General features: G+C 40.1%; 3 protein-coding genes and 1 long non-coding RNA gene across 5 annotated transcripts; 2 read left to right on the forward strand and 2 right to left on the reverse strand.

Annotated features, from left to right (window-relative positions):
• Positions 1-5,642: 5,642 nt before the first annotated feature.
• Positions 5,643-12,237, forward strand: LOC105022255 (cleavage and polyadenylation specificity factor subunit 7). Of its 2 annotated transcripts, none has more exons than XM_013137699.4 (9): positions 5,643-6,207; positions 6,538-6,747; positions 6,887-6,990; positions 7,366-7,511; positions 7,606-7,957; positions 8,072-8,190; positions 8,326-8,473; positions 8,577-8,826; positions 11,824-12,237. In XM_013137699.4, the coding sequence occupies exons 1-8, from the start codon at positions 6,124-6,126 to the stop codon at positions 8,824-8,826; spliced, it is 1,413 nt and encodes a 470-aa protein (XP_012993153.1). In that variant the 5' UTR covers positions 5,643-6,123; the 3' UTR covers positions 11,824-12,237. The 2 variants fall into 2 exon arrangements, with proteins under 2 accessions (XP_012993153.1, XP_010888801.1); XM_010890499.5 differs by having other exon boundaries at positions 5,644-6,207; positions 8,069-8,190.
• Positions 12,238-12,479: 242 nt separating this feature from the next.
• Positions 12,480-13,422, reverse strand: polr2l (polymerase (RNA) II (DNA directed) polypeptide L). The gene is made up of 3 exons (XM_010890500.4): positions 13,289-13,422; positions 12,803-12,917; positions 12,480-12,664 (listed from the first exon to the last, which is right to left on the reverse strand). The coding sequence occupies exons 2-3, from the start codon at positions 12,895-12,897 to the stop codon at positions 12,556-12,558; spliced, it is 204 nt and encodes a 67-aa protein (XP_010888802.1). The 5' UTR covers positions 12,898-12,917; positions 13,289-13,422; the 3' UTR covers positions 12,480-12,555.
• A 5,100-nt stretch (positions 13,423-18,522) lies between these two features.
• Positions 18,523-21,657, reverse strand: LOC109616533. The gene is made up of 2 exons (XR_002197703.2): positions 21,503-21,657; positions 18,523-20,728 (listed from the first exon to the last, which is right to left on the reverse strand). It is a non-coding gene; the product is annotated as an uncharacterized LOC109616533 (long non-coding RNA).
• Positions 21,658-25,441: 3,784 nt separating this feature from the next.
• On the forward strand, positions 25,442-109,585 carry dagla (diacylglycerol lipase, alpha). The gene is made up of 20 exons (XM_010890501.5): positions 25,442-26,251; positions 52,239-52,340; positions 53,139-53,350; positions 53,485-53,586; positions 53,727-53,865; positions 54,753-54,840; positions 55,005-55,139; positions 55,538-55,615; positions 55,723-55,847; positions 56,247-56,397; positions 66,632-66,715; positions 78,866-78,943; positions 79,307-79,387; positions 83,166-83,308; positions 91,125-91,193; positions 91,273-91,345; positions 92,299-92,507; positions 92,757-92,883; positions 103,149-103,321; positions 104,348-109,585. The coding sequence occupies exons 2-20, from the start codon at positions 52,246-52,248 to the stop codon at positions 105,438-105,440; spliced, it is 3,255 nt and encodes a 1,084-aa protein (XP_010888803.2). The 5' UTR covers positions 25,442-26,251; positions 52,239-52,245; the 3' UTR covers positions 105,441-109,585.
• The last annotated feature ends 7,806 nt before the right edge of the window (positions 109,586-117,391 follow it).

Below are 117,391 nucleotides of genomic sequence, written 5' to 3' on the forward strand. Positions count from 1 at the left end.
ACCCTGCTCTGGAGCAGGGCAAGCTAGCCCTAGGCTAAGGATGGTGCTAGCCCATTTCAAAATGTGTGAGTGTGGACTAAAATTAATAGTAGTTGTTTGCTTATTACTGTTTATATTGTATTTATTTTTGTTCATGCTGCACTGTTGCTCATACAGTATGATCAACTAGCACTTTTGGAAGTTTCTTCCTCACTGAACACTGTTTGTTCATTACTGTTTGTTCATCACTGAATACTGTTTTGTTCATCACTGAATACTTTTTCACTACTTACCAGAGCACTTGCTGTGATTCCTTTGCCTTGCCACCAATTTATCAATACGCTATTGGAGGAGAAAGAACAGAGGTACACGTGGCGGTATCTGGCGTCTGTTGAGACCTGGCTAGACCCTATGGTGCCTGACTCGGCCATTATCCCAGCTGGTTTTACCATCTACCGGCAGGACAGATCTTTCGAGTCAGGTAAACGTAAAGGCGGAGGGGTCTGCATTATGGTTAACTCTTGCTGGGGTTCAAATGTTGCAGTACTTTCAACACACTGTTCACCAGACCTGTAGCGTCTAGCTGTACATGTATGGCCCTTCTACCTTCCGTGACAATTCATCTCCACTACAATCACAGCAGTCTACGTACCCGCTCAGGAGGATAAAACGCATGCACTCGAAGACCTATACAGAGTAATTAACGGACTAGAGGAGGCTCAGCCTGAGGCAGCATTTTCTGTTATTGGTGACTTCAATAGGCCAAATATGAAGAAAGTTTTGCTGAAATACCACCAGCACATTAACTTTCCTACCCGTGCGGATCAGACTCTTGGCCGTTGTTATTCACAAATACGGAACAGTTACAAACCTCTCTCCCACCCGGAATTTGGCAAGGTGGATCACACCTCCATTCTTCTCCTCCTAACCTACAGACAACGTCTAAAACAGGATAAACCGTTTTGTCCGGCAGTTCAATGCTGTAATGAGGAATCCATTACCACTCTCCAGGACTGCTTTGAAACAACAGATTTTCTGCATTGCAGCTGATGGGGTTATTGATGAATACACAGACTCTGTCTCAGCATACTGTATATCTCCAAGTGCATCGAGTATGTCATCCCGGGGGTAAATAATAGAACTTTCCCCAACCAAAAGCCTGAGGTTAATGATCCTGTCCGTGCTATGCTCAGAGCACGGTCCTCTGCCTATGGTTCTGGGGATCTGGAGGCTTTGAGGAAGTCCTGGTATGACCTATGGAAGGCCATCAGAGATGCAAAAAGAGATACAGGGATAAGTTGGAGTGTAACTACCACAGCTCTGACCCAAGACACAAAGACTCATGTGGTGTGGACTGTTACAGGAAAAAATAGCAATGATGCCCAGCCTCTCTCCCCAATGAGCTCAAGACCTTCTGTACTCGGTTTGAGGCGACACCATTCCTTTGGAAAGGCTTGCTGAGAACCAGGACGACTGCACTCTGTCCCTAGCCACAGCCGACATGAGGAGAGCTTTTCAAAGAGAAAACCCACGGATGTCACCAGGGCAAGATGGCATTCCAGGCCATTTCCTCAGGACCTCTCCCTGTCTCTGTCTGCAGTCCCCACCTGCTTCAAACAGACCACCTTTGTCCCTGTACAAAAGAAACCTTCCATCACCTGCCTGAATGACAACTGCCCTGTGGCACTGACCTCTATCATCATGAAGTGCTTCAAGCGGCTGCTCAGAACCCACATCTGCTCCACCTTTCTTGATTCATTGGACTCCTTTCAATTTACATACCATCCCAATAGATCTAGAGACGATGCCATCACCCTGACGACACACACCACCCTCTCCCACCTGGAAAATGGCAACACATACGTAAGGATGCTGTTCATGGACTACAGCTCAGCATTAAACACAAGTGTGCCTGCTAAGCTTGTTCCAAAGCTCAGGACGCTGGGACTTAATTTGTCCCTTTGCAGTTGGATCCTGGACTTCCTGACAAGCAGACCCAAAGCATCAGAGACCCCAGGGTGGTGAAGTCAGCAGAGTACATCATCAATTGCCATCTCCACTCCATGCATTTTCAGCTCCAAAAAAGGTGAATCATATGCACTTCACGCAAGGCAAGTGTTTTTCTTGCGGGTGCTGTAGGTATTTTTGTAGATTACTTAAATACCTGGACTCATTTGGTTTAAATACTTGATGGTTTTTGAATGTTTGAGTTAACACTGCAACTCCAAGCAAAGACATCTGCTTTAAGTTAGTGAGTGGCACCAAGAAATTGTCCCACATACACAACAACATTGTTATTAAAAATGGCTTCAATGTTGGTGCCTAAAAACAAAGTAAATGTGGGAGAGAATATACCTCAAGGGTTGAGAAGTTTTGCCTAACCATCTATGGCAACAACACAAACATAGCAAACGCTGCAAACGCCATTGCATTAAATGTAAAAAAGAAAACTGAACTTTAACTTGCTTTTTATTCAGGATAAAAGCACATTATATAGGCTATGATCTCTATTTTTGCCGGACCGCATAAGCAGAGCCGGCCTAGAAGAGCGAATGTCTCATACTGACTGAGTGAGTGCCTGACAGACTGACTACCCCTTGTTAAATAGCGTAGTGTTTAGAGATTGCGGACTATGGATCAATAGGTCCCACGTTCCACTCCTGTCACATTCAAAACACATCATACCTTAGGATTTGTTCACGATGGACAAAAACTTTGCTGGCTACAACCTTCAGTAGCTATGTTTTAGGAAGCCTAAAAAACTGTTCTGGTGGATTTTAAAATTATGCATTAGGATTTGTTCATGATAGACAAAAACTTTGCTGGCTACACAATTCTCTTTCTCTTTTCACTTGACGAAAAAGTCAGTTATCTATACTATATTGATAGTCATTGTATCAATGTCATTCACAAATGGTAAATTAGCTGTTACAATGGCCAGTGACAAAAGCCATACAGTTCATAGATGCCATTTGTGGTGGAGGTAAACTTAATAATAAACGTTAGTCATTTTAACACAATGCTTAATGGTATCTAGCCAAATATAACTGGCTAATACGCTTTTAAAACGGCCAGTGGCAAAAGTGATACAGTTCATAGATGCTATTTGTGGTGGAGGTAAACTTAAGAAACATTAGTCAGTTCAACACAATGCTTAATGGTGTCTAGCAAAATATTGAAACTTTACATTATGTTAATAGGTGACAGAATGATCTAATGTTGATCATTAGATAAGTGTACAGTTTTGTGGTGTAATAGCTAAAGACATTGCCTCTCATGTGGGCAACCCTGGTTCAAATCCTGTGCAGACAACATTCATCACTTTCAATGCAGACTGGCTGAAGTAGGCTTGCCTGGTTCCTTTTCTGGTTAAGTGAGATTATCTACACTGCTTACATCCATGTTTGAAAATCGCAAATCATAACCGTAATCGCAATATTTTATACAAATCATGCAGTCCTTATCATCCAGACCTGGCTTCCATACTGGCACCAATATTGCCTGCTTCCATCTATCAGGCACAGTTCCGTATTGCCAAACTTTGTTGTGCAGACCCAACAGAGTCCCCAAGGCACAGTCAATAAAATACACTAACATAATGTAACATATTTCACCCTCCCCAGGAGACATCATTCCTGCTTTGGCTAACGCTCACTTAATTTCCCCCAATGAAAACAGGGCATTCAACGTATCTTCCTCCAAATTGCCCAAGCTGTGCATCCTAACAAACATCTGGGCCAACATCTCAGCCTTCTCCATGTCAGTTACTGCAATTCCCATCTCATTCTCCAGCACAGGGTGAAGTATAGTCCTTCCTATACTTCCACAAAATATACACCAAAAAACCCCACTTAGCCTTGCAAATACACTATTTCACAATTGCCTGGGCTCTTTTAAACACAATTAGACGTTGATGATTATGAGTCCACTTTGTACCCTTGAAAGTCCTAATCCTATCTGTTCCATCCATCTCTGCTCCAGTCTGTCTAGGGATGTAGACACCTTCGCAGTCTGCTCAGTGTTAATCCCAATTTTATCTTCCTTGTTATTTTTGGGATCATAAGAAAATACATTTGTAAACTGGTATGACTGTAAAAAAGGTCAGATGTAAAACAAAAAACGTAAGCGTGAAATTAGATCTGTGAACGTACAAACACCCTGTTACGAAGACACTGCCTTTGCTTGTTATTTTAGCACAGGTCCCGAAAAGTTTTGGTTACGTTTTTTGGGAGGATGAGATGAAACTGCCAAAACTCCATATCGTGATGCTGTATTTTAGAATTATAAAACTAGATTCGTACAAGCAAAAAATATTAGTCCGTCTTCGTAATATTTTTTGCTTGTACGAATCTAGTTTTATAATTCTAAAATACAGCATCACGATATGGAGTTTTGGCAGTTTCAGAGAAAATAAAACGCCACATAGCTGATGTGCTTGCTTTTGGTTTCAAGTCCAGTTTGAGTATATAATTGACTGAAACGCTGTTTGATGGATACATATTACATATATCTGAATACGTATTATTTGTGAAATTTTTGGAATGGACCCATCTAGAAAAAAAAATGTCCTCACTAAATATGAATAAGATATTTCCCTGTTACAAAAAGTACTTTGCCTAACAGTCTAGTTATAAAAGATCAGTTGCCAGTTCAAAACACATGTAAAAGCCCACACAAATATTATCTCTTAAATTTTTCGCTCACTGATTAAACGTGCACTTTTACATTCAGTCGGTCCTATTTACCTATTACTTATGCAAATAAAAACAAGCGTTTAGGAAAAATATGAATACACAAATCAACAGGCTTTTGTAAAATAAATAGTTATAGGCTATTAACTATATTGACTTCGCATTGCGAGTGATGCGACTGACGTGAGTCGTTGGAGTGGATGGCTGAAGCTTCCGTTGAGCCAATGCAACGTCTTAGCGGTAATCATTATTTGACCTGCTATTAATGATTTCAAGTAGGTACCCTCAGCGAGCGCTGTCTAGACGAGGCATCGAGAAATGAACCTTTTTTGCGAAGCAATGTGCTGGAAAGCCTCATCGATTCAACCAGGCCTCGTTTGGCCATCACTAGTTTAAACCTGTAACTATAGCGCTCCAACTCTTGCTAGAGTCTCTCCGGCCACCTCTCCCACAAATTGAATCTGCCGCTTCCTCTACGATGTTCTCGACTGACCCCAACGGCGTTTTTTTTTCTTTTTTACTGCCTTACCCCAACAGAGGGGCGTGGCGACTGTAAATACGTCAGCCATTTATATGTCCTTCCATAGACAACATATACCTACGTGGCCTTCCTTCTTTTCCTGAGGAAATAACAAACTAATGCTTTAGATGTATACATTTGGTGGACCATCTAGGTCCTTGTTCCATCGGTGGCCTCAATCTATTTGTCCAATTAATTATTTTTGTTTTCTCCGAAGACCTATCTCTCAGTTAAAGCGTTTAACCATCTCTATGGCAACATAGGAAGCCATATTATTAGTTAGGGAAATGATGTATTATTCCAAAATATGGTTATATGTCCATGTTAGGCAGTAATATTTGCATCAACATCTAACACGTTTAAATGAGATATTCGATACAACTACCGTTGTATTATTTCGATGGTAACTAAATAATAATTGTGGAACCTTGTAACATAATGCTTGTTTCACACCGGAGTTATTTGAAAGCTCTACTGTTTGGTTCCGTTCCTGATTTGATATAGCAACAAGCTAGCTTAGACTGTATCGTGATTTTATCGTGTTTTGCATGCAGACTTGCATTTTTCATTGATCACATTATGAAAATATAAAATTTGTCAACTTTTTTCTTCCAGTTTGTGGATTTCTTTGTTTGCCTTTCAGTTTTCGTCCACGCCAGCTTCCCTGCAAGGGGAGGGGAGTAGATGCGAGGTGATGCTAACTAGCTATTTGGCTATTGTTAGCTAGTTATTTGAAAATATCTTGGTATTTATTGGGTAGCCAGCTGGACTAGATACATCAATAAAATATAGACGCAAGGTAACATGGATCTTTAACGAGTTATTCGCTTGCGTTGATTGCCAAGTGTATTCGTATTACTGAGAGAAAGTGTTGCTAACGTCGTTAGCTAACCCAACGTAGCTACAGGCTGCAGTGCCAACCCAGGACTCGGGATGGCAGCTAAAGCGGCTGATTGTGGTAGTGCACCTGACCTCATAGATATCTACGATGAGAACTTCAATCAAAATAACGGGGAGGTGAGGCAGGCAAATGTATTTTTTGGGGAAAGCTAGCTGTAGGCCGATTAATAGTTAGAAGTTGAAACTAATGCAGTCGTTCTTGAAGTAGTAATGAAAAGGACGAGATTTTACATGTTATTTTGATAAGCTCGTCAACGTCACAAGTTAACTGGCAGATTTAGATCATATGAATTTGACAAGATATTCAGTGTCTTATCCTTGGTATCAACAATACAGTGGGGGCTGTAGTGTTCTATTATTCTTAACCGGCGTGTCTATCATTAAGGGGTAAGAAATAAGATAGACATTGAGGGATGATTACCTTTTCGCCTTCTTTTCTGTTTGTAGGATGGGGATTTTGCAACAACAGCAGAGGCAAGTGATCTTTATGATGCTGTGCTCACAGGCTCTGTGAGCCATGAACGAAAATTCTCAGAGGATGCCATCCCCCTCAGCAAGGACCAGCCAATGAAAGAGGAGAGCAAATCAGCAGTACTGTATACTTACAGTGGGGTGCGGAACAAAAGACTGTCTGTATATGTTGGCAACTTTTCCTGGGTGAGTCTACCCCCATCAACTTCAATCAAGTGTTGCTCATCTTTTATCCCATGTTTTGTATTGGGATACATAGACCTAATATCCTTTTCACTTTCCCCTCATTTTTTCTTCCACCATCCCTTCCTTACCCACTCTTCAGTGGACCTCTGACATAGACCTTATTAACGTGGCACGCACCTTGGGAGTGAAGGACATTCTGGAGATAAAATTTGCTGAGAACCGAGCTAATGGCCAGTCCAGGGGGTGAGAGTTAAGCCTATCCAGTGGGCATCATTTTAATCTAATCTGATATATTTCTTAATTAAATAGGTGTTTTGGCATTTCTTTACTCTGGTTATTGTGTTTGATGGAGACCCAGAGACACACTGCAGTCAAATTAGTCTTGAATGTAGCTCAGAACAATACAATTCTAACAGTTCAATGTCAATTTTTCATAAATATCAGTATCTGTCTAGAGTATTGTCTCCAAAACCTGAAGAACTGAAAAGAACTGCGCTTGTCTTCTACTGATTTCTAGTTGATTATTATGTGATACAATATCTTTTTTTTTTTTTTTTACTTAATTCAGCTAGTAACATAATGTACACTTAAGGCTGAGATTTATCTTTTACTCTACAGATATGCTGAATTAGTGGTGGCTACAGAAGAGTCATTGCAAAGGTTGCTGGAAACATTGCCAAATTGTCATGTTAATGGAGAAAGGGTGGACTGCCGCTTTGCCACACGCCAGAATCTCGCCATTTTTGAAGCCCAGGCTAATAAACGTAATTACACATTTGCATACAGAAAATAAATGTATACTCAAATCTACCTTAGATGTGATACCAAAACATTCAAACTTTCTTTCCTCCTCCACAGGTGTCCCACAGCGATCTAACTCAAAAGAGTCATCAGATACTGTGGAGAAACACACCTCGGTCTCCCCTCCTGTGCTCAACCTTAACCACTCCACTGTCCCTCACACTATCCACCCCCTACTAATTCACAACAAACCTCCCCTTCTGTCAACCCCATTCTTCAGTCGACCGCCTCCTCTTTTCCCCCACCTTCCACCTCACATCCCCCCTCCCCCCATGCCCCACCTTTTCCCTCCACCTCTACATCTCCCCAGCCAGCCTCCTCCCTCCCTGCATTTAAACCCTGCCTTCTTTCCTCCAGCTCAACACGATAACTATAGTCAACAACAAAACACATCTTACAACCAGCACAAGTGAGCTCACCCACTGTATTTACTATGAAGTCATTTTTGTTTCTAATGTCTATCACAAGTTGTATGGGAATGTACAGTATATTTATGATGTTGATCTATATTTTTCTGTAGCAGCAGGGAGAGTGAAGCTCCTATACCCCCAGTCCTAGAGGGAGAGTTTGATGAGCTGATGAACAGAAACAGAGCCATTGCAAGCAGCGCCATTACCAAGGCTGTGTCTGGAGCCACTGCCGGTTAGACACGATAAAATAAAATGTTGATGAAGCCTACATAATACAAGAAAATACAAATGAATAGTGAAACCTCTAAAGAAATGGTCAATTTGAACTCTACTGATGTAATGACCTGTGATGTCATCTCACTTACAGGTGACCTGCCTCTGGCCATTGAGACCCTTTTGACTGCAATTGCTGTCATCAAACAGTCAAGAGTGTATGGGGATGAGCGCTGTCGAGCCCTAGTTATCTCTCTTAAAGACTGCCTTTTCTCCATCGAGAGCAAGTCTTACGGTTCCAGGTCAGTGTAGGATTTTTGGGGCAACTTACTGTTGCTGTTCTTTTATTTATTTTTTTAGAATTCAAAAATTGTTGTCCTCATTCCTAACATGTTTTCTGTGTAGGAAAAGACACCGTTCCCGTGACAGAGAACATCGTTCCCGAGATAGGGAGAGGGACAGGGAAAGGGATAGAGAACGAGACAGAGGCAGGGGAAGGGAAGAGCGAGAAGAATCTTACAGCCAGGAATGGGAGGCAGCAGGAATGTCCCGCCGGCACCGAGAGCGCTCCCTAAGTGGGGAGAGAGATGGGAGAGACCGGGATCGTGTTCGGGAAAGAGATAGACATAGGGAGCATCGCGAGCGGCACCGCTAGGTAAGCTTGGACCTTCTCCTCTCCTGTCTTGCCTTAAATATTTTAACCCACGCCAGGTCTCCAGACTGTGACCACAATTTGCAACCATTTTTGTTTTTTCAAGTGACATTTTTAATTGGTTGAATCAGTGCAACCTTCCAAAAAAAACCTCATTAATTGGGTAAATGGTTGGCTCAGTCCTGATATCAACCTCTTTACCTCTGTCTGTTTTACAAATGGTATGTGGCTGCATGTGAGCTACTCTCACTCACATCTCCTGACCAGAGAATTACGGACAACAGCATTTTGTTCACATGTGAAATATGTACTAGGTAGGCAACTACTGCCTTGCACAATTTGCATCTTCAAAATTGTGGAAAAACTGAGTAAGCGAGGAAACAGAGATCATTGCGAATTTTCTACACTATCTATGCAGCCATGGTTGAGATGCCATTTACAAAGTTTGATTCAGACTCCCTCAATCCATTTTATGTTAAAGACAAAATATACACTTTGTGTGCCTGGTAGTTATACATTTACTTAATTCAACCTACACATTTACAAGTCTAAAACATCAGGAATTACCTCCTGTTCTGAGATTTATTCATAAACAGCATTAAATATGTATGAATTGGAGTGGAAGCAGTGTGCACAGTGGTGGGAGAGAAATGTGGCTAGACCCTCCTTGCCACAATAAACCTGTTGATTCTTTTGCTGTTCTCTGGCCTATTACACAAATTATTTAGCAACGGATGATCAATAGCTTATTTTTATTTTGTAATGTTGTCCCCCACTAAAATCCGAATGGGGAAAGTGTAATGGATTCAGTTTGTTAATTCATTTGTGTCACAGGCAATTTCTCAGGCCCTACTATGCATTTTCACATTAATCTGATTAATATTAAATTATTACTAGTCTACAATGGATAATTATTGTTTATGATCAAATGTGATGTTTTTTGTTATACAATGCAATTAACTTTGACTGTAATGTAGCACACTGTGACCAAACTTGGGTGAATGTCTTGTTTGTATATGGAAAATTTGCTGCATTGGTTATGGTCAGTGCAGATCTGTATATCTACATTTTGCAGCACATATACTGTTATATTTCTAATGTCCCAACACCAAAAGTGGGGTACAACATTTTTGCTGATGCCGTGTTGATTTTATATATACAGTCCCTGACAAAAGTCTTGTCGCTTATCTATTTTGTGGAAACACCTGCTATTAACCTGACTTTTAATTAATCAATTGGTGTTAGAAATAGCTCATATGAAAAGCTAAAACCCTCCCAAATGATGTTTAATGCACTGAAAAAAATTTGTTTCACTGAAAAAAGATTTATCATTTAATCAAGACAGAAAGGTAAAATTTTGGCAAGACAAAAGTTTTGTCGCCTATACAGAAATTGAACAAATTTACTGCAAATACAAAAATATGTCAGCAAATTAAGTAGTGGTGCTGTGAGATCCAAATGTAATATCTTGTATGACTTCCATGAGCTTGAAGGACTGCATCCATGCGATTTGTCAAGGATTCATACAATTTATTGATGAAGTCATCAGGAATAGCAAAGAAAGCAGTCTTGCATGCCTCCCAGATTTCATCAATATTATTTGGTTTCGTCTTCCATGCTTCCTCTTTCATCCTACCCCACATATGCTCAATGATGTTCATGTCTGGTGACTGGGCTGGCCAATCCTGGAGCATCTAGATCTTCTTTGCCTTGAGGAACTTTGATGTGGAGATGGAAGTATGGGATGGGGCACCATCCTGCTGCAGAATTTGGCCTCTTTTATGGTTGGGAATATAAGAAGTAGCTAAGATTTCTTGGTATTTTAGACTATTGATGTTGCCTTCAACCCTGCAGATCTCTCGCACACCCCCATACTGGATGTAACCCCAGACCATGATTTTTCCGCCACCGAACTTCACTGTTTTCTGGGTGAATCTCGGATCCATGCGGGCTCCAGTAGGTCTCCTGCAATATTTGCGGCGACTGTGGTGTAATTCAACAGAAGATTCATCTGAAAAATCCACCTTCTTCCACTTTTCCAGCATCCATCCTTTTAGCAGGCTGTGGGCCTTGGCAAATGCCACACGGTTTTTCAATTGTCTTTTGTTTAGTGCTGGCTTCTGGGCACTGATTCGACCATGGAGGCCATTTCGAGACAGAATCCGACAAACTGTTCTGGTTGACACAGGGACTTCAGGTGACCAGGTCTCGTGGAGCTCTGCTGCAGTGGAAAAGGGGCTGGCCTTGGATTTTCGAGCCAACAAACGGTCCTCTCGAGCAGTTGTCTTGCGGGGTCTGCCTGACCTGGGCTTGTCAAAAACGTCTCCAGTTTCTTCAAATGTTTTTTTTTTATCCTCTGTACTTGACGCTGCGACACATTGAAGGTGTCTGCCACATCAGCAGTGGATCTGATCTTCAGCCTCTTGATAATCAGAACTTTGGTCTCAGGGTGAATCTTAGGCATGTTTGCAGAGGTCTAGTTGCAGTTGATGTGAAGGTCTAGTGTACTGGGGTTGTTTTTATACACACCTGAGACCTAATTGATCCATTATTGGTCACAAGTGAAGCTCATATGACAAGGCGACAACACTTATGTCTTTGCAAAAATTGACTCAATGGGCTTTACCAAGCTGTGAATATTAGAATACTTTTTGACAGTTTCGTTTTGCACTGAAACATTATTACAAAAGCTGTTGGGATTAAAATGAGCCATTTCTTGTAAAGACATACTGATTAGAAAGATATTTCAGCTGCACTTCAGGTCAATTTGTACACAAGCGACATGACTTTTGTCAGGGACTGTATATGTTTTATTGAATATGTGGCATCAGTGCCACGTGTGAAAAACGTTTGTCTGAAGCCTTACCTTAATCTCCAAATTAGGACCAGTTATAATCAAAAACAAACTTGCTACCACACACCTGTTTCATTTTATTCAACCCTTTGTACGTGTGCATGTCTGATATTGTTTTTTTCTGCATTCTTTTCCGGACATTGTAGGTTGTCTATATGTTCCTTTATGGCTGAGTAGGAGGGGAGGCAGGACTTTATTTCTGCACCAAGCTGCTTAGAAATCTGGGATAATTTGTTGGTGAGACAGAAAGTGAATGTTAATAGCCCCAACAACCTTCTGCCCCGAAGTTCACGTTTCTCTGGTAATCAGCAGCCACCAAGCATTTTACCTTTGTTGTCTTCTGATCTCAGACATCATCTCTTTCTCACAGTGATACGGTCTTTGTAATTTCATTTTTTGATTCTGAAAGGACAGTTTCAAGGATGTGGCTGACACTTTTTGCCACACCTGCATGCACACAGCAGAGGTAAACATTTTATATGTTGAACTGTGTATGTTTTCTTTCTCTTCGCCCTTCTTTTGTATCAAAACTTGAACTGATTAAAAGGCTGTTAAAATTAGACTTGACAAAAGTTTGTTGATTGCAGTGTGTCTGTAACCTTGTAATAGCAGAAGACTAGTTTTGTTTTGGCACCAGACTCGTGCTGCTTAAAGGGGTAAATTTAATATTTTTAAGCAATTGTGGCAAATAACATGTTTTGTTCTCTCAGTAAGCAGTTGACAAACATTCTTAAAGAAAAAAGTAGCACTTCTAGAATTTAGAAGAGTTTGCTATATAAAAAAAAAGTACAATGCAAAATAGTAGTCTCAATGATTTAATTCCACCAGGGTGTAAACGGCTTCAGAACATGTCCATAAAATTTGTTAGATTGATGTATTCATTTCTCCAGGGGTGCATAGTTCAGCAACTTTTCAATCAGGTCTACATGGGCCAGTAGCATCCTCCGACAGCAATACCTCTTCAGACCAAGGGCATCAAGGGCATCACTGCCAACCATACAAAAGGGAGAGAAGGGAAAATTACTGAGTATGTTTAGGAGTAGCCCATGTACTGTACCAAGGTTGTAGAAGTTCTCAGAATAAATACAATGTACAGTAAACAACCCACATAGAAAACAGCCTCACCCTTCAGTATATTCAGCTTGAAGGAGGCCAAGGTACGCCTCCCATTTATTTCCAACGATTTTCCCACAGGTGAAGCATCGGACCGGAATAATCATTTCAACGCGGCACAATGTACCTGAGAACGAATTAGAGTTAGCTAGCTGGCTACCTAGCGGATACTCACACCCTAGCTTAGTTAGACAGCTAGGTCGAATGTCTTGGCAGGGGATGACCATTCATTGAACTTCAGTACTTGAAGAAGAATGGAAACAGTCCATCATAAATAGCTATTACATTAAGGAAAGTACAAGCCGTACCAATGTGTACAGTACCTCAATTGTGTATGTTAATAAGCGTGCTGACTAGCCAGCGCACACGTTTTCTAACACACACGTTTTCTAACACACATATAGCAATAGCGAAACAATACATAAGCAAAACAACAAAATGTGTGCAGTATATCACGGAGAAACGTAGGCCAAAGCAAAAGTTAATTGTTATACTCACTGTAAAGTAGTAATGGGACGATAGAAATGGTACATCCGATGCGCCGTTCAGTTTTCTTCTTTTATTTTTACATGGCGGTTGGCAACCAACGTTTCCGGTGCGTTACTGCCACCAACTGGATTGAGAGGCATTGAGCTGCAGCCCGGCAAACTCGGCTGGATAAAACTCATACTTCCGTTTCGTCATTTCCTAACCCCCTCCTCGCAATTTCAAACTGTTGCCACTTGAGTAACCTTAGTAACGTTTGGACAATTCCACCGCTATTAACTTCCGTTTCATAATTTCCCTTACGTCTACCTATTGCTAAAACTACCTTGTTAAAACATTATACTATATACATACAGCGGCACGATTAAGCGAATTATATTCGAAATTGCGATACTGACGTGCACAATTTAAGCGATTTTTAGTTTAAAAAATGTGAATGAGTTGCGCTTTTTTCTTGCAGGTCCTGTAGGTTTTTTGGAGATATTTACCTGGACACATTTTTTTTAGATGCTTGATGAATTTTCAATGTTAGTTTGAGTTGCACTGTTAACGAAGACGTATGCTTCAAGCTACGTGACACCAATATTGTCCCATACACAATAGCGTGGTTTTTATATAGGCTATGATCTCTAATTTTAAGCGAGACAACTGTATCCACTCTGTTACACCCATGTTTTACAATATGAATTCAACCGGAATTGCGATATTTGTTAAGAGAAAACGCTATTCAATATTCCATCCAAATCGTGCAGCCCTACTTATACGTAATACAATTAAAAACAGTATTTATATATATGCCAAATCAAAAAAACGATTTCCCAAGCATTCAAGCTCAACACCAAATCAACTCTTAAAACTCTTCATGTTTTTATGTGCATTTACAAGATATTTAGACAGTCCATTCTCCTGCCCTAAAATTGACTCTCTGGGCATCGTCCAGGAAACCAGGGGTCCATAACATATCCCCAGAGTATCCCACACACTCTTTAAAAAAAGAACTCTTTAAAAAAAGACACCAATTTCTTCCCTTAGGCCAGGGCATTTTGTTGAGGTTCACCACACCTAAATCAAGAACCGAGGATTAGAATGAACATGCTTATATTTACAATACTACCCAACACAGCATAACACACAAAACACGGGAAACGCAGACAGATTGTGTTATATATCAAACAACTGTGATCTAACATATTATATTGCGGTACCTATGCGGCCCTGAACACAAGTTGTTTAGTGAATATACTTTTTATTTCTAACTCACATTCAAAATGTCAAAAACGTGTAATAATACTTAACAGTATAGTATGTTAAGTGTTGATTGGTTCCTGAAAGTTGATTTACTTTTTTAACTATTTATAAAATACTCTCCAGCCAGCCAAAGTTGGCCAGCTTTCTTAACTGTGCTCACCACATCCCTTAAGGATTTGCAAGTTACCAGGTGGTGAACTGAACATAATGTGAATTAAATTTAATAAAAATAAGTTTGTGTAGAATAAACTGGTTAATATCTGTAGTAACTCATTTCGAGTCTATAGACTATGAGCACAGCGGAGTTGTCCACGGAGACTCTTTAAATATGTTTATATATTCTAAAAACACCTGACATGTTGACAGTTTAATTCACAAACATCCTGTTTTTTTTGCAGAACAACTGTAAGGCCTAAATTAAATAAATATGTCATTAATAGTTCCCTAGTGAATATACCATGATTAAGAGTTCCCTCCCGTATTTCTGGCACTGAAATAGAGCATCTTCTACGGTTTCTGATTTCTCTATGCAGTGATTGAAATTTCGTGTGTCATGTTTACTTATTCGTTTCAATGTATTATTAAGCATTGTATGTCCCATTCTCATCCTTGTAATTATATTTTATTTCCTTGTTTGCCAGCTTGAACAAGTGTCTTCCCGTATCATCCCTGTTCCACATCTCTTGCCACTTTTTCAAAGCAATTTTTGTAATGGACCCCTTGGCTTCTGCCTTCCCCATTGGAACATCCATGTCTGACCATGTTTTACCGCCAGTTTGGCCAAGCCATCCACCTCCTCATTTCCCACATGAAATGTTACCCATAGGAACCTCACCATTACCCATATCTGTCGTATCCTATAATGGTACTGAAAAACCTCAACTAAAATATCTTGCCTACTTTGAGACACAAATTATTTTAGACTAAGCAGTGCTAAGCAAATAACTAAGCAAATAACCATTCTGTCTGGCCTCACATCTTCCACCCACTCCAGAGCCAACATAATAGCCAGGAACTCCACTGCATACACTGACAAATGATCTGAAGTTCTCTTTGTCACTGCCACCTTAAATTCTGGCACACAAAATGCTGCCCCTGTCCTTCCTGAATCAGGGTTCTTAGATCCATCTGTGAAAATCTTCAAGTAAGCATAGTATTCTGAATTTAAGTGCTCACTAACTACACTAGTAGGGCCCACTCTTTCATTCACAGACCTGACCCTCTCAAGCAAACCCAAATAAATAATTAGTGAATGTAACAACCAGGGTGGAATAACTGGGATTGTTGGGCTATATTCTTTTCCAATCATTCCCATCTCTCTTGCCACTTTTACACTTCTCCATCCAAAACTTTTACGGGTATAATATTTATGTTCCCAGCGTGTTAGATGTACACGTCTTGTAGGATGTTTGCCGTTCAGTTTTCAATGAACTAGTGATTGTTCTGTGAATTTCAAAGTGCATTACCGCCACCTACCTTGCTGGAGTGTAAGCCAGAGATCATTACAAATTCAAATCCCTGCATGAAACCTTTTTTTAATTCACCATACCAGGAGTTTTCAAAGTATGTGGCATGCCTTCCCAGGGAGGCGCCAAGAGCTTTATTCATAAATGTTTTGTATGAGACCAAGTCCAGTTGTTCTCAAGTCATTAGCCTGTTATATTTGAGTGTAATAAGCCATTCATTTGCAAACCAGACCTTCTGTTGTGGAGATTAGCTCATTTTATTGAAGCAAAGTCATTCCAATATCCTATCAATGGTAAATAAATGTTATATAAATTGTGTCATGAGTAAGTTTCGATACAGCCAGCACAGTGGAAAAATTAGTTGCAAATGACTCTATGTAACGTTACTTTAAAGTAGTGGTTTGAAGTTGTACTTTTTTTACTGACTCAAATCTTCTTCAGTGGTTCAGTAAAAAGAACAAATATTTCAAGTCATTTTGTTGGTTTGTGTAAATAACGCCCAGAGTCTTTTTAACTAAAGCAGACGCTCGCTTGTGCAGTGGGGAGAACAAGTATTTGATACCCTGCCGATTTTGCAGGTTTTCCTACTTACCAAAGCATGTAGAGGTCTGTCATTTTTATCAAATACTTGTTCTCCCCACTGTAGGTACTATAAAGCTGTGGCTACCATTCTCCAGATGCCTCCGCTGCTCTGAAAGCAATGCTTGAGGCCATGTTGGCCCAGAATGTCACTTCTACGTTCAAGTTTCCACTAGACATTGTGTAGATTGTATAGCGTGTTCATTTGGCAGCATGTTCGGCTGAGTTTTTGGCCTTGAATATAACTTGCTCATCTGAAGCGAGCTCCCTTCTGTAAATAGCAGATTAGTTATGTTCCAGGGGTGTGAATGTTAACGACAAGGCACTGGATTTACAAACCATCCTTGCTGCTTTTGCCTGGGAAATGGGAAATGCTTTGGTGAAATACAACAAGCGCATTTGTTAAGTCATCAAAACATAACATGGTGCAAGTTTTTCAGTTAAGATATGGTAACAATCAGTAAATTCAAACAATGTAAGACAGGTGTTTCAAAATTACTCCTTGAAATGTTGTAGTTTTAATCTGTTGTAGTTTATTTAACTGTTTTCACATTTCACAAACCGTAACTGTACATTACCCATCACAATTGACAAAAATAATTTCCATAATTTCTATCCCATAATCAAATGTATGATCAATGAATCAATCTTCTACAATCATTGATGCAAAAAAAAAAATACTTTTATTGCAACATGTTTTTTTTTGTCTAATCAATATCAAAAATAAATAAAAGAAATGTCAATTTGCGTCAATTCTGTCTTTGGCGAAAGTTATGCATGCACTTTGTATGAAGATAATGTATTTCAATGTGAAACATAATCATAATAATTAATTACATTTATAGAGTGCTTGTGTGTGTAATAAATAAAACAAATAAGTGTCATCATCATCATCATCATCTTCCGCTTATCCGGGGCCTGGTCGCCGGGGCAGCAGTCTAAGCAGAGATGCCCAGACTTCCCTCTCCCTAGACACTTCCTCCAGCTCTTCTGGGGGGACACCGAGGCATTCCCAGGCCAGCCAGGAGATATAGTCCCTCCAGCGTGTCCTAGGTCTTACCCGGGGTCTCCTCCCTCCCTTCCCAGGAAGGCGTTCCGGAGGCATCCAAAACAGATGTCCAAGCCACCTCAGCTGATCCCTCTCGATGCGGAGGAGCAGCGGCTCTATTCTGAGCTCCTCCCGGGTGACCGAGCTTCTCACCCTATCTCTAATGGATCGCCCAGCCACCCTGCGGCGAAAGCTAATTTCAGCCGCCTGTATCCGGGATCTTGTCCTTTCGGTCATGACCCAAAGCTCATGACCATAGGTGAGAGTAGGAACGTAGATTGACCGGTAAATCGAGAGCTTTTCCTTGCGGCTCAGCTCTTTCTCCACCACGACAGACCGATACATTGACCGCATTACTGCAGAAGCTGCACCAATTTCCTCACCTCTATTTTTGCAAACTTCGGGTACCATTGGCCTTATTGTCCCCATTTTGTGCTGGGAGACACAAATGCACCATTTGCCCATAGATGAACCAAATGTGACATGGGTGGATTTTCTTGTCCAGTAGTGTTGTCATGTCACTATTACAAATACAGCTCCAGAAGAAATTGAGAGACCACTGCACATTTTTCTTTCCTTTCCAAAAAAGTAGAAATGGAAGGTTTTGAGTGAGGAACAGAAGAAAAATGTCTCTTAATTTTTCTGGAGCTGTATGTTCTTTGTGAGGACACAGACATATGTAAAACATTTTAGACTGTGAAATGGGTGAATAGTGTACAGCAAAATTGTCTGGTTCCCCATTGTGGTCAGTCAGAAAATGCTTGTATGAAGTATGTCCTGTCATGTTTGTGAACATGGGTACCAAGTTGTATTACAATACAATCAACAAAACCACACCCACTTGAAATTTCACAAAATGTCACAAAATTATTAAAACAGCAATCAAGAAAATGTTTAGTCTTAAGCAAGCTGGTTCATTGCCTTTAATAAAGATCAGGTGAAGTCACAAGATAACAATTTGGATTTACACAAAGAGCTTTGGGGTCTGGGGAGGATGTGTGCAAGAGGGAAAATACGTACTAGGGAGCTGGAATATAAATAAAACAACAGCTTTAATCCCAATTGCAATCATCTATCGTCAACATCATTTCTTCTGGTTCTCATTCTACATTTAAAATAGCATCAGCATTTCACCACCAGTACCATTATTTTTATATAATACAGAACATGTGTTAAAATGTAGAGTTCTACAGGAATTATTGCATTTATACGCTCTTTGAAAAAGAAAACTAAGTGATAGATTTCAGTTAGTACTCTGTTGTAGTGACATGACTGTTATCGTATTGGAGACATCTAGGCTACTTGAAAATGTGTCATGGCTATTTGAACATGTGTCTAGAGACTAGGTGTCTGTTCTGGTGAGCTACATGCTAATGTTCAAGCTAGATGTTTGTGTTAAAAATCTTGTAGGCCTATAGAAAATAGGGTAGGGGAGCTGCTCTATTTTCAAAAGGGAATCAAAATAGGTTGAAGTATAATTTAATCTACTAAATAAAACCTGATTTGCCTTTACTCCAGTCAATAATACATGCTTTTTACATTAATTATAGGTTTACCATACTGAGAAAAAAATATAAGTATATAACAACATTAATAATTATAAATAGTCATACTTTCAAGACTGGCCTGGAGGTTGATGGTGGATGCAATATATTTGTCTATATATTAAGCCTAACTGGACAAGCTCCTACATCCATTGGTATTTTATACATTCATTCTGAGTTTGTGCACAATTACTATAGCTGCAGTTTCACTTACACTGTTACTGTATTATGTAGGTATTACTAACACATATAGGCTCTACCATTATTCCAGTCAGAGAAACAACAGTATGCAAGCATGGGAGAGGTACAGTTTAGCAATGGACACACCAGGGGATCACAGTGTTAACACACAGTGAAATATATTTTTGGTAATAGGTCTGGCCATTTAGTGTATTCTTTTGTTTTATAATCCATTTGAATTACCACTGCCATAAACACTGGCAGGCTGCCAGGTATGACTTGACTATAATCGCACTGTACACATTGATTGAGGAGACTAAAGAGAATAAATGTTATTAACTCAGCCTCAATCGAGACTGAAATGCAAGTATATCACATACTTGTCTAGATTACTTCCTTTGCCAATCTGACTTAATCTACTCAGACTTGCCATAAAAATGCAATATCCCCTGAATTTATATAACAATATTTTCTGGTCTGAAACAGTTGTTTCAAAATGCATCGGATCTGCAGGGAAAATGTATTTTCTAATATGAAACACAGCAGAAGTGATAAGAGCATAAAAATATCCCATAACACACTATCAGGCACTGTCTTGTTTACAAGAGTATGCCTGCTTTCTACTTTATATTACATTTTTCAAATCAATACTTTTAATTTGAACTGCATTAGTAGACCCAGAAATACCCAAATGTTAATAATAGGGTAGTTAGGAACTGTATATTTATGTGTCCAAAGAAACTGTTTGAGTTAATTTGCACGTAGATCTAAACAGGTGGAATTGGACGGGTGGAGCAATTGATAACATAAGTATTCTAGCAAGAGCCCAAATGTGTTATTAAAATGTTTAACTGATGTTTATTTTCTCTATAAGTGAAGTCAGACTGAAATTAAAATTAAGAAACACAGTGGCTGCCCACTCCCCATATCTACGAGCTGCATGATAGTCTATGACCCATTTAACAAGTGACCAGTCAACCCATCAACTGACAGCGTTCAATGAGTTATGGTGATTAATTTCTCCGTGCCAACAACAGTGCCCCCAACAGGATGGCACCAGCAGCAATAATGGCACCACCGATGAGGAAAGGCTTCAGGCTTTCCAGGGAGTCTGTGCTGGGCTCTGTTGCCACTCCACTCTCTGATGCCCCCTCTGGTTCAGCTGCTACATCCTCCACTGGAAGCTCTTCTACAGGTACTGCAGGGGTTAGAGGCTCTACTGGAGTGGGGTCAACCTTTTTAGGTTGAGATGCCTCCTTATTCTCTGTCTTCCCTACTTTAGTGGATGGCTTGGGGACCTGTGCCCCGCTCTTGGCTTTAGCTTCCATATGATCCAGAAACACAGGTGTGGTTGGTGAGGAGTGTCTTTTGGGTATGTGCTGCTTCACTGATGGAAAATGGCAGAGGCGGACATAATGACAAAAACAGAGATTATAATCTGTCATCTTCTCTGCTGTTCTTTGTATTATACATACAAGGAGCAACAAGATATACAGGAATTATTATAAACCTTCAAGTATTAAAACATTAAAATGCCTCAGGTCAGTAGGGCCATGATGTGACCTTGACAAACAAAATGCATAGATTTAAAAAATATTGTCACAGATATGTTTCTGATCTGGTTTGTTAATTGCATCTGTGGAACATACATGTAGTTGAAGCGAGACCAGTAGCTTGTCAAGAGCAATCTAATAAAAATGAAACTGCATGTTTTGTAACATAGTAAAAACGTCACTGCAACTGATTAAAAAGGTCACTGTTGAAATAGACAGAGATGCATGCATGTCTTCTGCACAACCTACAAATATTAATGCAGTCTCAGGAAGCAAGAAATACTGTCCCTGTATATTTCTCTCTCCCATCTCTGTCTTTTAAAACTGCATGAGTCATTCAGTACAGCATGTAATGTTAATGGAGGACAAGGTGGAAGAACTAGAAAAGGAATAAAGACAGGAGAGAGTAAAAACACACAGTGGGGATAAAGAATAAATCAAAACATTTGAAATGAATTAACAGAATGAAATTAAGGGAAAATAATAGAGAATGAATGTATCTGAGGATGCTGCACTAGAGTGGAACGATAGCAGCTGTACAGGCCATAATAATTCACCATATTCCAAAATTTCCTGATGGGGAAGATTTAGAAATTTGGGATACATACCCTCAAACAATTCTGTTCTCTTCTCCAACAGCTCTGTAAAATGGACGGGTAGGTGGAGAGATGGAGTTGTTGTGCAAAGGTTATCACTCAACAATGTCCTCAAGACAGAGAGTTAAGCAAAGAGATGGAGGGCACAGTGAAAACAGAGGAAAGAGGGAGGGTGAGGAGAAAGACCAGGATGTACCATGTGGGCTGCAAACAGCGGGGGAGGCCAAATCTTTAGAATTTACTGTGCCTATCTCTGCATAGCTTTTAAGATTTTTTCTTGTGACATTTCTGTAGTAGCCGAATATAATAATAATTACTATATTATTCATAGTTTATCACTTAAACATACACAATATTTTTCTAAGCTTTGCATGCCCTATTTATGTCTGCATCTAATGATATAGAATTCCTCTCTGATTATTGAGGTGTCTAATACCACTGGATATTTTCTTGGCATTGCTGCTTCTGTCTTGTTTTTGGACAAATACAACTTCAGCCTATTTCACACCCTTTTATATTTTTTAAATGTGCAATCTGCTGACATGATCATACACTTAAAATGTATTTCAAGCTGAAACGTCCCATTTGGAAAATTATTTTTGGTTTAGAACACAATAAGAGTGACAACCAATTTTAGAGTATTAAAACAGAGAGAGCAGTGCATCGCCTCCCCAAAGGACTGGCAGCACTACAGAACTACATTTTAATTGGGGTTGTGATTGGTGGTGATATGTCGGAGACAGGGTGAGGTCACTTCTATACAAGGTGAAACAGCTTTTTGAAAACTGTGTTTGCGGAATTGCTTAGCAATTTCAATGAGGTGATCATGTGTCCGGTGTTATCCTCTAACAATATATTCAGGTGAAAACTTGTAGGCAGGGGAATTTTAAGTAAATATTAAATCTGGGTGTGGGTAAATGTAAAACTACATGCAATCAAGATATTTCATATGATTTCAGATTAAATAGCCCTTTCTTTAGGAGGTCCCAAAGTTGGTTAGTACAATTCATAACACAAACTACATCATATGGATGAATGAAGAAAAAATCCAGAATAAGAACATGTCCAAGGCTAGCGTGCCACACAAGCCCTGAAAAGTGAAGCCAAAACGTCTCGATCGCCCCCTGGTGAGTGGTCCTAGTATAGGTCATAAACCCCGCCTCCCCATCTTATTCAATGGGACGCGAGACCAACTAAACAATTAAATTACCCTTCAAATATCTTTTTTCTGGTTTCTGTCATTTACTGTAGTTTGTATCACGCTAATGTAAATTCAAGAGTTTGTTTTTAAAATAAGTTGGTTTTTAGTTAGTTATTTAATGGTCTAAAAACGGTGGTGTGGCGTCGTGATTGACAGCTATCTGAGCCGAGGAGCCACTGAAGCGCCAACAGGCTTTTTTCACGATCTTCGGAGGACTAAGGAGATTGGAGCTTTAAATGTAATCTCTAAATTTCTATAATTGATATAATTTCACACGGACATAATGGGTTGTTCTGCAGTAGATTGTGCTAACCGATCTGGCATTTCCAATCGATCTTTGAATTTTTTTCGGTAAGTTAAATTTATAAGCTATTTAAATAGTAAATAAATGTAATAGGCTAGCTAACGTTAGCTAAAAGACAACAAGCCTCGTTAATAGCCATGTTAATAGCTAGCAGGTGATCGTTAGCTAGAAGTTACCAATTATTTTTGTATTAGGCCTATTCTAAATTAAGATTAAACATGACGTAATTTAGGCTATAACATATCGTCTAGGTTTAACAAGCAAAGGTTGTACTGTACTTTGACTTGCGATTGATTACGGTTTGCGCATTCTGCGAGGGAGAGTGAGGGCGGGGCACAGGGGTGGGGCCGTTGATTTCGCGGCTTTACGGCTTTACTTCCTGCTCACTACTGCGCATAACTACTGCGCAGAACTGGTCCCAAGATCGCTATCTGCGCAGACGCAAGTCCAAGATGTCAGCGCCATATCTGGACACTGGCGGCTTCAGTTTTCACCAATGGAAAAGAGCGAAGGGGCGTCGTCCATTTTTTTTTACAGTCTATGGTCCAAGGCATTGAATATCCCTGTAGCAGAATAATATCCATTATTAAGAAATGGAGAGAAAATGGCACAACTATGAATCTCTGTAAAACAGGCCATTCTCAAAAACCAGGTATCTCAGTGAGGACATTAGTCAGGAGGACACTAAGAAGCCTGTGGCAACTTGAAAGGACTTACATTCTTCCATGGCTGGACTGAGAGACCCTGTGCTTATTTCAACACTAGCCCGGGTACATCACCAAAGTGGCTTTTATGAGAGTGTGGCAAAAAGGGAACAACTCATGTCAAAGCTAGACATGTGGATGACACCAAGACACCACACATCATTCTGAGAACACCAGCCCTACCGCAAAGCATGGTGGATGCAGCATTATGCTATGGGGATGCTTCTCTGCAAAAATGTCTGGAAATCTTGTGATGGTAAAAAGGGAAAATGGATGCAGCACAATACAGAGATATCCTAGAAGATAACATGTTGAAGTATGCAACAGAACTAGGAGAAGACCCATCTTTCTGTAGGACAATGACTCCAAACATACAGCCAAAGCCACAGTAGGAGCTACACCCCACAGAGCTATGCAGACGTCCACCACGGTCACATGGACGTCCTTACTAGGGGGAGCCCTCGAGTGGATGTTTAGCAGGACGGACGAGCGACGAGGGACATTGAGCGGGATGTTGACCAGGATGGACGAGCGATGAGGGACATTGAGCGGGATGTTGACCAGGATGGACGGGCGATGAGGGATGTTGAGCGGGATGTTGAGCAGGACGGACGGGCGATGAGGGATGTTGACCAGGATGGACGGGCGATGAGGGATGTTGAGCGGGATGTTGAGCAGGACGGACGGGCGATGAGGGATGTTGAGCGGGATGTTGAGCAGGACGGACGGGTGATGAGGGATGTTGAGCAGGACGGACGGGCGATGAGGGATGTTGAGCGGGATGTTGAGCAGGACGGACGGGCGATGAGGATGGAGGGCATGGTCCGGATGGACAGGAAAGTGGCCTGAACGTCAGCATCCAGCTCTAACTGGATGTACATTGAAGCGAACTGGATGTTTTGTGTATGAGCATATTTTTTACGTAATAAAATGGAGAATTAAGCAATCATCAATCAATGCATTTGATAAATTGAATGGAAGTTAAACCTTAAACGTTCTTACAATACTGAAAGAACCTGTCAAGTCCCCTTTTATTTAATTCTTTCCCACTTTTGTCATGTCAAAATAAAGAATAATAATAGTAATTTCTACATATCGAGTTTTAAATGAGACAAAAATATTTGTTTTGGATTTATTTAGATGTTTAAAATAGAAATACAAATTCCCAACAAAACAACAACGGTAGTGTAAGTCCCACAAATAGAATATAATTATTAACAAAGAAATATAAATACAATTGCAGATGGGCTTATTTTAAAATATAAATACTAAACTCCACCAAAACAATGACAGCATTTTAGTTTTGTGTTTTACTAGTGTAATTGTCACTACTGGTAGCATGAGGCGGTACCTGCAGCCCATTCAGGTTGCACAGGCAGTCCAGCTCCTCCAGGATTCTCATGGGAGAAAAACGGAAATAGCTGGATGACTTCAGGATAAACCGGGATAAACATCCTGACAGCTGCACATAGCAGCAACTATTCATTCCTAACATAACAAAAACCAGTACGACTCTGTCTACTTAAATGCCAATGCAATTCCAAACAGCAGGTGAAGTTGTAACAACTGTTTTGATTTGTTAATATACAATATATCTTGAGAAGAAAGTGCAGTTCCTTAAAATTCTATCACACACTATTTCTAACTCATCAACCAGCACAGTTACCAATCTCAAGTCTGTGCAGGAAATGACGCGGTTCCACGCCCAAATTCTCTAGTCGGAGATTCCTGGATATTCACAAACCGCCCATCGTACTTCACAGCAGTTTACCAGCGGTTTCTGAATCGTTTGCATTATCCATGGCTTGCGAGAACTACGCAAATTCATCTGACTCTATCGTTGGGCGTTGGATTACGTAAACGTTCTACGTAAATGGCGCAGTGGTGATTCGATGTTTGATCCGTAGCTGCGGAGTAGGGAATGGGAATAGAAACGACGTATCTTCTCATGGATGCATTTTGGTCTGTAGGGGGTGGGTTTACAACAATCAATTTCTCGGGATCTGCCACTTCACCACTAGCTTGGGAGTTTTCCAGTAGGTTGTTGTCATAGATCTACTAGAAATATGTAATATTTGCGATGTATTTGCGCCACTTGGCTGTCTGTCAGTGAAAACGATTGTATGGACGAACTCCCCGGCACATACATGGCGTGAAAAGACAGTGACAGCGAATAGCCTACATATCGGCGACATGTTGCAATTTATTGAAAAACCAAGACTTTGAAAACCGAGAATAGAACGCGTGTTTTCACGTTTTTGTGTGGTATGATCGATAGGCAAACCTTATGCAATTGCTGGCCCGGATTCGTGTGGAAGCCGTTCTTTCAAGTACAGTGGATGTAAGATCCAGCTTCATAAGGGTGGGGGTGTAACGTGTGTGGTCTGCCAGATACCGCTCAGCGCAAATTGTTTGCCAGCGTATTTTGCGGTCAGTCCAGCAGACACCTTGTCCAGGTTCGTGTGGAAGTGAGCTCGGGGTGGACAAGTGGAGGATGGGAAAGCGAATAGAACGGATGCAGTTGGTCTTGACAAGTCATCGTCACAATACAGGTGAGAAAGCATCCTACTAACCGATCAAGGGGAATGCATAGGGTTGGGAGGTGAGGGGTGTCATGCATGACAACATGAATGTAATATACATTTTGGGCAATTTCCATGATTCTGATCTAGGGTAAAAAGTTATCACTGGACTTTTAACTTGGCATCGCATACCCTACATTGGTGATAGGGCACGGAGATTAGAGGAGAAATCAGGGCATCAGAATTGTATAGTAGAACACATGACTGGTCCATACTTTCTTTTTACATTCAAGATTAGCCCATGTATTTAAAGTTTTTCACTACAGTGTCTTTGCACTTTCATTACTGCATCATTGTGTGATCATTCTGGGGAAAATCTAGTGTTTTTCTCATCCTCACTATAACTAAGCCCTTTGGGGTCAGGGCAGGATATGGTGCTCATATGCAAGCATGCAGCAGGTGAAGGGAGGCTGAAGAAGACATGTAGCTCAATGTGTGAAGAATAAGCCGGCAGAAAGCAACCATAATGATAAGGCCTTTTTAGCCCTACAGAACATTTGCATTTAATACTAATGCAATGACCAATTAGTACTTTTTCCCAGCAGTGTCAATACAGCTTCCCTGGGTGTTCATTGTCAAAAGACATGCATGTCTCTAACATGGACAATTGCATCCTCTATGTTAGGATCATGTGCGTCTGGGTTAATATTTGATTGGAGTACAACATTGTGTAAAAGCTATATAAATTATGGTCCCAAAAATCTATGACTTCCTCAGTTGAAGTGTTATACATTATTTGTATGTGTGTATATATAATATAATATTGCAATTGCTGTAGTTTTGAAAGTGAAATTCCTGCTTGATATCGGATTTCAGCTGCTTAACAGTTCAGGGTCTCCTTAGTTGTATTTTTCGTTACATAATGCGACAAATGTCTTCAATGGGTGACAGGTCTGGACTGAAGGCAGCCCAGTTTAGCCAGTTTTTACTACGGAGCTATGCTGTTGTAATACGCGCAGAATGTGGTTTGGCATTGTCTTGCTGAAATAAGCAAGGCCTTCCCTGAAAAAGACATTGTCTGGATGGCAGCATATGTTGCTCCAAAACCTGTATATATTGTTCAGCATTAATGGTGCCTTCACAGATGTGCAAGTCACCCATGCCGTGTGCACTAATGCACCCCCATACCATCACGGAAGCTGGCTTTTGACCTGTGTGCTGGTAACAACCCGGATGGTCCCTCTTTAGCCCAGAGGATGCGTTCCATGGTTCCCGAAAATAATTCTGTATTTAGATTTGTGAGACTACAGTATAGTTTTCCACTTTGCCTCAGTCCATCTTAAATGAGCTTGGGCCCAGAAAAGGCGGCGGCAGTTCTGGATCTTGTTTTTATATGGTTTCTTCTTTACATGGTAGAGTTTTAACTTGCATTTGTGGATGCAGCGACATACTGTGTTCACAGACAGTGGTTTTCGGAAGTGTTCCTGAGCCCATGCAATGATGTCCACTAGAGAATTGTGTCGGTTTTGAAGTGCCGTCTGAGGGCCCAAAGATCACGGTCTTCCAATATTGATTTTCAGCCTTGACCCTTGCGTACAGAGATTTCTCTGGATTCTCTGAATCTTTGAATTATGTTATGCTCCTTAGATGATGAGATCCTCAAATGTTTTGCAATTTTACATTGTGACATTATTCACAAATTCTTTGCCTCAGCAGTTTTTCACAGAGTGGTGAACCCCTCCCCATCTTTACTTCAGAATGACTCATCCTCTCTGGGATGCTCACTTTATACCCAATCATGTTTACTGACCTGTTGCCAATTGACCTAATTCGTTTTGAGATGTTCCTCCATGTTGAATTTTTTAGCAATACATAACTTTTACAGTCTTTTGTTTTCCCTGTCCCAGCTTTTTTGAAACGTGCTGCTCACATGAGATTCAAAGTGGCCATATATATTTCAAGGAACAATAAAAAAAATGCAGTTTCAGCATTTGATAGGTTGTCTTTGTATTATTTTCTATTTAATATAGAGTTTAAATGATTTGCACACTTTTTGCATTCTGTTTTATTTCCATTTTACACACTGTCCCATAGTTTTTGGAAATGGTGTTGTGTGTATACACACACACACACACACACACACACACACACACACACATACACACTACCTTTAGAATGTTTGGGGTCACTTAGACATTTCCTTGTTCCATGAAAACATACATGAAATTAGTTTGAATAGGAAATATAGCATTATTTAAAGGAAATATAGTGATTGACAAGTTTACAAATAATTATTTTTAATTGATATAATTATTGTGCCCTTCAGGCTTTGCTTTTTATCAAAGAATCCTCCATTTGCCGCAAATATAGCCTTGCAGACCTTTGGCATTCTAATTGTCAATTTGTTGAGATAATCTGAAGAGATTTTACCCCATGCTTCCTGATGCACCTCCCACAAGTTGGATTGGCTTGATAGGCAGTTCTAACGTATTATAAAATCAAACTGCTCCAACAAGAGCTCCATAGGATTGAGTTCCAGTGACTGTGTTGGTCACTGCATTATAGATAGAATACCAGCTGACTGCTTCTTCTCTAAATAATACTTGCATAGTTTGGTGTTTTGCTTTGGTTCATTGTCCAGATGTAAGAGGAAATTGGCTCCAATCAAGCGCCGTCCAAGGGTGTATGGCATAACGTTGCAAAATGGAGTGATAGCCTTCCTTCTTCAAGATCACTTTTACCCTGTACAAATCTCCCACTTTGCCACTACCAAAGCACACCCATTCCATCACATTGCCTCCACCATGCTTGACAGATGGCGTCAAGCAGTCCTCCAGTATCTTTTCATTTGGTCTACATCTCATGAATGTGCTTTGTGATCCGAACACCTGAAACCTAGATTTGTGTGTCAATAACACTTTTCCCAATATTCTTCTGTCCAGTGCCTGTGTTCTTTTGTCCATCTTAATGTTTTTTTATTGGCCAGTCTGATATGGCTTTTTCATTGCAACTTGCCTAGAAAGCAGCATCTTGGAGTCACCTCTTCCCTATTGACTTTGAGACTGGTGTTACTTGGAGTACTGTTTAATGACGCTGCCTCTTGAGGACCTGTGAGGCGCCTGTTTCTCAAACTAGACACTAATATACACTTAGGTCCGGAAATATTTTGACACATACACAATTTTCGTAATTTTGGCTTTGTACGCCACCACAATGGATTTGAAATGAAACAACCAAAATGCAATTGAAATGCAAACTTTTAGCTTTAATTCTAGGGCTTGAACAAAAATATCCTATGAAATGTTTAGGAATTGCAACCATTTTCATACACACTTATTTCAGGATTTCAAATGTAATTAGAAAAATTAACACAATCATAAATTAAATAGAAATGTGTAATACTTTGTCAAGAATCCTTTGCAGGCAAAGACAGCTTGAAGTCTGGAACACATGGACATCACCAAATGTTGGGTTTCCTCCTTTGTGATGCTTTGCCAGGCGTTTACTGCAGATGTCTTCAGTTGTTGTTTGTTCGTGGGTCTTTCTGCTTTAAGTTTTGTCTTCAGCAAGTGAAATGCATGCTCAACCGGGTTGAGATCAGGCGATTGAATCGGCCATTGCAGAATATTCCACGTCTTTGCCTTAAAAAATGCCTGGGTTGCTTTTGCTTTATGCTTTGGGTCATTGTCCATCCTTAAAGTGAATCACCTTCCAATCAACTTACCTCAATTTGAATTTGTCTGAATCTGAGCAGACAATATATCCCTATACACTTCAGAATTCATCCAGTTGGTTCTGTCTTCTGTCACATCATCAATAAAGACTAGTGACTCAGTGCTATTGGAAGACATGTATGACCAAGCCATCAGACTGCCTCCACCGTCTTTTACAGATGATGTGGTATGCTTTAGATCATGAGCCGACTCCAAGCCTTCTACATACTTTTTTCTTCCCATCATTCTGGTACAAGTTGATCTTAGTTTCATCTGTCCAAAGAATGCTGTTCCTGAACTGGGCTGGCTTTTTTTAGAGGTTTTTTGGCCAAGTCTAATCTGGCCTTTCTATTCTTGAGGCTTATGAATGGTTTGCACCTTGTGGTGAACCCTCTGTATATGCTCTTGTGAAGTCTTCTCTTTATGGTCGACTTGGATAATGATATGCCTACCTCCTGGAGAGTGTTCTTCACTTGGCTGGATGTTGTGAAGGGGTTTTTCTTTACCATGGAAAGGATCCTATGATCATCAACCACTGTTGTCCTTCAAGGACGTCCAGGCCTTTTTGTGTTGCAGAGCTCACCTGTGCATTTTTTTTCTTTCTCAGAATGTACCAAACTGTTGAGTTGGCCACTCCTAATGTTCCTGCTATCTCTCAAATTGATTTATTTTTTTGCAGCCTAAGGATGGCCTGTTTCACTTGCATTGAGAGCTCCTTTGACCACATGTTGTGTGTTCAAATCAACAGCTCCTAAATGTGAATGCCACACCTGGAATCAACACCAGACATTTTACTTGCTTAATTGATGAAGAAATAACGAAGGATCCCTTGAAAAAGAGGGGGATACATATTAACACATTCCATTGCTGCCGAACAGCTGTAAGTTGTAAATCCATTACTTATTCCCTGAAAATCGCCTTTTTTTAACCTCTGGCAGTTTGCCGCTTACCGTTGGTTATTCAAGTTATTCACTGGACTTGAACTGCTTAAATTTCAGTAAAAACTGGAAAAATGGGGGTGTTCTTAAATATTGTTTTACTTGTAGTGTAAGTATTTTTTTGTGCTTCTGTGGTAAGCACTTAGCACAATCTCTAAAATATGCTGACTGATTTACTTGCTTAGCAAACTATTGAAGTTATAGTGACATAGTAAAACTTCCTAATTTCAGACCACGGAGGCACAAAACACCTTAGTATAATGTAATTCTAATCAAATCATGTATGCATTATTTATAGATCCATAGTTTTAAATTTTGACAATCAACCTAATAACCCTAAAGATTGCACCACAATGGGTTAAATCACTTAGGGATGATATTTACCACTAGTAGAGAGTAACATGCTGCCATTTAAGTTGTAAACATTACTCAGTGTATGAGTGAGACTTGATTTTGTCTACATTCAACCCTGCACTAAACCTTGCTTATAGTATTTTGCTGAGACATTAATGCCTCACAAATAAGAATGAGGTGAAAGAAGGTTTTCAAATGCCAATTGCATTTCCATTTCTGCTGATGGTTGGTCTTCATGTGCTACAGACTCCTATGTCATGTTAACTGCACATTACAGAGTGATCAAAATAAAATCAGAGTGGGATGTGTTACAAACCAGAATCTACAAAGAGTCTCACACAAGCAAAACTTTTGGCAGATTTCTGACGAAGGATATAGTGTCAGATCACTAACACAGAGATTACTTACAAGAGTATGGTAGGTGGTTGGATTTTTATATCTCAACACAACAGCAGCAAAAATCGATTGTTAAAACCAGAATCAACTGGCCTTGCCACCCCACAAAATGATGCAAGATGTGACCACTCGATGGAACAGCTGCAGTATGCTTTAACCATTCCTGGAACAAGAACCTGCTGTTTTTGCTACTCTCATCATTATAAAGCTCAGAAAAGCAGTTGTACACTTTGACTGACAATGATTGGATCATGGTAGAGTTTTAACTTGCATTTGTGGATGCAGCGATGTACTGTGTTCACAGACAGTGGTTTTCGGAAGTGTCCCTGAGCGTCGTCTGAGGGCCCAAAGATCACGGCCTTCCAATATTGATTTTCAGCCTTGACCCTTGCGTACAGAGATTTCTCTGGATTCTCTGAATCTTTGAATTATGTTATGCTCCTTAGATGATGAGATCCTCAAATGTTTTGCCATTTTACATTGTGACATTATTCACAAATTCTTTGCCTCAGCAGTTTTTCACAGAGTGGTGAACCCCTCCCCATCTTTACTTCAGAATGACTCATCCTCTCTGGGATGCTCACTTTATACCCAATCATGTTTACTGACCTGTTGCCAAATGACCTAATTCATTTGAGATGTTCCTCCTTGTTGAATTTTTTAGCAATACATAACTTTTACAGTCTTTTGTTTTCCCTGTCCCAGCTTTTTTTGAAACGTGCTGCTCACATGAGATTCAAAGTGGCCATATATATTTCAAGGAACAATAAAAAAAATGCAGTTTCAGCATTTGATAGGTTGTCTTTGTATTATTTTCTATTTAATATAGAGTTTAAATGATTTGCACACTTTTTGCATTCTGTTTTATTTCCATTTTACACACTGTCCCATAGTTTTTGGAAATGGTATTGTGTGTATACACACACACACACATACACACTACCTTTAGAATGTTTGGGGTCACTTAGACATTTCCTTGTTCCATGAAAACATACATGAAATTAGTTTGAATAGGAAATATAGCATTATTTAAAGGAAATATAGTGATTGACAAGTTTACAAATAATTATTTTTAATTGATATAATTATTGTGCCCTTCAGGCTTTGCTTTTATCAAAGAATCCTCCATTTGCTGCAAATATAGCCTTGCAGACCTTTGGCATTCTAATTGTCAATTTGTTGAGATAATCTGAAGAGATTTTACCCCATGCTTCCAAACTGCTCCAACAAGAGCTCCATAGGGTTGAGTTCCAGTGACTGTGCTGGCCACTGCATTATAGATAGAATACCAGCTGACTGCTTCTTCTCTAAATAATACTTGCATAGTTTGGAGTTTTGCTTTGGTTCATTGTCCGGATGTAAGAGGAAATTGGCTCCAATCAAGCGCCGTCCAAAGGCGCAATGGCATAACGTTGCAAAATGGAGTGATAGCCTTCCTTCTTCAAGATCACTTCAAGATCAAGATCCTTATTCAAGATGACATCCTGAAGGAGATGGCCATTAGCATTATGTGCAAAGAAGAGCAGCCAAACATCTCCGTGATAGCCCCCAATTCAAGCAAGGGTGAAAAAACACTTCACATCACCTGATGATACACTGTTATCCACATATATGAAGTGGATCGTCAGTGAAGACAGGTAATCACTGAATCGTCTTGATATATTCCTATATGTTTGGTTTGGCAATTTAAGTCTCTAATCTTTCCTTACTAATTGAGCCTGTTGAATTGCAGGTACACACCTACAGGACCTTCTTTACTCTGCCTTTGCCTTAGATTCATGATTCAAAGATATGCCATTTCTTTGTAAAAATATCAATCAAATCTAGAGGATGTGCATTACAAGGTAAATGGCTATAAAACATACACCCAACACACACAAACTCTATCCCTCACATTCCCCGACTCACATTCGCAATAATTTCAGTGTTACCTTGTATCTCTGAAGTTTTTAGCTAATGGTTTTTAACAATCTGCCGATTTGAAGTTAGGTAATACTACATTTTGCGCATGTTTTATCAGTAGTCTATGTTTCAGTGTTCAGTATTGCTGTTATTGTACACAGTGATCACTAGGCCACAGAAAATCTCCTTCAGGCTTAGTCTGTGTTCCGGAAATCTACCCTTTGTTCTAGAAACAAATATATGGTAGGAGCAGATTAGTAGTTTACTTTACAACATACAACTGTTCTTAGGTGACTATAGTGTATATAGAATCATCAGTCTTTTGTGTTTTTTCTCTTATTTGATTGAATTGTTCTTTTCTTTTAGATGATGATCCTATTGGAAAAAGAATGTGGCACTAGACCAGCAGAAAAGTTTTATCAACAGTAATGAGAAGTGCACTGAGGAAGTAGCAAAGTATAGGGAGTAAGATGCTTAATGGCAATGCACTGCAGTGGTGTGAAGCACAGGTGGACCTACAATTACTCTTGTCTCTTGCAAAGAAATTCCTTTATATGTGGCTTATATTATGTGTATACCAGTCCCCAGACAGTGTCCCATGTGAGTATTCAGCCCTGCATGTTATGTTGTTTCTGCGCAGCGCAGTCAATACAGATGTGATCATGCTGATCAGGGCCCGGTTTCCCAAAGCACTAAGATGATTGAAAGATCCACGTAAGTTACTTGTTATTTTATCGGTGCGTTTCCCGAAAGCATCGTTACTTAAGTGGCACGCAAAATCGCTCGTTAATTAACGAGTGTTCCGGACCACTCCTTTGTCCATCTTAACCGATCTTAACAGAAACTTCACGTTTTTTTGTCAAATAGCGTCTCCCTCAACATTAATATTAATAAGGCAATAGAATGAATACAAATTATCCAAACAGTTTTGATTTAGACACATTAAATCATAAGTGTGTGGGTGGATAGAAATGTTATTTAATGCAAATTGTCAACTGAGGCTAAACGTAAAATTTGAAATAATTAAGAAAAGGTGTTCAACGTTAAAGTTTACAAGTCTAGAAACTCTGCATTGTAGGCTACTGGTACTGTCTTTGATGGATAGACAAATGCGTTCCATTTTAAATTCAAACTATTTGAATCGATTTTTCCCACTATGCTTTATATTCCCAGTTAACCAATCATGTTTTGATTACTGTGTTACAGACATTTAACAATAACAGTAACATAGCAGAAACATTATTATATATCTACCGGACAAACTGATAATTGGGTGTCACGTAATCGATTTCTGGAGATACATCATTTTGATTGGCTGAAGTCCAACCCATCGATTGGATATAACAGGTTTTTTCACCCTAAATTTCACTACATACATTTTCCGATTGATGCCTGTAGTAGAATACTGTAGTAGAATACATCTCCAGCGATATTATATGCTTCTGATGAGTTATCAAGTTCTATCAAAATGCTAAGGCTATATTTCAAAACCGAATTCCACTCCAAGCCCTAAATATGGCATAATTCCATTCCAACCGGCCGTAATGTATGCACTTTATAAAGAGGCATGCACATGGTGGTTTGGGAAACAGGCTTAAGTCCGTCGTAACAAAGTACATCTTAAGGCTATGTGCTTTGTTGAACCGTCGTAATTGTGCCACGTTATCGGGAGACCGGGCCCAGGTATTTTTCTTAAAGAACAATGATTCACAAGGTGAACTTGGGGACTGAACTTCTCATGAACCCCTCTCCCCAGCCCTGGTTGCCACAGAATTGTAACTTTCTACTTATTTTGGTAAAATTGTGAATTATTGAAGGGTGTGAATATGCAATATAAACATTATCTCTGATTAACCCCTTTAATGCTCTGGCTTAAATCACAAATCACTGTTTTTTGATAGTCTTAAGCAAATCTAGTTACTAGATATAGTGTGAATCTAATTACTCGTTACTAGAGGCTTAAAAATTAGGGACAGATGACCAACGTTATGCTCCCATGATTCAATGAACGACTTTCTGATATTATTTGATCAAGAATTTCCACTTTATTGGCATTGCTTTGACTACTTTGTTAAAACCGCAAAGAAAGAGAAAAACGTTGACGTGAAGATATGAACATGAGGTTGAGAATGTGACTAGTTTGACCTTTTGACATGACATTTCCTACATTTACTTGGTACTGAGCTCAAATAAAACCAGTACACTGAAACGATAAGTTTGCTGATTGAATGGATCGAAACAGCTACAGTGTAGCTGTTGGTAATGGTTTGACAGTAAACATCCTGTGCTTTTGTTTCTTGACCCCATTTCACACTGGTTATTTTGTCACCATGTTTTGGGTATAGCCTTGAAAAAATGTTCTGCTCTGGAGCTGGGCCAACATGCCCTAGACCAGTGGTTCCAGGCCTTGGGACCCAAAGTACTGCAGGTTTTGATTCTAGCCCTCTAAATATTGACTAATTTACTTGGAACACTAGGTGAATGCAATGAACTATCAGGCAGAATAGAAAACAAGCAGTAGTCTGGGCCCCAGGCTTGGAGTTGAGAACCCCTGCCTCTAGACTATTTTTGGAGCTAGTCAGGGTGTAGAATAAGGGGAGCGGGGGGATTATGACCCCCCCAATATTACAGACAGGTCAATGTGACCCCCCTGGAAAAGTGAAAATCCTAGGATCAATTGACCCTGAATGTTTTTAAACAAGTGTTTTGCCTAGTTATTATCTCAAAAAGCTTGAGTAGATTATGCATTACGCAATAATATGCCTTTTTCTCTATTGCAGAGGAATATATATTTATAAAATTCTGACATTGACAGCATAATCCATCAAAAGTCTAGGGAATGCTAGGAGTCGCTAGACTGTAAACTAACCTCCCATGCACGTTTGGACAACCGGTTTAGTATTGTTTATGGTATATTAATTTGCTCCTTAACCATGAATTCAAGATGAACATTGTCTCGCTTCAGAACACAACCCATGCCATGAAACAAAACAATGCAATATTATCCATAGATGCATAGATTATGCATAGATTATTTTTCCTGTCCAATGGTAGCTAGATTCATTACCCTGAGCGTGTGAGCCATATCTAGTGAGCGACGTGGATCAAGACATTGTAAGGTGAAACCGAATTTACTGGCAAATGTTAGATCTTAATACTGTCTTGGACATTTATATCAATTGATTTTATCATATGATCAACAGTGACTGATTTAAATGCATATGTGCTAAACCACACCATCTTGAAGGGTTTTTTAAATGACCTACAGTGGGGAGAACAAGTATTTGATACACTGACGATTTTGCAGGTTTTCCTACTTACAAAGTACACTCACCTAAAGGATTATTAGGAACACCATACTAATACCGTGTTTGACCCCCTTTCGCCTTCAGAACTGCCTTAATTCTACGTGGCATTGATTCAACAAGGTACTGAAAGCATTCTTTAGAAATGTTGTCCCATATTGATAGGATAGCATCTTGCAGTTGATGGAGATTTGTGGGATGCACATCCAGGGCACGAAGCTCCCGTTCCACCACATCCCAAAGATGCTCTATTGGGTTGAGATCTGGTGACTGTGGGGGCCATTTCAGTACAGTGAACTCATTGTCATGTTCAAGAAACCAATTTGAAATGATTCAAGCTTTGTGACATGGTGCATTATCCTGCTGGAAGTAGCCATCACAGGATGGGTACATGGTGGTCATAAAGGGATGGACATGGTCAGAAACAATGCTTAGGTAGGCCGTGGCATTTAAACAATGCCCAATTGGCACTAAGGGGCCTAAAGTGTGCCAAGAAAACATAACCCCACGCCATTACACCACCAGCCTGCACAGTGGTAACAAGGCATGATGGATCCATGTTCTCATTCTGTTTACGCCAAATTCTGACTCTACCATCTGAATGTCTCAACAGAAATCGAGTCTCATCAGACCAGGCAACATTCTTCCAGTCTTCAACTGTCCAATTTTGGTGAGCTCATGCAAATTGTAGCCTCTTTTTCCTATTTGTAGATGAGTGGTACCCGGTGGGGTCTTCTGCTGTTGTAGCCCATCCGCCTCTAGGTTGTGCGTGTTGTGGCTTCACAAATGCTTTGCTGCATACCTCGGTTGTAACGAGTGGTTATTTCAGTCAAAGTTGCTCTTCTATCAGCTTGAATCAGTCGGCCCATTCTCCTCTGACCTCTAGCATCAGCAAGGCATTTTCGCCCAGAGGACTGGCGCATACTGGATGTTTTTCCCTTTTCACACCATTCTTTGTAAACCCTAGAAATGGTTGTGCGTGAAAATCCCAGTAACTGAGCAGATTGTGAAATACTCAGACCGGCCTGTCTGGCACCAACAACCATGCCACGCTCAAAATTGCTTAAATCACCTTTCTTTCCCATTCTGACATTCAGTTTGGAGTTCAGGAGATTGTCTTGACCAGGACCACACCCCTAAATGCATTGAAGCAACTGCCATGTGATTGGTTGATTAGATAATTGCATTAATGAGAAATTGAACAGGTGTTCCTAATAATCCTTTAGGTGAGTGTATGTAGAGGGCTGTAATTTTTGTCATAGGTACATTTCAACTGTGAGAGACGGAATCTAAAACAAAAATCCAGAAAATCACATTGTATGATTTTTTTTAATAATTAACTTGCATTTTATTGCATTACATCTGTATTTGATCACCTACCAACCAGTAAGAATTCCGGCTCTCGCAGACCTGTTAGTTTTTCCTGTTTGAACTTGCTACCTGTATAAAAGACACCTGTCCACACACTCAATCAAACAGACTCCAACCTCTCCACAATGGCCAAGACCAGAGAGCTGTGTAAGGACATTAGGGATAAAACTGTAGACCTGCACAAGGCTGGGATGGGCTACAGGACAATAGGCAAGCGGCTTTGTGAGAAGGCAACAACTGTTGGCGCAATTATTAGAAAATGGAAGAAGTTCAAGATGATGGTCAATCTCCCTCGGTCTGGGGCTCCATGCAAGATCTCACCTGGTGGGGCATCAATGATCATGAGTGATCAGCCCAGAAGTACACGGCAGGACCTGGTCAATGACCTGAAGAGAGCTGGGACCACAGTCTCAAAGAAAACCATTAGTAACAGAGGAGGAATGGGAGAAGGTAATGTGGTCTGATGAGACAAAAATTGAGCTTTTTGTCTAAACTCCACTCGCCGTGTTTGGAGGAAGAAGAAGGATGATTACAACCCCAAGAACACCATCCCAACCGTGAAGCATGGAGGTGGAAACATCACTCTTTAGTGATGCTTTGCTGCAATGGGGACAGGACGACTGCACCGTATTGAGGGGAGGATGGATGGGGCCATGTATCGCAAGACCTCTTTCCCTCAGTAAGAGCATTGAAGATGGGTCATGGCTGGGTCTTCTAGCATGACAACGACCCGAAACACACAGCCAGGGCAACTAAGGAGTGGCTCCGTAAGAAACATCTCAAGGTCCTGAAGTTGCCTAGCCAGTCTCCAGACCTGAACCCAATAGAAAATCTTTGGAGGGAGCTGAAAGTCTGTATTGCCCAGCGACAGCCCCGAAACCTGAAGGATCTGGAGAAGGCCTGTATGGAGGAGTTGGCCAAAATCCCTGCTGCAGTGTGTGCAAACCTGGTCAAGAACTACAGGAAACATATAATCTTTTTAATTGCAAACAAAGGTTTTTGTACAAAATATTAAGTTCTGGCTTTCAGATGTATCCAATACTTATGTAATGCAATAAAATGCAAAATTAATCACTTAAAAATCATTCAATGTGATTTTCTGGATTTTTGTTTTAGATTCTGTCACTCACAGTTAAAGAGTATCTATGATAATAATTGCAGACGTCTACATGCTTTGTAAGTAGGAAAACCTGCAAAATCGGCATTGTATCAAATACTTGTTCTCCCCACTGTATTTACAATTTTTATGTTTCAATTGGGGTGAGTCAGGTGAGCATGTGAAATTGCCTGTGTCAATATCGCCCCTGTGTGGTCAATTGGAAAATGTTTGCAACAGTATGTCCTGTCAAGTTTCTGAACATATGTACCATGTTGTATTATAATACAATTAAAGGTGCTCTAATTGGGGAACCTAGGCAAAATTCTCCTTGCTGTATCCATTATATAGAACCCAAAATGTTTCCACTTTGTAAACAATGATTATGGGGTAGAGTAAAATTGACCTAAAAGGGAACAACCTATACAGTGGGTATAGAAATCACCACCCTCTTTCAATATGTTTACCTATTGTTGCCTTGCAGCCAGAAATGAAACCACACAAAGTCATACTTTTTCCAGTTTTACTTACACAGTAATCCACAATATTCAAGTGAAAATTAATAAATAAAAAAAATACATGTATTCACATTAAAACAGTAAAATACCTTATTTGGATTGATGAACACCCCCCTTAAAACTGCAATTTGTTGATGTATAACCAACCACTTTCCAGATAACAAATCAAGCTAATTGTCTGCCATCTGTGATCGATTGTAGTGATTTTGATTAGTTCAGAATATAAGCTGTTGTTCATAGAGGACTCCACTGCTTAGAAGTGCAATTTAAAGAAAGAAATCCACTATGGGTGCAAAGGTGCTTTTAGATCTACGCGATAAAGTTGTAGGAGGTCAGAGGATGAATATGAACATATTTTAAAAGTTTTGTCTGTCCCTTGGGGCACTGTTAAGACCATTATTAAGAAGTGGATGGTGTTTGATACCATCAAGGTGGTGACTTTCTATACTCCCTGCACTTAGAATTAATTTGAGTTCAATGATGATTTCCTTAAAATAATTCTGGACATTTCCCGCTTAACATGTTTGTTTAAGATGTATGCACATTTTCTTAGTATAAAACAAAAGAGAAAAGGCTTACAGTGTGGAGAACAAGTATATGATACACTGCCGATTTTGCAGGTTTTCCTACTTACAAAGCATGTAGAGGTCTGTAATTTTTATCACAGGTACACTTCAACTGTGAGAGACCGAATCTAAAACAAAAATCCAGAAAATCACATTGTATGATTTTTAAATAATTAATTAGCATTTTATGCATGACAAGTATTTGATCACCAACCAACCAGTAAGAATTCCGGCTCTCACAGACCTGTTAGTTTTTCTTTAAGAAGCCCTCCTGTTCTCCACTCATTACCTGCATTAACTGCACCTGTTTGAACTTGTTACCTGTGTCCACACACTCAATCAAACAGACTCCACAATGGCCAAGACCAGAGTGCTGTGTAAGGACATCAGGGATAAAATTGTAGACCTGCACCAGGCTGGGAGGGGCTACAGGACAGTAGGCAAGCAGCTTGGTGAGAAGGCAACAACTGTTGGCGCAACTGTAAGAAAATGGAAGAAGTTCAAGGTGATGGTCAATCTCCCTCGGTCTGGGGCTCCATGCAAGATCTCACCTGGTGGGGCATCAATGCTCATGAGGAAGGTGAGGGATCAGCCCAGAACTACACGGCAGGACCTGGTCAATGACCTGAAAAGAGCTGGGACCACAATCTCAAAACCATTAGTAACACACTACACCGTCATGGATTAAAATCCTTCAGCGCACGCAAGGTCCCCCTGCTCAAGCCAGCGCATGTCCAGGCCCGTCTGAAGTTTGCCAATGACCATCTGGATGACTGAGAGGAGGAATGGGAGAAGGTAATGTGGTCTGATGAGCCAAAAATAGAGCTTTTTGGTCTAAACTCCACTCGCCGTGTTTGGAGGAAGAAAAAGGATGAGTACAACCCCAAGAACACCATCCCAACCGTGAAGCATGGAGGTGGAAACATCATTCTTTAGGAATGCTTTTCTGCAATGGGGACAGGACGACTGCACCGTATTGAGGGGAGGATGGATGGGGCCATGTATCGCGAGATCCTGGTCAACAACCTCCTTCCCTCAGTAAGAGCATTGAAGATGGGTTGTGGCTGGGTCTTCCAGCATGACAACGACCCGAAACACACAGCCAGGGCAACTAAGCAGTGGCTCCGTAAGAAGCATCTCAAGGTCCTGGAGTGGCCTAGCCAGTCTCCAGACCTGAACCCAATAGAACATATTTGGAGGGAGCTGAAAGTCCATGTTGCCCAGCGACAGCCCCAAAACATCACTGCACTAGGGGAGATCTGCATGGAGGAATGGGCCTAAATAGAAGCAACAGTGTGTGAAAACCTTGTGAAGACGTACAGAAAACTTTGACCTCTGTTATTGCCAACAAAGGGTACAGTGGGGCAAATGAGTATTTAGCCAGCCACCAATTGTGCATGTTCTCCCACTTAAAAAGATGAGAGAGGCCTGTAATTTTCATCATAGGTACACTTCAACTATGAGAGACCAAATGAGAAAAAGAAATCCATAAAATCAAATTTTTAATGAATTTATTGGTAAATTATGGTGGAAAATTAGTATTTGTTCAATAACAAAAGTGTATCTCAATACTTTGTTATATACCCTTTGTTGGCAATGACCAAGGTCAAACGTTTTCTGTGAGTCTTCACAAGGTTTTCACACATTGACATGCTGAAAGACCCAGCCACGTTTCATTTTCAATGCCCTTGCTGATGGAAGGTTTTCACTCAAAATCTCACGATACGTGGCCCCATTCATTCTTTCCTTTACACGGATCAGTCATCATGGTCCCTTTGCAGAAAACGCATGGTGTCCTGGGAGATCGCCTCCCAGACCTGGATCAGGGCATCAGGGAGCTCTTGGACTGTCTGTGGTGCTACTTGGCAGAGCCGGATGGACCGATACATAACGTCCCAGAGGTTCTCAATTGGATTCATGTCTGGGACACGTGAGGGCCAGTCAGTGGCATCAATGCCTTGGTCATCCAGGAACTGCCTACACACTCTAGCCACATGAGCCCAAGTATTGTCCTGCACCAGGAAGATCCTAAGGCCCACTGCACCAATGTAAGGTCTGATGATTTCATCCCCGAACCTAACAGCAGTCAGGGTACCGTTGGCCAGCACGTTTGACCCTCCAAGGATAGGCCTTCCCAGACCATCGAGCTGCACTGTGCATGGGTGTGAGTCTCACTAGATGATGTTGGGCCTCTATGCCACCCTAATGGAGCCTGTTTCTGACAGTTAAATCAGAAACATGCACACCAGTGGCCCGCTGGAGGTCATTTTGTAGGGCTCTGGTAGTGCTCCTCCTTTTCCTCCTCGCACATAGGAGCAGATACCGGTCCTGCTGCTGGGTTGATGCCCATCTATGGCCATGTCCAGCTCTCCTCGTGTAATGGTAACATGCCCTTGAAACTGTACTGGGAGATACAGCAAACCTTGCGATGGGTATGGATGTGCCATCCTGGAGGAGCTGGACTGCTTGTGCAACCTGAATGGTCTCCTGGTACCGCCTCATGCTTCCAGTAGTGACAAGGACACAAGCAAAATGCTAAACTAGAGAAGAATCAGTCAGGAAGGATAAGGAGGGAGCAATTGTCTGTGGTCACCACCTGCAAAACTATAACATTTTTGGGGGTTGTCTTGCTGTTGTTTCTCCAGTGCGCACTGGTTGTCACTTTCATTTGCATCAAAACGGGTGACATTGTTTCACAGTTGCTTAAGCAGATTGATATCCCTGAAGTTGAATTGACTTGGTTTTTTTTTAATACGGTGAGCATATATAGTCCAAATATTTATGTGTTTCAAATTAGTACTTTAAACAGATTATGAATTGAGTAAATTTGAAGAGGCAGTTCTTTTATTGTGTGCAAGTAATGTTTTTTTAGTGGAGCGGTTGGGAAATGCGTGGAGTGGTGCACAACAGGCGTTCCTTGAGCGTTTAGCAGGATTTCCATAAGATCAACTGCGCTTACATACTCTGCATACATAATCTGCTTACAAACTCTGCTTCCATACTCTGCTTAGCAGTAAACATAGGGTTGAATCCGCTAGTAGCTCTCTCTCCATTATATATATTTTTTCGAACATGCTACCAATTCTTTACTCTTCTGAGGGTTCGACTCCTTCCCTGTTGAAATATAATGTGTGAATTAGAAACCGTAGCTAATCACCTTTATCTTATTTCACCATATAGTTTGTCTACTTCCTGTTTAATGTTTGGTATTCATGATCAATTGCTGTAAAAACGTGTAGACATATGATGTAAGCGGGACCAATAATTGAATTCTGTTATTACTATATCGCAGACATGTTTTCCGAACAATATCTCACTGGGTAAAACGACATGTAAAAGTAAATGTTGATTGTACAAATGTTGTGGCATAAGCTAGGTGGAAGAAGAGAAAACGTGAACTTAGTGAAATATTGCAATCATACATTATTTGTTTTCATATTTTGTTAATACAAGGTAGGGCTAGAAAATGGGGAAATATAGGCTAGATCACAACCACTTGGGCAGTAAAAGAGGAGGGATTTCCATTAGTCTCTTGTCTTTTCACTTGGTGAAAAAGTAAATTATTATCGCCTATATTTATAGTTATTGTGTCAATGTCATTCATGAATGAAAGAAAAACCAATGTTGTTGTGACATGAAAGGAAATAGCTTTGTCAGTGTAAAGTTCATCTTCAGTCTCACTAGCAATTGCTGAATTCTTTTGCTTAATGGTGTCTAGTGAAATATTTAAACGTGGCGTGATGTTAATGCTTGTCAAAATGTCGAGACGCTGTATCGACACTCAGCATTTTATAGTTTAGTGGTGTAATGGTTAAAGACATAGCCTGTTACATGGGAGACCCAGGTTCGAAACCAGCGAGGGCAACAACATTCATCCCTTCTAATTGCGGGGGGGCCGAACTAGGTTTGCCTGGTTCCTTGTCTTGTTAAACTATGAACAGCGTTTGAGTGAAGAACGTCTGAACAGTGTACTCTGATTAATGTTGCACTAACCCACAGTTGTGGTATAGGCTTTACAGGTATTTAAAACGTTCTGGGTTATCCAGTCACTAGTATATCCGATTGTGATTATCATGGGTGATAAATGGATACGAGTATGGCGAGATCGGCACACCTGCCCATTTGCTTGGAATCGCACCAGAAGTTATGGGCCTTTGGCCTGTACTACCAGACAAATAATAACAATTAAAGCTGCAAGCAGCATTGACCGGGTTTTATCATTCGGCTACAATTGATCTTATTGCACCACTATTGCACTAGGAGACATAATGTTTATTACCTTTTTCTTACATGACGATTGATTACGTTTTGGTTGGTATCCATTAAATCTATGATTGTTAGAACATAGGTATCATACAGTTCAAATTCGCATTGCACAGGACACTAAACTTGCTACCTAGGAGCTGATGCTCTAGTTATAAAAATATTATGTCTAACTTTTGATAAGTTTTTATTTTTTATTATATACCAATCAACGAATTGACCTTTTAAGTACTGTTTATTATATACAGACAAGTCTTCCAGTTTTTCTGTCCAAATTCTTGTTGTTTTTGTTGTCTTGAAAGATAATTTATATATTTTGGTCAACACAAAAATATTGTTATTCTTTGTTGAATTCATGTTTATTAGCATTTTTTCATGGGATATAGTTTATATGAGAAAATGAAGACTTACGGCCCAGATAAATTGCTCATAAAACATTTCTCAGGTAGCCTAAGACTTTTTCACAGTACTGTATTTTTGGTAGTGCGTGATGAGGATACAGGTCTGCAGTGCCTTCAGGGAATGGGGGCAAAATCCCAGTCTTGGGTATTTTAAGTTACAGGCATATGTTGTGAGGAGTAAGGAAAATATTTGTGGTGCGGTGAAGTCTCCTTAGGGTGTATTGTTAAGGTGATGGGGAGGAATAAAAAGGTTTCTGGGACATTATCTAGTACAGTGATTCCCATCTCCGGTCACCATCACCAGTGCCCCCAGCAGTACACATTTTTAATGTAGCCCCAGTCAAGCACAGCTGATTAAAGTTTTCAACTAATTATCAGGCTCTTAATCAGTTGAATTAGTTGTGCTTGTCCAGGGCTACATAAAAAAGGTGTGTTGTTCAGGGTACTCAAGGACTGGAGTTGGGAACCACTGATCTAGTGCCTGCATGGTAACGTTAACCCATCGTGGTAGTGAGATAGGTTTGCAGCAAGGCCTTGGCCATCTCTATTTCTCTCTCGGCTCCTAGCCCCATCTACTCTATCCTGTATGTTCAGCTCCCTTTTTGTCTGCCTGAGTCAATACACATAGCTTCTCTCTTGTGAGATCCAACACCCCTCATACACCCCCCCCACCCCGTTTCCTCTGTCTTTCTCTTTCACCTTTGTCTGTGATGACATTCTATTTCCTGCACCATTTAGTCTTCCCTTTTCTTTGCATGTCTTATTAATCCTGTTGTTTTCTCTTTCTGTCTTTCTTCCTGCCCCCTCCCCTCCCCACTCCATCCACTCACTTATGCACTGTATTTTAGAAGTTTTTATAACTGTTAAAGCAGTGGAATCCGTCTGTGTTTACAGTTCCCCTCCTATATTCTCCCCCTCCCCTTTATCTAGCTAATCCAGATTGTAGTTTTGGCTTTATGTTGCACTCTTCCTTTTTTAGATTGTAAGCCATGTGCCACTCACTCCCACTCTCCCTCTGCCTCTTTCTTAGTCTTTCGCTCCTGCTCCTGCCCACTCTCTCTCCTGCTTATCCTTATACCGCATTCTATTTTGTGAGTTTGTCTGTCTTTTCGGATGTGTTTTTTGATATTTTGATATGTGTAGCCTACATGTTTTTACTCATTATGAGCTCCAAATTTGTAAACCTGACACTAGGCAGCAACAGTGACTAGGGTTTGCTAAAAACTTTGGGTTCACTTACAAAGGACATTGTCCATTGAAAATAATATAAAATTAATCTGAAATCCAGTGTAGACATTGTTAATGTTGTAAATGATATTTTGTAAATGAAATATTGTAGCTGGCAAAGGCTGCTTTTTTTATTGAACATCTACATAGGTGTACAGAGGCCCATTTTCAGCAACCATCGGTCCTGTGTTCCAATGGTATGTTGTGTTTGGTTATCATTTTAAAAGGCTAATTGATCATTAGAAAACCCTTTTACAATTATGTTAGCATAGGTGAAAACTTGTGCTTATTAAAGAAGCAATAAAACTGTCCTTTAGACTGGTTGTGTATCTGGAGCATCAGCAATTATGGGTTTGATTGCAGGCTCAAAATGTTCAGAAACAAATAACTTTCTTCTGAAACTCGTCAATCTATTTTTGTTCAGAGAAATTAAGGCTATTCCATGTGAGAAATTGCCAAGAAACTGAAGATCTCATACACCACTGTGTACTACTTCACAGAACAGAGCAGACTGGCTCTAACTAGAAGAGAAAGAAGAATGGGAGGCCCCGGTGCACAACTGAGCAAGGGGACAAATACATTAGTGTCTAGTTTGAGAAACAGATGCCTCACAGGTCCTCAACTGGCAGCTTCATTAAATAGTAGTCACAAAACACCAGTCTCAATTTGACAATGAAGAAGCGACTTCTACTGAGAAATATGGTTGTGGTGAAGTGGGAGGTTTGGGGAGGAGTGTTTTTTTTTTGTCCTGGCACCATGTAGCCAGGTTCTTTACCGCCTCTCTATAAGCCGTTTCATCATTGTTGGAGATGAGACCCAGAATGGTAGTGTCGTCTGTGAATTTAAGGATCGTGTTGGAGCTGTGCATGGCCATGAAGTCATGCGTGTACGGGGGTTTGGGTGGGACTAAGTACGCAGCCCTGCGGGGCTCCGGTGCTCAGGGTCAGTGTACAAGAGGTGAGATTGCCCATTTTCACCACCAGGGACCTGCCTGTAAAGAAGTCCAGGATCCAATTGCAAAGGGAGGAGTTAAGTCCCGGGTCCTGAGCTTCGGGAGAACCTTAGCGTGCACAGTGGTTTTGAATGCAGAGCTGTAGTCCACAAATTGCATTATCACGTGTTGCCTTTTTCCAGGTGGGAGAGGGCGTTGTGTGTGGTCAGGACGATGACATCCTCTGTAGATCTATTGGGGCGGCATGCAAATTGAAAGGGGTCCAATGTGTCACTAAGGGTGGAGCAGATGTGAGTTCTCTCCAGCTGCTCGAAGCACTTCATGATGGAGGTCAGTGCTACAGGGCGGTAGTCGTTCAGGCTGGTGATGGAAGGTTTCTTCAGTACAGGGATGATGGTGGTCTGTTTGAAGCAGGAAGGGACTGTAGACAGAGACAAGGAGAGGTTAAATATGGAGGTGAAAACCTCGGCTAGCTGGTCAGCACACCACCTGAGGACACGGCCTGGAATGCCATCTGGTCCTGTGGAATTCCGAGAGTTCACTTTTTTACGAGCTGTCCTCACGTCGGCTATGGTTAGGGACAGATTGCAGTCATCCTGGTCCTCAGCAAGCCTCACAGAAGGAATTGTGTTGGTCGCTTCAAACCGTGCGTAGGTGTTGAGCTTGTCCAGGAGCGAGGTGGCGAGACGTCTGTCACTGCTATTCCTCCCTTTGTAGTTTGTGATGTGTCTCAGTCCACACCACATGGGTCTGGAGTCAGAGCAGTGGTAGTTAGACTCCAACTTATGCCTGTAGTCTCCTTTTCCATCTCTGATAGCCTTCCGTAAGTCATATCTGGTTCTCCTCAAAGCCTGCAGGTCCACAGAGCTATAGGCAGAGGACCGTTGCGTTGCGCTGAGCTGAGCACGGACATGAGCATTAACCCAGGGCTTTTGGATGGGGGAAGTCCTGACATTGACCCCTAGGACAACATCATCAGTGTGCTTGAAGATATATGCTGTGACGGAGTCTGTGTATTCATCAATGTTCCCATCAGCTGCATCACAGAACATCTGCCAGTTAGTTGTCTCAAAGCAGTCCTGTAAAGCAGTAATGGATCCTTCATTCCAGCGTTGAACAGTCTGAAAACTCCATATAGGTCTTCCAGCGCACGTGTTTTATCCGCCTGCGGGGGTATGTAGACTGCAGTGATTATAGTGGAGCTGAATTCCCATGGGAGGTAGAAGGCCGTACCTTTACAGTCAGTAGCTCCAGGTCTGGTGAACAGTGTGTAGCAAGAACTACAACATTAGTGCCCCAGCAAGAGTTAACCGTAATGCAGACCGCTTTGCCCTTACGTTTACCTGACTCAGAAGATCTGACCTGCCAGTAGATAGAAAAAACATCAGGGATGATGGCTGGGCTGGATATCGTGGGATCCAGCCAGGTCTTTACAAATGCTAGCACACAACAGTTCGCAATGTCTCGTATAAAGCATAAAGGACAATTATTTCTTCAATTAAAAATGATAAAAGATTATTTTTAATGTTGTCAGTGACTTTATTTCCTATTCATTTTGCTATATTTCCTGCTTAAATTCTTTTTATGTATGTTTTCATGAAAAAAATGACATTTCAAAGTGCCCCCAAACCTTTGAAAGTTAGTATATATCGTACTATTTTGCTAATTCCGATAAAATAAATTGTTTTCTTCAGAGAGACGACTCCTAAAAATGATCCTGGCAGAGATAGCAGGAAAATGTGATTTATGTGTTTGGCTTGATAGTTGACCACAGGTCCCTGTTTCACATGCATATATGCATGTTTTGACAGTAAGTACCCCCCCCCGCCCATTTTCAATAAGTTTGCCTCATGTATAATGAAACCTACACCCCTGATTCAAAGTACACTGCTCAAAAATATTAACACGTTATCACAGTATAACACCAACTCATTTAAACTTCAGGGACATCAATATGTCCAGTTAGGAAGCATAAGCAATTGTGAAACTGTGTCACCTTTTTGGGTTCTACTAAAACAGGTGCACTGGAGAGGCAACAGCAAGACAAACTCCAAAAAGGGAATGGTTTTGCAAGTGGTGGCCACGAACAACTGCTCCCTCCTTATCCTCCCTGACTGATTCTTCTCTAGTTTAGCATTTTGCTTGTGTCCTTGTCACTACTGGTAGCATGAGGTGGTACCTGCAGCCCATTCAGGTTGCACAGGTAGTCCAGCTCCTCCAGGATGGCACACCCATACCTGTTGCAAGAAGGTTTGTTGTGTCTCCCAGTGCAGTCTCAAAAGCATGGAGGAGATACCAGGAGACGGGCCATTACACAAGGAGAGCTGGACAGGGCCATAGATGGGTATCAACCCAGCAACAGGACCGGTATCTGCTCCTTTGTGCGAGGAGGAACAGAAGGAGCACTGCCAGAGCCCTACAAAATGACCACCAGTGGGCTACTGATGTGTATGTTTCTGACCAAATTGACCGAAACAGACTCTATGAGAGTGGCATAAGGGCCCTACGTCCTCATGTGGCCAGAGTGTGTAGGCAGTTCCTGGATGACCAAGGCATTGATGCCATTAACTGGCCCTCATGTTCCCCAGACCTGACTCTATTGAGAACCTCTGGGACGTTATGTATCAGTGCATCTGATGCCACCGAGGAGCACCACAGACTGTCCAGGAGCTCACTGATGCCCTGATCCAGGTCTGGGAGAAGTTCCCCCAGGACACCATCCGCCGTCTCATCAGCAGCATGCCCAGACATTGTCAGGAGAGCATACAGGCACGTGGGGGCCATACACACTACTGAGTCACATTATGAGTTTCCATGATGAAATACACACAAGTTGGAACAGCCTGTGATTTCAATTGTTTATTTAGATTTTCCATGTGAGTTTGAATCCAGTCCTCAAACTGTTGGTGAATTTGGTTTCCATTGACAGGTTACGTCATTTTGTTCTCAACTAATTACACAATGTACAGTAAAGACTTTGATCTTTAATATATATTGTTCATTGAGTCCCGATGTGTGATTTACAGTGCTGCTTGAATGTTTGCCTCATTATTGCCTTATGTATATTCATTGTTAATTAAACAGAAATGGTTTATTTAACAAAAACTCATTAGTGTTATTTTAGCAGCAGGATATTATGCTGGCAGCACCCAGATTTTCTTTATCAAAATAAAAGCCATCATTGAAATGTATAAGGCAATATACAAGTCTTGTATGTGAAAAAGAACAGACTAAGAATTACATTGGAACGGCCATTAAACATAAAATGTACAGACTAGATTAACTACATTACCTTATATATGTCAATGATGGCTTTTATTTTGAAAAAGAAAATCTGAGTTAGCGCTGTTAGCATAATATCCTGCTGCTAGAAGTAGGGTAATGAAGCCTCGAATGGCCTTCACTAGTAAAAAATGTTAACCCCTTCATTCACTAGTTTGTGGAAGCTGCATTAGCAGTGATAACTTGGAGTAAACATCTCCGAACAGTCTCTGATTGTTACCTTTTTTTCTGATTTTCACCCACTCCTCCTTACAGAACTTAGCAATCTGACTGTTGGGACAAGGTTCTTTTGGTAGTAGGGAGTGTTGTGTTTTCAGTTTGTCCAAGTGGTCTCTGGTAGTAAAGATGGGTAGTTTGGTCTTTTTTTATATGCTCTCACCACCTTCTTCCTGATGTCCTCATCAAAGCCACATTCACTTGCCATACATTAATACATTGTGCTTAGCAATTGCTTATAAATTGTACTGCTGACTCAAGAGGTTTAGGCACCCTTCTGTAAATTGAGCAGGTAAATGCAAAATATAAACCCAAACATTGAGTCCTGTTTTAGGGTCAGATATAACAGGGAGCTGTATACTTTCAGTTCAACAGAATCATTTCTCAAACACAAAACATTTAATTGAGTAATATATTTTTTGCAAAACAGTTTTGAAAAGTATTGGCACCCCTAGAGAATATTTGAAATAAACCCAAACAAAGTGGTGTCTGTTTTGAAATTCTGTGCTTTTCATTTGTTCTAAATCTCCTGGAACCGCATTGATGCCTTTCACCTGTGTCTGTTAACCTGGGATATAAATATGATGTTGCATGCTTGTGAAATCTTTTTGTCATCCATTACCATCGGTAAAACCGAAGGGCAGTCAGGTGAAAGGAGATAGTTGTTGACCTACACAGGTAAAGGATCCTTCTTCAGTTGACTTTATTCTCCTCTGTTAGGGTCTTCCCCAAGTCCAGCAAGCCTGATAAGGGATGCCTGAATCCTCTTTTGAGACATTCCAAAGAGCATGTCTGCTTCCCAAATTAACTTCTGTCCAAAGATCATAGGAGTTGATGCTTCCCATGCTGCACCTTAAATGGCGCTCCAGCTTTTGGGAAGTTGTGATAAGGTTCCTATCTCTTGAGGCACTCACTGTCTGGAAGACGTTGAAAAGCTCATTGTTTTTGCAACATCAAGTATTCCACTATAAATGTGTCATATGTATTGATTGTGTAAAAGCTGTATGGCCTAAAATACATTATTTCTTAGTAGAATATTTTGGATTGCTGCAATAAAGGTTTTTCCCGGGTACCTGTATCTGTAAATTACATCCATTTACTCTGGAAATACACTGTTTAACTCTTTCACCTGATGGAAACAGGCAAACCTATCCTTTTAGAAGTTACCAAAACACAAAACAAAATTATAATGTGTTTTTTAGTGTTATGCTTAATACCTCAGTTTTTAGGAAACTGAAGTAAACTTCATGAAGTAAAGCTTTGAAGAAATCCTGTGTTATGAAAGCTAGTCTGTGTTGACAGAGGGCCTGACCGTCAAGCAAATCATTAATGTCGACATTGTGAATATGCGTATTTATGCATGCTCAGTTTTGTCCTCTTGCTGTCTCTGATGAAAGTAATTTGGGTCACTGAGATTGAGGATGTGCTGATGCCGAGGGTGTGTGTTGTACTATTTTAAAACCACTTTTGTTTGAGGTGGTGAAGATATGTGTTTCTGTTCCCCTTCCCTGTTGCAGGCCAGTGATGCCGGGCATGGTGATGTTTCGGCGGCGCTGGTCAGTTGGCAGTGATGACCTAGTGCTGCCTGCACTCTTCCTCTTTCTACTGCATTGTGTGTGGTGAGTACTGCATGTGGATGATATTTGTTATATTTTGTACATAGGTTTTTCACTGATGATAAAGCTATTCTGCATGTTACATGCATACACTGTTCAGGTTCTTTATATCATAAACCAATCCCCTACTTTGGAGGGAAGTAACAAGATTTGTATTGATTTATTCAAACCATACTCTTGGATTCAAATACTTTGTTATCCTTAACAGTTTTAAGTCTAACATTCGAAACTCAAATCATTGGAACATCCACATTTACCACAATATTGTCCGTGAGTGTATATTCCTTTGTCTTTCAATTGGTCTGTCTTAATGTTAGGATTCCCAGATCCAATCAAATAATGTGTATGCAATACTGCGTCCCAGGCATCAGAACAAACCTTTTGGTCGGGCATTTCATTGCTATGGGCGGGCAAGTTTATCATACTTATCAGTGTAGAATAGTAACAGATGCAAACAATTTTAGCATGCTTGGCTTACTGAGGCTATATAATAGCAAAATACCAATCAATCCAAAAGCTTTTTTAACTGTAGTAATTACACATCCTTTGTAGCTTAGTGATCACATCACTTAATAAAGCACATCCTTGATTGCATTTGCAGATGAAGGCAAGAGCGCCACATTCCCAACAGTAATTAGTTTAGTGCACTACTGGGAAGCATCCTACCCAAACAATTTTTGGGGGGCAAAGCATTCGCGTGCCGCCAGGTCTGCTGCTTCCCCTTTGCCGAAATTGTGTCTGTTGTATGTAACATCTGTGTCTAAACTGCCTACTATGTCCACTCTCTCCCTCTCCTGCCAGGCTTGTGGTCCTGTCTGTGGTTCTGTTTGGTCTCCCTTTTGGCTCAGACCAGTCCTGCTCGGTCACCCTGGTGGATCATGGCCGGGGATACTTGGGCATCCTAGTCAGCTGCTTGATCTGTGAGAGTGCCATAATGTGGCTGAGTATGAGAGGCACCATCCTCTACACACAGCCCAGGGAAGCTGTGGAGTATGTCCTCTATATACGACTAGGTAGGATATTATCACAAACATACATAGTCACACATCACTTATACTCGACCTGTTCTCTTGTCTTGTCTTCACTATATTTAAGAATATATTTCTGTTTCTGAATACTCTCTATTTAATTGCTTTCTCTCTTTCAGCCATCCTGTTAGTGGAGTTGGTATATGCTGTGGTGGGCATTGCCTGGCTCCTCCAATACTACCAACCGTGTTCAGATGTCACTGCGAAGAACATTGCTTTGGGTGTGTTAGAGAAGAGGCCTATGGGAGAATCAATATTTGTTTAATTAGTATCGTCTTCAAAAGAGAATTGGTCACACAGAATTGGTTAATTCCAGGACACTATATCTGAACTATCCTTTCTTCACCCTGTTTTCTCCTAGGGATTGTGGTGTGCAACTGGCTGGTGATCTTCAGCATGTGCTTTACACTCATGTGTACCTTTGACCCAACGGGACGCACCTTTGTTAAACTGAAAGCCACCCGCCGTCGCCAACGCAACCTAACAACCTACACACTCCGGTAGGTACCATCTTTTCCTATTCACTACCGTTTATACACCCCCAGGTCAGTGCCATCTTCCCGAAATACTACCATTCATAAAACCTCAGGTTTGTACCCTGTTCCGTACAAACTACCATTTATACACCCAGGGCTCTACTTTGCCTCCGTTTCACTCGCATATGCGCATAAACATATCTGTGTGCAAACTTTTGAAATAAATCAGTACAAATTGTGCACTGTGGAAACAAAGCTGTCATTAGAGCTATATTGAAATGTATCATGATTCTGGAGAGGACACAGGACACAGATTTATCTGGCTGATTGATTCATCTTTCTTTGCTCTGCTCTCTACGCCGCTCGGGGAGGTGTCCCTCTATTAGGGCAGTCCCGCCCCAGCCCCAACGGGTTAATAGCTTGTAGCTGTCTAACAGCTGCATTCAGCAACATGCTTCTCCCAGATGTCACTTCTGCAGGCACACTGTCCGTGGTCCTGAACTTTCTTCAGCCTGCTCTTCTGTGGCGGAGGCACAGGGCTGATTCTTAGGGGGGCACACCTGCACCATAATACCTAGAAATACCAAATGTATGCACTTTCACGAGTCTCAGTCAAAAAGTCACGAAGCAGTGAGCCCCGTATGATTAATAAGATTTGAACCGGCGCATCTTTTAATCTTTTTTAATTTACCAATTGATGCTATGTCCTGTGCGCTCTGGGCATTACTGCCTCAAATTAACAAAATGATCCAAAAGATTAGTTTTTTTTACAGAACATCTCAAAAGGGTCTGTCAGTAAAAAGAGATCCCTTCTGTTCCCTACACACTCCTACCCTCTCTGCCCTCCTCTGTCCACCCGGTCCTCACCCAGTACAGACCACTCAGCTAACAGTCTTGTCTCCCTTCCTCAGACACAGACTAGAGGAGGGGCAAGCCAGCAGCTGGAGCCGGAGACTTAAATTCTTCATGTGCTGTACTCGAGCCCAGGACACCCAGTCTGTGAGTGCAGTATCTCACATTTTACCCTATCACACATATTTCTATAAACCACCATTGCTAATCATTGATTTTTATTAGGCCGTGTTGTCGTGGTTATTGATCAAGTCATTCATAAAACACTATGGGCCCATGGTTGAACTCTCAATCTTTCCTCTCTTTGTTAGGATGCATATTCCGAGGTGGCCAGCTTATTTGCAGAGTTCTTCAGAGATCTGGACATTGTGCCTAGTGACATCATAGCTGGCCTTGTACTGCTTCGTCAGAGACAGAGGTCCAACAGAGGTGCTATCCTGGATCAGGTAACAGAATGGGGTCCAGAGTGGTGAGGGAGAAGAGAGCATCCCCCTAGAGCCAATCATTGTCATTTTGTAAATCCCAGATCTCTGGCCAGATGCACCATTCACCGACATGTAGTCAATATTGGGCTGGTGGTGTGTGCCATATTACCTGGATCACCTAGACTCATACCACTGCATGTCTGTCAAACAGAAAGTTCTCATGGCGGATATCAATCAGGACAGACATTTTTGGTCCCTGATACGCATTTGGTCCTTTTGACGAGAGGGAGCTATGTATATGTATATTAGGTCAAATGGTATATTATAAGGTTACCATCTGTCCAGTCAGAGGCCTTTAGTGCTATATATACCAACTATAAAAAGTGTGTATGTAATGTGTAATTACATTTCTTCCTCAGGCCAACAATGACATTTTAGCCTTCTTATCTGGAATGCCTGTCACTCGTTACACCAAATACCTAGACCTTAAGAACTCGGTGAGTCTGTTTCTGTGAATTTATATTACAACTTTATAATGAAAGGATGTGGTGTAGTATTGTGTCTTTGTTTAAGGATTGTAATAGTATGCTTCTGTGTGTCACAGATGGAGATGGGCATGTACAAAGAGGTGTGTTACTACATGCTGTTTGCCGTGGCAGCGTATGGTTGGCCCATGTACCTGATGAGAAAGCCTGCATGTGGACTGTGCCGCCTTGCCAGCACATGCCAGTAAGTCTGCCTACCCCTCTGACAGCCTTCTTGCCTAAACCATGCAGAGAATTTCACATTCGTCAGCATAAAACAAAGAGGTAACCAATTGGGACAGTAATGCCCTTGCAAGACACAAAACTCTGACAAAGTGGGTAACCAAGGGAAACACTAACACAACGCATGTTCCACACCATTTTTCAGACAATACTTTGACCCTTGGTCAAGTGGGCTAATCATGAAAAAAATACATAAATACAGCGAATCACACATTGGATTCAATCATACATTCAATCTAGGATGTAATTTCCCCCCCCTTTTTCCTGTGTCCCTCTCTGTCTTACTCTCTATGTACTTTATACCCTCTGCAAATCGGCCCTCTAATCCTTCTCCCTCTCACCTCTCCCCTTCATTTCTAAGCTGTACATCAGGGACTGGCTCTAGGCTGTCCCAGTCAGTAATGGTGGAGGAGGATAACTGTTGTGGCTGTAATGTCCTGGCTATCCGTCGCCACTTCCTGGACAGGGAGCTGAAGCAGGTCCATATTGTCTACACATCCTGTCATGACGCTGTGAGTACAGATATCCAATGGAAAGTTGACAGACTAAGCAGTCAGAGATGAGTCTGGACATTTTCTCAGTCCTGACTAAAATAATAAGTGGGTTTGACAAACAGCAGATACTGCAGTGTTATTAGAAGCAGTGTGCACATTAGAGATGAACTGGTGTGGGATTTGTTAAATTATCTAGATATCCATCCATTTGGGTTGCGAGTAAATTTAAATGTGCAGTTAGCATTATTTTCCCCAAAAATATAGATATTGTTTTGGATGCACAAAACTTTTGTCAGGTCAGAAGATGGGTCAGAAGCGGAGAAATCAGTGTGGGGGAGACATTGTGAATGTACGACTGTCTGTGTTGAGCATACATTACCAAAATAATGTTGATAATTCTCTAACTTGAACTTGAAAGTGACGAACACTTGTTTGCTGTTTTTTATTTGTTCTTAATTGATTTAATCTCACTTTTATTGAGTTTCTTAACATAGTTGTTATGTTGAATGTCATTAGTTTTTTTAAACGGCTAGATGGACTTATAATGTGGCTCTAGCTACTTTTGAAATGGGAACACAAAAATGTCTGGCCTGATGTGGCTTGTCCAGCCAAGAGGATACTTTTAATCACTTTCTGCCAAACCATTCCCTTTCACCAGAAGTAATTAAGCTGTGGGGGGTAAATGTTGACACCCCAAATGCAAGAATACTTCATTTTCTGGGAGTGCATAGGATGGATTTTCTGGAATGGAATTGTATCCAGTCCTAAAAACAGTACTCCCTAACGCAGAACAAGTTATCGTGCACATTAGATCGGCTGATGTGATGAGGAGGATTCAGAGAAATTCAAGGAGCTCTTCAAGAAAATATTATGGTCTGGCAGGTTTCTAGTGCAAAGAGAAGATGAGATATTAGGTTGCCTGTGATCTCTGTGTCTGGCTGGAAATCAGAAGGATTTCCTTTTGTCGTTAACTTTGTCAATTTTTGGAACAAAACTGAACTTTTTAAAAGCAACAGACCTCATCCGAATGAAAGATGTGTGCGTCTTCTTTCATTCAATATCGACTCTATGCTGAATGCAGCGATGTTAATTTTCTCTGAAACATTGTTATCTAAGAAAATTCTGGGCACAAAGATTCCACTTGCGATTGGATTTACAATGTGTACAGAGCTGATTGGAAGGGTTAAGGAGACAGAGTAGCCATCTTAGCAAAGTAATTACACCGGTCTATCTCTGTTTAAGTCTGTCTCCATGTCAAAACAATTTGAACTTCTGGATTTAAGTTTTAAATTGGGAAATAACTAAAACATAAACAATTCTGGTCTAAATGACACTCCGTTTGCCAAGAGATGTGTTTTGGGTGAACTCACGGACCTCATGATATTCTGAAGGATACTACAGTATAAGTGATAATCCTGCATGAATTTAACTTGAATTTGGGGTCTGACTGTAGAGTCTGGACTCTGACTGAATTAAGGATTACTTTGTTCATCTTCACTAAAGTCAGCTGATTAAAAAGCCTACTCAGCCTGATATAAAATATACTGCAAAGTCAATTATGATTGATTTAATATTGACTAATAAATCTGATAGAGATGGTGTTTTTCCTATGGATATTAGTGATAATTGTCCTATTATGTGTCAGAGATGTAAGAATTCCTAGAGCTAAGCCTGGCTTCATTATGAAAAGTAACTTCAGAAACTTTAGTGAACAAGCTTTTTTGCATGAAATGTATAAGTTCATACAGAAAATGCCATTTAATTATTTATTTGAGAACAATGCACATACATGTCTTGGCGTTAGGTTATGTTCCTTAGGGGTAATTCATCGCCATCACATCACTATGTATACAATATAACTAATAACAACATTAATACTCTAATATTATTCATAGCAGTACCCATAGTTAGTGAGAAAGGTACACAGTACCAATGTCCTCGCAGAAGGAAACACAGAAACAAAAAACTGATTGAGACGGGTGGAGGGTGGGTTATGCTAAGCCAATGCCCACATGGGTTCCCTGGCTAAACTATCTGTGCTTTATTTACACTGAATATATCTCTACCATACCGGAAACTGAATTAGCTTTAAGATACTACTCTAAGGTTTTTATGATATTGCAGAAAATCACATTGTATGATTTTTAAGTAATTAAGTTGTATTTTATTGCATGACATAAGTATTTGATACATCAGAAAAGCAGAACTTAATATTTGGTACAGAAACCTTTGTTTGCAGTTACAGAGATCATACATTTCCTGTTGTTCTTGACCAGGTTTGCACACACTGCAGCAGGGATTTTGGAGACCTTCTCCAGATCCTTCAGGTTTCGGGGCTGTCGCTGGGCAATACGGACTTTCAGCTCCCACCAAAGAATTTCTATTGGGTTTAGGTCTGGAGACTGGCGAGGCCACTCCAGGACCTTGAGATGCTTCTTACGGAGCCACTCCTTAGTTGCCCTGGCTGTGTGTTTCGGGTCGTTGTCATGCTGAAAGACCCAGCCACGAAAAAGCATCCCCAAAGAATGATGTTTCCACCTCCATGCTTCACGGTTGGGATAGTGTTCTTGGGTTTGTACTCATCCTTTTTCTTCCTCCAAACATGGCGTGTGGAGTTTAGACCAAAAAGCTCTATTTCTGTCTCATCAGACCACATGACCTTCTCCCGTTCCTCCTCTGGATCATCCAGATGGTCATTGGCAAACTTCAGATGGGCCTGGACGTGCGCTGGCTTGAGCAGGGGGACCATTTTAATCCATGACGGCGTAGTGTGTTACTAATGTTTTTTTTTGAGACTGTGGTCCCAGCTTTCTTCAGGTCATTGACCAGGTCCTGCCGTGTAGTTCTGGGTGAGATCCTGCATGGAGCCCCAGACCGAGGGAGATTGACCACCATCTTGAACATCTTCCATTTTCTAATAATTGCGCCAACAGTTGTTGCCTTCTCACAAAGCTGCTTGCCTATTGTCCTGTAGCCCATCCCAGCCTTATGCAGGTCTACAATTTTATCCCTGATGTCCTTACACAGCTCTCTGGTCATGGCCATTGTGGAGAGGTCGGAGTCTGTTTGATTGAGTGTGTGGACAGGTGTCTTTTATACAGGTAACAAGTTCAAACAGGTGCAGTTAATACAGGTAATGAGTGGAGAACAGGAGGGCTTCTTTAAGAAAAACTAACAGGTCTGTGAGAGCTGGAATTCTTACTGGTTGGTAGGTGATCAAATACTTATGTCATGCAATAAAATGCAAATTAATTATTTAAAAATCATACAATGTGATTTTCTGGATTTTTGTTTTAGATTCCATCTCTCACAGTTGAAGTCTACCTATGATCAAAAATTACAGACCTCTACCTGCTTTATTAGTAGGAAACACTGCTGATTTTGCAGGTAATCAAATACTTGTTCTGTACATGTTATTCAATTATTGTATCTAAACTGCATACATGCGTTAAAGAGTGTCTGCTTTGCCAGGCTTTCAAATTCACTGAAAAATAAACAAAGGGATTATAAAAAAATATATTTCCAAAACACAATATAGGTTTCTCCTTTTATCAGTGGATTCATCTTAGTAGTAGAGAAACACATTTTGTCTGACTTTGTGTCAATGTTCTACAAATATCCAGTACGAAATAAGCTTTTCAGGTAAACCAAAATATGTTAGGCTACAGTAATAAACACATCAGACTCTCTTATTTGGGGAGCAGCTGGGTTTGCAGGCAAATTATCCAATACTGAATCACACCTATGTGCAATCATTACCATTGCTGATGTAAATACTTGTCTTCATTAATTAATCCCCAAAAGCAAACAAAACAAATTCATAAGGGTATGCAAGTTGGCTAGAGATTTATATCTACCATCATTAATCAGGATAGATCTGTAATTTATGTACAGTGCCCTCCACTAATATTGGTACGCTTGGTAAATATGAGCAAAACGGGCTCTGTTTACTTTACTGTTTCATTCAGAATATTAACAAAAATGGAACCTTTAGATATATAGTAAAAGAATGGAATGAAAATTTAATCTCATTTGTGTGCGACAATTATTGGCACTACTTCGTTAAATCCCTTTGCCAAGGCAATTAAACGTTTTTTTCAACACAGACTGAGACCAAAGTCTCTTTTACAGCTGGACCCTGTGTATCAATGGGGAACCGTCAGGTTCCTCTACGACCTCAGAAAGGGCCTAAGGATAGATACAAATCTGTATATTGGGTATGACAGTTGAATCAACCAATCACAAATTGTCTTGTAATAGGTGGGACAATTGTATGACGCCTCAAAGCCCTCTAGAATGCCTAAGTATACGTCACGAATTCAGAGCCAAACGCTTGAGCCTGCTAGCTATCTAGTTTTTCGAGTGAGTGTACTGTTCATAAAGATGGCGATGGTCCAGCTGTCAGCCCAGGCTTTGATTTCTATCGAAAAAGACAAGCTACATGAACCTGCCATTATCCATTTCATTACGGACAGAAGAATGGACTTAATTTTTAAATGATAATCATAATGGTGAGTGGACTTTTTGTTTTCATCTACATCTTGCTTTTTGTTGCTATCTCGTTCATACCTTTTTAATACAATGTGTAAAATATATTTCAACTTTAGATCACTGGTTGTGTGGTAAAAACAAAGGTCATGATGTTGCAATTGGAAGTACTGGGTACATGACATTTCTTCTTGTGGTGCATGTTTTTTTGTTCAATGCTTGACATCGAATAATCTTTTTTCTTTCTGACAGCATACTGTCCATGGTCTAGAAACAATGTTATTGACTATTTGAGTGACTGTGCTGGCAAATGTTTCTTTGAAACGAAACAACCATATTTTCTTCTAAAGTGGTTCCTGGTATCGATTTTTGCATCCGTTGTGTACATTTGCTGCACCACAGCCAAGGCTTTTGCTTCTCCTACATAGGTCTGCAAAAGAAAGATCTCAAGTGATTCTCTGTATACATAGGCATGCGAGTCCTCTATGTATGATGTTATATCTTTTTCCACTACTGAGGGCCTAGCTCCAATAGTTATGGTTCGCCACTGCTGTGTATACATGTGTACACATTCAGTTTAGGTTCCATGATTAAAACCAAACAGAACAAAACACAGTGTACAGAAAAACAAGACGCAGGGAACAAGACACTGAAACACAAGACAAAGTACATTGCTTTAAACAGTGGTGTAATTCCCTCAGTGGCCTCAGGTTTTTAGTGGAGGTCTGCACAGTCCCTTAGGTGTACTGAACAAACGCAGTGCACCATATAACACTCCTGAAAGTACAAATTATGTAATACTCTGGAGCTTTACATACAAGTCATGTACAATCAGAGTATGCCTGACGTACCACTCTGGAGGATTATGTATATCCTAACCCAGGAACCTTCAGACCATGCACAAGGCACTTCAGCATATCAAAACATGTACATTTTGTACTTGTCAGGGCGCCGAAAAACAAAAATAAGAATCAGTTAAAATGATCATAGACAGGCAACACGAAAATAAAATTATATTTCAGTAAGACACACACAAAAAAAATTGTTCTGTGGTCCGTGAACCATTTTGTGTTGATTTTTTGGATTAATGTCATGCTGGAAGATCACGGCCCAGTTTAAGCTTCCTGGCAGAGACAATAAGGTTTTGATTTAATCTCTGCTGGAACTTGATGGAGTCCATTATGCTGTGTATCCTAACAAGTGATGTATCCTAATAAGTGGTCCAGAGCCTTTGGAAGAAAAACAGACCCACAACATCAAAGATCCACCAACATACAGTGGATATAAAAATTCTACACACTCCTGTTAAAATGCGAAAAAAAATCTTTTTTTTTATGTAAAAGAATGAGACAAAGATAAATCAGGTCAGAACTTTTTCCACTTTTTATGTGACCTATAATGTGAACAATTCAATTGAAAAACAAACTGAAATATTTGAGGGGGGAAAATAATTCAGTTAAAATGACTAACATTTCTTACTAAGTTTACCTCCCCCACATATGTATGCCGTTTTAACAGCGTATTAGCCAGTAATAAGCTTTACCAGTATCTACTAACTTACTGGAATAGTCATAAGAATTTAGCAGTTGCTAGTGAGTCTGCCAAAGGTATTTCATTTCATGGCATAACAACGTATTTCTTTCTTTCATGGCAAACAACGTACCTTTTTCTTTCATTCGTGAATTACATTTCTTATTAAGTTTACCTCCACCACAAATAGCATCTATGAACTGTATTGCTTTTGCCACTGGCCGTTTTAACAGCTTATTAGCCAGTAATAGGCTTTACCAGTATCTACTAACTTCCTAGGAATAATCATAAGAATTGAGCAAATGCTAGCGAGACTGAAGATGAACTATTCCATGCCAGAAACAGTCGCAATATAACCGTATACAGTTTCATGTTTCTGTTTTAGCCAGAAAAGTAGAGTAGTCAGTCAGTCACTCAGTAAGAGACATTCGCTTTTAGTCGGCTCTGCTTACGCTGTCCGACAAAAAGTACTTGTGATGCGCTATGGACAGCTCCAATACAAGTCATGCTACATGCACACTATCTGCTCGCTCAACTCGCAAATTGCTCAATCTCCGGCGAGCTGTCACTGACGGTGCACATCCACTGTTCCGGTGCCAATTCACCTGCAAATGCGCCGCCTTGCCCCAGGTGGCTGCTTATAGACAGCTCAAACGGCCAACCTGCCTTCCCGAGATGCTTTGCGCAACCGTCAACAACGCCTTGAGGCTGTTCATAGAAAATGAATTCTATCTGTCCGATGCATCGGCCCACCGGACCAGTGGACATCCACAGTGAGCCTTCCCTAGCGTGCACACTGCCCGCTCAAGTGGGGCGTATTTTACTAATTTATGCCAGAATCAACCAGGATAGGGGAAACATCCTTCTCTGCAAATATGAATAAGTATTTGCGTGACTCCACTACTGAACGTATTATGACGATGTCAAGTCAATAATTTTTCAATGTTCAAATAGCAATTAACTTCATTTTATGTTATGCATGGATCACTCACCGTGATCCCAATAATCTCTGAAACCTTCCATGCATCCATTTTTAGAATGATATATCTGTATGAACCCAGGGAAACATCATAAATAATGGGGAAACCGTACACCACAATTATACGTTTCTTGTCAATTTGTGTTTTTGGTAGCGAGTAGAAAAGAGAAGGGACTTCAAGATGTAGAAAGCATCTGTCCTGCCATTGGTAGTTGCCAAACTCCATCACTGGCTGCTCGCTGGAAATTAGCATAAAGTTGAAAATTTCTCAACTGTTGCTGTCGCGATTTTGTCTCAGAGAGCAGCTCCGCCCACTGTCGTCGTGAATCGCTGGCTCTCATTGGAAATGAATGAGCGCATGTCTCTTTGTAGCTGCAGCGAGTGGACAGTGTACACACGCAGGGTCACGCGCCAGTGAAGTTACCGGTGACTCTTGCAAAAATCTAATCCTCAGCTATGTGTGCCATGCTCCAGACTACTCCTACTAAATTCAAGCACTGACTGGATGGTTTAGAGGATCCAAAAAGAATGATGCGTTAACTGCGACAAAAAATGAATGGCATTAAGATTTTTCAATTAATAACGTGCGTTCACTTTGACAGCCTTATTATTTATGGATAAGTAAAAGTATGTGGCAGAGGCGTAGCTAGGATCACAATACATTTGGGGCTTAGTACCCCCCACCGCCCACCCGGGAAGGAAAGTACAGGGCTTTTGAATGTACATGCAGAAAGATGCTAGCGTCTACATTATCATAATAATGCTACGCCACTTTTAACGTGTCTTTGGGCACACAATTTAATTTAGTATGTCTAAACTTTTCACTAGATTTTGTGCTGTGATAAATAGCATGTTTATTCAAGAAATTAAAATTATGCATTCAATAACATTAGCATATCTACAGCACACAAATGTAGCATTTTTACAGGCAACCACCAAACTACCTTGTGACAAACAATGTCTTGATCGACCTTCTACATTTAAGTAAAATTCTCCAACTTTGATACATTTTTATTCCAAATAGTGGCGGTCAGCCAAACACTAAATCACAAATGACATAGTGAACATGACAAAGCACAACAAAACAGGCTATTCCTTGAATACCTATTAAAACATGTTCAAGCATGACGGAACAAAACAGGCTATGCCTATTAAAACATGATATATATACCATCAAAGTGCTTTCAAATTAATATTCACTTGAATAGGCATAGTCATTATCAAGGGAAGTGGTCAGATTTCCTTGATAGGTTCCAGCTCTACTCAATATTTAGGTACGATACATTTTTGGAAACACATTTAAAACTCTTAATGAATGATTATATAAGCTCATGTCAGCTCCAGGTATCGCCAGGAAGTCCTTTCTTTGATTCTTGAATTCCATACATGGGAGATCTTTCCTTGCTGCTGCTTGGCATGTGGGCAGAATGTCTCATGTTACAACTGTCTGTACATCCTGTCTTTTTTCTTCAGTTCTTCTTTTTCTTCTTGTGACACTCATTCTGCCAATGGCCAGAGATTCCACAATAGTGACATGATCCTGGTTTCTTTTTTCAACCATTTGTTGAGCCAACGCCCGAACACATTCCTTCTCCTTCAAAGATCTTTCAAGATCATCTTTGAGGAATTCAGCATTCAATTTTTGAATTTCTGATAACACAATCAACGCCCCACATGTTTTTTGTAATTCATCAGGCATTCTTTGAATTTTTTCCCATGTTTTCTGTATACAAAAAAAACGTAAAAATCTTGAACAATGGTATATTATTTCATTATCTCTTGGTGACAGACATCTATTTTCAAACTGTTTTTGATGTCATCAGCCATTGATTTAGCCATTTTTTTCTGAATTACAATGTCAGGGTTGCAGTCCCTAGTTTGACCACGTTGTTATTTTCTATAAGTACAATTGTACAAATATTATACAATTATACAATATGTCCCTTAATACTCTTCTATCAATGACTTCCAGATAACACGAGGAAGGTTTCATCACTGTAATAGTAGTGTAAGATGTCTTAGCTTCTCCTGTGGTATTTCATGGACTAGCCTAAAACACATCTTTCAGTGTCAACGTAAGTCTTGCATGTCCTTACCACAGGGTTCTACTGCCTAAAAAGTAGGCATACAGCACAAGATAACCAACCACTCCTCTAACAAGAGAATTGTACTAAAATACATGCGTATCATCAGGTAAAGACAGGCTTCCTCATGTGCCAACCTACGGTCCATGGGTTTATTCATAGAGTCTATGACAGTCACATGGAAAACACCTATCAGGAGGTATGGACGGGATGTGTGGAACCCATCAGAAATCATTCATCACATTTCCTACCTAGTGTCCTACAGAGATCGTTAATACTCTCATACATTGTGTCAAGCTTCATTCAATTACTTTTCATGCCCAATATCTATCATTACCCAGAAGTATGTTGCAGTTCTTTACCTGAATGCCGCTAGGGGTTCTGCTAGAAACTCTACGTTCTTTACATCTGTTGTCTGGTGTCAGATGCCGCAAGGTGTCATGTTTACTTGGCCCCTTATGGCTTCATTAGGCTTTCCATAGGCTCTCTTCTATTTGGCGAACACCAGATGCCACTAGGCGTTCTATTAGAAAACAGCGTTTTTTACTTCTGTTTGTCGTCATAAAAAAAAACTTTTAATGTTTCAAATAATGTTTTTCTACTAAATGTACCTGAGTGCGTGAGGTATTCACCATTTAAACATTCTTGCCGGTCGGTCTATCAGTTTGCATTGACTTGTAATCTAGTTATACTTGCTTTAAGACAAGGACGGTTTTGCAGACACAGATTAAGCCTAGACTAGGACAAAAAAACAAACTCAATGGAGTTTTCAATTGAACTAGATTTTTTAGGCCTAAACTAGGCTTAATCCGTGTCTGTGAAACCGTCCCTCAAAGTGTTATCCTTCCACCTTAAATTACTTGAATTGGCAAGTGTGTCCAAAACCTTTGACACTGTGCAAATATTATTTTTAACAGTTCTCTTTGTAGAGAGGAGTAACCAATGCATGAGTAATAGCACGCAATGACTGATTTGTAAATCAAATTTTTTTGTTAACTGGGCCACTTCTGCTTTTCCATTTACTGTGTTCCACCATACATACAGTATGTGCCCTGGAGAGTCTAGGTTCTCAAGTCTACAGGCTTGCATTAAAGGTGGTCACTCCAGGGATTGATTTTAGGTACCTAAAATAAAGTTCTCACAACCTCTATTCTTTCTCTTTCCCTGTTAGGTTTATGAGACACCTTTCTTTGTGGCAGTGGATCATGGAAAAAAGAAAGTTGTCATCAGCATTCGAGGAACCCTGTCCCCCAAAGTAAGACACAGCACCGTTCTACTGTGACACAGTAATAACTGAATGATCTCCCATGGTTGTGTCCCAAATGACAAACAACTGTATTTACTAATTTTCACATGACTCACAAAAAGTCTTACTTGTTAAAATCTTGGCGCTTGCAATGCTAGGGTTGTGGTTTCAGTCACCATAGGGGACAAATATGATAAAGTATGAAAGATGTATGCAGTGTGTCTGCTGACTCAAATATAAAAATTACCGAAGTTCAAGTATTTGCTGTTTTGGACTCACTAACAAGTGAATTAGCTTCTCTTTCAATCATTAAGCATAACAGAATTCTATGCAGTACAATGAGTTTCAATGCTGTTAAATTCTTTTCAGTTCTGTGACATTAAATGCTCATGCAGTCTTTCCCAGGTCCCATCTCTTGCTGACTTAACATTCTCTGGTTGCTCATATAAACAGGAATGGACTCTACAGAGAATTATATACATTTGCAGCACTATTAGATACTATTAGATATCTTCATTTCCGTTAAAATACAGTTTTCTGTATGTATATACAGTGGGTATGGAAAGTCACCACCCCTTTTGAAATGTTTTGTTGCCATCTTTTGTTGCCTTGCAGCCTGAAATGAAAACCTGAAAATCAGACTTTTCCAGCTTTAGTTACACAAAGTAACCCACAATATCCAAGTGAGAAAAATTAATTTAAAACAGTAAAATACACAGTTGCTGAGGTATTACCAACCACTTTCCGGATCATAAATCAAGCTAATTGGCTTCCATTTGTGATCCATTGCGGTGAATTTGATTGGTTCAGATTAAAAGCTGTTGTTTATAGAGGATTCCACTGCTTAGGAGTGTAGTTCAAAGCAAAATATCTGCTATGGGCAGAAAGGTACTTTAAAAAAATCTACAAAATTTAAAAGTTGTGGAAAAGTCGGGATGGATAAAGGAAGATTTCAAAGGCTTTGTGTATCTCTAGGAGCAGAGATAAGACCATTATTAAGAAATAGAAGCTGTATGGCACCAACCAGATCTTGCATAGTTCAAACCGTCCCACCTAACTGGATGACCGGGTAATGAAGAGACTGATCAGAGAGGTTACCAAGAAACCAATTGCAACTTAGAACTAGATTCAGGCTTTTTTAGACTGGTCAATGCGTGCATGTGACCACAAAAATTAAGAGACCACTGCACCTTTTTCTTTCCTTCCCAAAAAAGTTGAAGAGGAAAGTTTTGAGTGAGGAACAGAAGCATTCAATTTGCAGTGGTCTCTTAATTTTAAACCTTCTGTTCCTCACTCAAAACCTTAACTTTCGACTGAGGTGCAGTGTTCTCTTATTTTTTCCAGAGCTGTATCACAAGGGCTCTAGAAATCTGGCTTGTATGGGAGGGTGGCAAGCAAAAATGACTCCTCAAAAAAGATAACATCAAATCTCATTAAGCTTTGCCAAAACTCAAACTGTAGATTCTGAGGTCAAGTTGCAAAAGGTGCGGTCATGATGTAATGAGCTTGAACAATTCAAAGAGACTTGGCTGTAATTCTAGCAAAAGTTTTCACCAAGTATTATCTCTGGGGTATTCACTTATTCAAATATGTTATTTTACTGTTTTAATTTTAATAAAGGTTTTTTTCTCACTTAGATATTGTGGGTTACTTTGTGTGAATAAAGCTGTAAAAAGTCTAAGTTTGTATTTCAGGCAACAACGTTTTTTTTTAAACAAGTTGATGACTTTCTATACCCAGTGTATATATACATTAGTGCCTTTGGAAAGTATTTGGATGCCTTCACTTTCTCAATTTTGTTAAATGTTAAAGCAAAAATACGTTTTTATAAATCTGTTGCCAATTTACTGAAAATGAAAAGCTGAAATATCTCATACAAATCATTATTCAGACACTATGCCATGCATCCTGTTTCCTTTGATTATACAGGTGCTGGTCATAAAATTAGAATATCATCAAAAAGTTGATTTATATCAGTAATTCCACTCAAAAAGTGAAACTATTATATATTATTTATTATATTCATTAATTACACACAGACTGATATATTTCAAATGTTTATTTATTTTCATTGTGATGATTATAACTGACAACTAATGAAAATCCCAAATTCAGTATCTCAGAAAATTTTAATATTACTTAAGACCAATACAAAAAAATTATTTTTAGAAATATTGGCCAACTGAAAAGTATGAACATGAAATGTATGAGCATGTACAGCACTTAATTTTTAGTTGGGGCTCCTTTTGTCTGAATTACTGCAGCAATGCGGCGTGGCATGGAGTCGATCCGTCTGTGGCACTGCTCAGGTGTTATGAGACCCCAGGTTGCTCTGATAATAGCCTTCAGCTCTTCTGCATTGTTGGGTCTGGCATATCGCATCTTCCTCTTCACAATACCCCATAGATTTTTTATAGTATTAAGGTCAGGCGAGTTTGCTGGCCAATTAAGAACAGGAATAACATGGTCCTTAAACCAGGTACTGGTAGCTTTGGCACTGTGTGCAGGTGCCAAGTCATGTTGGAAAATGAAAACTGCATCTCCATAAAGTTGGTCAGCAGCAGGAAGCATGAAGTGCTCTAAAACTTCCTGGTAGACGGCTGCGTTGACCTTGGACCTCAGAAAAAACAGTGGACCAACACCAGCAGATGACATGGCACCCCAAACCATCACTGACTGTGGAAACTTTACACTGGACTTCAAGCAACGTGGATTCTGTACCTCTCCTCTCTTCCTCCAGACTCTGGGACCTTGATTTCTAAAGGAAATGCAAAATGTACTTTCATCAGAGAACTTAACTCAGCAGAAGTCCAGACCTTTTTGTCTTTAGCCCAGGCTAAAAACGCTTCTGACGCTGTGTCTTGTTCAAGAGTGGCTTGACACAAGGAATGTGACAGCTGAAACCCATGTCTTGCATACATCTGTGCGTGGTGGTTCTTGAAGCACTGACTCCAGCTGCAGTCCACTCTTTGTGAATCTCCCCCACATTTTTGAATGGGTTTTGTTTCACTATCCTCTCCAGGGTGCGGTTATCCCTATTGCTTGTACACTATTTTCTACCACATCTTTTCCTTCCCTTGGCCTCTCTATTAATGTGCTTGGACACAGAGCTCTGTGAACAGCCAGCCTCTTTAGCTATGTCTTGCACTCCTTGTGAAAGGTGTCAATGGTCGTCTTTTGGACAGCTGTTAAGTCAGCAGTCTTCCCCATGATTGTGTTGCCTACAGAACTAGACTGGGAGACCATTTAAAGGCCTTTGCAGGTGTTTTGGGTTAATTAGCTGATTAGAGTGTGGCACCAGGTGTCTTCAATATTGAATCTTTTCACAATATTCACATTTTCTGAAATACTGAATTTGGGGTTTTCATTAGTTGTCAGTTATAATCATCAAAATTAAAATAAATAAATACTTGAAATATATCAGCCTGTGTGGAATGAATATATACATTATACAAGTTTCACTTTTTGATTGGAATTACTGAAATAAATCAACTTTTTGGTTATATAAAAATGTTATGACTAGCACCTGTATATGAGTTGTGTCCAGAACTTGATTGGAATCCACCTGTGGCAAATTAAATTGTTTGGAAAATATTTAGAAAGGTTCTCACCTGTCTGTATAAGGTCCCACACTTCACAGTGCATGTCAGAGCAAAAACCAAGCCATTATTTCCAAGGAACTCCCCATGAGTAAAGAAAGTAAAGAAAATGACAGCAGTACAACCATCCCTACCGCACTCCATCGATCAGGACTTTAAGGTAGTGACTAGACAGAAGCCACTTCCGAGTTAAAGTCATTTGACGTGTCGTCTGAAGGACCCTAGGGTCATTTGACGTGTCGTCTGAAGGACCCTAAATATCCTCAAAACATATTCTCAAAGTGTAAATATTAGACGTGAATTCAAAGCCCTACATCCGGCAAAAACAAGGTACCACTCATCACCTTGCTAATACTGTCCCTATGATGAAGCATGGTGCTGGGAGCCTCATGCTATGGGCATGCTTCTCATCGGACTGGGAGGCTGGGGCAAAGAGGTGCCTTTCAGCATGACAATGACCTGAAGCACGTAAAGTACAAGTCAAATGTTTGGACACACCTACTCATTCAAGGGTATTTCTTTCTTTTTACTACTTTCCACATTATTTGAATAATAGTGAAGACATCCAAACTATGAAATAACTCATGGAATCATGTAGTAAGTAAAAAAGTGTTAAACAGATCAAAATAGATTTCGTTTTGTAGAAACATCAATGTAGCCATCCTTCACCTTGATTAGATTCAATTACAATACAATGTATTGTTGGTTGAAATTCCAAAGTGTTGTTGCAGACAGAGGTTCCCAGGTTATGGAGTTTGTTGACCAGCCTAGAGGGAATGACCGTGTTGAAGGCTGAGCTAAAGCATTCTCACATTGGTTTTGTCCAGGTGGGTAAGGGCAGAATGTAAAGCTGTGGAGATGGCGTCCTCTGTAGACCTGTTGAACTGGTAGGCAAACTGGTAGGGATCCAGTGTTGGGGGGAGGCTGGACTTAAGGTGGACCAGGACTAGTCTTTCGAAGCACTTCATGATTGTGGGGGTGAGTGCAACAGGTCAGAAGTCATTCAGGCTAAATGCGGTCGACTGCTTCGGCACTGGCACAATTGTTGCGGTCTTGAAGCACATAGGGACAAACGCCTGGGCCAGTGACATGTTGAAAATATCAGTGAAGACCTCGGCCAGTTGCCCAGCCCATGCTGTGAGCACATGCGCGGGGACGCCATCAGGTCTTGTCAGGTAGTCTGGGGGTATCTCATCTTCATCTCATCTTCATCCGCTTATCCGGTATCGGGTCGCGGGGACAGCAGCTCCAGCAGGGGACCCCAAACGTTCCTTTCCCGAGCCACATTTGCCAGCTCTGACTGGGTGATCCCTAGGCATTCCCAGGCCAGTGTCGAAATATAATCTCTCCACCTAGTCCTGGGCCTACCCCGAGGTCTCCTCCCAACACCTCCCTAGGGAGACGTCCTGGGGGCATCCTTACCAGATGCCTGAACCACATCCACTGGCTCCTTTCGATGCAAAGTCTGGGGGTAATTCAGCTTTAATAGCTGGCACTTTGTTGTCCCTGTCGAAGCATGTGTAGAACCTGTTTAACTCGTCTGTGAAAGAGACGTCGCTGGCTGTGGGAGTAGGTTTCTTTGGACAGTAGTCTGTGATGGCTTGGATGCTCTGCCACGTGTCAGTTGTTGTTGAAGTGCTCATCAATCCACAGTTTGCGGTCATTTTTAGCCATCTTGATGCCCCTTTTCAGGTTGGCCCTGGATGAGTTGTAGGCCTCCGCAAAGCCGGATCTGAAATCAGCGTTGTGTGCATTTAGCTGTTGTCGAACCTCTCTGTTCATTCACGGCTTCTGGTTAGGGAAGGTCTTTATTAGTTAATGATGCAGATGTTGATGTAATCCAGAATGGAGGAAACGTATGTTTCAATGTCCGTATGCGAGTCAAGGGTGGCTTCAGTGGCAAACAAACTCCAGTCTGTGTGTTGAAACTGCTGCTGTAGAAATGAGTCTGACTATTCTGGCCACACTTTGACTGTCCTCACTGATGGTTTCACACGTATAATGAGGGATAAATATGTATTACTTAGGAACAGTGAAAGATGGTCAGACTATCCCAGGTGGGGGAGGGGAATGGCTTTGTAAGCCTCCGGAATGTTTGTGTACACATTGACTGGCGGGGCAGGAGATATTTTGGGGGAATTTAGGAAAAACGGTTTTCAGATTTGAATTGTTGAAATCCCCAATCACAAAATCCCCATCAGTTACTGAGCAGTGACTCCCGGTAAAGTTAGTGTGTGTACACCATGTTTTATTTTTACCTAAATGCACAGCCCACTTCTTCTGGTCTCACCATAGTCCTTGATCTGCTCTGAAGACATCGCACCCTTCCAGCTCAATTATGTTGTTAAGCCACGTTTCCGAGAAAATCATGATGCTGCAATCCATAATCCATTTTTGTGAGATGATTCCATTTTGTTCACCAGTGACCATACATTAGCGAGGAAAACGCTAGGTTGTGAAGCCCGATGGGGGTCTAGCATTAGCCTAGCCCGGATGCCTACATGCTTCCCATGCCTTTGTTTACAATTTCGACACAGCCTCCAGAGCGTCTTTCTGGTCGTCTTCGTAATCTTTGTTGGAAGTTGTCAAAAACTCTTTCTGTGCATTGTGCTCCAATGTCCAGGGGTTCTTTTAAGCTGTATAGAGTGTGTGCTAGGCTGTACTGAGTGAATAAGCTAAGAAGTATTAAGTAAATTACTGCTAATTTGCAAAAACTGGGTAGACGCTGAGCCTCGCAATGTACACACACCGTCTTCTTGGTCTTGATGACAGCTTTGCACCCTCTTGGAATTCTCTCGTCCAGCTTCATGAGGAAGTCACCTGGAATGCATTTCAATTAACAGGTGTACTTTGTTAAAAGTTCATTTGTCAAATGTCTTTCCTTCTTACTGCATTTGAGCCTATACTACAAAGAAAACACTACTGAAGGACACCAATAAGAAAAGACTTGGGCCAAGAAACACATAAACTAGATAATAGACCAGTGAAAATCTGTATTTTGGTATGAAATTTTAAGAGTTTTGGTTCCAACCACCATGTCTGTGAGGGACACGGAGTGGGTGAATAGAGGATGTGCTTCGCTGGTGCTTCGCTGGTGACTCTGTCTGTGATTTATTTAGAATTCAAGCCATCCTCAACCAGCAGGGCTACCATAGCAGTCAGCAGAGATACGCCATCACATCTGATTTGTTTTTTAACAGGACAATGACCAAAAACACAACTCCAGGCTATGTAACAAGCAATGAGTGAAGGAGTGCTGCACCAGATGACCTGGCTTCTCAGTCACCCAACCTCAACCAAGTTAAGATGATTTGGGATGAGTTGGCTGCAGGGTGAAGGAAAAGCTGCCAACAAGTGCTCAGCATGTGTGAACTCCAAGACTGCTGGAAAAGCATTCCAGGTGATTTCCTCATGAAGCTGGTTGAAGCTATAAAAAACTAAATTTTCAGGGAACAAGTAATGGGTTAATAACTTACAGCTGTTCTGCAGCAACGAAAGTAAATTAAGCATTGAAACTTGATGCTAACAATTCCTATAGATTGTCCCAATTTTTTTGATGAATGAAAAACCTTCAGTCTGTAAAAAAGCAGTGTTGTTACAGACTGTTACTTCACCAGCTTAAGCATTATTTGGACAGTATCGTACTACAGGAAGTATTATATTGCTATCATAATGGCAACAAAAAGACAATTAACAAAGGAAGACAGACAAACCTTTTAACCCTTAAAAGTGTAGGTCTTTCCTGTAGAGAAATTGCAAAAATGCCAAGAAAGCGAGTAGAGTCGAGGTTAGGCAAGTAGAGTTGAGCCGGTACCATGCAGTGGAAAAGCGCCAAATGAGTACATTTTCCTACACCATCAAAAGGCACCTGGAAACTGGAGGAGACTCTGCTGGATCCACAGTTGGTGACTTGCACAAAATGAGTTTACAGCGCCATGCAACACCCACTGGTGTACGCCTAGTTGATCAGGGGTTCATAATACAGTAAGATAATTAAAAACATACCTCCAGGCTATGCAAGAATTACCTTAGTGGGAAAGAACAAGACAGTAGGCTTCAAATCATGGAATAGCCAGATGGTCACGGACTCCAGACTTAAACCCCATCGAACTGCTTTGGGATGCACTGGGAAGAAGGGAAAAAGCAAAACAACCTAATAGCGCAACACATTTTTGGGAAGTTCTACAACAGTGTTGGGAAGGACTTTCCGGACAATATTTGATTTGATTTCAGAGTACATTGAGATATTAAACTGTGAATTTCAATAAAAACTGGAAAAATGTAGGTGTTCTAAAACGTTTGACCGGTGTATATGTCTGTGTGTGTATATATACATACATTTCCCATGATTGGTGTGTATATATATACACACACACACACACACACACACACATACACCAGTCAGCCATAACATTATGACCACCTGCCTAATATTGTGTAGGTCCCCCTTTTGCCACCAAAACAGCCCTGACCCGTCGAAGCATGGACCATGTCTTCTCCAGGTAAGCAATGCACACGCACCCAGCCATCAACGTGATGTCAAAGAAAACGTGATTCATCCAACCAGGCCACCTTCTTCCATTGCTCCTTAGTCCAGTTCTGATGCTCACATGTCCATTGTAGGTGCTTTTGGCAGTGGTCAGCATGGGCACCCTGACTGGTCTACAGCAACGCAGCCCCATATGCAACAAGCTGCGATGCATTGTGTGTTCTGACACCTTTCCATCAGTACCAGCATTAAAGTTTTCCGCAATTTGAGCTACAGTAGCTTGTCTGTTGGATCGGACCACACAAGCCAGCCTTTGCTCCCCATGTGCATCAAGTCTTGGCCGACCATGTCACCGGTTCCCATGTCCCTGTCACCGGTTCACCACTTTTCCTTCCTTGGACCACTTTTGATAGGTACTGACCACTGCAGACCGGGAACACTCCACAAGGGCTGCAGTTTTGGAGATGCTCTGACTCAGTAGTCTAGCCATCACAATGTGCCCCTTGTCCAAGTTGCTCAGATCCTTACGCTTGCCAAACGTCAGCCTCGAAACCTTGAAGATCTGCAAAGAGGAGTGGGACCAAATCTCTCCTGAGATGTGTGCAAACCTGGTGGCCAACTACAAGAAACGTCTGAGCTCTTTGATTGCCAACAAGGGTTTTGCCACCTAGTACTAAGTCATGTTTTGCAGAGGGGTCGAATACTTATTTCACTCATTAAAATGCTAATCAATTTCTAACATTGTTTACATGGGTTTTTCTGGATTTTGTTGTTGTTATTTTGTCTCTCACTGTTCAAATAAACCTACCATTAAAATGGTAGACTGATCAATTCTTTGTCATTGGGCAAATGTACAAAATCAGCAAGGGATCAAATATTTTAATACAGTGGAAATAAAAAGTCTACACACCCCTGTTAAAATCCCAGGTTTTTGTGATGTAGAAGAATGAGACAAAGATAAATCATGTCGGAAATTCTTCCACTTTTAATGTGACCTATAATGTGAAAAATTTAATTGAACTGAAATCCTCGAGGGGGAAAAATTAAAAATAAAAACCTTACAATAGCCTGGTTGCATAAGTGTGCACACCCTCTTATTGCTGTGGATGTGGCTGTGTTCAGAATTAACCAATCACATTCAAACTCATGTTAAATAGAAGTACTTACACACCTGCCTTCATTTAAAGTGACTGATTAATCACAAATAAAGTTCAGCTGTTCTAGTAAGATTTTCCTTACATTTTCTTAGTTGCATCTCAGAGCAAAAGCCATGGTCCGCAGAGAGTTTCCAAAGCATCTCATTGTTGAAAAGATATCAGTCAGGAGAAGGGTAAAAAATAATTTACAAAGCATTAGATATACCATGGAACACAGTGAAGACAGTTATCATCAAGTGGAGAAGATATGGAACAACAGAGACATTACCAAGAACTGGATGTCCATCCAAAATTGATGAAAAGACGAGAAGAAAACTGGTCAGGGAGGCTTCCAAGAGGCCTACAGCAACATTAAAGGAACTGCAGGAATTTCTGGCAAGTATTGGCTGTGTGCTACATGTGACAACAATCTCCCGTATTCTTCATATGAATGGGCTATGGGGAAGGATGGCAAGACGGATGCCTTTTCTTATAAAGAAAAATATCCAAGCCCAGCTGAAGTTTGCAAAAACAAACATCAAGTCCCCCAAAGCACGTGGGAAAATGTGTTATGGTCTGGTGAAACCAAGGTTGAACTTTTTGACCATAATTACAAAAGGTATTTTTGGCAAAAAAACAACACTGCACATTACCCAGAAAACACCATACCCACAGTGAAGCATGGTGGTGGCAGCATCATGCTTTGGGGCTGTTTTTCTTCAGGTGGAACTTCAGCGTGGAGGGAATTATGAACAGTTCCAAATACCATGCAGTTTTGGCACAAAACCTTCAGCTGTCCGTTAAAAAGCTGAAGATGAAGAGGAAGTTCACATTTCAGCACGACAACAACCCAAAGCACACATCCAAATCCACAAAAGCATGGCTTCACCAGAAAATGCGCAGAACTGAATCCAATTGAACATCTGTGGGGTGATCTGAGGAGGGCTGTGCACAGGAGATGTCCTCCCAATCTGACAGATTTGGAGCGCTTTGGCAAAGAAGACTGGGCAAATATTGCCATGTCAAGATGTGCCATGCTAATAGACTCCTACCCAAAAAGACTGAGTGCTGTAATAAAATCAAAAGATGCTTCAACAAAGTATTAGTTTAAGGGTGTGCACAACCATGTTATTGTGAGTTTTTTTATAAAAGAAATTCCCCCTCAAAGATTTCAGTTTGTTTTTCAATTGAATTGTTAACATTATAGGTCACATTAAAGGTGGAAAAAGTTCTGACATGATTTATCTTTGTCTCATTCTTTTACATCACAAGAACCTGGCATTTTCACAGGGGTGTGTAGACTTTTTATATCCACTGTATAGATATAGATATGTATGTCCAAACCTACAGAAGGTCTACTGTGTAAAGTCTTACAAAATGTTAATGATCCTTATGGGAGGAATGTGTCACAACACATTGCTGCGTATGGTGGTGCGTAGCTGCTGGAGCAGTGGAAGTAGGTTTCCCGGTCTGCTGAGTCCCATGGATTGCTGTGTATGTGTGCAATGTTTCCCTGGGAAGGTGATGGCCCCAGGATGCACAGTGGGCAGACAACAAGCCAGTGAAGGGAGTGTGATGCTCTGGGCAATGTTCTGCTGGGAAACCCTGGGGCCGGGCATTCATGTCGACGTCAATTTGACTCATGCCACCTACCTAAACATTGTTCCAGATCAAGTACACACTTTCATGGCAGTGGTATTCCCTGATGGCATTGGCCTCAATCAGAAGGATATTGTGCCCTGCCACAATGCACACATTGTTCGGGAATGGTTTAAAGAATTTGATGAAGAGTTCCAGGTGTTGGAGGCCCTGGCCTCCAAATACCCCACATCTCAATCTGATTGAGCATTTTTAGGATGTGCAGGACCAATAAATCCGATCCACTACGGCACCTTGCAACTTACAGGAATTGAAGGATATGCTGCTGATGTCTTTGTGCCGGATACCACAGGACACCTTCAGGGGTATTGTAGTCCATACCTCGATGGGTCAGCACTGTTTTGATGGGTCACAGAGGACCAACAGCATATTAGGCAGGTGGTATATACACTAACGTTTAAATGTTTGGGGTCACAAAGAAATGTCCTTGTGTTTGAAAGAAAAACAGTGTAGACATTGTTAATGTTGTAAATGACAATTGTAGCCGGGAATTGCTGATTTTTAATGGAATATCTACATAGGTGTACAGAGGCCCATTATCAGCAACCAGTCCTGTATTCCAGTGGCACATTGTGTTTGCTAATCGAAGTTAATCGTTTTCAAAGCAAATTGTTCATTAGAAAACCCTTTTGCGATTATGTTAGTACAGCTGAAAACTTGTGCTGACTGAAGAAGCAATAAAACTGGCCTTCTTTATACTATTTCAGTATCTTCAGCATCAGCGTTTGTGGGTTTGATTACAGGCTCAAAATGACGAGAAACAAATAAATTTCTTCTGAAACTCGTCAGTCCATTTGTTTTCTGAGAAATTAAGGGTGGTCCGTGTGAAAAATGTCCAAGAAAATTAAGATTTCTGGTACAACGATGTGTACTTCTCCCTTCACAGAACAACTGTCTCTAACCAGAATAGAAAGAGAAGTGGGAATCCCTAGTGTACAACTGAGCAAGAGGAAAAATACATTAGAATGTCCAGTTCGAGAAACAGACTGGTTCTCAACTGGCAGCCTCATTAAATGGTACCAGTCTCAACGTCAACAGTGAAGACACAACTCCTGGCCAGTATCTTGGAGTCGTCTCTTCCCCGTTGACGTTGAGACTGGTGCTAATCTGCAAGTAGTCAAACCATGAATCGAACACTGGTCTCGCAATGATGCAACTAACTGAAAAACAGTTGTTTCACCATTCAGCTTATTTTCTTCACAGCAGCATCTTTTTCTGCTTTACTTGAGGAAATTAAGCCTGTGTGTGTGTGTGTGTGTGTGTGTGTGTGTGTTAGGATGCCCTGACTGATCTCACAGGGGACTCTGAGCGTCTGCCAGTGGAGGAGCAGCATGGAAACTGGCTAGGCCACAAGGTCAGAGTGCTTTCACATTCACGCAACCAGAGCATTCCTTTGGTGTCAGTTCACCCACCCTTGGTTATTAGTTAAATGTGCTCTCAAAGTTCATTAGCTAACATTAATATCAGGAAATGTTATATTGCACTGTCCTTTGGAAGACTTAATTAACTTTTGGAAGAGCCTTAAGCAACTTGTCTACAATGTTTGAAATACAGAAAAGCATAGGTGGAAAAGACATCATTCATGTTTTTTTGCATGGTATGTAGACCACTGAGTAAATAATCTAAAGTCTGAGTAAATAATCTGAAAAACAATTAATGTAAACCTGTCCATCTATTTTCTCTGCCCTATTGCTCCCTCCTTCTCTTCCTCTCTCAGGGGATGGTTTATTCAGCAGAGTACATTAAGAAAAAGCTGGAGCAGGAAATGATCTTGTCACAAGCCTTTGGAAGAGATTTGGTATGTGAATATGTCTATGTAAGGAGTATGTTGGATCATGTGCACAATCGGATGTGAAAGTAATGATTGCATAAGTTACAGTTTGATGGGAACTGAGCATTATAATCATTACAAGGTTTTGTTTGTGTATGTGTCCTTGTTTTACTACATTTCTAAGGACGAAAAAATCCCCAGAAGGATAATAAAACAAGTGTGAACATTCGACCTTTGCCCTCACATAAATGCGGGTGGTGTGGATAAAAGCGAGATAACTAGAATTACTTGAGTTTCCTGGTGTATTATTAGTTTGTAGATTATAAATGCTGAAACTAGACTATAACTGTGGGAGCATATACTATAGTTCTCTCTCTGTCTCTTTCTTTGTTTTTCTGCCTAAAAACAAAAGAGTAATTATTCTGCAACTTCCTACCTCAGTATAGGGGTCTCATTGTCTTAATGTGTGAATGAGACTTGTAAAAGTATTTTTTAACCCTTTCACACATAGTGGTCACTAGATTGGACAGCTATTCAAAAGCTGTTTATTGTATATGAATGGGTTTTGACGGTATAGTTGCACGTAAGCCACCACAATCCTAGTGCGTCATGTCAAACAAGGCCACCTGCTGGCAAGCCGTTGTAAGTGCAACATAAATTTGTCAAAACCAAGATGGCAGACGAATGGCCAGAAACAGAGCAGCTCAGGAATATCTTGCCATTCCTTCTATAATAGGAGAGCCTTGCAAGTAAATACAATTTGGTAACATCAAGTAACAACTAAGGAGTAATACAATTGTTAAAATATCCAAGTATTGATTTTATGTTGGGAGGAAATTACGATTAATCGTCTGTCCACTAAATTGTATATTGTGCATCACTGGCTATATCTCAACTACAATTCTCTATTACTGTGACTTTGTTATTCTTGAAAATACTGCAGAAAAATCAGCAGAAACGTTTTTAGATGTTATTTATATATAGTTAATTGATTAATGTTATTAGAATGTACAACTTGCAGATTTTGTGCCACCCCACCTCCTTTGAAGTGCAGAGCAGTGTCCAAGGCACCGCCTGAGATCAGGTTTGGCCCTGGAAAGCACCGGCCCCAGCTTACCGTAGCAAAAAATGCAAACAGATGCCATGATGCTGCATGCACATGAAAAACCAATACATCTGCATGCTGTGTCTTGTGGCTTTGTACCCTGGGTGTTTTGCCAATTTTTATAGAAGATTGAGTTGGTAAACTGATGAACAAGTCAGTAAAACTATAGTGCTAAATTACATCTGGAGGAGTGTATTTGTAGAGCCATGGACAATATTTGACTTATTTTTGTAGAACATTTTTATTGGACAAATATACATTTGAACAGGATGAGGTAGGGAGGACCTGAGAAGTCGTGAGGAGCATGAGGGAGGAAGGTGACTGGAGCGAGGAGTAGAAGGAGAGAGGGGAAAGGCTGAGGAGTCAGGAGCGTTTTTGCATTGAACAGCATTAGAATATGTTAAAATATGTGAACACAGTAGTTCAACAGCATTAAAAATATACTTTTTACATAATATTGATTTAATTGGTTTGTTAAATATTTCTTCAGTTGAAAACTCAAACGCATGCTGTCCGCCCGAGTGGACATGTGAAAACAAAAAAGTTTAAATTGAGTTTTTCATGCCTAATGAGCAATAAAAACACTTACAGGAAAAAAACCTGACCGAGGCTGTCATAATTCATGTATTAAACTATGTTTTTTAATTACTATTTAATTGCTATGCATACACATACATATTATTTGCAGTGGCTGTGTATGTTAGGTTATACAAGCTTTGTCTATCTGAACACTCAAACTAACAAACTGAATTCATTCATGCGTCCAGTCAAAAGTTCCAAATAGGTATTTTACTTCTCTAATGCTGTCTTATAGCTTAAACAAATGTTTGTCATACACGTGAAACTAGAGGTAGGAGGACACATGTATCCTGCCAGCAATCCTGCTCTAGAAGTCATTATTGCCCACCTTTCAAACAAATTATTAAAACAGTCACTCGAAAATGTTTTGCATCTCTTGACTCAATGAAAATAGTTATTGTACAACATGACTGATAATTCAACTTTATAGTATACCTTCTCTGCTTTGATAAACTGAGCTACTAAAATATTTTTTTCTGCTCTGCCTGCAACGTAGAAGTCTGTAAATCTATCCCACAAATCTATCATGTCCGTATTTTATAATGTATTTAACGTGAAAAGTTATTGAAACCGTTATAGCAAAATGTATATTATTAAGGAGAAATTAGAACATCTTCTAGTGTATACAAGAAGATTAGCAGAAACAATATATTTATGACTCTAGATTGCCTTAGCAACTAACTAGATAACAATCAGGCAATCTAGCTAACCGTATACGTGTGGCTTAGAATTCCAGTTTGCCTAATCTATCCTGCCTGTGGTATAACTAACCGAGTGATGAAATGCCTTTTGCGTATATGTCCTCCGTTAGTGGTGCAAGGGAAAGCTTCTTAGGTTTAGCCTTAGGAGCTAACTTGATAACATATCGTGGTGGCTCTTGATGCACTGACTCCAGCCTCAGTCCACTCCTTATGAAGCTCCCCCAAGTTCTTGAATCGGCTTTGCTTGGCATTCTAATCAGGGGTTTTCCTGGCTCAAAATTAGGCAAAAGGTGGTACCCCAACCACCGCTCTACTGGACGCCCCTCTGATACTTTATATAATATCTGGATACAAACTTGAAAAAGACAACTATTATAGTGTAAAATCTGCCCTGTTGTCCCTGTCCATTTAAGCAGCTAATGCACGCTACAATGTCCTCCCTACTATGTCCTCCCTACTATGTCCTCCCAAATAGCAATCAAAATATATATGCAATATGTTTAGCCTGTTCTTTACATTTTAACATTTTAAATAAGCTTCTAAACTGATTAGAATGCACCAAATTTCAGACCTCTAGGTCAGTGGTTCCCAACCTTTTTCAGTAATTGTACCACAAACAGAAATTTGCTCTGCTTGGTGTCCCCCGAAGTACCCCCTCACGTTAATTTCATTAGAAAGCCTATGGTGTAATGAGTGTTTTCAAGTACCCCCTGTGGAGAGGCCAAGTACCCCCAGGGGTCCTAGTACCCCTGGTTGGGAACCACTGCTTTAGGTGATACAGGGTGGAAATGCCAGTGGAGCTTTTGGAGCGACTTAGATTGCTTGTTATAGCTCCATCTAGGGTTCAACTGGACCCATAGTATAATAGATTTATTTGGCAGACGGTAAACACCTGTGGGCAAATTGGCTTGTCAGTAGCGCATGTCATCTCACAGGAATATGCGTCCAAAAAAAGGAAAAATAATAATAATCTGAACAAAAATATTTGGGGGTCCTTTGATCCCTTCGGTGAATGGACCCCTAAATATCATCGGGAAGATTTTGAATCTACTTAGCCTGAATATGCTGTAATAAACTATTCGGGTAGTTTTCCAAATAACTTGTTTCCTCAGTACAAATGTCTAATATAATTTTTAAAATTCTGCATTTGTAATTTGGGAATCTTTCAAAAGCCTCATTTAAGAAATCAACCTAAAACCACTTAAAAATTTACTAATCATTCATCACTATTAGGGTAGTGTTTTACGGTTAAGGTTAGGTTTTTGGGGTAAGTTGTTTTGTGTCTGTGCATACAACTTTTGCTCTCTTGTTGAGAATCCAAATCGCCAGTTTAGCCCCTTTGTGGAAAAAGGCCTTTTTTTTTTTGCTTGAGGGGTAGGCTTATGATGGAAAAATAATCTTAATGTTTTGTTTTTCTTAGGGAAAGGGCACCATGCACTATGGGCTGGTGATAGTTGGCCACTCCCTTGGCGCTGGTACTGCCGCCATTTTGTCCTTCCTTCTCCGCCCCCAGTACCCCACACTGCAGTGCTACTCCTACTCTCCACCAGGCGGCCTTCTGAGGTAAGTGCCTAATGAAAGTCAGGTCCAGATGACTTCCCCGCAATATTTTCTACTTTTCCTGCCTTAAATTTAAATCTATATGCCTATCATGAAAAACATTGATATAGTAATCGTCGATAAACATTTTAAGGATTTTGCAGTTGGAATAGTCTAAACATGTGAAACAAAGTTTGTTGGTTGTCTCTAGTTTGAATGGTTGCAGAGTTACTGTTAGGCAGTTAGTAAATACTAATTATCCTAACTAATATAGTCATAGTTAAGTAAGTGTAAACACAGGAAAATCTCTGCATTTCAACGGAATAACTGCCCACCTAAGTGGTGTGAGAAAGCACAACACCAAGGCCATTATAGTACCCCACACACCCCTCTGACTGTTCCCATATCACTACACCGTAGACTGAAATGGTGTCCTGTCATAATCCCCAGTACACAGGTGCATCTCAAAAAATTTGAATATTGTGGGATAGTTCATTTTTTTCCTAAATTCAAATCAAAATGTGACACCTTCATATATTCTAGGTTAATTACACATAAAGTGAAAAATGTCAAGCCTTTTTTGTTTCAGTCTTGATGATTATGGCTTACAGCTCAGGGAAATAAAAATCCTGTATCTCACAATATTAGAATAAAACGTATAGCATCAGTGCAGTGTGGCATGGCGGCAATCAGCCTGTGGCACTGCTGAGGTGTTATGGAAGCCCAGGTTGCTTTGATAGCGGCCTTCAGCTTGTCTGTGTGGACCAACACCAGCAGATGACATGGCACACTCAAATCATCACTGACTGTGGAAACTTCACACTGGACTTCAAGCAACTTGGATTCTGTGCCTCTCCACTCTTCCTCCAGACTCTGGGAACTTGATTTCCAAATGATATGCAACATTTACTTTCATCTGAAGAGGGGACTTTGGACCACTGAGCAATGGTCCAGTTCTTTTTCTCTTCGCCCAGGTAAGACGCTTCTGACATTGTCTCTGGTTCAGGAGTGGCTTGACACTAGGAATGTGACACTTTCCTAGTGTCACATCTGTGCGTGGTGGCTCTTGATGCACTGACTCCAGCCTCAGTCCACTCCTTATGAAGCTCCCCCAAGTTCTTGAATCGGCTTTGCTTGACAATTCTCTCAAGGCTGCTGTTGCTTGTGCACCTGTTGCTTGTGCACCTTTTCCTACCACACTTTTCCCTTCCAGTCAACTTCCCATGAACATGCTTTGATACGGCACTCTGCGAACAGCCAGCCCTTTCAGCAATGACCTTCTCTGGATTATCGTCCTCGTGGAAGGTGTCAGTGAGTGTCTTCTGGACAACTGTCAAGTCAGCAGTCTTCCCCATGATTGTGGTTGTGTGTACTGAAGGCTCAGGGAGGTAATTAGCAGATTAGAGCTCTTCTCAGGTCGACAGTTCTATATTGTAAATTTTTTATTGCAATATTTTGAGATACTGGATTTTTTATTTCTATGAGAGGTAAGCCATAATCATCAAGATTGAAACAAAAAATGCTTTAAATGTTTCACTTTATGTGTAATGAATCGAGAATATATGGAGGTGTAACTTTTTTATTTGAATTAAGGATAACCATGACTGCACAAAATTAACTTGTAGAGGTATCAGTATGATATGGAGGCTCAGCTAAATGAAACCAAACACTTATATTGTACATTCACTTTTCAGTTCTCACTCAGCCTTCAATCCACACAGTGATGTTATACTCTGGGAGTTTTGGTGGGCAAAAAACATCTCTCTCCCCTTTGGCCAATTATTTGTGAAACAAATTTTACTGCCCAAGAAATCTTTCAGATCTGATTCAGACCACCTAAGGTCCCTCCAGGGATAAGTGCCCCTTTAGGATCACCCTGAACTGCATTCCATGAGAATGGGGAAAACTATTCAAAAGCAGTTTTACCCAGTTCTGAATAGGCCCATGGTATCTACAGTACAAGTGTTGAGAGCTTGTTTGGTTACTGCTGTTCTTCCAACAAATTTTGTTTGTTAGATAGTCAGGATATTTATGTATGACAGCCTTATATAAAAACAAACTAATGTCTGGCCCTTTTGAAGGTCAGTGACTCTCAGCCAACGGAGGTATATAGAAGACAGTAATGAGTGTGAAAATGTGCTTACCACTAAGCGGCTTCCCAAATAGCAGTAAATGTTTCTAGCTCAGTATTTCTCTCTAAAACGTATTCACAATGCTGCTCAGATCAACTTTTACTAAGGAATGGGGAGAACTCATAAGCTGAAAGAAAGGGTGGGGTTGACCTCGTTGCTATGGATAATGTCGTGTTCCATGAACAAGCTTACTTACTATGCCCACAGTGATTGTCTGATAGGGGAGGGTATCTGTTAGTGAATTCATCATAGCAATACTGTAGAAAGATGTGTCATGTTGCCAATTGATATAAAGATATTCAAATCAAAATGTAGGCTGTCACTAATTTAACATGAAACCAAGAATGATATACTGATTAGTCAGGTACAAACCCGTTTCCTAAAAAGTTGAGATGCTGTTTAAAATGGAAATAAAACCAGAATGAAATGGTGCATGTATTTTTCCCAAAAGAATAACAGGTAATGTATGCTCCGTGACTAGCTCAACTATGATCATAATACACTTGCGATTAAGGCAATGTTTTTTTAAAAGCTCAGTATCATTAAATGTTTCTAAATGTTGACCTGCATATGAGGCGGATTGCCAGCAGCAGCCATTTTACAATCGTTTGTGATCTGGTCTTAGTGACTTAGGAGTCCTCTTGACTACCCCTAACCTTTCACGGATTTAGAAGCTGGTTTTAGCACTGAAACACTTTATGAAATACTCTTAGGCCAAAAATGTGGGAGTTTGAAGATTACAACTGACACGCCCATTGTTTTTAAGTTTCTCCTGAATCAGCAAGTTGGGAGCTACTTTTGGCCTTAATATGTTTTGTGACTATGGCCCCAGGTGCTCTCTTGCCAGACAGTCAGGTCTAGTTATAGTCTGGGTGGTTCTACACTTTTTCCATTTCACATTGATGGAGAGGTCTTTGGACGGTTCCTCAGTATTAACTCTGACTTGCACTGTGAAGTGTTGGACCTTACAGGTGTGTCCCTTTCTAAGTCATGTCCGATCAATTATATGTGGCAGAGATGGACTCCAATCAAGTTCTAGAGATATTTCAAGGGTGATATAACACACAACAAAGTATGGAGAATGTTAAGGGGTCTGAATACTTTCCTAAAGCACTCTATTTGAGCATCCAGAATGTCATGTTGGTCCAAAGGTTGGTTGCATTTTGTTAAAGTTATTGTTGACACAGCTAAATGCAACAAATGCAGAAATGCATTTTGCATGTTTGGCTGCTTATGCTATTTAAGAAACTGCATGGCTTAGCTGAATTTGAGTTAGGTTGACTCCTTGCTTTAGATGAGAAATATTGAGTGCAAATCTAGAAATCTCACTTTTTAGAAAACATATGGAAGAGTATTTGATCTCAAGTGAGTCTTAATCTTCATGTTTCTTGGCTATTTGCATTTTTTTGTTCACATATATTCTCCTACTGAAACTAGCTCCTGCTCCTACTGAAACTAGTGTTGCTATCACATACTATTTTTAACAGCTCTTTTTAGTGAATGTTGGGAATCAACTTGCATTGGTGAAAGAAGCTGTTCATTTGGCTCCATGACTTCCCTGAAGGGATTGTTAGACATAGATTAATGTTTGGGTGTAGTAACACATTCAGTTGATCTTGAATGTTCATGGAGTAATTTTTCATAATAAGCCAATAATTCAATTCTGCCCCAGCATGGAATTAGCATTATTTGCATTGTCCAAATTCATAAATTGAAACTATACAGTGGGGAGAACAAGTATTTGATACACTGCTGATTTTGCAGGTTTTCCTACTTACAAAGCATGTACAGGTCTGTTATCATAGGTACACTTCAACTGTGAGAGACGGAATCTAACAACAAAAATCCAGAAAATCCCATTGTATGATTTTTAAATAATTAATTTGCATTTTATTGCATGACATAAGTATTTGATCACCTACCAACCAGTAAGAATTCCGTCTCTCACAGACCTGTTAGTTTTTCTTTAAGAAGCCCTCCTGTTCTCCACTCATTACCTGTATTAACTGCACCTATTTAAACTCGTAACCTGTATAAAAGACACCTGTCCACACACTCAATCAAACAGACTCCAACCTCTCCAGAATGGCCAAGACCAGAGAGCTGTATAAGGACATCAGGGATAAAATTGTAGACCTGCACAAGGCTGTGATGGGCTACAGGACAATAGGCAAGCAGCTTGGTGAGAAGGCAACAACTGTTGGCACAATTATTAGAAAAAGTTCAAGATGACGGTCAATCTCCCTTGGTCTGGGGCTCCATGCAAGATCTCACCTCATGGGGGATCAATGATCAAGAGGAAGGAGAGGGATCAGCCCAGAACTACACAGCAGGACCTGGTCATTGATCCAGAGGATGATCCAGAGGAGCAATGGGAGAAGGACATGTGGTCTGATGAGCCAAAAATAGAGCTTTTTGGTCTAAACTCCACTCGCCGTGTTTGGAGGAAGAAGAAGGATGAGTACAACCCCAAGAACACAATCCCAACCGTGAAGCATGGAGGTGGAAACATCATTCTTTGGGGATGCTTTTCTGCAAAGGGGACAGGACGACTGCACCGTATTGAGGGGAGGATGGATGGGGCCATGTATCGCGAAATCTTGGCCAACAACCTCCTTCCCTCAGTAAGAGCATTGAAGATGGGTTGTGGCTGGGTCTTCCAGCATGACAACGACCTGAAACACACAGCCAGGGCAACTAAGGAGTAGCTCCGTAAGAAGCATCTCAAGGTCCTGGAGTGGCCTAGCCAGTCTTCAGACCTGAACCCAATAGAAAATCTCCCCACTGTACGTCTATTGCAACAAAAGCTGCATTGCAAGCGGAAACCTACTCCAAAATACTTCCAACTTAGACAAATTGTGTTGTTTATCTTAAAGAACCTATCAATGTTGTTTTCGTTGAAATAAGGTTTTCAGTATAAAAATCTATAAAAAATGATTTAAAAAAATTGAACAGATATTTCCTATGTTTACTGGTTAATTTTGTTCACAATGGTATCAATCGTTTTTTTTAAATTTCGACCCGGAACAACCACCCATCAATTACCAATGACAACAACATTGCTGAATTACAGGCTGTGTGTGGTGGCTTTTTCGTCAGTATGCAGGCAAAAACATTTAAGCTAGTGCGACAGATTACTGAATTGAATCGTTTTTTAGTTTGTTTCCGCTTGCAATGCAGCTTTTGTTGCTCGTGACACACAGTTAAAATTCATGAATTTGGACAATGCTAACAATGCTATTTCCAGGGTGGGACACAGCTGAATAATGGCTTGTGGTGGAAAATGACTCTATAAGCCTTCAAGAACAACTCAAGTTCTTCACAAATATGAATCTAGCCTTTATTTGTCTCAAACTAATATTTTCAGATACGTTATGGTATGATTTACTACGGAATGTAATATCATTGCCCTTACGATGGAATTTCACTTGATTTGTCTCATCTGTGATATTTTGGTTAAAAGACTCAGGTCACAACAGTTATTGGAAAGGAATTAGTATTTTTTTATAACATGGCATACTCATATATTTTGGGGAAAATATATTTTATATACCTTGCCCGCAAAAATAATGATCTTCCCTCCCTGCTCACAGACTCAGGACAGGTATCGTCTTGACAGGTATTCTTAGTTCTGAGGAAAAATGTGTAGTCATTTTGGGTAGCTAATTTCCAGTTAACATACAGCCTAATTATCGTAGCTGTCTAACAAGCTCATGAAGGGTTCCTCCCCACAAGCAGAACATGTATTTTTAGTAGTAGGGACCCAGTTAGCTCTGAGGAGAGTCTTCTGCCAAAAAAGGCACTGGAGAAAATGTTAGTGTGGTAATCACGTTATAGGAATTAAAAGAAGAAAACTATGAAATTGAAATTGGTACTAATACTCTGACCCAAAACCAGAATGAAACTATTTCAAATTGTACCCACGTCTGTCATCTCACCATAGAAAGGAAATTGGTCACAACGCTGTCTAGTACTAGATACCAAGGTAAAACTGCTTTTGACTCATGGAATGCCTTGCAGAATAAAGTTATTCTGTAAATTATTCCAATAAGCGTTGGTGCCTGTAAGACAGTTCAAATGTTTGATACATTACCTTTTTACTCTTTACTGTGATCGTTTTCCTTTTAGAGTGTGTGCTTAATATCTTTGTGTCAATGTACACCAATCAGCCATAAAATTATGACCACTGACAGGTAAAGTGAATAACATTGATTATCTTGTTATCATCACACCTGTCAGTGGGTGGGATTTATTAGGCAGCAAATGAAGATTCTGTCCTGAAAGTTGATGTGTTAGAAGCAGGAACAATTATGTGTTAGAAGCAGGAAAAAAAGCATCTGAGCGACTTTGACAGGGCCAAATTGTAACGGCTGGACTACTGGGTCAGAGCATCTCCAAAACTGCAGCCCTTGTGGGGTGTTCTTGGTCTGCAGTGGTCAGTACCTAATGAAAAGTGGTCCAAGGAAGCAAAAGAGGTGAACCAGCGACAGGGTCATAGGTGGCCAAGTCTCATTGATGCACGTGGGGAGCGAAGGCTGGCCCTTGTAGTCCGATCCAACTGACAAGCTACTGTAGCTCAAATTGCTCAAAAAGTGAATGCTGGTGCAAATCGAAAGGTGTCAGAATACACAGTGCATCGCAGTTTGTTACATATGGGGCTACGTAGCAGCAGGCCAGTCAGGGTGACCATGCTGACCCCTGTCCACTGCCGAAAACGCCTACAATGGGCATGTGAGCATCAGAACTGGACCACGGAGCAATGGAAGTAGGTGACCTGGTCTGATTAATCACATTTTCTTTTAAATCACGTGGATGGCCTTGTGTGTGGAAGTCGCTTATCTGGAGAATACATGGCACCAGGATGCACTACGTTAAGAAGGCAAGCTGGCAGAGGCAGTGATGCTTTGGGCAATGTTCTGCTGGGATACCTTGGGGCCTGCAATGTATGTGGATGTTACTTTGACACGTACCACCTACCTAAGCATTGTTGCAGACCATATGCACCCTTTCATGGCAAATGTATTCCCTGATTGCATTGGCCCCTTTCAGCAGGATGATGCACTCTGCCACAAAACAAAAATGGTTCAGGCATGGTTTGAGGAACACAACATGTTCAAAGTGTTGACTTGGCCTCCAAATTCCCAAGATCTCAATCCAATTGAGCATCTGTGGATGTGCTGGACAAACAGGTCCGATCCATGGAGGCCCCACCTCACAACTTACAGGACTTAAAGGATTTGCTGCCAACGTCTTGGTGCCAGACACGGGTCAGGGCTGTTTTGGTGGTAAAATGGGGACCTACACAAAATTAGACCGTGGTCATAATGTTATGGCTGATGGGTGTGTTTCCTTTGTATTTGCGTCATTTCTGTAATACCAAGTTTAACTGCAAAAGAGTCTCATCTTGACTTTTCTCTATAAAGTTAAAAATAAAACATGTATTTTGACAGGCAGCTAATTTGCCTTTTATGCCTGTACACGTCAGTGTTAGCTTGAATAATTTAGGGACTTGGAATGAGCTCATACTGTTGTGTTGGTAATGTAAGAAAAGTATGGTTAGAAATTCTGCTGAAGTATTTTTAAATATGATGCAGAGGAGGTAATCAGGGACACCCAGACTCATTCTAGACAACCTCTCTTTTTGTAAGTCACCCTTTGTTTTTCACAATGTTATTTATTTCAGTTTCACATCTCATTTTTTTCTACAGTGAGGATGCTATGGAGTACTCAAAAGAGTTTGTCACCTCTGTGGTTTTGGGAAAGGACCTTGTACCAAGGTATGTCATCTAAACCCAGTCTAAAATGAGATATTTTTATGGCATGCAACTAGACTGATTTTGCTGCTGTTTCTCATAGGATCGGTCTCTCTCAGCTAGAGGTGTTCCGACGCCACCTGCTGGAAGTTTTACAGAAGAGCGACAAGCCAAAGGTACTACATTTGCATGTAAAAAAAAGTATGCGTACGATCAGGCTGTATATATTCTTCAGTATTAAGCATTAACAATAACTGCAACCCAGGCATTTTCAAAGTCTGAGATGTGAAGTGCCCAACGCCCCCTCATGAAAACACCAAATTGGCTGCATTTATACATCTGTAAGACATCTGATGTGGAACAACCTGATGTGACTAGTCTAGAGAAAAATTACTTGAAAAAATATTGGTACTGGGCTGACTGTGTGAAAGTGTATTTGCATACACCAAATATATAATATTTATTTATCCTTATTTAACATTTTCAACTACATTTTCAACTTGGGAATAATTAGGGGTAACTGGGTTGCTCATGGATATTTTTACCTTCCTGGCTAATGGATTTCACCTAGCAACCTTCATGATACCAGTCAGATACTCCACTAGTCTACCATACCTCACCAAATGTGTACTCAAATGTGCATGAAAACACCATGGTAATGATATCACATTCTGTTGTAAAATACACTTTTTATTTACAATGTTAACATGCATCATCATTTTAGACTTTGAAACTCCCACTCATAAATGTATGCTCTAAATTTAGATGGAACAGATTGAAACTAAAATAGACTTCATATTTAATAATAGTCTTAATAGTCAACAAATGTTTTTAAATATATATACTATAATGTATCTTATTAACCCATCATGGTAATGGCATCAAGTGTGGTTGAATCTCCATTCAGCCCTAACCCTTCATACATCTAGTCTATTTTCACGCATTTTGGCCTATAATTAAGAGTCGAAACTATGCTCAAAGAATATCGATGCCTTCTCTTATATCTCCCCATGTACCTTCCTTAAAGCATTCTCCAACCTCCAGCGCCCTGAGAGCTTCACACTTTGAAAACGTCTGCTCTAACCCAAGCTAACAGTATAAATGGTAACCACTGATCCTTCTCTGCCAGTGGAGGATCATTGCAGGGGGCACAAAGTGCATTCCTAAGTCTGAGCTGCCAATAGATGATGGCCCTGAGGCCCCGGCTGCCCCTGCACCCCCCAGTGCCCGTCTCTGGCTGCACCCTAGTGATCTCAGTATCGCCCTGTCTGCCTCTACCCCCCTCTACCTACCGGGCAAGGTCATCCACGTGGTCCACAATCATCCCCCAGAGACCTGGTGAGAGGCCAGACTGGCATTCAATTTGGGAGGGGACAATGATGGCACAAAACATCTACTACATACATTATCGGTTAAATAAACATATGCTGTGATATGCTGATTGGAAAGAAAATGTACTATATAAAGGCAGGTTTTATCCAAATATCACCTTGTGAGTAAAATCGTCATGCATAATTGTTTTCATAATTTTGCTGCATAAATGATTATTTAGCTGACACTTGCCTGACCTTTGCTTCCTGTGTGTAGCTGTGGACAGGAGGAGCCCACCTACACAGCTCTCTGGGGAGATAACAAGTCTTTCAACGAGGTCATCATCTCCCCTGCCATGCTTAACGAGCACATGCCCCACATGGTGATGGAGGGGCTCAATAAGGTCTGTGGAAATAATATACCGTATGTCTGTTTTGATATGATGAGTATCAGATTTTTGATGGATGTTAGTCCTGGTGTAGATGGTGTTTTCTATTGATAAAATTTGATTGTGGGGTCCCTAGTCAGATGCACTTTGGTAAAAGGCGACAGTGTAAGGCGACGGGCACTGCTGAAATGCACTGAGAAGAATATCAAATTAATAAACTGAGACAACAGCTGAAGACACTGTAGGAATATTTTATCCATGGATGTGTGTTTTTGCCAGACCGCGTAAGCGGAGCCGTCTAAGAAGAGCGAATGTCTCTTACTGAGTGAATGAATGACTGACTGACTACCCCTTGTTAAATAGCTTAGTGGTTAGATACGCAGGCTCCGGAAGGTTCATAACAGAAGAAACTTCGCTGGCCACAACTTGATGTAGCTACGTATTAGGAAGCCTATAATAAAACAGTTCTGGTGGATATTAGGATTTGTTCAGGAAAGACAAACACTTAGCTGGCTTCATGATTCTCTCGTCTTTTCAGTTGACAAAAAAGTCAGTTAATGTTAGTGATGGCCATTCGAGGCTTCATTACCATTCTTCTAGCTATCAGGCTATTATGCTAGCAGTGCTAACTCAGATTTTCTTTTTCAAAATAAAAGCCATCATTGAACTATATAAGTTCATATACACTCACCTAAAGGATTATTAGGAACACCTGTTCAAAAATCATACAATGTGATTTTCTGGATTATAGTTTTAGATTCCGTCTTTCACAGTTGAAATGTACCTATGACAAAAATTACAGCCCTCTACATACACTCACCTAAAGGATTATTAGGAACACCTGTTCAATTTCTCATTAATGCAATTATCTAATAAACCAATCACATGGCAGTTGCTTCAATGCATTTAGGGGTGTGGTCCTGGCAATGACAATCTCCTGAACTCCAAACTGAATGTCAGAATGGGAAAGAAAGGTGATTTAAGCAATTTTGAGCGTGGCATGGTTGTTGGTGCCTGACGGGCCAGTCTGAGTTTTCACAATCTGCTCAGTTACTGGGATTTTCACACACAACCATTTCTAGGGTTTACAAAAAACATCCAGTATGCGGCAGTCCTGTGGGCGAAAATGCCTTGTTGATGCTAGAGGTCAGAGGAGAATGGGCCAACTGATTCAAGCTGATATAAGAGCAACTTTGACTGAAATAACCACTCGTTACAACCGAGGTATGCAGCAAAGCATTTGTGAAGCCACAACACACACAACCTTGAGGCGGATGGGCTACAACAGCAGAAGACCCCACCGGGTACCACTCTTCTCCACTACAAATAGGAAAAAGAGGCTACAATTTGCACAAGCTCACCAAAACTGGACAGTTGAAGACTGGAAGAATGTTGCCTGGTCTGATGAGTCTCGATTTCTGTTGAGACATTCAGATGGTAGAGTCAGAATTTGGCGTAAACAGAATGAGAACATTGGGTAGGCCGTTGCATCGTTCAAATGCCACGGCCTACCTGAGCGTTGTTTCTGACCATGTCCATTCCTTTATGACCACCATGTACCCATCCTCTGATGGCTACTTCCAGCAGGATAATGCACCATGTCACAAAGCTCGAATCATTTCAAATTGGTTTCTTGAACATGACAATGAGTTCACTGTACTGAAATGGCCCGCACAGTCACCAGATCTCAACCCAATAGAGCATCTTTGGGATGTGGTGGAACGGGAGCTTCGTGCCCTGGATGTGCATCCCATAAATCTCCATCAACTGCAAGATGCTATCCTATCAATATGGGCCAACATTTCTAAAGAATGCTTTCAGCACCTTGTTGAATCAATGCCACGTAGAATTGAGGCAGTTCTGAAGGCGAAAGGGGGTCAAACACAGTATTAGTATGGTGTTCCTAATAATCCTTTAGGTGAGTGTAGTTAACAATCCTGTCTGTACATTTTATGTTTAATGTCCGTTCCAATGTTTTTCTTGTCTGTTCTTTTTCACAGACTAGATTGTTAACTATATTGCCTTATACATTTCAAAGATGGCTTTTATTGTGATAAAGAAAATCTGAGTGCTGCCAGCATAATATTGAATGGCCATCAGTAGTTATTGTCACCTATATTGATAGATACTGTATCTATGTCATTCACAAATGGCTAATTAGTTGTTAAATCAGCCAGTGGCAAAAGAGGATTTGTTCATTATAGGCAAAAATCTCGCTGGCTACAACGTTGAGTAGATACGTTATGGTAAGCCTAAAATGAAACTGTTTTGAAACTATCTTGCGACTATTTCTGGTGGATTTTCAAATTATGTCTCGTGATTTCTTCAGGATAGAGAAACACTTCGCTGGCTACACGATTCTCTCGTCTTTTCACTTGACGAAAAAGTCTGTTATTGTCACCTATATTGATACAGTAGTTATTGTATCAATGTCATTCACGAATGGCTAAGCTGTTAAAACAGCCAGTGGCAAAAGCCATAAAGTTCATAGATGCCATTTGTGGTGGAGGTAAACTTAATAAGAAACATTACTCAGTATAACACAATATAATGGCGTCTAGCGACATATTATTTGCTAATAAGCTTTTTTCAGTATAACGCTAGTTAATGGTGTCTAATAAAATATTCATACTTGGTGTGATGTTAATGAGTGAAAATAATATAATTTGAAGAGGCTATACTAAAGCCCAGCATGTGTGCAGTTCGGTGGCATAGTGGTTAACAACAATGCAGCCCGGTTTTGATTCTCAAGAGGGCAGCCACGATTAGCACATTTTATTGTGGGCCGGTTGAACTACACTTGCTTGGTTTCTGTTTTTTTCTACCTCGGTGTCATTTTCTTAATTTGAAGTTAAAATTAACCTCATATTTTTATTGTGCTGCTTTTTTGCTTTAGCTGGAGAAGGGTGCTGTTCAATTCATGTGCTGGATGTTTGATCTGTTTTGGTCTATAGGCATTGTTACTCTGGTTACTCTGCTTTAGGATTTAGTTAGGATACCCATTATGGTACTATTAAAAGCAGCAGATACACTCGTCCTGGAGTCCACACATTTTCATTGACATATACAGAACAAACATTGACCCCCACTGGCACCCTTGGTAAAATGAGCAAGAAAAAAGCTCATGTTAATGATTTATTTTATTTTACGCTATAAATGAAAGCAATCTAACATATTTTCTCAAAAAGTGTCAGTGAGACATTTTGTTATCTGGTGGAATACTTTGGATAGGTCCTGCTGGAAGATTCAGCAACAAACTGTAGTAACTTTGGAAGCAACACAATCCCACAATATCCCATATCCACCACCATACATTTTTGTTTTTAAAACATGACCTTACCTGGAGTTGTTGGCCTGACTATAGAACATGGTAACAGTCAAACTTCCAATGACATTTACAAAGTCCAGGTATGGGAATGTGCCTTAATAAAATTAGAAGGTGGTAAGACATCCAAATAACTCTCACTGTAGTTTTGGTGACTTGGTGACCCCAATATTCAACCAACTTCTGCAATCTTTGGATATTTTTTTTCCTTAGAATCATCCTTCTTCTGTGTATTGGGAATAATAAATTGGTAATACTTTACAATAAGGATACAGTAATAATCATTATTAAATGCATTAATTGACATGGATCCATGACTTATTAATGCATCTATAAAGCCTTGATTGTGTGCATGTGTTATTAAACATATTAACTTAGTAATAGTTAACTGTTGGAACACATATCAATAAACATTAACTAATACATTAAAACATAGTGTAAACTAATAGTTAATTAATGCATCTACAAATAATGAACTATGAGCTAAAAACGTAGTTATGACTTTACAGTTTACAAGGCTCACAAAGCTACTTAAACTAATACTTAATTATCAGAACTTAATAGTTTATAACCATTTGCAAGTTCTATTCAGCAATTAATAAACAAATGAATAGTCGTGACTTTACAATAAGGATAACATATTAACTTAACTATTTATTAATTATCAGTATGTAACAGTTCATAATCATCTAAAAGCATTAATAAACTAGAAGATACTGCTTTACAGTCATTAGCATGAATAAATAAGATATAAAAATACTATAAAAAGCATCAGACATTTGGGTAATATTAATTTGGAGTTAATGAAATGCTGTTTTTTGTGAGAACATTCAAGCATGTTTAAAGTATATATATAACAGATTGTTGAATCAGCAGAATTATACATGTGATAATTAAGCAATACATTTGGAGTGTAACACATGAGTTCTTGAACATCATGACATATCAACAAGAAATAAAACACAGGATTGACAACAGCTATTATTGTTGATGATGGACACAAGAAAAAGCAAATAAGTATGCAACAGGTCACCAAGTAACAAGTAAGGTAATGTTCACAAAGGACAAAAGCCTGGCTTCTGTGACTGGACAGTATTCAGCAACAAATGACAGCAGTTGGGGGAAAGGTGTTGTTTGTTAAAGGAATTAGGGTTATTCTATATGTTGCCTTCTAATAAATGACTTAATTTGAACTGATTATGTTCAATAATAAACATTTAATTGTTTTTGCTATGATGAAAGACACCAAATCATGAATCTGTAGTTGCATTATGTCATCATGAAATCATTTAAATTAATGTATGTATTCATGTTTGTTATTGGGCCATTCAACAGTTAGCTAGATATATTAATGTTTATTAACACATGCACACCAATGATAATTTTCATTAATTAAGATTTGGATTGCAATATATTAATGCATTGATTGATGTTTTTAAACATGTCCTTTATTTGTTACCTATTTATTTAGTAACATGTTTATTGACACAACCACACACAGTTCGTTATTTGTAGATGCATTAATTAACTATTAGTTTACACTATGTTTTAATGTATTAGTTAATGTTTCTTTATGTGTTCCAACAGTTAACTAATAATTAGTTAATGTGTTTATTAACACATGCACACATAATCAAGGCTTTATAGATGCATTAATAAGTCATGAAGCCATGTCAGTTAATGCATTTAATAATTATTATTACTGTATCCTTATTGTAAAGTGTTACCAATAAATTTGGGTTCCATGGAGTTTCATCACAGCTCCAAAAGAAAAACAGACATGAGGTTGAAGGAATTGTCTGTAAAGGCACCCTAAAGGACTCTCAGACCATAAGAAATAGGATGTTCTGGTCTGATGAAACCAAGATACCTTTGGCTTGAATGCCAAGCATCATATCTGGGGAAAACCAGGTACCATGCATCACCTGGCCAATACCATCTCTAGGGTGAAGCATGGTGGTTGCAGCATAATGCTGCAGGGATGTTTTTTAGCTGCAGGGACTGGGAGTAAATGGAGATCCTTGATATTTTTTTTTTAAATGCTCCAGAGCACTGATGTCTAAGAAAACTTTTTGCTTTTTCAGTGGGTTAAGGTAAAATTGGGCAATTAGGATTAGGCATTACCAATGGGTAAGGTATTAGGGCTAGGTTAGGTTTAGGCATACATTTTAAAAGTTGTGGAAGTTAAAGTTAGGTTAGGGTTATGGTAAAGTTTAGTAAAAGTATTAGTAAAACTGGGATTATTAAGGACAGTCAACTTTGGGTGTTCCCATTTAAATAGCTAAGAGTGTGTGTGTGTGTGTGCGCGTCAATGTATGTGTGTCTGTACAGCATGTCTGTCTGTGATACTTATGATGTCTCTGCAGGTATTGGAACCATTTGAACTCAGTTTTGAGCAGGCATATGCAGAGCCAGTGGAGATGGAGGATGAAGGCCAACCATCTTGTACTCTGGTCATAAACGCTGAAACAGAGCTGCCCTGTGTCAAACTGTTTTCCGATACCTCATCTAATCCCTACAAATATTTGCTTTCTAACACTCTTTCAAATAACGTTTCTGATACGAGTAAAGACCCACTCTGTTTTTCTCCTATTTCTAATATCTCTTCTGATAACCACAAAGACCCACTCCCTGCGGCTGTTTCCGATAGACCCTCTACTCCCATAATAGTGCATCCCTCTACCCCTCTGGTTTCAGATTGACCATCTCTGTCTTTTGTTTCAGAGCCTCCCTGTAACTCTTCACTTAAGATCCCTTTCCCTGACTGAACCAATGAAAAACAGCCCCCAAAAAGACCAACTCTCTACAGTGGATTCTGACCAGTGCTGGCTCTTGCCTTTTGGGGAACTTACGCAAACTTAGATTTGAGGCACCCTCTCCCCTAGCGGTTGGGGTCTCACTAGCAGCTCACTAGCGGTCCATCACTTATGTCGCTTATGCCTAGAACCGGCCCTGATTCAGACCCCTTCACATTTTTTACATTACAGCCCTATTCTAAAATGTACTTTTGGTTATTCCTTACTTCTTCCATTTCACAATGATGGAGCCCCTTCAATGCTGCAGAAATGTTTTGGTACTATTCCCCAGATCTGTGCCTCGACACAGTCCCATCTCATAGCTCTATGGACAATTATTTCGACCTCATGGCTTGGTTTTTGCTCTAACCTGCACTGTGAAAGGCTCTGAATACTATCAGAATGCACTGCACTGCATTCTGCACTGCACTGCACTGCATTCTGATAGTGTGGATAAAGGGGCATTCTCCCAATTGTTGAATGCCCCTTTATCCAGGAAACCTGTCATATTTCACACTCATCCTCTTACTCTCAAGCAATACCCCACAAATAGACCTGCCCTTTCCTCCACAATCCTTATAGAAACCTTCTACTCTCCTTACAGGTACAACTGGCAGTACCCTCTCATTAATCCCTTCAGAACATGTATGGTCCAATGCACCTCCATTTCCCACAATATAGTTTTCAAATACCCCACATCACCTGTCCAGGCAGAAATGGACTGCACTCAACTTTCCATTCCAACACATTCAACCTTTGCTTCCCCACCCTGTCTTACAAACCTTTTTTACCTTTCACTATAGCTCCAAATAAGGATATTACGAAATAATTAATCCGACATCCTAATTAACTAAAATTTTTTCTAGATGGAGTAAGGTTTCCTATCTCTCCAACAGTAACCATCCTTGTTATTCCTTGTGGAATCTTACTGTTCCTAATTGGATTTGATCAAGGTGTCCTGAGTGAGCAGGGTGTGCTAGGCTTTGGAGTGGTCTGATTCCCCTACTCTAGCTCACGTACTCACTGCAGTCACTCGGGTCATTCTCAAGAAAATTAAATGTGACTATAATATTATCTGACTGAATGTATTTGAATAATTTACATTTTTAAAATATATATTTCCAGGGGTTGTACTTACTTTTTCATATGATTGGGTGTAAACGAGTATATCATTGTAGTTTATGGATTCTTTTTTTTTGTCGAAATGTTATGAAGTGACCAGAGTATTTAATTGTGATTCATTTTGGTAATAAGAATTTGAGGAGACAAACTTCAAAATGTGCCAAACATTTACTTTTTATTTACAAAAGACACTTTCCTCAAAAAATAGAGATAATATTCATCAGAGTATAAAGTAAATTTACATGGTTTTGTAAGAAAATTTTCTGCAGACTTTTAAAACTGTTTTGTTGATGATAATCTTAAACAAGGGTGTTCTCATCAGTTTGTAACCTCAACATTATCTTCCTCTGTCATCCAGGTTGCTGACTATTAGAGATGCACTATCTGGTTAATTTGTTTTACACACTTTCTGTTTGTGACTTTTGTTTTTATTTAGATCTGGGTCTGTATTGAATATGGTGTTGCTAGTGATGTGCTATATTTGTTGTTGCTGGGCATGCTTTGGTGTTTTAATTGCAGACTTTGTTTATAATGTGGGAAATTGAAAGTGTTTCAATTGATTCTTTCTCAAACTACATTCAAGTAAGCAAGAAAGAAAAAATAGGGGATGGCAATATTACTAGAGGATAGTATACAGCGATGACCTGAGATGCTGCCAACCCAATCCCAAAGATTGGCTGGTAGTAGCCAAACAAACAAGTAAAAATATATATATAATCTATTAGCTATAGAAATCTGTGTGGGTCTTTGCATTTCTAAATTAACATGTTAAATTGCATTATTTGACACATCAAATAAGTTTACTCACCATTCAGAACTTGAATAAGTACGTCGTTTTGTAGTTTTTTTACATTTATGTTCAATTTACATAGTAGTAATACTGTCACTTGTAACACATATGTCACAGGTATGTATGCTATTATCAAGAACTGCTGACCAAGAAAACAAACTGAGAAGCTAACTAGCTGGTGGATGTAAACAGTATTCTCCCGTAAAAAAACCTGCCTAGCTAGGTCCAATGTCTGTTTAGCTGGGAAAGCTAGCCAGAAAAAACAAGCTGATGGTTCTTTTTTTTCTCATCAAAACAACATCTGTTCCAGTTACATAATTAGCAAGGTTTAATCATGTTATAATTTCTATACTCCTAATTTGTAAGACTGTTTTCTTTGTTGTTCATTGTTTGGACACCGTTCAACAACTCTAGTTAGCTTACCAGCCCTGTTGCCCCAAAGCTTTCTTATTTGGTTCGTTATAGTACGTCTGTCTATGAAGTCATTCTTAAGTTCAACTGTTTTAATACAGCAACTTAATTTAGCCACATGAATCAAAATCATTGCTATGAAAATCCAAAGGAACTTGCAAGGCAACTTCCAGTTGCTGATCATTGTTTTCACGATAGCTCTATATCTGTTTTTTTATTCAAATAATGGTTATAATGTAGTAATTAAAAGATGCAGAGATACAAAAAGGCGTTCCATAGTCTTCCAAGTTGAATCAATGAATCCACAATGGTGTGCTTTAATGTTTGTCATTAATGTTTGTCATAACATTTCAAACCTGTGTTATTTTATTCTATTTTATTCTGTTGTCTAATTATTTAATGTTTTGTCTATGTATTCATGCTATTGTGCATTTTGAATCATGCCGTTTCATGTTTAACTCATTAAAGATAACCAGTAATTTGAAGTGTGACGTCATGCGATTACCATTACTTTAATATGAGTTGCCTTCTGTCTGTGTTGCAATTGTTTTGCTCTGTATGTTTTCATATCTAACCTATTTAGGTGTGCATATGGAGCATTCGAGTATTTGGATAGTGACACAAGTTTAGTTTTTCTGACTCTGTACTCCAGCGCATTGGATTTGAAATGAAACAATGACTAATATGTTGAAGGGCTGACTGTTAGCTTTTGAGGATTTTTAAATCCATGAAACATGTAGCAATTTCAGCCCTTTCTATACATTGTTGTGCCCCTCCCACATTTAAGTGATTGGACAAATGAACATAATCTTAAAGTCGTATTTAGTACTTCGCATTGAAAGTACATTTTTTTTTTTGCATATTATTAGTGCTTTAAGTCTTCACTAGTTTTACTCAACCAGGCCTCTACTACAGCCGTCTTCAGTTACGTTTGTTGTTTGTTTAGGGACATTCATCTTGTCTTCAGCAAGTGAAACACAGCCTCAATTGGATTCAGGCCGAGTGATTGACTTCGGCAGTCAAGAACATTCCGATTCTTGGCCCTGACTTACTCTTTGGTTGCTTTAGTAGTATATTTTAGGCATTGTCCTGCTATAAGGTGAAGTGTCCAACACATTTTCAGGCATTTGGTTGTATCTGAGCTGAGAAGGTTTCTGTACACATCAGAATTTACCCTAATGCTGCTGTCAAACATTATATCATCAATGAAGACAAGTCAGGCAATTCCAGTGGCAGCCATACAATGCTGAAGTACAGAGCCAAAACAAATAAATTGTGTAATTCTACAAATACTTGTACTGCACTGTATGTCACATATTTGGCATAAAACGACATTATGGAATACTAGTACAACAACATGCAAGGTGAGTGTCTAGATGAAGCATGTTTGTGTGAGATTGGTATTCAGGGGTATGGTGTGTGACTTTGCTATCTTGTTGGGTTTGGTGTTTGCCTTGCCTTTCAGTGTGCCAGGTCTACGTTCAACCAATGAGGTTGGATGGACTTTGTGTTTCTGATCTTCAGCTTTCCTTTTACTTGTGTCGAATGCCTTGTTTTTTGAAACTCTTAACATTACCACTAATATTACTCCTGTACAACCTTCCTCTTCTGTTGATGGCAATTTTATAATTGTTCATTTCTGGTCATTCTTGTTTCCTGACGAACTACATTCTCCTTACTGATTAACTCTTTGTGTTTACTGTTACTTTGTGTTCACTGGTTTTTCATCTCTTTTCTTAAAGACTATTGTTGTTGTTCTTTATGCAGGTAATGCAGGTAAATTTAGACTGTAAATTAACTTTTTTTGACTGCTCTCACTCTCGTTGTTTTTTGACAGGTGTTGGAGAACTATAACAAAGGGAAGACGGCCCTTCTGTCAGCTGCTAAAATCATGGTGAGCCCAACCGAGGTGGACCTGAACCCAGAGACCATCTTCATGGCAGCTGCTCCCCCTCCTGCCTCCCAGCAGCCCACCCCCACCACCCACCACCGCAGGAACAGCAGCATTCGGTTAGTCCACTGGAAGACTTTGGGGAGATCGGTGCAGCTTTGGGAGGCTCATGGACCGAGACTGGAAATATGTTGTCAGTCTCGTGCATGTGTATGTTATTTGCAAGAGTCTGCAAGAATGCACCTTATCCCTGAATGTGAGTTTTTCTTCAAGGCCAGGTAGCGCACATCCCCTTGGCAGTGTTAAGAAACAACGCGTAACGGCTTTTACTCTGCCATTTACTTTTTCCCATGCACACTCCTTTTTCTCTGACCCACAGTCATTGTTCTGGCTCCAGATTATTGGCAACATACGGTCTCCCCTCCCCAGAAAAAATTCACACACTTAAACTTAAATAATAATTTCCTATTTCACCAATTTTCAGTAAAACAAATTCAGAAACATTTGGTTTCTTCACATTAATATTGACATTTCCAAATTGCATTGTCAACAAAAGCCTTATAAAAAAAAATTATAATATCAGTGACTGTCCTATCCTTTAAAAATAGCAAGGATTACTAATCAGACCTAATATTTGACAAAGGTAACTACTGTTGATATGTTCTTGTTACCATCTGCACTCCTCTACTTGTAACTTGGCCCTACTATCAGCTGCAAACCAGATTTCAGCTCTTGACAAAGAGCTTGACAAAGGCCAGTAGCTAGTTTGTGTCAGGATTTTTTCAAATATGAAATGAGTATAACATTTCAGTTGTTAGATTTTGTTGGATACTGTGTTATTGTGAGAACAACTTTTTCCTCTTCTTTTTTTTTTAAGAAATGGGGAATTATTGAAATCAAGAGCAAGAGTGTGAATATTTTAATCCACAAAATTAGCCTAATGTCCAGTTAGTGAGTGTGAAATGCAACTTTGTTCCAATCTCCTACCACTCTGTGCTCCAACCCCTTTACTGTATCATTGCCATCTGTATGGTCTCTAGTATACCCTTCATTCTTTATTTCCCTTTTGTTACTCTTGTGACTGTGACCAATAATGTTAACCCATTTGGTTAATCTTTCCAATCTTTCCCTTTTCCTTTTCTCAGTTCCTGCGCTCGATCTGAGATTTCACTGGATGGCTTTGCAGAGTGTCCCCCTCCCCCAGTGCCAGTGGTTCTGCGGGGGGCCAGGGAGCGCCTTACTGTGGAGCTGAAAGACCGCCATGCCCCCCTAGCTGTGATGGAGAGTCTGTCTGATGCGGAGTCCCTGTATAGCCTGGACTCCCGACGCTCCTCCGCTGTACTGAGGGGCTCACCTATGTTGGGATGTCTCCCTTTCCAGATGAACGCACCGATTCCTGAGGAGAACCCATCTCTCAGTTCCCGCACTGAACTGCTGGCTGCCGATTGCCTCTACCAGGCCAGCCCAGAGCACGACCTGGGAGAGGCAGGACCCTACTTTACTCCCCTGGGGTCTGGCTCAATGCGCCTCTCTCCTGCCACCCCGCGCTACAGCAGCCACCAATCCCTAACACCACTGGCCATGAATGTAATAGGTCAGCCTTTCACACAAAAAGAGCCTTGCGCCACCCCAGAGACAGTCCCTGATGGGGAGTGCTATCAAATGCCTGGCGTTTACAGCCCAGGCTGCACCCCTAATGCTCCCCTCAGTCCACAGATCAGCAATGGGGAGGAGAGAGCAGAGGAAGAAGAATGGGAAACAGACACAGGAGAGAGGCAACTCAAGCTGGAAACAGTGCCCTCTGCCTCCACCCCACTAGCCCAACTGTCCAATGGCAACCCTAGCCAACTAGTGTTGGAGTTTGCACAGTACTTGGATTCCCTCTTCAGGCTGGATGGCAGTGGCTCACCTCCTCTGGAGCTATCTGATGGTGAGTCTGAGTCAGGTCGTGGATCATATGGTCAAGGAGAGGGTCCAGGGGAAGGACAAAGAGAAGATAGACAGCTTCTGGCTCGGGCCACACAGGAGCCAAACTTGGTCCCCAAGCCCCCCCGTACCTTTGCTGGGTCTGCTGACCCTTCTTCTGGCATCTCCCTCTCACCTTCATTCCCTCTTTCTTCCTCTGGTGAGCTCAATGACCTCTCTCCTGCTGATGGAGCACCACCTCCCACACACTCACTACGAACCTCCACCCCGTGTCCCTACCCAGAAGAAAATGTCCTGGCATCTATGGTGTAGGAGCCTATTCACTCTCATCTTTCCTTATTCTGTTGGTGCGTCATCTGATAATAAACTATCACTGAACATGCATGCCATGGAATGCAATCTGCGATGCTGTTACAGTACCTTAAAGACGTGATATTACGCGGACCATAATGAATAAGACTGAGATGAAAAACTATTTTTCAATTTTCAGGTGTCAAACATTGAATGCTGTGTACAGAATTTTAACTACTATTGTAATATGTTTTAATCTCTGTCTGCATGCTACGGGCCTGTGTTTCTTTGGGTTGAATAGCCTTACCACTGACTCATTCCAACACACTATCTCACATGAACACATGGTAGCATTAAAGTCATCCAGTTACGACTCTATCACATGGGAGACAACAGGGATAGCGAGGAGTTAGACACTAGGTTGGGTTTGCATTTGCACATCAACACAATGACCTTACATTCTTCCCTGAACAGCTCGTAAAACGTACTAATTTTCAAAATCAGGAAGGTGAAAACCGAGGCATTGATGAACAGTTAGAGAAAGATTGTGATGGTTTCTTCCTCAGATCTTTCAATAAATGATGGTGTGAAGGAGAATGGATGTAGATCAGTGGTTCTCATCTGGATTTGCTCCAGGACACATTGAACTAGATTGGCATTTTTGCATGATTATTGTCCAGATTTATGAAATGAGTAAAGTATATATATATATACAGCATCAGTCAAGAGTTTGGAGACATCTAGACATTAATTGGTGTTTCTTTATTTTTGGAGATAATTTTCCACATTGTAATAATATCAAAGACATCACAACTTTGGAATAACACAGAATTATGTAGTAACCAAAAAAGGGTTCAAAAAACAGCTCAAAATACATTTCATATTGTAGATTTTTCAAAGCAGCCACACTTTTCCTTAATGACAACTTTTCACACTCTTTGAATTCTCTCAGCCAGCTTCATAAGGTAGTCAATTGGAATTAATTTATATTAAAAGTTGGGTTATTCTAATTACAGAAGACCATTATATCTGTACTGTGGTAGTCCATAGAATGTCAAGAACAGCTCAAATAAGCAAAGAGAAACAAGATTTCATCATTACTTTAAAACACGAAGGTCCGTTTATCCGGAACATTTCTAGAACTTTCATTGTTTCTTCAAATGCAGTCCCAAAACCCATCAAGCACTATGATGCTGCTGCAGAAAAAGACCTAGAGTTACCTTTTCTACAGAGGATATGTTCATTAGAGTTACCAGTCTCAGAAATCGGCACATAACTGCACCTCAGATTGCAGCAAAAATAAATACTTCACAGAGTTCAAATAACTGACATCTAAAAATCAACTGTTCAGCGGAGAGTGCATGTATCAGGTGCTCATTGTCGAATTACTGCAAATAAACCACTACTAAAGGACACCAATAAAGAGACTTGCTTGGGCCAAGTAACATTGAAAATGGACATTAGATCAGTGGGCATCTGAGAGTTTTGCATCCAAGAGTTTTTGCTTCCTGTGCCTTTGTGAGATGCAGAGTGAGTGCACGGATGATCTCTGATGTGTGGTTACCACCGTTAAGCATTGAGGATGAGGTATGATGGTCTGAGGTTGCTTTCCCGGTGACACCATCTGCGATTATTTCAAATTAAAGGCACACTACCAGCACGGTTACCACAGTATTCTGTGGTGATACACCATCCCATCTGGTTTGCGCTTAGTGGGACTTTTTTTAGTAAGGGTTATTTCAACAAGGAGAGTGATGGTGCTGCTATAAATGATCTGGCCTCCACAATCACCTTACCTCAACCCAATTTAGATGGTTTGGGATGATTTGGACTCCAAAGTTAAAGAATAGCAACCAACAAGTGCTCAGCATATTTGGGAAATTCTTCAAGCATTCCAGGTGACATCATGAAGCTGGTTTAGAGAATGCCAAAAGTGTGCAAAGGATGGCTACTAGAATCAATAAATACAAACTTATTTTGATTGAACACTTTTTTGGTTACTGCATAATTCTATGTGATATTTCATAGTTGTCTTGACTATTATTCTACAATGTGGAAAAGAGTAAAAAGAACTTGAATAAGTAGGTGTGTTCAAACGTTTGACAGGTACTGTATTCTATTTTTTCTTCTTTCCCAATTTCACATTGTCCAAATCAAGTTTATGGCCCAAGCCACCTACCTTCTTTGCGATTACAACAAACATCTAAATAGCACTTTTAATTGCCCTGTATTAAATAGACTAATTTTAGAAAATAAATTGGTAAAATATTAAATTGTCAAATTTGGCATCTGTATGTTAATCATAATTTCTACACAAAATTGCTACACATTATCTACCTGGTATTTGTTGAAATTTGGTCTTAGAAATTTGCTTTTTGTAAAATTGCTTTTACTCGGACACCAACCCACTAAATATCACCTTTTGAGAATCACTAGTGTAGATCAGTGCTTCCCAGTTGATAGGACCACTGGCCTTACTTGACCTGTCTAACAGAAGATACTTGAGAAGAATCGTAAGACCATAGGCTTAATGATAAAATGCACTTGTGTAGGTAATCCATTGGTACCGCAGGCATCGCCAAATTCTGTTTGATCCACTAACCAGAAAAAGTTAACAATAACTAGCGTAAATTATACAGAATTCATGTGTCTTAAAACAGTGATTGTGACAGGTTTTTACTACAGTCTCTGGAAGTGTTGTTTATTTTGGTCTTTTTTATAGTGCATGAGGAAGGTAGTAGCAATTTATTTTAAGGAATAGCTCTGCAGTCAGCCACTCTTTTTGCAATGGATACCGTCTCAAATATCCAAATCCATATTTTCTACCCTTTTTGCCAAAAACCTATTACCAAATGGATTTATAAGAGACAATATGGTTGTTAATTGAAATAGTGCAAAATGTACACAAAAACAAAGAGGCAGGTTTTAAAGTTAAACTCTGAGAAGATACAGTTGGGTATTGCTCCTTTTTATCAGCCAATCCGATGATTCTGTTTAGAACGCAGTGGGAAGAATGCCATCCCTACAATGCACAGTATTTCATAAAACATGCTCTCTCCGGCTGTTTTACCAAGCCAATTATGCGAAAACTGACTGTAGGTTCATTATAGAAAATTCTCTCTTACTCATGCGTGAGTACACAATTATGTCAGTGATTTCTATTTCTCTGGTCCTCTTTAAACTGGTTTGTTTTCAGCATATCTTAACTTAAAAATACACTGTTTCACTACATTTCACTTAAACATGTGAAAAACATCTCATATCAGTATGGTTGTATTGGTTGGACTTCATTATTTATTACCATTACTGTTGTATCTTAATATTATTGATGGTATTTTTATCCTTATTACTCTTGTAACTGTTTGGTTTGCATTTAATAAGTTATTTAAGTTGCTGGGAAAAGTTACATTTCATGGGTGTCATCATAGCCACAATAAGTTCTTCCAGAGGCCGCAAAGGTAATGGGAGCCAGAGACTAAAAAGAAGTGGGGTAAGGTCATTACAGTGACCTCTTATACACTACAAAGCTTTTTAATGCGGTCATTGTGATGACCAATAGAAGCTGTAGTAGAAATGTCTTTGCTTTGGTGTCACTCAACAAGCCTTACTGTGGCAGTTGACAGTTTAACACCACAATCCATGCTCTCACGGCAGTCTGCTTTGCACCAGTGTTGCACAACCAGTGTAAAATAGCTTTTTTGTTATAAGGAGTACAGGCCAGTGTCTCAGCACCACTATAGGCAGACATCACAGTACTTATCCACCATGAAATATATAACACTGTCTTTGTGATATTATATATATGCAGACGTCTTGTTTCCTGTCTTTGTAAAAAAAAAATATTAAATTCCAATAGAAAAATTTAGAAAAGGACTATATTATGGTAACAAGTATATTACAAATCTATATCAATATCAACTTATATATATATATATATATATATAAGTATTTGAAAATAGAATTATATTTAGTGGGAAAGATCTACATGCCAGACTTTTATAGAATTGATCAACAGAAATTAGTCTGTGTTGGAAGAAAAAAATATAAATGTCTTGTCCATGTTTACCTGGTTTGCTACCCTTTCCAGAATGGGAATGTATTCAGCCCTCGCCACCCCTCACTGCCCTGCCTGTATTAAAATAAAGCAAAACCAATTTCAGAGAAAATGACTTGGTCATTTCTATTTGATAACCTCTCAAACAGCTACATACCATGTTTTGAAGTAGATATGCCTAATATGTTTAATTATGCTCTGGCCATAACATGTCATTCAGCAGACTTTTTCATCCAAACAGACTTTACCAGTGACATTTGAAATGAGTGGTTCAGGGACAACAAACTCATGAAACAGCTCAAATGACAGGATGTAGTCTGTAGTCTGACCATTTTGCTTCAGTTGATTCTGTGTTCAAATATTCACCTGTAAATTATTATATACTGTATACTGTTTTATGCCAATGTACAATGCATTTAGAAAGTATTCAGACCCCTTCACTTATTTCAAATTTTGTTACATTACAGCCTTATTCTAAAATGGATTACATTCATTTTTTCTTCACAAAGCTTTTTCAGAAATATTTGCAAATTTATTTTGGAAAAAATCAAATAACAAATGTACGTAAGTACTTTGCTTTGATAATTTTTCCCTGAATCCTGACTAGTCCTCCAGTAACTGCCATTGAATAAACATCCCCACAGCATTGTGCTGAGACCACCATGCTTTACTCTAGGGACAATATTGGTCAGATGAGCAGTGACTGGTTTCCTCAAGCTATGACACTTGGCAGTCAGACCTTAGAGTTAAATCTTTTTTTCATCCTTGATTTAATCAAACCAGTGAATTTGGTTTCTCATGAGAGTGCTTTTGGAGACTTTTGGCATAGTCCAAGATGGCTGTTATGTACCTCTTACTGAGGAGTGGATTCTGTCTGGCCACTCTCCAATGAAAAGCCTGATTAATGGAGTGCTGCAGATGTGTGTGCATTTTCAGATTATGTCCAATAAATTGAATTTACCACATAGATGATCAATGAAAACAGGAGGTCCCTAATCTCAATTTCGAGGGACATAAGATCTAATTACTTCTGTAAATGTGATTATGGTATAACAAAGTGCTGACATGATATAGTAGTGGCAGGTGACTATAGGGCACAACATACAGTGCCCTCCGCTAATGTTGGCACCCTCAGTAAATCCACTGCTCAAAAAAAAAAACAATCACAGAAATCACTCAGGTCTCGATGAACGATATATATTAAAGATCAAAATCTTTTCTGTACATTGTGTTATTCGTTGAGAACAAAATGAAGTAACAATGGTCAATGGAAACCAAAATCACTAACCAATTGAGGGTCAGATTCAAACACTGACTGAAAATCTAAGTAAACAATTGAAATCACAGCTTGTTCCAACTTTGTGAATTTCAGCAAGTCAACTCATAATGTGACTCAGTAGTGTGTATGTCCCCACATGCCTGTATGCACTCCCGACAATGTCTGGACATGCTCCTGATGAGACAGCAGATGGTGTCCTGGGGGATCTCCTCCCAGACCTGGATCAGGGCAACAGTAAGCTCCTGGACAGTCTGTGGCGCTACTTGGCGGCGGTGGATACATAACGTCCCAGAGGTTTTCAATTGGATTCTGGTCTTGGGAAAGTGAGGGCCAGTCAATGGCATCAATGCCTTTATCATCCAGGAACTGCCTAGACACTCTGGCCACATGAGGCCTGGTATTGTTCTGCACTAGGAGGAACCCAGGTCCCACTGCACCTGACGATGGGTCTGAGGATTTAATCCCGGTCTCCAGTGAGGTGTTGAAGATGTCCATAAACACAGTAGAAAGCTGATCTGCATAATGGTATAGAGTGAATGGTGAGACACCGTCAGGTCCTGCTTCTTTCCCAGGGTTCTGTCTCTTGAACAGTCTGTTAACATCCCCCTCCAGAATTGACAGTTCCATTGTAGTGGCAGGGGTCTATCAGGACCAAAACCTCCAGCCATAAGAACAGTTTCTTTCCTACAGCAGTAGGCCTCATGAACATGCCCCTGGAACCAAATTGATTATAGCCCGCTCCCAACATACACATACAACCCTCAACAGACAAATCTATAACCCCTCCCCACATACATATATACAACCCTCAACTGACAAATCTATAACCCCTCCCCACATACATATATACAACCCTCAACTGACAAATCTATAACCCCTCCCCACATATATATATATACAACCCTCAACTGGACAGGATGCCTGTCAGGGAGGAGGCCATCTGTGAGATATGCCTCTTGGGGCAGTGTTTGGTTGTAGTAGTTGAAGACAATTCTCTAGAGCCCGTGGGCTTAGTTTTATAGAAAAGTGATTTCAAATGTACAGGAATTTTCAACCAATATTTTTGATAGAGAATATAAATCAAATGTATATACACATCCGGGGGATCCAGACAGAGCAGGCAATTTCCTCATCTAGTAGGCCTGCTCCATCTCAAACCATGGGAAAAACAAGAGCTGCATTATGCCTGGAAAAAACATTGTTTTAAATAGAGGATGTCACTGCACTTTCCATCACAGCTGTGCCCCTCCCATCCTACATCCCTCAACAGTCACTGTGTTCAAAGGTCAAATAATTTGAACATTGACTTCTGAACTCAGTGCGCTCCCAATGCAAAGCCAACAGGCTTACAGTAGTGCATGTCGCTTATCACGTGAACCCTTCCTGACTGAATACCGCTGACTTGGTTGAGTGGCCATATTATGTGTAACCCTCTTACTAATGGCAGAGATCAATGAATCTGGTAAATGACATAAGGAAAGGCATGTTGTAGACATGTGCGTGTTTTGACCTGCTTGCACAAGGTTAAATCCAATTTAAAAGGCAGTGACAAAGTTCCTTCAGAGGAAAGATTGCTTATGCTTTAGGTTTGTGCACTGACATCGGTCCCTCAATAACCCATTCTTATCTGGGAAGTTGTCCTAATCTTGTGCTGTTGAACCTAGCCTACAGTCAACATTCTGGTAGTATTGATGTCATAATCAATTGTTTTATTATGTCATGTTTGGACCATGTCTTAAGTGTGTTTGACAGTGAATAATAACCACAATTTGCTTTTACACATTGCAGCTAACCCAACTAGTATTTTTATTTGCATTACATTGACAAGGGAATACCTTCTGTAAAAATGTCCTCACCCTCCTGGAAGGGTAGGCTGTGTAACATGAATGTGTTCTTTTATTTTATTTATTTTTCTCTGTCCTATTGCCTGTTGCTGCAAATCTCCTGAGCGCAACACGTTGATGTCACCGACGGGCCATTCTTGTGTCAATATCCCTGTTGCTACAATAGACTAATTCTGAGGGGTTGATGGAGATACTCATAGGTTTTATAAAGAAAGATGATTAGTCACCTTTCTTTATAAAGTAATGTGGGACAGCTGAGATTTTCCTCCCTTGATGTCCCCGCAGAGCTTGTAGAGCCTCTGACTGTTCCAGAACACAAGACTTTGATGGCCATTAACGACCAATCTGATCTGAACAACCCTGATGATACAGAACAGACTGATGTTAGGCAACTGGATAAATGGATACTGGAACTGCAAGATAATACTCTCCACGATAAAACAACAATGTTCCAGAAAGTTGTGGAGAAACAGTAGCCTCTTCTACAGGGTTACAAGACTAAGCCATTCCATGGTGACAACGACATGTTCAAATCTTCATACTCATGCTCTAAAAGCACAGAAGGTCAACCACAATATCCCATCCAGAGTTCAGAAATCGACAAACCCTTCTGATATCAAGCCACCTGCGAAATTAGACAATACATTGAGCACTATTTTCTTAGTTCTTATTGTACTATTCTTTTTATTTGGATGTTGTGAGGATCTCCAGCGATAAAATAAGAAGATATAATGGCTGCTGCCAAGATGAAAGAAAGCGAGCCGGCTCCTGCTGAACCCCGGCTGATATTGACGTCCAGAGTTTGGGTGAGCATCTATTGCCTGTTTGTTCCAAAAGAGGCATCGTCTTCACCACAGGTGTTTCCAGTTTCTGATGATAATGCAGAGAAGTCAGTATCCACCACGGACAAATCTAAGTCTAAAAAGAAATCCGGAAGGAAAACTTTAGCTGGAGACCACGGAAACCGGCTCAGCAAATTGTCCCACAAAACAATCCTGTGCTTGACACTGAGCCTTTCATCATGGTTCCATTGAACCAAACTGACACACCCCTGGAAAAAGTTGTATCTTACCATATAGAGGCGTTCTACCACAAGGCAACTGACAAGCCCTGCTACTCAGGGTCTGGACTTACTGGTTAGAATCAGTTGACTCTGAGGACATCTGAAACCAATCAACATTGAATAGGATTAGCAGATAATATTTCTGCAATTTAACTTGCAATAAAACATGCATTCCAAATGTACAGTTGTGCTCAAAACTTTTGGTAAAATTTGTAAAGAAAACATGAGTGAGCAGGCAAAACACGTCTTTTATTTCTTATGGGATTCACATTTAATTCTAGGTCATAACAGAATGGCACAATCATAAAACAAAACATGGCAACAAAGAAAAACATTAACTGACCTCTGTTCAAAAGTCTGCATACCCTTAGTTCTTAATACTGTGTATTGCCCCCTTAAGCGTCAATGACAGCATGCTTAGGGTTATTGTCATGCTGGAAAGTCCAAGAGTGTCCCATGTGCAGCTTTCATGCAAAATAATGCAAATTGTCTGCCAGTATTTTCTGATAACATGCTGCATTCAACTTGACATCAATTTTCACAAGATTCCCAGTGCCTTTAGAGCTCACACACCTCCAAAACATCAGTGAGCCACCACCATGATTCACAGTTGGGATGGTACTCTTTTCACTATAGGCCTTGTTGACCCCTCTCCAAACATAGCGCTTATGGTTTTGACCATAAAGCTCTATTTTGGTCTCGTCACTCCAAATTACAGTGTGCCAGAAGCTGTGAGGCGTGCCAAGGTATTGTCGGGCATATTGTAACCAGGCTTTTTTATGGAAGTGGCGCAGTAATAGTTTTTTTCTGGCAACTTGACCATGCAGCTCATTTTTGTTCAAGTATTGTTGTACTCTGCCCCTTGAAACAACCCCACCGTCTTTTTCCAGAGCAGCCTGTATTTCTCCTGAGGTTTTTCTTTGTATCCCGAACAATTCTTCTGTTAGTATTGGGTGAAATCTTTCTTGGTCTACCTGACCTTGGCTTGGTATCAAATGATCCCGAATCTTTCACTTCTTAATAAGTGATTGAACAGTAGTGACTAGCATTTGCAAGGCTTTGGATATCTTTTTATATCCTTTTCCATCTTAATAAAGTTCCATTACCTTGTTACGCAGGTTTTTTGACAGTTCTTTTCAGCTCCCCTTGGCTCACTATCTAGCCTGCTCAGTGCTTCCACTTAAGCACAAACAAACTCATTGACTATTAATACACTAAGACACTAACTGCAATTTAAAAAAACACAGGTGTGGGAAATTCACCTTTAATTGCCAATTTCACCTGTTTGTGTTGTCTGTAACAAGGCCAAACATTCAAGGGTATGTAAACTTTTGATCAGGGCCATTTGGGTGATTTCTGTTATCATTATGATTTAAAAAGAAGCCGAACAACTATGTGATAATAAATGGCTTCATATGATCACTATCCTGAAAAAAAAAATGTTTTGCATGATCAGTCATATTTTCAAAATCATTGCCGACATTTCACAATTTCTACCAGGGTATGCAAACTTATGAGTACAATTGTAAAAACAGTAAATGTCGTATAGAAAAGATTGCTCTGCATAGCTCTCAATAACGTTCACTGCTTTTCGTTCCTTGGAACACTTTTGATAGTTACTGACCATTGCAGACCAGGAACACCCCACAAGGGCTGCAGTTTTGTAGATGCTCTGATCCAGTCATCTAGCCATCACAATTTGGCCCTTGTCAAAGTCGCTCAGATCCTTATGCTTGTCCATTTTTCCTGCTTCTAACACATCAACTTTGAGGACAGAATGTTCACTTGATGCCTAATATATCCCACCCACTGACAGGTGCCATGATAATGAGATTATCAGTGTTATTCACTTCACCTGTCAGTGGTCATAATGTTATGGCTGATGAGTGTATAGCCATAAGTTCACCTTTATTCGTATTGAGCTTTAGGCCTGAGGCTCTTGTTTTTAAGAAATAGAGTTGTGTCATCAGCCAGCTGACTGATCAGTGCACATCTGACAAAAATACTGAATTTTTCCAAATGTTCATTGTTTTTAACTAAAATAGCTAACATTTCCGTTGCTATAATAAATAAAAGAGGAGAGGTTGGGCAACCTTGTCTAATACCATGATTAACGTTAAAATGTGGAGATTTTACATGAGGAAGAGAGATTGAACTACTAATATCAGAGTACCACATTTGCATAATCTGAATAAATGATTGACCAAAACCAAGGTGTAGTAAAGACCTGACGATAAAGTTGTGTTCTACCATATAAAAGGCTTTGCAGAAATCAAAATATAATATAAAACCATCATCTTCACATAGGTCCCCATATTCAATAACATCTAATACTGGTCGAATATTATTGTGGATGGAACGCCCTTTTAGAAATACAGATTGTGTTTCACTGACAATGTGGGAAATACTGTTCCTTAATCGGTTTGCATACATATAGGCAAATAACTTGTAATCATTCAGAAGAGTTATAGGTCTTAAATTAACTATATAGTGAGAGTCTTTGGTGGGTTTGGGTAATAACATGAGTATTCCTTGTTTCATTGTTGGTAGAAGCATGTTTTTCAATGCATTCAACAAAAGAAGAGTATCAATTCACGTATTTCTTTCCCCAACAAAAGTGTAAAAATTAGACATGAGGACATCTGGGCGTGGTGATTTACCGTAGGTTATTATTGTGCAGTATCTAATTTCTCTATTTGCAAATCAGCCTCACCCACTTCTTTGAATTTGACATAAACTTGAGGAATATGCTCTTTCATACCGTCAAAGAGGACGAGTACCAACTTTTGTATAAATTATGGAGTTCTTGTGCAATCAATTCAGGGTCTTCAGTCTAGAGAGTTTTTAGAGAGATTTTATATTGTTTTAACCTGATGTTGTTTTTCTAGTCTACAAAAATATTATGTATTTTTTTTTCTCCTTGCTCTATCCATCTTGTTCTGGGTTGTACATATGCTCCATTAGATTCCATTAGATTTCTCCATGTATATATTATCTAGTTTAGATTGTAATATAAGAATTTCATTCCTTTCTTCCTCTGATATAATTTCCTTGTTGCAGCATCTATTGATGTCTACAATTAGTGAAACTTCAACTTAACACCTATAATTTATGGAGAATTCTCTGATTTTGAATTAAGCACATTCCCATTTTTGACCAGAAGGGAGAATTTGTTTGAGTGACTTTGAGATATGTGTTAGGAAATAAAGATTTAAGGCCATATTTGTGTTCTTCAAGTAGCCTAACCAGTCAATGTTCTTTGAACTGGCAATTGTGATTTTATCATTTGACTGGAGAGGACAGAGCTTTTACATCTGGACAGTTCAGATAGTCTGTTTTTTATTGTAACAATTATCAAATATAGATGTAAAACGAACAAAACACAATAAACAGTCGCCAGGGGTACATAGATAACAGTAAATTATTCTTAGAAAACCGACATTGTTTTTAGATATAACGCTAATTTGTAGGGCTACAAATTGCATTTCGGACGTTGAAAATGTACTTGTGTAGATGATATTTTGCGAACAATATAGTAATATTAATAATAATGTATTTCTTTTCAAAGTCTCACTATATTTTGTGAAGCCAAATCATATGTTCTCCATCATAAGCTAAAAGGTCAGCATGAAGTTCATGTAGTTCTGCGCGGTAGCGAAGCGTGTATCATCATGTAAGGGGCGTTTCTATAATCTGATTCCCGTACCAAGTGTCTTTATCATTCTGCTAGCA

The sequence above is a fragment of the Esox lucius genome, chromosome 2 (genome assembly GCF_011004845.1).
Source record: "Esox lucius isolate fEsoLuc1 chromosome 2, fEsoLuc1.pri, whole genome shotgun sequence".
In the NCBI taxonomy this organism is placed as follows: Eukaryota; Metazoa; Chordata; class Actinopteri; order Esociformes; family Esocidae; genus Esox; species Esox lucius.

Coding starts and splice junctions, on each gene's coding strand:
- LOC105022255 (XM_010890499.5), top strand. CDS start 6,124: ATGGCAGCTAAAGCGGCTGATTGTGGTAGTGCACCTGACCTCATAGAT. Junction 6,748..6,886: donor ATGTTGGCAACTTTTCCTGG/GTGAGTCTACCC, acceptor CCCACTCTTCAG/TGGACCTCTGACATAGACCT. Junction 7,512..7,605: donor TGAAGCCCAGGCTAATAAAC/GTAATTACACAT, acceptor CCTCCTCCACAG/GTGTCCCACAGCGATCTAAC.
- dagla (XM_010890501.5), top strand. CDS start 52,246: ATGCCGGGCATGGTGATGTTTCGGCGGCGCTGGTCAGTTGGCAGTGAT. Junction 53,866..54,752: donor CTAACAACCTACACACTCCG/GTAGGTACCATC, acceptor TCCCTTCCTCAG/ACACAGACTAGAGGAGGGGC. Junction 78,944..79,306: donor GAAACTGGCTAGGCCACAAG/GTCAGAGTGCTT, acceptor TTCCTCTCTCAG/GGGATGGTTTATTCAGCAGA.
- polr2l (XM_010890500.4), bottom strand. CDS start 12,897: ATGATTATTCCGGTCCGATGCTTCACCTGTGGGAAAATCGTTGGAAAT. Junction 12,665..12,802: donor CAAGCTGAATATACTGAAGG/GTGAGGCTGTTT, acceptor TATGGTTGGCAG/TGATGCCCTTGATGCCCTTG.